This window comes from Rhinoderma darwinii, chromosome 3, assembly GCF_050947455.1.
Source record: "Rhinoderma darwinii isolate aRhiDar2 chromosome 3, aRhiDar2.hap1, whole genome shotgun sequence".
In the NCBI taxonomy this organism is placed as follows: domain Eukaryota; kingdom Metazoa; phylum Chordata; class Amphibia; order Anura; family Rhinodermatidae; genus Rhinoderma; species Rhinoderma darwinii.
In genome coordinates this window covers 234,270,069-234,391,964 of record NC_134689.1, presented here as the reverse complement: position 1 = coordinate 234,391,964, position 121,896 = coordinate 234,270,069, and the positions used below count along the sequence as shown (strand labels likewise).

Genomic DNA, 121,896 nt, shown 5'->3' with positions numbered 1-121,896 from the left:
AGTCACTGACAGCCGGAGACCCGACATTCAGCTGCCCGATCGCGCGGGCAGCAAGTTAAAATCCGAGCCGTAAAAAGTCTATGGCTCGGGTTTTAAGGACCCTGACCGCTGGCCGTAAAAATACAGCCAGTGGTCGGAAACCAGTTAATGATCAAGTTAAAAGACCAAAACGGGAGACATACAACATATAAGGGTTAAAAGTTGCACAGAGTCGGCTAGCACACCATTAGAATAATGTATGCATGATTGTAGCATGGGTGTGTGTCTCATAGATACAATGTGACTGTCACGGTCAGCAGCCGCAGACTGCTGTATTATCCACTGTGTCACACTAGAATTCGAGTGTAGTTGCTAGCCAGACAGTGATCATTAAAATTACGATAGCCCCCCCAAAATGGTCACTTCTGGGGGGTTTCCACTGTTTTGGTCCCACAGGCGCCGGGAAACCAATCCAGCAAAATCTGCACTCCAAAAGCCAAATGCCGCTCCTTCCCTTCGGAGTCCTACTGTGTGCCCAAACAGCAGTTTATGACCACATATGGGATATTGCCGTACTCTGGAGAAATTGCTTTACGAATGTTGGGTTCTTTTTTTCCTTTATTTGTTGAGAAAATGAAAAATTTTGCGCTAAAGCTATGTCTTATTGAAGAAAAGGGATTGTTTTTTATTTTCACTGCCCGCCCAATTCTAATAAATTCTATGAAACACCTGTGGGGTCAAAATGCTCACTACACCCATAGATGAATTCAAGGGGTGTAGTTTCCTAAATGGGTCACTTTTTGGGCGGTTTCATTGTTTTGTCCCCTCAGGTGATTTGCAAATGCGACATGGCCTCCGCAAACCATTCCTGCTAAATGTGATCTCCAAAAGCCAAATAGAACTCTTTCCCTTCTAAGCCCTGCCGTGTTTCCAAACAGGTGTTTATACATGTGGGGTATTGTTTTACTCAGGAGAAATTGCTTTACAAATTTTGCGGTGATTTTTCTCCTTCAGTTCTTGTGGTACTGAAAAAAAAATTAGCCAAACCTACATATTCTTTGAAAAATTGTAGATTTTCATTTTCGAGGCCTACTTCCAATAATTTCTGCAAAAAAACTTGTGGGGTAAAAATGCTCACTATACCCCTAAATAAATTTCCTCAATGGGTGTAGTCTCCAAAATGAGGTCACTTGTGGGGGGTTTCCACTGTTTTGTCGTCTCAGGGGCTTTGTAAATGTGACATGGCCTCCGCATACCATTCCTGCTAAATTTGAGCTTTAAAGGGAATGTTGTGAATTAAACCCTTTTTTTTTATTTTTTTTTTATTTTTTTTAAGTGTCGTTAATTATTTCTATTATATTTTTTTAAGTTTTTTACCGTATTTTTTTTTCTTCCATATGGTGGAAAGTATTAAAAATCAAATAATAATTTGACATGTTTTTCTATGTTGGCCACCAGGGGGAGCACTTCCCAGAATTACAGCAAGGTGAATAAGGCAAAGCAACCTGACTCACAGCTGCTGTAAATGTGGGAGGGAATCTCACCCCCCCCCCTCCCACAAGCCAGGAAAAGGTGTCTTCAAATTGCTAAGCAGTGTCCGGCAGCCATTTTGTGTGTGATTCTGCAGCTGGCAGAAGCTATAGGACACACCAAAAGGCTAAGTGTATGTTCACACGCTTACTAAACAAAGGGAAAACAGCTCCTGATTTTCAGCCATTTTTTAAACAAACTCGCGTTTTTTAACGGCCGTTTTTGGAGCTGGTTTTCTATAGTCAATGAAAAACGGCTCCAAAAACGTCCCAAGAAGTGATGTGCACTTCATTTTGGTGGGCGTCTTATTACGTGTCGGTTTTGGAAAACTACCACGTAAAAAACGCCCTGTCGGAACAGAACGCCGTATTTCCCATTGAAACCAATGGGCAGATGCTTATAGGCGTTCTGCTTCCGATTTTTCAGCTGTAAACATTGTGTGTGGCCTTACCCTTAGGGCTTATTCAGACGAAAGGGATATACGTACGTACGTACGTACGTACGTACGTACGTACGTACGTGCAACGCGCGTGATTTTCACGCGCGTCGCACGGACCTATATTAGTCTATTGGGCTGTGCAGACAGTTGCGTGTAGTCTGCTGCGTAAAAGTCACTACATGTCCGTTCTTTGAGTGTTTTTCGCGCATCATGCACCCATTGAAGTCAATGGGTGTGTGAAAACCACGCATGTCACACGGAAGCACTTCCATGGGACGCGCGTGATTGGCGCAACAGCTGTGAAACTATGAATGAAAACAGAAAAGCACCACGTGCTTTTGTTTACAAACATCCAAACGGAGTGTCATAATGATGGCGGCTGCTCGAATATCACGCTTCCGCGCATCATATGCTGCTGACACACGGAGCTGTTAAGTGCCTTTTGCGCAGGCAAAACGCCGCGTTTTTTGCGTGCGCAAAAAGCACACGCTCGTGTGAATCCAGCCTTAGGCCGGGTTTACACGAGCGTGTGCATTTTGCGCACGCAAAAAAACGCGGCGTTTTGCCTGCGCAAAAGGCACTTAACAGCTCCGTGTGTCAGCAGCATATGATGCGCGGCTGCGTGATTTTCGCGCAGCCGCCATCATTATGACACTCCGTTTGATTTGTAAACAGAAAAGCACGTGGTGCTTTTCTGTTTTCATTCATCCTTTTCACTGCTGTTGCGCGAATCAAGCTGGTCGCACGGAAGTGCTTCCATGCGACATGAGTGGTTTTCACTCGCCCATTGACTTCAATGGGTGCGGGGTGCGTGATGCGTGAAAATCACGTGCGTCGCACGGACGTATAACACGTTCGTGTAAATGAGCCCTTAGAATGATGAAAGTGAAGTGAATGACTTTTCAGTTGACCGGTTCACACGCCGTGTATTTGATATGTTTTTTTTTTTGCACATTTTACTTGACTTAACGCTTGATTACACTTGATTTTGCGTGTTTGGGGTGATGTGTGTGTGTGTGTGTGTGTGTGTGTGTGGGGGGGGTGCTCGCCGCTGATTCTTCAAAACAGCTGATAAGCGGCTATGAAGTATCAGTGGCGCCCGTGCGTGCACACTCCGCTCTGCCACACACACACACACACGGGAAGTCTTAAAGGGGCCGTCTAGGAAAACATGGCGCCGCACATGTCCTCAGGTCGTGTGTGGTATTACAGCTCTGTCCTATTCACTTCAATGGAGGTGAACTGCAATACCAGACACAACCTGAGGACAGGTGCGGCGCTGTGTCTCCAATCCGGACACCCCTTCTGTCCTGAGATGACCCGACGGGGGAGGAGGGTGTCGGAGCCACCCACCGCCATCACTGCAGACAGAACCATACAACTACGGCACGAGGGCAGGGCTTGTCCTGAGTGCACTGTCTCTTGTTATGGACAGATTTATAGTCACATGAACCCCGTCTGATGAACCGGTAACCTAGGTCCAATCACATGACAGAGGGGGGATCACCAAAAACGCTCTGCACCCTCAGCCAGTCCATCCAGCCCTTTCCTGGTTATATCTGCTTCTGGGAAAGCTGGGTGACCACCATTACCCCTCCTACTGGAGTGTTTGGGGATGTGACTAATGAACCTCTCACACTCCAGTAGGAGGGGTAATGGTGGTCACCCAGCTTTCCCAGACCCCTGAACGGTAAATGTCTCTAGTTGTGCGGAGACTGTTTGAGAGGTTCATTAGTCACATTCCCAGTCTCAGCACAACTAGAGAGATTTACCGTTCAGGGCTTTCCCAGTACAGTTGCATCATGTGTCCTTCATACAGGAGGGGGGGGCCATTAGGGGGGGGGGTCACGAGAGCGGGGGTCACGAGAGCGGGGGTCTGTGAGATAGAGACTGGGACAGACAGAGACACACACCTTACCTGCAGTTCAGCCGGTCTTCATAATGGCGCCTGCTATCTCCCTGCAAACAGCTGCTCTGCTGTGTGACTCTGACCTGCGTCTGCGCAGAACAGAGCCAGAGAGCAGAGTCAATGGAACGGCTCCCGTTCATTGACTCCTATGCACTGTAGCTGCCGTATTCCATCTCTGTATGTGTCGTTAATCGACACATACAGAGATGAAAAACAAAATAGCAGCCCCCATAGAGAAGTAAAAGTTAGAAAAAAGTAAAAACACAAACACATAAATCAAATTTATTTGAATAACATACTAAAAGCAATATTACATATTAAAAAAAAAATTTACGCGACACCCGTCCTTTAAAAGCCAAATGGCGCTCTTTCCCTTGTAAGCCCTGCCGTGTGTCAAAACAGCAGTTTATGACCAGATATGGGATATTGTTTTACTCGGGAGAAATTGCTTTACAAATTTTGCGGTGCTTTTTCTCCTTTAGTCCTTGTGGAAATGAGAAAAAAATAAATAAATAAAAAATAAAGATCGCTAAACCTACATTTTCTTTGAAAAAATTTACATTTTAATTTTCAAGGCCTACTTCAAATAATTTCTGTAAAAAACCTGTACGGTCAAAATGCTCACTATACCCCTAGATAATTTCCTTGAGGTGTGTGGTTTCACAAATGGGGTCACTTTTGGGGGATTTCCACTGTTTTGGCACCGCAAGAGCCCTTCAAACCCGACATGGTGCCTAAAATATATTCTAATAAAAATAAGGCCCCAAAATCCACTAGGTGCTCCTTTGCTTCGGAGGCCGGTGCATCAGTCCAGTAGAATGCTAGGGCCACATGTGGGATATTTCCTAAAACTGCAGAACCTGGGCAATAAATATGGAGTTGCATTTCTCTGGTAAAAGTTTCTGTTACAAAAAAAATGGATTAAAAATTAATTTCTGCAAAAAAATATGAAATTTGTACATTTCACCTTCACTTTGCTTTAATTCCTGTGAAACGTCTAAAGGGTTAAGAAACTTTCTAAATGCGGTTTTGAATACTTTCAGGGGTGAAGTTTTTAAAATGGGGTGACTTATAGGGGGTTTCTAATATATAAGGCCCTCAAAGCCACTTCACAACTGAACTGGTCCCTGTAAAAATAGCCTTTTGACATTTTCTTGAAAATGTGAGAATTTGCTGCTAAAGTTCAAAGCCTTGTAAAATCGTAAAAAAATAAAAGGATGTTCAAAAAATTATGCCAATCCAAAGTAGATATATGCGGGATGTTAGTTAGCAACAATTTTGTGTGGTATAACCGCCTGTCTTACAAGCAGATACATTTAAATTGAGAAAAATGCTAATTTTTGCAATTTTTCGCTACATTTTGGTGTTTTTCACAATTAAATACTAAACGTATCGAGCAAATTTTGCCAGTAACATAAAGTCCAATGTGTCACGAGAAAACACTCAGAATCGCTTGGACAGGTCAAACCATTCCAAAGTTATTACCACATAAAGTGAAACATGTCAGATTTGAAAAATGAGGCTCTGTCAGGAATGTCAAAAGTGGCCAAAGAGGGAAGGGGTTAAGAGAGCTTAGATTGCTGTTGATTTTAATATTGGCGCAGTCTTTGAAATGGCTCTGGGGTTTAAATGGTCACTGCACTTTTAGAAAAAACTCTTTATTTTGATATCCCATCTGCTGCACAGAATGTTTGTAATTAATATTTATTAAAAACTATGGCAGCTTACCCCTTAGAAAAATGCTGTAAGTCGTGTCCACAAGGGGTCAAGCTTCCTCTAAATTGACATCCACTGCCGCCTGTTAGATCTTCTCGTGTTTCTAGCAGCAGACAAAACAAAATGGAACACAGGAAGTGGTGGGCAGATCATTGCCTCCTCAAGCGCTCTCATGCACAGGCTTGTCAGTATCCAGAGCCTGTTCTTGCTGTACTGCAGACTCTAAGCAGGACTTTTCAGGTAAACCAAACGTCCCTCTTCCTGGCTATGCTACTAACCACCTTTTTTTCAGACAGAGTAATCCGAGAACCGTGTTCAGGTATCCTCACCCACCTCCTCCACTGTCTATATGCATATGGTAGAAGGAGGAAGACATATGGGCGGCAAGCTAGCTGGCCAGACGCTGTGTGCACTCCTTAGATCACGCTCAGCATTCTGGGAACTATTGGTAGGAGGCATCATAGTGACTAGCGTAGGCAAGGCTCAGATCAATGGACACAGCCCTCGCTTTGGCATCGCAGCAAAAATGGGGCTGTTAGAGCATGAAGACTCATGGTAGGACACTTGGAAAACCATGGGGACATGTCAGGAGCATTAAACGTGACTTTGATATGTTTGCAATATTTCAGGCAAAGTGCTGGTACGCTTTAAGCGAATATACAGAATAACATATTCCAAGCATTTCCAGAATGTACAAAACACAGTTGCAGGTAACATTCAGTTTCTTTTATTTTGACAATACAGCCGCAGATTTGAATGTATGAAATTATTTATTTTAACAATATTTGATAGAAGCAGATTCTTATTAAAAAAACCTGATTTATTAAAACATATTTTGCTAGCCCTCCGAGGGACTTTAGTCAACAATGGCCTCATTCGTATTACACCATTCTGTTCTACATATGCCAGGTATACAGGGGAAAGGAGACCAGAACAGTATACTTGTTAGTTGGCTTCCACTTTTTACCATTTCTCTAACAACTGATGTGGTATTAATGAACTAAAGAAACGTTTGAGCAGTAGCCGCATGTTTAGTTCCAAAATAACGTGCGCAGAATTCCTAAATATTAATAGGGTGCTCTCTGGTGATGGAGCATCTGGAAAATTTGCACTTAACAAAAAAGGGTGCCTTTGATGGCAAAAACAACACATTCTTAATAGATGTAGATTTTACTAGAAGAGTTATGGTCAGAGCAATATCAATGTGTCCAGTGTAGTTTCAAAATAAAAGTTAGACCCGTGCTAAAAGAAGTGGACACAAAAATAAAACTTGTACTGTACTTTTATTGTAAATAACAGTAAAGACTTGATCAGTTACATTTTGTATATGATCGTAGGGGTGCCAATGAGTCCCCATGACAGGCTTTTAGGAGGGTAAAAGAACAAATTCAGGTATAAAAAGGTCTGGTAATGGGAAGAAATGTATTTTCATTGTTCTCTTGGACAGAGTACTGGAATGGCAGGCTAATTTAAGACTTTGATGATAAAATATGTCTTCATATTGTAGAAGGGATTCCTGAAATGTCAATAGCCATGTGTGACGGTGGATGAAATGTATCCTCTCCTTGCGAGGTTTAGCCAACAGAGGCTAGGATGACATCAGCTGGGGTTTCATCAGTGCTCCTAACTGTTACCTGCATGGTGACTCCATCAGCCAACGCGAGTCTGGATCTAACCAAAATATCATGGCCGCCTCTATACACCCCTAAAGTTGGATGTGAAAAAAAAGCAACAACATTGTATGGGTCCACACTGCATTGTGTAGTTATTTAAACCCCCAGTTTCTTTAAACACCATCAACTATTCTCCTCTGACATTTTCTTTCCATACATACATGGCGAACACAAATTCTATGAAAGAATAAATATTACAGTTGTGGTCAACATTATTATATTTTACCCTTATAAAAAAAGCCACCATCTTCAGAAATAAGCGTATACGTACCAACATTGCATCTACTTTAATAGCATTTCAAAATATATTGAACAAAAAAAGAAAAAGAGGAGTTGACCTGTCGACATACATGCAGTCGCTTCAAAGATAAAAAAAAATAAAACACAGTATATGACATGGACAGGATTAAAAAAAATTTTTGGAGCCATCTGTGACCTTCTTCCACCAGTCTGTTGGTAGTTTCTTCCACTGCAATTCTTTCAAGCGCTTGAATGTTTGCAGGGTTCCATTTCCCAATAGCAGATTTCATCCCTCTCCAATGGTTTTCAATTGGATTGAGATCAGTCCTTTTCCTTCGTAACCATTCTTATGTGCTTTTAGAGGTGTGCTTTGGGTTTTTATCCTGCTGTAGGGTCCATTTCTCGTTTGCCTCATTGGGGCACACAGACCATGGATATATGCTGCTGCCACTTGGAGGCGACATACTAAGAATAAAAGTTTAGCCCCTCCTCTAAAGAGTTAGTCATTCTTCGCTTATTGTCCGTAGTAGGCAGACACCCCTTTTGGCTTTTTTTTTGTTAGAAAGAGGAAAAAAAAAACAACAAAAAAAAAACACAACCCTTTTACAGCGGGGTAACAGGGGCGATGTTTTCGCCCTACTTTCCCCAAACGTCTGCACTGCTGTCCCCCTGCCATGCTGAAGAAAAGAGCGCAAGCTCCTTTATCGCCCACAAGCCTAAGGGTTACCCCCTTTTGTTCCCAGTTTTCTCACAGCGACACTACAGGCTGGCCACGGATTCCTCCTCTGGGGGTACCTTCAGTGAGGACACGTTCCCTTATGCCCTGCGTCCCACGGCCGCCATTGTATATGGATAGTGGATTTAACCTTCTGGCACCAGTAACAGCTGACCACTGCAAGGTCAGGGTGTTGGACCCCCCACCGATCATATACTGATTTACCTATTCTGTCGATAGGTCAGCAGTATAAAAAAAAACCAAAAAAAAACAGCCCCCAACCTGGCCAACCTTTTTAACGAGGATATAGTTTTGCCATCCTTCTGCCAGTCTCAGGTGCATCCTAAGTACCATTCTCTTCATACTTTGGATGTCGTCCACGCCATGCGAGTTTACCTGTCACTTCCTCCTTTCCCCACTCTGACTCCTTGTTCGTGGTCCCAGGGGGACTGGGGAAGGGCTTGGCAGTAGGCGTGGTCTGTGTCCCCCAAAGAGACCATAAAACCTTTTCTTGTCCAGTTCATTGAGGATACAGCGCTCACCCATTTTTTAAGAAATTTATTAGGCTGTCCGTCTGACATGATTTTCTTCTATGGTTTTAATATTGTTATATTACATTGTGTTCTGCTTCACCTACTGCTTCTGTATAGACTGACTCAGTGCCTGTAGGAGGGGTCAACACTTTTATTCTTAGTGTTAGGTGTCCTCAGCATATACCCCATGGTCTGTGTCCCCGAAAGGGCTGGATGGGAAAAAGGCTTTTACTGTGTGTACTCAAAATATCCTATTTTTGTTCGACTCAAACTTCGTTTTCCTACACTTGGGAGCACATTTCGCTCTAAAATGCTCAGATAATCCTCTGATTTCATTGTTCCTGTAACACGTTCAAGGCCTTCACTCCCAGAGACAGCAAAGCAGCTCCACAGCATTATGGATCATCCATAATGTTTCACGGTTGGTAGGTTGCACTTATGTTTATAGATGATGAAACTACACCTATAAAGAAAACGCTAGTATGCATTGCCAAAGAGCTCTAGTTTGGTTTAATCTATCAACAGAACATTTTAAGAAGCGTGGTTTATCTATGCAAATTTTGGCAATGTTCCGTGTCTCCTTTTTATGCCTTTCTTTATGCAGTGGGGTTCTCTGTGGACTTCGCCTACAGAGCCCTGTTTTCCTCAGTGCGCGGCATATGGTATGGGGTAAAACCATCACTCCAGATGTCTCCAGCCCAGCCTGAAGTTCTTTGGATTTTGTACGTGGTTTCTTTTCCAAATTTCGAACCAACATTCGTAGCGTTCTCTCTGCAATTTTCCTCTTTCCACCACGTACTGGAAGGTTCTTGACTGTGAGTAACAAAGCTCTTGATAATATTTTGAACTGTTAAAGTCAGGATGCCAAGGTCTTTGGATATAGTCTTGTACCCTTTAGGCTATGTTCACACGGAGTATTTTGGGGGAGGAATATCTGCCTCAAAGCTCCAAACGGAATTTTGAGGCAGATATTCCTCCCCCAAAATACTCCGTGTGAATAGCAATTATCGCGCCGTTTTTCGCCCGCGGCCATTGAGCGCCGCGGGCATAAAACACGCTTTCTCCTGCCTCCCATTGAAGTCAATGGGAGGTCGGAGGCGGAAGCGCCCGAAGATAGGGCATGTCGCTTCTTTTTCCCGCGAGGCAGTTTTACTGCTCGCGGGAAAAAGACGCCGACGCCTCCCATTGAAATCAATGGGAGGCGTTCTCGGGCCGTTTCTGCCGAGTTTTGCGACGCGGTTTCCGCGTCAAAAAACTCGGCAAAAGACCCCGTGTGAACATAGCCTAAGACTGCTTGTGCTTGGGTGATAATTGTGTTTCTGGTCTGATCAGACAGCTTGCTTGTCTTTGCCATTGTGAACAAGGAATAAAATTAGCCTTTTTAAGTATTAGAGCCACAACTCATAGGCCAATTAAAGTCACGTGTGCACTCACAAGGTGGGGCGAGAGTCTAATTTCTAATTAATCACAGGTTAGTCCGATTTTGTCCTTTGTTTCCATTAATCATGTCAAATACTTTATTTCAGGAGATATTTTACATGGTGTACTTAATCTTCAGGGGTGCCAATGTTGACCACAACTGTAAGTGTCCATTTTCCTTTACGCCTAATCTTCCTTTACAAATGTTGCGACATTCTCTTTGTACAAGGGTACGGTCCCAAATAGCTTTGTCCACATGCGGCTAAAGCCACACCCACATGCAGTGGTAAATAGTCGCACGATTTTGATAACTTGGCTGCTGATACGTAGGACTGGGTCCGATAAGGTACATGCACTATATGGCCAAAAGTATGTGGACACCTCAACTAAATATTGAGATCAGGCGTTTTAGCCACACCCATTTCAAACAGGTGCAAAAAATTAAGCACACAGCTATGCATTCTCCATAGAAATTGGTAGTAGTATGCAAAGCAAAGTGACTGTAAACGTGGCACAGTCATAGGATGGCACGTGAGCTCGTGAAATTTCTTATCTGCCATGGTAAACTTTAAATGCTATTATTGTCTACTGGAAGTGTCTAGGAGTAACAACAGATTAGCTACGAAGTGGTAGACCAAGAAAATTGACAGAGGGGGGCGCGCCAAGTACCGAAGTGCATGGTGCATTAAAACGAGAACGCTACCAGCTGGAATGCATAGTAACTACTATACAATTTGGTGAATGAGGGATAATAGTCTGGGTCTGTTTTTCAGGGTTTGGGCTACACCTCCTATTTCCAGTGAAGGGTAATGTTAATGCTACAACCTTGTGGTGACAGTTTGGGGAAGACGCTTTCTTGTTCCAGCAGGACTCATACATGTTTTGAGGAGTCTTGTGTAGAGGAACTCTAGTGACCTGCACAGAACCCTGCCCTCAATCAGATCAAAATGCTTAAATTTAACTTATTGGAAAGCTGATTGTGACTCAGCCGACCTTCTTGTCCAACATCAGTGCCTTACCTCTCAAAAGCTTTGTTGGCTTGATGGGTGCAAAGCTTCCCAGAAGAGTGGAGGCTTTTATAGTTGCAAAGGGGGCCCATCTCCATATTAACAGCCATGGTTTTGGATTGGGATGTCCAACAAGCTCACACAGGTGTGATGGTCAGGTGTCCGCATACTTTTGGCCATTTATTGTATATACTAATACATTAATAAGTTGAAGAAGTGGAAATTTGCTCAGTTTCTGCTCACCTGAGAGATAAAGCACATGAGAGTTCTTGTTCTCTGGCACCTTCTCGGATCGCTCACATGGCTGCATTCCCAGAAACTTAATGATGTTTGTAACAGCGTCTGTGGCGGCAGTAATGGAAGAGAAAAATTTTATGAATACAATTATTAACCAATTACATCTGAGACACTTTGAAAAAGTCTGCCTTTGACATGAATTGAAGTCATACGGACGCATTTTATGCCTCAATTTTAAGTGCAATATTCCCAAGAAATTTGGATCCACACTGCATATTTTAAAAAAAGAAGTAATGGTGACTTTCGGAAGTGGCCCCAAGTTTGCATTTTCCACACATTTGGCCCAGCTGATTTTAATTAAGAACTGACCTCATAAGTGTTCCTGCTCTTGCTTGTGCTCTCAGTTGACCACTGGGAGCGCATGGTAAGGTGAGCTTATTCCATCTGTTTACATGTTGTGGTATTGGTTTCTGTAGTGCTGCACTTGTGGGGGGATGCAGCCCAGAGTCAAAGAAGCTTGGCGTTGCCTGACAGCATGGGTGCTTTTGGGCCTCTGGGTTGCTCGCTCTACAGGAGCGAAGCTGTAGTGGTCGTCGTGTGGTGCTGCTCCCGATCGAGTAGGGCCCCCCTTTAACTCCTTCAGGACTGAGCCCGTTTTGGCCTTGTGGACGCAGCCGATTTTTTTCAAATCTGACATGTGTCACTTTATGTGGTAGTGCTTTTACCTATCCAAGCGATTCTGAGATTGTTTTCTCATGACATATTGGACTTTATGTTAGTGGAAAAATTTGATCAATAAGTTCAGTATTTGTTTGTGGAAAACACCAAAATTTTTAGAAAATTTGCAAAAATTAGCATTTTTCTAAATATAAATGTATCTGCTTGTAAAACAGATAGTTCTACCACACAAAATAGTTACTAGTTAACATCTCCATATGTGTACTTTATATTTGAATCGTTTTTTTAAACATCCTTTTATTTTTCTAGGACGTTACAAGGCTTAGAACTTCAGCAGCGATTTCTCACATTTTCAAGAAAATTTCCAAAACCCCCATAAGTCACCCAATTTTTAAAACTTCACCCCTCAAAGTTTTCAAAACAGCATTTAGAAAGTTTCTTAACCCTTTAGGTGTTTCACAGGAATTAAAGCAAAGTAGAGAGGAAATTTACAAATTATTTTTTTTTGTCAGAAAATCTATTTTTTTCTGTAACACAAAAGGTTTTACCAGAGAAACGCAACTCAATATTTATTGCCCAGATTCTGCAGTGTTTAGAAATATCCCACATGTGGCCCTAGTGTGGTACTGAGCTGAAACACCAGCCTCAGAAGAAAATGGAGCACCTAGTGGATTTTGGGGCCTCCTTTTTATTAGAATATATTTTAGGCACCATGTCAGGTTTGAAGAGGTCTTGTGGTGCCAAAATAGTGGAAACAATCCCAAAAATACACCATTTGGCAAACTACACCCCTCGAGGAATTTATCAAGGGGTATAGAGCATTTTAACCCCACAGGTTTTTTGCTGAATTTAGTGTAATTCATCCGTAAAAATGAAAATCTAAATTTTTTCCACTAAAACGTAGAAATTATAAATTTTTAGAAGGAATAAAGAAGAAAAAGCACCCCAAGATTTGTAAAGCAATTTCTCCCGATTACGGCAATACCCCATATGTGGTAATAAACGGCTGTTTGGACGCACAGCAGGGCTCAGAAGCGAAGGAGCGCTATTTGGCTTTTGGAGCTCAAGTTTGCTGGATTGGTTTTCGGGTGCCATGTCGCATTTGCAAAGCCCCTGAGAGACCAAATCATTCGACATCCCCCAGAAGTGACCCCATTTGGGAAACCACAGCCCTAAAAAGAATTTATCTAGCGGTATAGAGCATTTTGGTCCCATAGGTTTTTTTGCTGAATCTAGTGTAATTAGGCTGTGAAAACTTCTATTCTTTTTTTTTTTTTTTTTTACGGCGTTCACTGTGCGCTATAAATGACATATTTAATTTATTCTGCGGGTCGATGCGATTACGGCGATACCATAGGTTAGTAGATTTTTTATATTTTACGGCGTTTGCACGATAAAATCACGGTTTTGAAAAAATTATTTTGTTTTGGATCGTTGTTATAATACCATGCAATACTTATGTATTGCAGTGTATTATACCTGTCAGTTTCACACTGACAGGGGGCATATTAGGTCCTGCCTCTGGCAGGACCTAATCGCCTTCCCTAGATGGCAGACCGGAAGCCTTTGTTAGGCTTCCGGTTGCCATAGCAACAATCGCCTCCCCGCAATCGCGATTGACTGCCGCATTTAAGGCGTTAATCGGTTCAGATCACCGCTGTGATCCGACCCGATGTTTTCCTCAAGTATGAAGGCTGCTAGTAGCAGCCCGTACTGAGAGATGCCGGGCTGCGGGGAGTGCCGGTGCGCTCTGTTAGGAGCACACGTAGATTAACAGGCTGCAGGCACAAGGACCAGTGCTGCAGCCCGTTAATCTACGTGGAGTGGTCGGGAAGGGGTTAAAGAGGTCGCCGTGAAGTGGCAAGTGGGCTTATATACAATTAGATCAAAACGTTAAAAAACCTCATGTTCATTTTTATACATTTTGCCTAGCGGCTGTAGATCAAAGCATATATTGTGGATGTGCGGTCCATGTCTAGTCTCTCACTAGGGATATTAAAAGTTCTGTTACTTAACCCCTTAATGACCAGCCTATTTGAAACCTTGATGACCAAGCAATTTTTTAAATTTTTCCATCGTTGCATTCCAAGAGCTATAACTTTAACTAGTGAAAAAAACACAGATTTCGCCACTTTTTTAGCGTCTTTAATTTACGCCATTTACCGTGTGGTATAAATAATACCAAATTTATTTAGTTTTCTTATGTTTTACTATTTGTACACAGTAAAAACACTTTTTTTTTTTAAACTTACATGTTTTTGTGTCTCCATATTTGAAGAACTATAATGCAGCTGTATGAGGCCTTTTTTTTTTTTTTTTGCGGGACGACTTGTAGTTTTTTGAAGGCAGGGTGAACAGAAAACAGCAATTCTGGCATGGTTTTATATTTTACAGCGTTAGTCGTGCGGGTTAAATAACATAATAGCTTTATAGTGGGGTCGTTACCGATGCGGCGATACAAATATGAGTAACTTTTTAACTTTTTTTTTTCTTCATAATAAATCATTTTGTAAGGGGAAAAAAGTGGGTTTCATTTTTTCCCCACTTATTTATTAATAACTTTATTAAACTTTTTTACTAGTCCTAACAAGGGGACTTCACGATGCGATTGTCAGATCGCTTTTAGAATACACTGCAATACTTCTGTATTGCAGTGTATTACTGCCTGTCCCTTTACATCGGACAGGCATCTGCTAGGCCATGCCAGAGGCATGATCTAGCAGGTATCCACTACAGGAAGACCTGGGGGCCTTTATTGGGCCCCCAGCTACCATCGAAGACTCTGGCACCCTGCATCATAGCAGGGTGCCAGTGGGGTGAGAGGGAGCTCCCTCCCTCCAAAACCACTTCGATGCGGCGCCCGCTATTGAACGCCGCATCTAAGGGGTTAAACAGGTGGATTTCGATCAGCCCGCTTGGGCAGCACTGCCCCAAGTTCTCAGCTACCGGAGGTAGCTGAGAACAGGGAGTTTTAACTGCTCCTGGCGCCACAGATTTATTCTGATGCAGCGCCGTGAAAAGGCGTATGCATCAGAATAAAACCGGAAAGTGGCCGCCGTGAAAGGGCGTATTTGCGGTCACTAACGGGTTAAAGAGGATCTATCGCTAGTTTAGTAATGCCAATCTCCTTGCTAGTCTAATAGGCGCGGCCAGACTGATAATGCTAGTGACAATTGTGTCCCAAAACATTTATTACTTTAAAAGTTATGAGCCTTGTTCTAAATATGCAAAATTTAAATTAATTTAAATTAATTAGGAGATAGGGAATTAATAAACTGGTGACAGATCCTCTTTAATTCTTCTAAGAAATAGGAAACAATACAGACCTATTGGAAAGTAGATACACATATTCCACCCAAAAAAATCATCTTACAATGCTAAAGAAATGTATAAAATTTATCTTTGACTGATTAGAGGAGAATTGTATTTACCTTCCAGAGTTTTAGTTGTACTGAGTGCAAAAGTCTCCTCTTTTTCATAGGCATCTCCAACCTCATCCCATGCAACGCCAAAATTTGGCTTCAACACCTTCTGAATGTGGTCTTCAATAGTAACCTCCAAATCTTCAAGCTAAAAAAAACAAAAAACAATACTAAATGAAATATGAAAACCAGTAATATTTATTTTACAAAAAATTTAGTCCATCTCTTAGGCTTCCTGCACAAGGCCATATTATAAAATTCTATGGAAATTCTATGGGGGCAATACTGTATCTACCTGTGTCTCCAATTTTACACTGAGGCACAAATAGGGTTTTTTTCCCCCACACATTCTTTGGAAATCAGTGGCAGATTAAGTAAACCATAGCCCCATGGCTGTTCAATTGACCTCCTCCTAAACAAGTACCGGCAGGGCTGGTGGCATTCCTAGGTGAAATATCTTATGGCCAAATTGGTTGGCCAACAGCCCCCTAGGAGCCTTAGGCCCCGTGCACCCTCCACAGACCCTTTATTATACAATCCGCCACTGCACATAGTAGAGGTACTACGCGATATAGAAGGACTCTGTGCTGCTGAAAAGCTCTTAACTAGATTACATACCACATATTCATCGCTGTAACCTTCATCATCTGGAACTCCTGTGTGAGGATCACAGTCTCTAACCACAAACTTCATTGTACAGTTAAATGTGCAAGATACTGGAGAAGGGAAACAAATCTATTAGATGAAGCAAGCAGTCAGTGCATCAAAAAGCTAATTATTCCACATAGCAGTCTGAACTAATCAACATTTTACCAGATCTGTCTGTACAATCACAAGAATCACAGTGGACATTACTGTAGCTGGTAGCTCCCTCCTGGGTCATAGTGTCTTTTAATCTATGAGGATATTGTAGGAAACTTATAGGCCAGTTTCACACACAGCATTTAGAAACGTTCCTAGCCAAAAATCTGCAGCGATGTTAGTCTATGAGAACATATGACTCGCTCTACAAACAGCACACATAGCTTTATGGTTTGTGTCATTTTGTTTCAAATTACAACATGCTCTAGGCCAGGGCTCTCAAACTCAGCCAGGTAAGTGGGCCACATATAGAAAAAAGGGGAAGTTGACGGGCCGCATTACTTTCGAATTTGATACAATACAAAATTATTGTTAATCAATTTAGTTATTTGATCTACTATAACACTATATTACTATAATAATAATAATAATAATACTACTACATTAGAAAATTTGAGATATTTCTCCACGTGCTTATTTCAACAATCCAGTTTTCCAGTTTAAGTGTCGCTAAATGCAGTCCGGCGGCTCAGTTAGCAGTCACACATGTCAAGATTGGGCAGCCCCTTTTTAGAGATAGTGCCACAGTGCCCTCTGTGGATGCTGCCACAGTGCCGCCTGGGGATGCTGCCACAGTGCCGCCTGGGGATGCTGCCACAGTGCCCTCTGTAGATAATGCCACAGTGCCCTCTGTAGATAATGCCACCGTCCCCCTCTGTAGATAATGCCACCATCCCCCTCTGTAGATAATGCCACCGTCCCCCTCTGTAGATAATGCCACCGTCCCCCTCTGTAGAAGTAGCCACAGTGCCCGCCGCAGAAGCTGCCACAGTGCCCGCCGCAGAAGCTGCCACAGTGCCCGCCACAGAAGCTGCCACAGTGCCCTCCGCAGATAAATGCCACACACACCTCAAGTAGATAGCTCCATCGGGGCTCCCTCTAGAAGTGGAATCCCCAGCCAGAGCGTTGCCGACGCTTTGGCTGGGGATTCCTCTACTGTTGGAGCCGCTGACGTCACTGTCCATACACAGTGACATCAGGGGATCCTTCTGAATTGGAATGTGAGATCAGGGGCAACCCCAGAGCCGGAGTCCCGGAGCAGAGCACTAGTATGGGCTCTGCGCCGGAACTCTGTGGAAGCCATTAACATCAGTGTCCATATTTGGACAGTGATGTCAGGGGCTTGCCCAGAGCTGGAGTCCCGGAGCAGAGCCGCTTCTAGCACTCTGCCTGGGATTCCAGCTCTGCTACTCACGTCACTGTCCATAGATGGAAATGGATGTCAGGGGCAACCCCAGAGCTGGAGTCCCGGACAGAGCGCTAGTAGGCTCTTCCTGGGGCTCCAGCTGTGCTCCTGACATCACTGGGACTCCTCTCTGGGGAAGACCCTGACACACTGTCCATATATGGACAGCGATGTCAGGGAATTCCACAGAGTCCCGGAGCAGAGCCGATACTAGCGCTCTGCCCGGGACTCCAGCTCTGGGGAAGCTATCGTATGTCCATATGTGGACAGCGATGTCAGGGAATTCCGGAGCAGAGTCTGTACTAGCGGCTGTGTGTCCCGCGGGCCGCAGATGACAGCTCCAGGGGCCGAGTGCTTGAGACCCCTGCTCTAGGCTCTAGCATGGTCATGGCATTTTTCTCCATAGGTTTCAATAGGCTTTTTAATATGCCTTTAAAAAACACGTGCAAAAAGACATTGGGGCAAACTTACCACTGTGTAGAGTCTAGACAGTGTCAAAAAATGTGCCACATTTTGGCGCAATTTTGATGTGTGCACTTCACTAGAGGGGTGTGTAGATTAAAAGAAATTGGGTATGGATTAAATGTTTTAATTTGCTCCAAAAATGTTCCAAAACCTGGCACAAATTCTGGAGCAAAATAAGCCAAATCAAAAGTGGTATAAGGAAGAGTTAAGTGTCCAACAGGTCATGCAGGATGCGTTAAAATTATCAAGCAGCATGCACCACTGTGATAAATTTGGCGCATTTTGTGCCTGCCTGGTCAAGAGTTTAAGCCTTTCAGGACCAGACTAATTTTCATGCTTTTGTTTTTTCCTCCCCTAGTTTTTTATGGGACAAGTTGTATTTTCTGATGGCACGATTTAATATTATGTGTGATGTACAGAAAAGCTGGAAAAAAAATTCAGAATGGGGTGGAATTGGAATGCAGTTCCTCCATTTTCTTATGGGTTTCGTTTTTACAATGTTTACTGTACGGTGAAAATGACATTACCTTTATTTTGCGGGTCAGTACGAGCACGGCGATACCAAATTTATATAGTTTTTGTTATACCTTTAAAAAAAAAATTAAAAAGTTTGAATGAACCAATAGCTTTTTTGCATCACCATATTGTGACCCCCGTAAATTTTTTTATATTTCTCTGTGTACAGAGCTGTATATGGCATCTTTTTGTACGTGGAAAGATGTGGTTTTTATTAATAACATTTTGGGGAATGTCTGGCAATTCGATCACTTTTTATTAAATTTTTTGTGGGGTTCAAGTCGCAAAAAACGGTGATTCAGCCATTTTCACATTTACCCCGCTACAACGTTCACCGTATTGGATAAATATTTTTATATTTGTATAGTTCTGGCATTTTCGGACGTGGGGATACCTAATGTGTTTGTTTGTTTATTATTGTTATATGTGATCTAGGGAAAAGGGGGGTGATTATTTATTTTTTTACTTTTATTTAGCCCCCTAGGGGGCTTGAACCTGCGATCATTAGATCGCTTATACCATAGACAGTATTGCAGTCTATGGCAAAATCAGTGCATTGCTATGGAGACCTGCCACAGGAAATCAATAGCAATCTTCCTCCAGAAGTGCTGGCAGCGTTCACAAGGCTCCCAGCAGCTATAGGGGTACACTGTCTTCCGCCCCCGAAGTGAAAGGGGCAGTAAAAACACCTCAGATGCTGGTTGTCACACCTGACACAGCTATCTGAGGGGTTAAATGCTTGTGATCAGAAATTTTTCTGATCACAAGCATTGCCGCTGGGTCCCTTGCTGCGAGACACAGCAGAGACCTGCCGGCTACGGCGCCCGCTCTGATTCTGACCAGGCGCCATATTTAAATACCTTTTCCCGATTTAGTAAATGTGGGCCTTTATTTTAAAAAAATGCAATAGGATTCAGGGCCTGTTCACATCAGCGTTGGCTTTCCGTTCCGGGGTTCCGTCGGGTGAACCCTGCAACGGAAAGTCAAACTGAAACCACAGCTTCCGTTTCCGTCACTATTGGTATCAATGGTGATGGAAATATTGCTAATGGTTTCCCTTCGTCACCATTCCGGCAGGTTTCCGTTTTAACGATGGAATCAATAGCGGAGTCGACGGAAACCTTAGACGGAACCCCGGAACGGAAAGCAAACTGTGATGTGAACAGGCTCTCAGCTGGATTTACACACATTAGTCTGGTGCGTTTTTCACAGCCAAAGACACTGCAGCCAGATAGTCTATAGCAACATATGAATATCTCTACACATAGCATTTTTGTTTTTGCCGTTTTTTTCTCGAACCGCAGAATCCTTTAACTATAGGGTGTTTCTCCATTGACTTTAATAGGCTTTTTACTATGCCTTAAAAAAACAAATGAAAACCACATGCACAAAAATACATAATTGAAAAAAATAAAAAAACGCCAGTAAAACGCTATAGAAACGGTTACAACCTTCAAAAATTGCAGGATTTTTTTAAATGCAAAAAAAAAAAAAAAAAAAAAAAAAAAGAAGATCTTGTGTGAACCTGGCCTTAAAAGTGGTTTTTAGGGATTAATAAAATCTTGTTGAGGGTTATAGTTCATGGTGTAGGCTTATTCAACCCCTTCACGTCAGCCATACGGCTATATATGTCCCAACTGCCGATGCCCCATGCAGCTGTCACGTATATATAAACGTTGGCAGTCTGTCAGCTCTCTCCCCAACAGAGTCCCCGGCCGGAGCATCGAAAGCGCTTTGGCTGGGGACTTCTGTCTTGGGAAAGCCCTTGACGTCACTGTCCATATATGGACAATGCCATCACGTGGTTTGACATTCCGAAATATACCCCCTCCCCCCTGTAGATTGTGCAACTGAAGCTACCTCTAGGAGCGGTTTTCATGGCCAGAGCATTGCTGACGCTCTGGCTGAGTATTCTGCTCCTAGAGAGAGCCCCTGACATCTGTCCTTATATTCTGCTCCTAGGGGGAGCTTCAGTGGTGTTATCTACAGCGCTCCCACACACACACAGCATACCATTTTTTTGTCATTACTGTACCTGCTGTGGACTCATCTTCAGGAAGTCTGACCAGAGTGTAGCATATGCCGGGTTGGTTGTATTGGAGACTTGGTGCTGGGACATAATAGACCACTTCATACCCTTCTGACGGCTCCATCTGAACAATTATCTTTTCTAAGAGCTGATCATTCAGGGTATTGGTACAATCAAACTATAAGCCCAAAAGGAAATAAAAGAAGAGACAGTATTTTCCAGGGGAATTCTAATATATTTAAAACATCAAAATATCCGAGAGGGGAAGGCACACAAACCTGAAACACAATATGATCTTTGAACATATGCTTAACACAGCGTACAAAGTATTCCGTTTCTGCTTCTGTGAGTTGTACAGACTCAGAGGACTTAAAAAGTGGCCCCAAGTTCTTGAATTCAGGAATGGCTGCCAGTTGTTCTGCAAACAGAAACGGACACGCATGTTAATAAAATCTATTGTGGTCAATCTAAGGAGGTTACCCGGCTGAGCAAAGAAATTCTGGTAAGTTCCAAGTTCATTTGAATGCTAAAAAGTAACCATTACTTGCATCATATTACTCTTTATAATCATAGGTTATTGCACACAAGAGCTATTTCTTGATTTTTACCTATACATTTAACCACTTAAATATCAATCTGGATGAAGGTATCAATCTATATGAAGAATTTTAATTTAAAAGGGATAATCTAGGGGACCATAAATTGCTTTGCAATAATATATTTATGTGAAACGAAGTAACTTCCTAATATACTTTAATTTAAAATTCGGTACTAAATGGTGCAGTTCAAATCTCGTGAATTGTTCCCGGAAGTGCTGGAGCTTTCCTAATGATGACACTCTGACACGGCCCCACGTGACTGAGCTCTTGCTTCATGTGCTGTTCGTGAAAATGACCACAAGGGGCTGTCACATTGCCTATTGCTTGAGTCCTGAGCAGAGCATACATGGACAATGATGTCAGCAGCAGTACTGGAGTCCCCGAGCAGAGCATCAGCTGGAGCCTGGGGACTCCAGCCCCTGCTCCTGACTTCACTGTCCATAAATGGTCCGTGACTTCAGGGGTTTCCTATTGCTGGAGTTCCCAAGCAGAGCATCAGCTGATGCTCTGCCTGGGGACTCCAGTACTGTTGCCAAAGTCACTGTCCATATATGGACAGTGACAATGGTGTGGGCAGAATTGCTGGAGTCCCCAGTCCCTCGGGGACCCCAGCGATAGGAAACCCCTGAATTGACCAAATACAGTTCGGTCCAAAATTATTTTGACAGTGACGCAATCTTCATGATTTGGGCTCTGCACTCCACCACATTGGATTTGAAATGATACAACGGAGATGCAATTGAAGTGTAGACTTTCAGGTTTCATTCAAGGGGTTGAACAAAAATAGACTGTGAAACGTTTAGGAATTGCAACTATTTTTCTACACAGTCTTCTAATTTCAGAGGCTCAAAAGTAATTGGACAAATTAACATTACAATAAATAAAATGTTTTTTTTTTAAATACTTTGTAGAGAATCCTTTGCAGGCAATGACTGCCTGAAGTCTGGAACCCATGGACATCACCAAACGCTGGGTTTCCTCCTTTGTGATGCTTTGCCAGGCCTTTATTGCAGCTGTCTTCAGTTGTTGCTTGTTTGTGGGTCTTTCTGCCTTAAAGAGGCTCTGTCACCAGATTATAAATGCCCCATGTCCTACATAATCGGATCGGTGCTGTAATGTAGATAACAGTGGTTCTTATTTTGCAAAACGATCATTTTTGAGCAAGTTATGAGCAATTTTAGATTTACGCTAATTAGTTTCTTAATGACCAACTGGGCGTGTTTTTACTTTTGACCAACTGGGCGTGGTACGGAGAAGTGTATGACGCTGACCAATCAGCGTCATACACTTCTTATTGTTCCAGACCATTGTTACAGTGTGATTGTGCAGTGAAGAAGTTGGGCTGGAAAAATGAGAAGTGTATGATGCGGATTGGTCAGCGTCATACACTTCTCTTTACAACGCCCAGTTGGTCATTAAGAAACTAATTAGCATACATATAAAATTGCTCATAACTTGCTCATAAATTATAATTTTTCTAAATAAAAACCACTGTTATCTACATTACAGTGCCGATCAGATTATGTAGGAGATAGGGCATTTATAATCTGGTGACAGAGCCTCTTTAAATTTTGTCTTAAGCAAGTGAAATCCATGCTCGATCGGGTTGAGATCTGGTGATTAACTTGGCCATTGCAGAATATCCCACTTCTTTGCCTTAAAAAAAAATCCTGGGTTGCTTCCGCAGTATGTTTTGGGTCATTGTCCATCTGTACTGTGAAGCGACGTCCTATCAACCTTGCTGCATTTGGTTGACTGAGCAGAAAGTTAATCCCTGAACACTTCAGAATTCATCCGGCTGCTTCTGTCTTCAGTCACATCATCAATAAACACTAGTGACCCAGTGGCTTTGGCAGCCATGCATGCCCATGCATCACACTGCCTCCACCATGTTTTACAGAGGATGTGGTGTGCTTTGAGCCGTTCCAAGCCTTCTCCATACTTTCTTCCTCCCATCATTCTGGTACAGGTAGATCTTAGTTTCATCTGTCCAAAGAATGTGGTTCCAGAATTGGGCTGGCTTCTTTAGATGTTGTTTGGCAAACTCTAATCTGGTCTTTCTATGTTGAGGCGGATTAATGGTTTGCACCTTGTGGTGAACCCTCTGTATTTGCTCTCATGAAGTCTTCTCTTTATGGTAGACTTAGATACTGACACACCTACTTCTAGGAGAGTGTTCTTCACTTGGATAGACGTTGTGAAGAGGTTTTTCTTCACCATGGAAAGGATTCTGCGATCATCCACCACTGTTGTCTTCCGTGGACGTCCAAACCTTTTGGAGTTCATGAGATCAGCAGTGCGCTCTTTTTTTCAAGAATGCACCAAACTGTTGATTTTGGCCACTCCTAACATTTGTGCTATCTCTCTGATGGATTTCTCCATTTTTTTCAGCCTAATGATGGTCTGTTTCACTTGCATTGAGAGCTTCTTTGACCTCATGTTGTGGGTTCACAGTAACAGCTTCCAAATGCAAATGCCACACCTACAATCAACACCAGACCTTTTACCTGCTTAATTGAGGATGGATTAACGAGGAAATAGCCCATGCAGCCCATTAAATAGCTTTTGAGTTAATTGTCCAATTATCTTTGGTCCATTTAAAAAAAGAGGCAGCTACATATTAAAGAGCTGTAGTTCCTAAACCCTTCCTCAAATTAGGATGTGAATACCCTCAAATTAAAGTAATTTTGAGGTAGAAAAAAGAGGGATATAACCACGGCGCTGCTACTCAATAAGAATGCAGAAATTGATGATCGTATTTATTAGTAGGCTACGCGTTTCAATGCCGCACCGGCATCTTCCTCAGGCCATAAGATGCCGGTGCGGCATTGAAACGCGTAGCCTACTAATAAATACTATCATCAATTTCTGCATTCTTATTGAGTAGCAGCGCCGTGGTTATATCCCTCTTTTTTCTACCTCAAAATTGCCAATATTGTACGGTTACACTTGGTGTGACCGTTTGGGATTTCGGCAGCAGCACTCTTCACGATCTACATCCATTTCGAAGTGATTGAACTATCCATCTGTGGTAAGCATCCATTCGTCATTCCCTGACTGTCTGATTGGGCTTACTCACACTATGTGGCGCCGTGTTTGTTTCTTTGTTTTCTCAAATTAAAGTAGAGAGTCTGCACTTTACTAAAACATATTGAATATACAGTTATATAATCAATATGGGCTTAAACAGCTAAAACGCCAAAACTTGTGTCACTGTCCAAATAATTCTGGACCTAACTGTATGGATGTTGGGAGCAGTGCTGGAGTCCCGAGCCAAGTGCTAGCTGGTGCTCTGCTCGGGACTCAAGCAATACGCAATGTGACAGCCCCTTGCGGTCATGTTCACGAACAGCCCATGAAGCAAGCCCTCAGTCACAAGGGGCCGCGTCGGAGCGTGATCATTATTAGAAAAGCTCCAGCACTTCCGGGAACAATTCACGAGGTTTGAACTGCACCATTTAGGGCCGAATTTTAAATTAAAGTAAATTAGTAAGTTACTTCGTTTCACATAAATATATTATTGCAATGCAATTTTTGGTCCCCGGAAAACCCCTTTAAGGCCTCTTCTTTCTCATAGGCACACTTTTTTTCAGCATTTTAAGACGCATATAGAAAACGTCATATATTTTAATTGTTTTTTTTTTTTTTTTTTTTACATGCGTTTTTGGCTGCGTTTATTGTGTCATTTTGTATTTGTTTCTTCCTGGTGTTTTTAAAGTCCTATAGAAAAGTCTATGGAAAAAAAAATGCCACCGATAATGCAAGTAACTACTGCCTGTTAGTCCAGCCTTAATGTGTTTACATACTATTCCAAGTGATGGCATATTGCTAGTATGTGCCATCATTTGTTGATGGGGGTGAAGGGGGGTTACTGCCTGGACCACCACCAATCCTCAAAATGAAGGGGCTGCAATGCTAGTTTATCACTTGAATGGAGTTGTGTTGCAGTTCCATTCACAGCAAGCGAGGGGCTCCTGGCCCCTTCATTCTTGGGATCGGCAAAGTCCAAGAGGTTGGACTACCACTGATCATAATTTTATAGCATTACAGAATATAAAATAATAATTCGCTCGATGCAAAACTAATTTACTTTACTTCTTAGAATAAGTATTCTAAATGAATAAACTAAAAAACAAAAAAAAATAACCTTTACCTTGAAATATGTCTTGGCGAGCAGGTACCATTTTACCAAGCTGCTTGCCAGCCACTGGGGCAAGATCTAAGACGAAAGAAGATGAGCAGAAATGTAATGCAACAATAAAATGGAACACAAAATGAATATTTTGATGAAACTAGCATTTAACACAGTAAACAATGTCATATTTATTTCCTGTGGTCTGTAGACCCACTCCGGCATTTACCTGCTCTCTGTTCAACAAAAGGAACGGTGGATAAAGGAACAGACTTCAAATCAAATGGTTTTTCTGAAGGCTCTAGTGTATACTGGTGTAAAGCTTTTTCCATTCCAAGAACAGACATTGTGAAACCTGTAGAAATCCCAACATGGACAACATGAGGAGAATGCAAAAAGAAAAAGAAATGGCTAAGATAAAAAAAAGGTAAAGAAGGAAAGAGCACAAGATCAAAATTCAAGATATTCTAAACCACACCAACCAAAAATATAAACATATTCTGAAGATTCTAGGATCCTTTAGAAAAATAGTGATCAGCTGATCAATGACACGTAAAGTGGCAATATGAAACCATTATCCCCCTTAGGACCACACATTATAAAGAAAATAAAGCTGCCGAATACAGTATCGCATATTTAAATCTCCTTATTAAAAGCGTACATTTGGCAATATCAAACAGAAAAACAAACCATTCAAAATGTATGCTGCATTGAGATTTAATTGTTTCTGCTTCAGAACATTAAAATAAAATGTTGCTCTGTCCCGGACTTCGTCGTCACTGTCCATCATGCACCTGTGAAGTATAGAGGAACAGGATGTTAGAAGAATAAAAATGACCACTTTAACAAAGCGAGGAGATGAACCTTCCTCCCACTGGAGTGCTGTGCTCATTTCAGCCAAAATAACACGTGCTGGTCTTGAGACTCATTGGAGTGCCGTGGTAATACTTGGGGATTTGGACCAGACCCTTTGGCCTGGATCTTTATGGTCATATTTGGTTACCCTGCTATCATCAGTTTCTAAGATTTCTAAATGGCACAAGAACAAGTGATAATAAAGCCATAAACAGTGGACACAACTTGTATTGTATCCCACGTCACAGGAGGTTCCCATGGACTGCGCCAGGAGCGGGGGGAGGGTGGTGCCTGGCGCAGGGGGGGGCCGGTGCCTGGCGCCAGGGGGGGGGGCGGTGCCTGGCGCCAGGCGCAGGGGGGGGCGGTGCCTGGCGCCAGGCGCAGGGGGGGGGGCGGTGCCTGGCGCCAGGGGGGGTGGTGCCTGGCGCCAGGCGCAGGGGGGGCGGCGGTGCCTGGCGCCAGGGGGGGGAGGGCGGTGCCTGGCGCCAGGCGCAGGGGGGGGGGGCGGCGCCAGGCGCAGGGGGGGGGGGCGGTGCCTGGCGCCAGGCGCAGGGGGGGGCGGTGCCTGGCGCCAGGCGCAGGGGGGGGCGGTGCCTGGCGCCAGGCGCAGGGGGGGCGGTGCCTGGCGCCAGGGGGGGCGGTGCCTGGCGCAGGGGGGGGGGTGGTGCCTGGCGCCATCAGCAGGGGGGCCGCGCCTGGCGCCATCTGCAGGGGGGCCGCGCCTGGCGCCATCTGCAGGGGGGCCGCGCCCGGCGCTATCTGCAGGGGGGCCGCGCCCGGCGCTATCTACAGGGGGGGCTCTGGTGGATGATTTTTCCTTTGACCGGTAGCAGAATTACACAACTGGAAAAAAATAAATAAATCACCATCATGTAACTCTGCTACCTGTCAATTGAAAAGTCATCCACCACAGGGTCTCCCTCTTGACTTTCATTGTTCTCAGCCTTTTGGGTTGTCCTGCAGCTGCTGCCGCGATGAGCAAATGTTATACCCAAGATAGGAAAAGTAACATAAAGACGATATAACCGGATCCATAATATCTGTGATATCCAGACAGTCTAGAGAGCCGCAGTGAGAACGTGCGCTTGTTATTTGCAGAAGGATTTGGCCGTGATTTGATGTGTTTATGCGGGATATTGGGCGTGGTTAGGGGCATGGCTTAAAAACGTCCCTCTTTTCCGAATTCAAAAGTTGGAAGGTATGCTTAACTATTTCTCTCCCCCTATACAACGAGCATTTCCCCTGGTCCTACCCTTCTCCCCATACATTTAACCCTTTGCCTACACTCTTAGCCCTGCACATTAACCCTCATCTCCCTTATACCTGCACATCCCCTGGTATTTAGCCCTTTACCTCCATTACTACAGCCTGCACATTCCCCTGGTTTTTAACCCTTTACCTACCTGCATAATACCCCTGGTTTAACCCTTTACCTACCTGCATATTGCCCTGGTTTAACCCTTTACCTACACATTAATCCTAGCCAAGCACTGCACACAAATACTGCAACCCCTTAAAGTTAACCTCTTCACTGCCAAACAGCTGCAATTATCTTTCCCTACAGGCCCTTATTGTGTATTAACCCATTAGTAACAGAGACTGAGTCAGGTGGGGGTGGGACATAGACGATAGAGTGAGTGCATTGTATATGTAGGTTTAGGTACATGGGTGGGTGTTAACTTCATATGTATTACGCACACTGACACTACACGTGGCACAGTATTACAACAAGATATCAACAGTACTGTCTTAATATATGTATTGCGGTATACTAATACTATACCGTGAATATCTACTGTGTTGTGTATTTAGTAACTGCGTGTGATTTGTGTTGGTAATCAACCTATCTTTACTATACACTTGTGTCGTGAATTACCGTGCACGCACACGCACACTCTTAGTAGAAAGGTAAATAGAGAAGAGTAATACAAGGAAAAAGGTAGGGAAGCTAGGCATAACCCTAGTGACCCTAATAAAATGAGGTAGTAATAGTGGGTGACACGAGTCAGTGAACCACACTAAATACTAGCCCTCTTACAAATATTAAAAAAAATATATATGTTTTTCCCTTTCAGATAGGCCGTCAATGTGGTTTTTTCAATAAAAAAAACCTTTAAAACGAAAATAAAAACTGCTGTGTTAACAAGTGCTAAAGCAAGGATTGTCTGCTCATTGCACATCATGATTTAGGGCATGCCCACACGTGGCGGATTTCCTCCGCAACTGTCCGCATCAATGCCGCACAGAATCTGCGTTGCAGATTCTGTGGCGGATCTGCCCAAAATGTGCAGTAAATTGATGCGGACTAGCTGCTGCGGACTGCGGTAAAAGTGCTTCCCTTCTCTCTATCAGTGCAGGATAGAGAGAAGGGACAGCACTTTCCCTAGTGAAAGTAAACGAATTTCATACTTACCGGCCGTTGTCTTGGTGACGCGTCCCTCTTTCGGCATCCAGCCCGACCTCCCTGGATGACGCGGCAGTCCATGTGACCGCTGCAGCCTGTGATTGGCTGCAGCCGTCACTTAGACTGAAACGTTATCCTGGGAAGCCGGACTGGAGACAGAAGCAGGGAGTTCTCGTAAGTATGAACTTCTATTTTTTTGACAGGTTGCTGTATATTGGGATCGGTAGTCACTGTCCAGGGTGCAGAAACAGTTACTGCCGATCGCTTAACTCTTTCAGCACCCTGGACAGTGACTATTTACTGACGTCGCCTAGCAACGCTCCCGTAATTACGGGTGCACACACATAGTCACCCGTAATTACGGGAGCCCCATTGACTTCCTCAGTCTGGCTGTAGACCTAGAAATACATAGGTCCAGCCAGAATGAAGAAATGTCATGTCAAAAAAGCAAGACGCATCCGCAGCACACATAACATTTTCATGACAGCTGCGCACTTCATTGCGGAATTTAGAATCTCCATTGAAGTCAATGGAGAAATTCCGCCATGAGTCCGCAACCAGTCCGCCACAACTCCGCAACATCCATTGCATGCTGCGGACACCAAATTCCGCACCGCAGCTTATGCTCCGCAGCAGAATTTTCAGCCTCGTCTAAACGAACCCTACTAAATAGAAGTGGAAGTCAATGGAGAAACGGCTCCGCTGCGGATTAACGCTGCGGAGTGTCCGCAGCGGAATTCAAGAGCAATTCCGCCACGTGTGGCTTTGCCCTAAGCACTGGTGGGAAGGTTTTGGAAGATATAATCATTTATTAGTTATTAAGTATGTTTCTTACCTTTGTAGAAGAACTAAAACACTAGGAAGAAGACATTCATTCTGAGCACCAAACTTTGCCAAAGCACTAACAGCCGCTGAAAAAAATAAGCGTTTTATAAAGGGATTATAGTTTCTACACTTTGGCAAGCAAGCAACAAAACGTTGTAAACGGTCAAGGTTAGGGCCTGTTCACATCAACATTCCAGTTCCGTTCAACCTTTCCGTCAGAGGAACTAATGATTGGAAAGCCGAACGAAAACTATCGCTTCCATTTTCATTATTATTGATTTCAATGGTAATGCTTCAGTTTGTTTGTTTTCGTTCTGTAAAGTTTCAGGTTTTTGTCACTGAAACAATAGCTTAGCCGGAAACGGACGCCGTAGAGTTAGACAGAAATCAGAGCAGGGAGAGAAAATTATACTGCTTCGAGACACAGCGGGTCATGGAGTTCCCTTTCTGCACACACCTGACCTGTCCTCTCTTGGATTCCAGGGGTACTGTGCGGGCAGGCCAGCCTCTGCTGCATCGGGAAGCTCCAGTGAAAATGGTCCATGTGTGGACGCGGTTTATCTAGTGCTAACAAATAGGGATTGGATCCCATGACTTCCATAGCAGAGACTGGAGAAAGCCACGTGCATGCATGCCTCTCCACTTAGTCCCATCCTGGCATCAGTGGCCGCCTCAGCAGGCTGGATGGGGGGGGGGGGGGGTCGGGTGTCCCCCCACTCTCGATATAGGAGCAGAGCTGGGACTCAAATCTATCAAACATTTATAGCATATCCTGTGACTAGGCCATAAATGTTCGAGATGGTAATAAATGAAGCTAAGAAATGTGTTCATTTTTAGGTTTTGCAGCATTTTATTAGAACTAATAAACTAATTTTTGAGACTTATTTAGATCATAATGACTAAGCAAACTGTGCTTTAGCCATCTACTGCACTCTGTCCTTACCTGCTCTTACAGCCTCATTTTCCAGGACCACCCTGTTGAAAACAAAGCGGATATATTTGGATGGGTTAGGTGTTCGAGGACCTTCTCTGCCCAATAAGTGTAATATCTTTGTGGCAAGCACAGTATGTTCACAGTCCTCAATGAACTCGCACAGATGAGCTAGCCCAGATTCTTTACTATCGGAGTTCTCCTCTATAATGCTGATAATGCAGTCCACAATAGCCCGCTTGTATTCAAAACCACCCTGCGAAAAGATAAAAGATCGAGAGATGAAAGACTTCCTCAGCACGTAACTAAATAAGGTTAAGCAAAGAATTAAGTTCCTTTACCGACCAATGATCGGGAATGTGTGTTCGTAAGAGCGTCCGATAATTGCCCTGTGTAAACAGGGCAGTGAGCAGCCGACAAACGAGCGATTGCGTATTTGTTCGCTGATCGGATCTTTTATGCGACCCAAAAAACTTCTATCAAGTATGACATCTAAACAATGGACATACAGTGATACAATGGAGTAGCACTACATAAGGAAGGTTTTCTTTTTTAATTTCTCATTGTATATATCGGTAATTTATCTACAGTTAGGGCTCATTCAGACGAGCGGAATACTCATCTGTGTACTGTACCGTTGAAGTCACTCACAGCACACAGACCCATGCGGTTTTTTTTTCACGCAGCGTGCCCGTTGCGTGAAACTTACTGCATGTCCTATATTGGTGCGTTTTCATGCACCTACTCGCCCATTGAAGTCTATGGGTGAGTGACAACCACGAAAAAGCACACTGAGGACATCCGTGTGCTGTCCGTGTTTCACGCATCAAATACATTTAAAAGCAGAGAAATAAATAAAAAAATGAAGTGCTTGTATAGACGTGAAACACTCATGCCACACGCAAAGCACGCTGATGCCAATACGCAACGCACAAGAAATGTAGGAAAAACATTGCGTTGTTTTTTTTCATGAGCGCAAATCGGATACGCTCGTCCCAATGTGGCCTTAATCATGAATGTGGAAAATATTATGCGAGTACTTACATCATCTCTAAGCATGTTCGATAGAAATGTCATCATCACGGTATGTTTACGTGGATATTTCTGGCATAAGGCACTAATTGCTTGTACAACCACAACCTGCAAAAGAAAAAAAGTGCATAGATTTGACAATATTTTTGAACACTAAAACTGGTTCAGCACGAACATAAAATAAACCCTTCTTTATTGACAATGCAGTAAACCATAAAAAGCAAGCCGTCTACCATTTACCACTAGTTTAACAAGGTATTCTAGTGGAGCAAATTACGGTAAAACACTAAGGCCTGATGCACGTGACCATAGCAGTGTGTACGGTTCGTGATTACGGCACAGACGGGCAGCGGAGTGTCATCTGCGGGCCGTTCCGCAATCAGGGACCATGCACACACACAAGATGTGCATTGAATTAAATGAGCCCGGACCGCAATTGCAGTCCATATAACGACATGTCCTCATTTTTTGGCGGTCCGGGCTCCAGGCAACGCACGGACTGTGGAAACCACAGTCGTGTGCATTGGCCCATCGGATAGCATGTGTTCTATACTATCCGCAATTGCGGATAGCATACCGCCGCAAATGCACGGTCGTGTGCATGAGGCCTAATCCCTTTCAGCATTTTCTTAGCACGGTGTTGCTCCCATCCACATGCCTTGCAGCAAACTGCAATTCAGCCCCAATTAAGTAAACATGTCTTCAGCAGAATCAGTACCTGGACAGAAATGTACCTGAGCAGGGACAAATTCTAGAAATCGGCGGGAGTGCCAGCCGTCAGAACCCACTGAACAGCAAGTGACCACATATCCTAGTGATATGATGCCGCTTGCTACCACTGGAATACACCTTTAACTTGTTAATGATACATTAAAGGGTTGTTCCAATAAAAGACATTTCCACAATAACCATCGTTTTTTGTTCCCAGTTACTCATCAAAATCTTACAGCAGAAGGGAAGAGAAGTTCGGAGAATTGTTTGAGAATGCGCATGGCACTCTCCATTAAAGTCTACGGGAGATACAGCAATAGCTGATATGCCATAAATGTCTCTCTTTCTTTTAAACTATCATTCTTTACCTATTAAAAGCTGATCAACAAATCTGTCAATTAAATGCTGCAAACATATTAAAATCATAGGAAGTAAATGTAAAAACATGGTTTACTTACTTTAAATTCATCAGAAATCTCAGACACAAAGGTAGAGATCTGTTTCATTAGTCTGTCAACACTGCTCTCGCTGCCAGTTTTCAGCAGTGTGGTGATAGCAAGGGTAGCAATACTGCGGTTGGAATCAGTAATGAGGTTTTCCAGGTCCAGGTTACAAGCAGTGACTGCAGAAGGGTGTTTCATTGCCACCTAAAGGAGAAATTACGCAACATGCAAAGGTACAATCATCTGTGACTTTCATGAGCTAAGTGAAATCGCAAACATTCTAAACAAAAAGGAGCTCGTGTTTAGGTTCCCGCTGTTCAGATACCTTATTCCTATTTAAAAGTCCTTAAACCTTGCATCAATACCCAGTAGGGCAGGCATTTAATTGTCAACCTTAAATAACATTTACATCTTGGTACAGATGAAGGATTCCTACACACAAACCACCTCCCTTTTATTATTTGTCTGTTGGATGTTATAATTCATACAAGATAGTAGACTTCAACTGTACATAACCGGACTTGGTTGCCAGTGCGACGTCTAACCCTATCTTGCCCACATTTAGCAGGAATGTTATTTTTGACCCGGCCATACACATTAGATAGCTGTTGGTGAAATATTCTCTTTTCCCGACACCCACCCCATAAAACGCATCCCATGTGGTGTACAGGTTTATTTAAATTAACCTCTTCCAGACAACGATAGCAGCGGCTTATCGTCTAAGGAAACAGGTTATTGAAATCCTACATGCATGATATTTCTTTCCAACATCTGCCGTTGGGGGACTATCGGGCTGCCCCCATACACATAAGGTTGCCAGCCAAGCTCAGGGAAATTAGCAGGTTCAGCCAACTCAGCTGTGTATGGTGCTTTATTGTACATGTTCTTTATATAGAATCGGATGTAGCTGAGCAAACTGACATATTATATAAGTACAGTATCTGCTACTGATTATCCTTTCATCTGACCCCCATGTCATTCTATAAATATTTTTTACTGGAAAGCCTACCTTGTTAAGGGTCCTTACTGCAGCAAACCTCAAGGCTGGTTTTTGAGAGCTACAGAATAGTTGCAGAACTGAAGAGAAAAGATTTAAATCAGAGATTATTACACATAGGAAATACAACATAAATAAGATTGGGCACGGAGCGGACACTACGCCCGGATGCCACGCTTCAGTGTAAAACATAGTTCTTTCCAATAAGGGAGCTTGAAGGTATTTCATGCTGCCTGGGGTAAAGGCAGCATAAATCTGTGGACACGTACCCTTTAAGAAAGGTATGTGAGCAGAATTAGAAATACATGTATGTTAGAAAATTTTAGGATTTCCTATTCTAAAAAAAACCCGGCATACCGTATTAAGGATGGAAAAATGCCCCAGAGATGGCGGATATAACAGCAGATACCAAAACACTGTGGGGGGGAATTTATTAAGGGCCGTGCGCGCAAACAAAGTGGAAAATTTGGCACACACCTAACTTTGTTTTTTTCCCACCGCTCTTGCCACTTTATAAAAAGTGGACAGGGCTCAGTGGAAGGGGCAGGGTCTTCCGCAGCCCGATAAATTTATGCCAGAAATTGGTATAAATTATAGCGCATAGCCAGAGATGCACCACATTTAGGGACGATTGCGCCTCTTAATAATTTTGAAGCATCTGTGCTCTTTAGATTTAGATAGGCAGATCAAACACCAGTCTTAATAAATTCAACCCTATATTCAAAAATAATTCTGTGGCAAGGAGTTGAACACATACCTGAGACTGCTGGCGCCAACTCCCTCGCTGTGCAATTGGGCAGGTGAATAATTGCTGAAGCTGCTTCATATATTACCATTTCATGTTTGTTTCTAAGGCAACTCTCAATGAAGTCAAACAAAGGATTGTTATGCCTATAGAAAACAAAAAAATCAGGTGTCTTAGTTTACAAACAAACTGCTTCCTCATAACCAAATCATGTGGTTTTCTTTTAAGATACGACACTTCTATCTAAAGTAATAAATATTAAATGACATTCCGTTGTAGGGATGAGACGGAACCTTTCATGTAATACTTCCACAATCTACCCATGGGATTGTGTACGTTTCCTCCGACACTACAAAAACACAACCATCAGTTAACTGGCTAACTATGAAACTGTATAAAAAGGAAAAGCTGCGTTACTCTCACCCTTCATCAGAGTCTTCCAGCAAACGACTAGCAATTCGTATTAACATGCAGTATGCAAAAGGAGACTTCAAGCCAGATTTAGTAAACTTGTTAATCATTTTGGCAACAGCAAGACGATCGTTCTTTCGCAGATAGTAGAGCAGTCCCAGTGCATGGTACTGTCAAAAACAAAGATACATTATTAACCAATATTCAGATTTAAATAGTGAAAAAAAACAAAACCTTATCCTAACTAGAATACAACATAATAAAATATAATTACACATCATATGTTGCAAAATAGCTCTCCACCAGATGGAAGAATAAGGTCTCTCTAGTAACACATAATGTATAGTTGGCTATCCTGTAAGTCAATGTCTGAGCCTATAAAGGCCAGGGACACTTTAGACATGAAAAAATAAATAAAAAGGAGTAGTTTCCTGGAATCAAAAGAAGTTTCACTGAGTTTCAGGCTGCAATCTTCATTCATGTATAGAATTCCTGATATTCAGTTTACAACCTGCTCCTAGTTTCAAAATGTTCTGATCTGGACCTGTCCCTCCGAGTAATACATGCTGGATGTGAGGTGCGTGACTCTTGGATGCTGCTGGCTGCACTAGCTCCTATGTATCCAGCACAGCTTCATTCCTGTACTGCTTTCCCCTTCTACAGTTTATGAGGGATCTCCTCTTCCTTGTGCTAAAAGATACTGAGGAATGTGCATTTTGCCCTGCCCTCCCCTGCACAGTCTGTAGAGGGTTCTCTCTTTTCTCTCTACACAAGTACACAGCCTATATATTTCCCGAAAGCAGACAACCTGACGATTGCAGTTGTGTTGATGTATTGTTGGCAGCCATATGCACCTTCACATAACTTTGTGACAAACAGGAAGTATTGTTTTAAATGCATTACAACTTTCATTTGCGCGTAAAGCTCACGTACAAGAAGAAACTTTCACACAAAAACAATGTAAAAACAATAGATAAAAGGTGCGCAATGTTCATATACAATCACAAATGTCTACATCAACAAGAGATTGAAAAATGCTGAAACGGAGGCCATGCAATAAATGGCCATCATATGCAAAATGTGTTAAAAATCTATACTGCACATGGCAATCCGCTACTATGCTACCAAAATCTAAATTCTAATAAATTTATACACAAGTTTGCAGGATTATAGGCAAAAGTTGGATGAAAATTCAACTTTGCAACTAAAATGCACTCAAGCAGACACCTTATGCAAACAAAATATACTCTGAAAAAAAAACGTAAGATGTGAGACGTTCATACATACCACAAGTCTACGTTCACCGGTAAGTGATTAAAAACAAAAACACCACATTTCTTAAATCATACCCACACAAAGAGTGGGAAAAAGAGTTGGGACAGTCCTTTGCACCCGAGAAGTGGACAAGAGCTTTCAAATGGATAAATAAATCAATGGAATGTAGTTCTCATTATGAAGCTGCAATGAAAACTATGCTAAGGTGGTACTACACGCCAGATCGATTGAGTAAGATATATCCGAATTCCTCATGTAGCTGCTGGAGAGGATGTGGAGGGAGAGGTACTATGCTTCATGTTTTCTGGAAATACCCGCTTTTAACGACTTACTGGCAGGACATATTTAGGTTGATTTCTAAGCTAATAAACCAACGGATCCCTAACACCTCACATATGGCCCTATTGTTTCTAGACATACAGGTAATTCCTCCCGGATTTAGGATTCTTATATGTAAAATACTGACCATTGCTAAAATCGCAATAGCAAGATATTGGAAATCTTCTTCTATCCCAACAAGAGCAGAAGTAATCTCTTCCATTAACAACACATATATGTATGAAAAGATGTTGTCCTATGGATCGAACAACTTCTCGTCTAGCACAGAGATATAGGATGCATGGAAGGACAGCTCGGAATGAATACATGTATGATAATAGATATGTTATATGTTAATTAGATCTATTTGTGAAATGAATAGCATGAAGACCCATATATACACGGTTAAAGGAACAGTGTCGCCCAAAAAAATTTTTTTATATCAGTTTGATTTTAGTGTTTTATAAAAAACTTTTGTATTTATTTGTGTGTTTGTGTGTTACTTTTTTTATTTTTGTACTTTTTCTTCCCTATGGGGGCTGCGATTTTTTTTTTCCATTTCTGTATGTGTCGATTAACGACACATACAGACATGGAATACGGCAGCTACAGTCCCATAGTGAATGCGAACGGGGCCCGTTCCATCCACTATGGTGTACGCCGTCTGTGTGGGAACGGCGCATGCGCCGCTCCCACACAGTCCAAGTTGAACTTCCTGTGGACCGGAAGTCGCGGCCGGACAGTAAGATTACTACTTCCGGTCGCGGCTTCCGGACTTGTGAACTTGGAGCAGCGGCAGCAGACGGAGCGGACGGACCGGAGGGAGCGGCGGCGGCAGGAGCAGGTAAGTGATTTCTATGTATGTTCGTGTTTCAGTGTGTGTTTAGTACTGTATGTAAACCTTCTACACTGTGTTAGCTCAAAAAATGGCGACACACAGTGTAGGAGGTTAGACCGTTCAATCCCCTCGTTTCTCCCAGCACTAGCCAGGATAAAGGAGGGGGGGTTTCTGAGAGCACACTAGAGCGAGGGATTTTTTTCCAATTTTGCAGCAAAAAGCAATGTGGTTGCTTTACCACATGCAATGCTGCAATTTTGGGAATTGCTCCATCTAGTGACCAGTGCTGGGAAATATTATAAATTAGAATCTAATTTATAATATTTCCGGACTCGTGAAAAAAATAAAAAAAATTAGAACAATGTTTAATCACCTACACACTAATTGTTTAACTAAAAAAAAAAAAAATACATTTTTTGCTAACACATTCCCTTTAAGTTATTATTAATGTTGTACTTGTTTTGAATATGCCGGATTGGCATTTGTTCGGTTGATCAATTGTCACACTCCAAACAAACATATTGTATGTACACGAAGATGAAAAAATGCAATGTAAACTTTCGTTATATGCATATGATGTTATGTGATTATTGATCATGATCCTTTTTGTTATACTTGAAAATTCTAATAAAAACTATTGAACCATAAAAACAAAAACACCAAAACCGCAGTAATGCGCCAACCAATTCTTGCATGCAAATTAAATTAGGGGATTATCTAGGTATATACCATATTTTTCGTACTATAAGACGCAACAAAGTTTAAGACAAAAGAAAATAGGAAAACATTTCATATTTTACTACTTTTACAAAAAAAACTATTGGTTAAAAAAAATTATTTGTTCGGTTTCACCACATTCTGAGAGCCATAACTTTTATATATTTTCATAGTGTAAGCGGTATGAGGCTTATTTTTTGCGGGACGAGCTGTAGTTTTCATTAGCAACATTTTTTGGTACATACGATTTTTTTTTTTCATTCGTTTTAGAGCTACGGTAACCAAAAAACAACGATTGTTGTTTTAAAATTATTTTTCTACGCCGTTCACCGTATTGCAATAGTTTCGGACTTTTACGGATGCAGCGATACCAATATTTTTTTTTTTTACATTGTGCTTGGGGGAAAAAAATGGGAAAAGGTTTTTTTTTTTTTAACTTTTAATATTTTTTTTACACTCCTGATAATTGTAACCTATTTATTTTTTTTAAACACATTTTATTAGTTCTCCTAGGTGACTTGAACCAGCGACCATTCACTTCTACGAGTTACGGAAACAGCGTAGCTCAGCGAGAACTCGGCTGTTTCCGTAACTCCCGACCACCTAACCAGGAAGTGGCCGGGAGACAGCGGAGCCGGGTAAGATAGAACGGGGTTTAGGGGGTCCCGTTCTAGAGATAGGTGTGAGTCCCAGAGGTGGGAACCGCATCTGACATTTGTGACATATCCTGTGGATATGTCATAAATGTCCTTCATGGGAAGAACCATATAAATGCAGCAGTCGCTATTGACCGCTGCATTTAACTAAACGGCCAGGAACGGCACCATCGCTGTTCCTGGCTGTTAGAGCGCGTCAGCCCACCCCACTCCAAACATCATCCCCCCCCATGATGTGGCGGCACATCATGGGTTGGGAAGGGGTTAAGTAAGAAGCGGTCAGGGGGCCCTGCGCTGCCGGATCCCTTGACTGCCGACCATAAGACGCAGGGACTTTTTAACAAGATTTATTCTTGCTAAAAACTGCGTCTTATAGTCAGAAAAAAACGTTATTCCGTACCCCTATACAAACTCTAAGGCTGTGTTCACATGTCGTGGTCAAAATGCGTTTTTGCCGCAAAGCAATAAAATATTGCAGCAAACCGTGCCTAAACAACTTGCAAAAACAGGGCAAAAAACACAAATAGACCACGACATGTCAACACAGCCTGATCCTAATGAATAATCCCAAATTGCTAAACTTAATCTAATGCGTTAACAAATACGTTTTTTTGGTGAAACTAGTTGGAACGATTGAATAGTTTATGGCGACAGTTAGTGGGTAGAAATGTTTTTCCTGACTTCCATTCATCAGAAATTTATTGGACATTCCTTAGGGGGTGACAACATGAACAATAGTTCATGTTACCTCTCCCACTGGGGTCATCTACAGCCATACAGGGAAAGGAGGAGGTTCACATCTTCTCCTCCTGTTCATCAGCACATCCCTTGCTAGCCTTCCCCACTCCTCCTCCACATGGGCTATAGTGAGAGCTTCAAATGTAGCAGGATACTTGGCTTTAAAACAAGACTTGGATCGCAGCTCTACCTGCGAACTAGCCCGAGCTACAGCTTTTAGTGTCAAGGACGTATCAGATATCTCCTTGGCTACAGAAGTGCCTCGCTGCCAGGACGTATGAGATTTGTCCTTGGCAAGGAAGGGGATAAGGAGCCTCGAAACATGATTTGGGTGATCAGCCGAACCGGTTAGCAGCCATGGCTGTGTGAGATGCCATGTATTCTGCCTAATGGTAGGTACTGATGGGAGGCACATCAGAAATGGAAAAATCTTAGAAATAAAACAGATAACGGTTCACTATGCAACTTATTTAAAATACCTGGACCATGATGTTGTCACTAGAAGCAGCCTCTTGAGCCTCATTAATCCAACGTTTTACCACATCATAACTTATTTTCATCATATGCTGATAAAAAGAAAACCGTTACATGTCAGGAAAATGTTATTATACCATTGTTAAGACACAAGTACATAAAACACAAAAAACTGCCATTGCTCAGCAGAATCATAAACTATAGATTCCAATACTGGTTTCAATAGAGTAAGAGGTTGTTTTTGAAGCTTCATGAACATTAACCCCCAATATTCTGCCTGGATATCCTTCTCAGGTAACTAAAAATAAAAGTGATTTGTGAGCCACACTACTGTATGCATGGGGCATTTGCATTACTTTTTTGTTTTGCCTAAATATAATATTGTCAATACAAGTGGTAGTTGCCGATCCATCTTTTACAGGGTATGAAAGAAAACACTCCATTTTGTTCATCAAGGATGACATTTTCAGATCAGGCCACCCCAATCTCCTCTTTCCTGACATACAAGGCATTTTCTCCATAAGAAAAATTCTAACCTGATTATTAAAGGGTAACCAAACGTTAAACAAACTTCTGACATGTCATAGTGAATCAATGTAGCGGTGTACGGGTTCAATAGAAGATCTATGAGCCCGTATAGCTTTCCGGAAAACGCTGAACAGAAATTAAGTGACTCAGCGCTCACACGAGCACTTCTGCCACTTTGTTTTAGCGATTGGTGGGTGTCTCAGTGCTCGGACCCCTTCTAATAAAAACTTCTGACATGTCACTATGACATGTCAGCTTGTTTAAAGGGTAACTAAACGTTCAACAAACTTCTAATACTTACACAATCCCTAATGCCAGTTGGCTCTGCTCATGTCTCGGTTCTGAAAAGCCAGAGGGTCATCTATCTTAGGGTTTGTGCATATCTTGTTTGCAGTGTAATTCGGATGTACACATTGGGAAATACTCCCAGACAGACGTATGTCACTGTACAGGCATATGTCGCAAATGGACTCAAATTATTACAAAAACTTAAAGCGTAGTATACTTTTTTGTTGGATGCCTCCTTTGTTGAATAGCGTAGTTGACCAAGCTTTTCAATACAGAAAAAAAAAAAGTAATACCGATGCATAATGTACATTTCAAACACAGTGTGCCCTCAGCCTTCGGCCCCATTCACATCTCCTCGGGAAAACGCCTGACGTACAAAATAAACTTGTCCATACGGTTCCATTATCCTGGCACAGACCAAAAGAGTGTCCTTTTAGCCTCCGTGGGGATGGTATAACTTTTTTTTGAAGGATGGTGTAGCGTAGTAGACTATGCTATTCCATCTTGAGGGATCCCGCAGAAAAAAAAAAACGTATACCACACAGTATAAGTTTAACATGGGAGCCTGCGGGTGACGGATGCCACTGTATGGCATCCGTCACACGTACACGTTAAACGTATACCTCGGGGAGCTCCCGACATCACTGTCCATATAGGGATAGTTAAGTCAGGAGCTTCCACAATGTTGGAGTCCTTGGGCAGAGCGCTATTAGATAGCTCTGTCCCGTGACTCCGGCCCCCCTGAAAACTCCTGAAGTCAGGAGCAGTGCTGGAGTCCCCGAGCAGAGCATCAGCTGATGCTGTGTTCGCTGAATCCAGCGATAGGGAACTCCTGAAGTCACTGTCCATAAATACACAGAGCCTTCAGTAGTTTTGCCAGGGCCGGTCCCCAGGCAACGTATCCCACTGTATGCCATACAGTGGGATATGTTTGGGCCTCTTATCTGAGGTATACGTCGGGGGTCTTCCCGAGGTATACCTCCGACGGAAGCCCCGTGAATAGGGCCTTACCTGGTATTATGGTTTTAAAGCCTGGTATAGCTCTAAATACAGTAATAATAATGTGCCCTGAGACACAACATGCATCTTGCTGGTCTTTTCCAGATCATACCTGTAGGCTGCTGGTAATTTGAATAAGAGCAGGCAGAAGTAGTTTGATCGAAAACTATTTACATACCAAGGAAGACACCAAAGCAGAACTGGAAACACTGGGAACTTTATCAACAATAGCTTGTTTCATATATCTTTCAATTGCTTGTAACATGGTTGCCTGTAAAAAGAAAAAACCCATATTTCTTTTTAAGAATGATCATATCTGAGCAAAACAGAAAACAACTAAACCACAAACTGCTTATTCAGACAAGTGACCGTGTTAGGTTCTGTGCACATCACGTTTTACAATGGCGTTAAACATATACGTCAAGAAATCTCATGACCCTGTTCATAGCGTATACGTTAAATGGACACCATTATAGTCTACGATACATACATTAAACGTATACCTGTTACATATGTCACCCATAGGATCCCATGTTAAAAAACAACCAAACGTATACTGCCCGGTATATTTTTTTTGCAGAATTCCTGGATGGAAAAGGGATGCCGACATATACCAGTCCATAGAAGGCTAAAAAGGACACTGTTTTGGCCTCTGTCGGGCTAATAGAGCTCTATGGACACATTTAGCATGTACGTCAGGAAAGCTCCCAATGTACACGCTAAACGTAGGGCCAAAAGGTGACGTGCACACAGCCTTTGCTCCGAACATCTAAATCATGGACTTGACCGAATACAAAAAATCTACACCCATACTACTGGTTATTGCAATAGCAAAGACATGCAGGCACTGGGATGAATACACACACACACAGTGTCTGTTCTGTATTTTCCCAGCACAGGACAGTGCAAGCAGGACTTTAGACCAGAGCTGTCAATTACACTACAGTACCCACATTCAGGTCATTCATTGTAAACAGTACATACAACTGGATTTTTGTACTCACTGTAAAATAGCTTTCTGGTTGAATTAATTGGGGGACATGGATATGGGCCCTTGCCAAACCTGAGTGACTGAAGCTTGGTGCAGTACCTCCAAAAGACACCAACAGTCCTCGTGGAATAAGCAGGGGGACAAAGACTGTAGGAGTTCTTATAGCAGTCGAAGGGGCAGAACAGTAAACCCCCCAAAAAGGACATGGTTACCTACTCCACAGATGCCTGCAAGACCTTACATCCAAGTAAAGCATCTGCAAAAGCAAAGGTGTGAACCTGATATAATTTGGCAAAAGTGTGAAATAAAGCCCAGGTAGCCTGCTTGAACACCTGAAGAGCAGATGCCCAATTCGCACAGCCCAGGTAGCCCCAACTGCTCTGGCAGAGTGGGCCGTAATCTGATTGGGGATTCCTTACCCCAGATCCGGTAAGCCTCACAAACAGCCATTCAATTCCATTGAGCAATAGTTGCCTTAGAGGCCGCCAACCCCTACCTGGGACCCTCCAAGAGGATAAACAAAGAACCTGACCTCTGGGAAGAAGCAGTGAAAGAGACATTAGTCCGCAAGGCACAGAACACATCTAAGTTGTGAAGAGAACGCTCGCTCGGATGACTGGGAGATGGGCAAAAGGACGGCAGAATGATGTACGGTGCACCATCTTATCTTGATGAAGAGTTAAGAATGGAGAACGACAGGATAGTTCGGAGACCCTCCAGATGGAAGTCACTGTCACCAAGAAGACCACCTTTCAAGAGAGAATATCGAAGGGAGATCTACCGCAGAGGTCCAAATGTAGCAGATTTTAGGACCTCCAGAAACAAGTTGCTTTTCCTACCTAGTGTCAGCCACCTTATTGCAAAGGGCTGTACCCATGGTGGAGAGTCCCCCAATGATTAACAAGAAAAAGTATTCTTTTTTTTTTGTTTCAGATGCACAACTGTCCTACTTACATTATAGTATGACAGAATGCCCTTTTTTGACGTTTTACTCCTAGACAGTGCTAGGTTTGCAGAATTCCTAGTTTCGAAACATATACAGTATACAACTCAAAAATGTATCCTAAAAATCAAGAGTCCATTGGAAAGACATAATATGCGGCTACTTTACTATTAACGCAATACCCAATTTCCTATTATTAAATACAGATTTCTAAGTCTTTTTGGAACGATTCATGTCAGTGACGCTGTTAGCTAAAGTTCTAACATGGAAGACACGTTACGGATATTTGGTGCAGATTCCACACCGAAAATATGCAAAGTACAGTACAATGTAAATGACTGGAGTTTTACAAAACCTCAATTACACGTGTTGGGAAAAAATAAATGTGGACTTTAGGGCATGCTACAAATTTTCAAATCTACAGCATGCCCTATATGTTGCAAATTTCCTTCTTTGTAACTAGAACAGTGAAATCCACATAAAAATCCACATTTTACTGCGGATTTGTGGCTATATCTGCAGTGCAAATACTGAAAACGCTTCTAATGCTCCTCATTCTGTAAGAGTAAACTCATTTATATGGCCATCGCAGCAATCGGCTACTTACGTCAGTAATCCGGCAGAGGGCTCGGATAGCAGGTCCTCGGTAAACATCTTCTTTCCCGGTCATATCCTTGGTCAGACTATTCAAATTTAATTATGTAAAGGTTAATCCAATAACTTCTACTATATATTTAATTGTGGTGTCTCTTATTCCTAGATATGTCAAATACACAACAAGTTTCTAATCTATTAGGAAAGGTGGACCTAAAAATATAATGTCAAGATCAACTGAAATGTCAGTGTTCGAACCATTGCTGTACTGACCAAGGGAAATAAATTCTTAAAAAGAGATACGGAAACATCTAGCAGGTCCTTTTTAAATATTAAAGAGAGACTGTCACCAGGGCAGCATAAAGTAGTGACAGAGACCCTGATTAGAGTATTGTGTCACTTCAAAACACTCTTTGGTTTTCATAAAATCCCGGTTTTCTAGCCCCAGTTAATGAATGTAGAGGACTACATGGCATGCGCCAAGTAGTCCTCGACATTCATGAGCAGCGGCTTGTCCCGCCAACCCACCTTGATTGGTAGCTTTCTCCCTATGCAATTAACCCCTTAATGACCAGGCCTGAAAAGTCGAAGGGCCGGTTCACATCAGCGTTCGCTTTCTGCTGAGGGGGTTCAGTCGGAGGTTTCCGTCGTGGAACCCCGCAACGGAAAGTCAAACGGAAACCACAGCTTCCGTTTGCATCACCATTTCGACTGCGCTATTGATACCGTCGAAAAAACGGAAACCTGCCGGAATGGTGACAAATGGAAACCATTAACAATGTTTCTGTCACCATTGATATCAATGGTAATGCAAACGGAAGCTAATATTTCAGTTTGAGTTTCCGTTGCGGAGTTCCACAACGGAAACCTCCGACAGAACCACTCAAGGGAAAGCCAACGCTGATGTGAACAGGCCCTTAATGACCAGCTACATTTTCAGTTTTTTCCTCTCTGCATTTCAGCAGCCATAACTTTATTTCTTCATTGACGTGGCCGTATGAGGCCTTGTTTTATGCGGTAGAAATGGTATTATTTTTTTTTCATAGTTTGGAGGTAGAAAAAAAAATATTTTTACGGCGAAGAAAAAGCGATTTTTTTATCACGTTCACGTTTCATGCTAAATAACCCGTTAGATTAATTCTTCAGGTTATTACGGTCATTTAGATACCCAATATGTGTAGGTTTTTTGTTTTTATTTAGTGTAGGGGCAATCTTAGGCCTCATTTACACGAGCGTAATATACGCGCGTGCTTTTCACGCGTGTCGTACGCACCTATATTACTCTATGGGGGCATGCAGACAGTCCGTGAGTTTTGCTCAGCGTGAGTGCGCTGAAAAAAACTCACGTCATGTTCTATAATCGTGCGTTTTTCGCGCATCACGCACCCATTGAAGTCAATGGGTGCGTGAAAACCACGAAGGTCGCACGGAAGCACTTCCGTGCGAACTGCGTGATTCGCGCAAGAGCTGTCAAACTGAATGTAAACAGAAAAGCACTACGTGCTTTTCTGTTTACAAACATCCGAACGGAGTGTCTTAGACATGTGCGAACCGAACTTTACCGGGTTCGGCCGAACTCGTTTTGACCGAACCCGGCAGGAGACAGTCACTGTGCAGGGTGCTGAAAGAGTTAAACTGGTTCAGCACCCTGGACAGTGACTTCCGATCCCAATATACGTGAACGTGTAGAAAAAAAAAAAAAAAGTTCTGACTTACCGATAACTCCCGGCTTCTTCCTCCAGTCTGACCTCCCGGGATGACAATTCAGTCCAAGTGACAGCTGCAGCCAATCACAAGCCAAGCACAGGCTGCAGCGGTCACATGGACTGCCGCGTCATCCAGGGAGGTGGGCCCAGATGTCAAGAGAGGCGCGTCACCAAGGACGCGTCACCAAGGCAACGGCCGGGAAGTTCTCGGTAAGTACGAACCTCTTTTTTTTTAAACAGGTTACTCGATATGGTGATCGGAATTCACTGTCGAGGGTGCTGAAAGAGTTACTGCCGATCAGTTAAATCTTTCAGCACCATGGACAGTGACTGACGTCGACTAGCCTCATCTCTATGATGGCGGCTGCGCGAAAATCATGCAGCCGCGCATCATACACGGATGACACAAGGAGCTGTCAAGTGCCATTTGCGCACGCAAAACGCTGCGTTTTTTGCGCGCGCAAAACGCACACGCTCGTTTAAATGAGGCCTTAGATATATATTCTAAAGTTTGTTTGAAGCCCGATTTTTCATTGGTTTAAAATGGATCACGTCATCGAAGCCACGCCCGTAATCACGGGCCGTAATTACGGGCCCATAGACTTCTATTGGCCACGGGTACCTTCCCGTTTGCTTACGGGAAGGTGCCGTTAAAAAATATGGAACATGTCCTATTTCAGGCCGTAATTACGGCACGGGCAGGCCCATAGAAGTCTATGGGGCTGCTACGTGTGTGCACCCGTAATTACGGGAGCGTTGCTAGGCGACGTCAGGGGATAGTCACTGTCCAGGGTGCTGAAAGAGTTAACTGATCGGCAGTAACTCTTTCAGCACCCGGGACAGTGACTACCGCTGGAGTTAATAGTATTAAAAGTTAACTTACCTGCTTCTTCCTCCAGTCCAGCCTCCCGTTTCATCCCATGTGACCGCTGCAGCCAATCACAGGCTGCAGCGGTCACAGACTGCCACGTCATCCAAGGAGGTCGGACTGGATGTCAAAAGAGGGACGCGTCACCAAGACAACGGCCAGGGTACGTATGAACTTCTTTTACTTTACTGATTTTACTTTCAATCGCTGCGGAAACTCTGCCCGAAAGGGCTGCCCCTTCTCTCGATTCAGAACTGATAGAGAGAAGGGGCTGCCAATTAGTGCAGAGAAAACGGATCCGTAAATCATGGTGAAATACTGGCGACACCGGACCCGTATTTACGGGCACGAGTCCGTAAATACTGGTGGAATACGTGTGACCAAGGACCCGTATTTACGGGAGGAAAAAAATACGTTAGTGTGCATGAGGCCGAAGTTCCTCGCATTCCCCTCACTCCAAATGATGTTTCTTTCGAGTTCAAGCGGCAACAGTTTCCAGTACGCCTAGCCTATATCGAGAGGTAGCAATTAAATTCATACTGAGAGGTATTTAAATAGTGAGCTTTTACTCTATCCATACCGTAAGTCAACCTCCCGAGCAACGCCGGGTATAAATATAAAAGATATTTTATGCAAAAGACTTTTTAAATTTATTTAGTTACTTTTCTTTTTAATCCCATTAAGGGATAACTTTATTTATCACTATGACACAGGCTGCTGTTAGGGCAGAACAGTGTGCCCGAACAGTAGGCTTAACGAACAGACAGCCCTGGGGTCCTTTGTAGGTCCCCAGGGCTGACTGCAGAGGGATTCCCCGGTGTTTGATCACGTCACCGGGTTTCCGATGACGAGATCAAAGCAGGGAGTTCCCTTTGATCATGCCACGGTCACGGACCGCGGCGATCAAAGGGTAAAACAGCTGGGGTCCGAATGTTTTCCGACCCGAGCTGTATTCAGCAGGCTTCTCTAAGATCAGGATCTGTAAGTTACAGCTCCTGCTTAGAGGATGAGCTCACAGGAGCACTCATCAGCCTCTTCTACAGCGATGCCAAAAGACGTCGCTGTAGACTAAGGACATGCACCGCCTGCTGCCAAAAGACAGTGGGCGGTCATTAAGGAGTTGAGGGACACAGCACCGTAATCAGAGTTACTTTATGCTTCCTTCAGATAGGGCAGCATAAACCAGGTGACAGATTCTCTTTATAGGAATATTCCCAGAATCAAATATACCTGTCCACAGAAGAGGTGATAATAGGTAATAAGTGATCCTCCTTACTACATGAACACAGTGAGGAGGACATTAAATGGACCGATGGTCGAGCATACGCCCTGCCGATTCATTCAAAGTGTATGGGAATGACAAAAAAAAAACAGAGTACAGCGCTCGGCTGTTTCAGTCAGTGCCATACACATTGAATAGAGCTGCAGGCGCATGCCGCTCCATTCAAACTCCTCCTCACTGCAGAAGGTGCAGCGAGGAGAAAAGATGGAGCCAAAACCCACCATTCTTGCGATCGGTGGGGGGTCCCAGTGGTGGGGTTCCCAGTAATCAAACATTTATCCCCTATCCTGTGGATAGGTGTTAATGGACATTTTTTGGGAATACCCCAACATTTTCTAATTTACTTTGTGTTTGTCTTCCTTGCCATTTTCAAGATCTTTGCTTGCAGTGAATTGAAAACATTCTTGTTTACATTTTAAGGCTGAAAACCTTCCCTGATCAAGTCCAACTGACAAACAACTGTGATACAGCAGCGAGACCTGGGAAACAGCAGATTGTCAGAGAGGCTTCCTTTTTGGAACAACCCCTTTAATAAACATTATGCACATAAAGCTAGAAAACCCTCATATCACAAAATATTATATTCTACACTAGTAGGAACAGATGATCAAACAAATATCAAGAAAAATGAAAACACCCCTATTTTAATGCTGGTAAGACTTTTAGATTTACCTGCTTGTGACAATAATGACATCTTCAGATATATTGGCCATTTCCTTAATAGTGAGGTAACACATTCTCCGCAGTGTTTGCTTAAAAAAAACAAAAAAACATTGTGTTCATCAACATAAATGATATACAAACAAATAAAAGTATTGATTTATTTAGCAAGGTGAGGTATTGTTATCAGACAGGCATCAATCTCAAATGAATATTTAGTGGTTTTACATATAGATAAAACGGCCTTCATGAGGTCCATCACCAAACAGAAAAACACTACACCAATAAAGAAACCCTATGTACCTCTAATACAATAGAGCTCTATGGTGCTGCAAGTTTGGTTCAGTACAATTTTCCTAACAAAAATTACTGGACAACCCCTTTAACTGGGAGCTGGTGCGGATGCAACACAGCCCGAAATAATGCAATGATATTCCATTGAAGGAGAATAAAGAGTAAAACCAGTCCCAACCATTCATCGGCTTTTCACAGGTTGTGCTGGAAGGTACTGATAAACTTACATCATTAGACTGGAACAATCTGGTCATAGCAAAGAATGCTTCCGTGGCTTCCAGTGTTCCAAAATGTTCACCCTGATACAGAAACATAATAAATAACATATACAGACCTTGAATTGTTTTTTTAAGAGACATTAATGTTTAGAAATTCTGAACTCCCTAAAATCCTGATAGAAAATATACTTAACTAGTTAAACTTGGAAATGTTGTTTCTTAGGCATCATTCACACAACCAACCGTATGAACAGTCCATGTGAATGTCAAGTCAGATTAAAGAAAGGACATTTTTCCCTGCTGAAGGCAGAAATCACACATGCAGTTTTTTTTGCCAAATCGAGGAGTGGATCCAAAAAGAAGGAAACGCATAAGGAAAGACGAATATGTCTCCTCTCTTTTGGACCCGCTCCTCTGTTTGGTTTAAAAAGACTGACACCAAAACTACACGAGTGATTCCAAGGTTAAAAAAAGGTTTTCAGTCTAATGTGAATAAAGACACTGTATAACAAACATTTTCTAATATACTTTGGGTTTGAATTCCTCACTATTTTGAAGATCTCTGTTGGCTGTTAGTGAATGGGTACAAAAGAATGTGCCCAAATAATGGACAACACATGGAAAAAAAAACTTGTCAAAATTCCTGGGGAAAAGCTTTAGGGCTTGTCCACACGTAGCAGAACTGCTGCGTATTTTCTGTCTGGAATTGCGGACAGAAAATACGCAGCAGAATACAGCAGCAGCAAAGTGGCTGAGATTTAGCAAATCTAATTAACATGCTGCGGAGAACTTTGTGGACAGAAATTTACCTGCGGTGCGTATTTTTCGTATAGCAGCATGTCAATTCCTGTTGCAGAAAGTGGACTGTATTTCTGCGTTTTTTCAGAGGAGATATCAGCATCTTCCAGCGTTGAAAAAAATGCCGCAAAATCAGAACCATTTTCTGCAGTAAAAACCACAGGAAATGGTGCATTTTTTCTGCAGTGGAATTTCTGCTAGTTTCTGCGGAATTGCCTAAGGGTAAGGCCACACGGACCAGCCGTGAAGCTGCAAAATCGTGCGGCCATAGGGTGTTTATTAATTAATGGTCGCACGATTTTGCGGATAAAGGGCCATTTTACCTGCAATAACGCGTGGCAATTAACAGGCTATTTGACAGCCGAGCCGAACTCGGCGCCAGCACAGTTGTTTCCCGCTCCGTCTGACCTGATCCTTCCTGATCTCCCAGGATGATATCCCTGCATTATGATAAAACTGCAGGTGCATAATGGTTTGCATTAGCATTTATTGACACTGTGTAGCTCACCTGGTTCAACAGGTACAAAATTTTGGTTAGAATGTGGAGACATCGTCTTGGATTTATCGGTGTTTCATTGAATAAACGAGCCTGCGGACACAAACAGATTAATGCAACAATCAATTTTCCATGAACGAAGTAAAAATATTAACATTTAAGTTTTACTATCACAATACAGGTCCTGATCTTACATTTCTGAGACGGTAACTAAAAAAAAGCTGTGTACACCCTCACATCCATACAGCAGTGTACAGAGTATGATTGCACGGCCTACACTGTACACAGCATATTCATATACACAAGCACGATCCTGCAGCTTGGGTCCAGGAGATTTTGGGGATCAAATGACAGCGCAAGTATAGCAGGGGTCCAACCACTAGAACCCTCAGTGATAACTGAGGAAGCCTTCAGGTGTGTGCAAGGAAAAAAATAAAAAGTGTTAGGGTGGATTCAATGTGTTCCATTCATCTGAATGGACCTAGCAGAAACAACGTGTATGTGTAGGTATGAGATTCACAGTCATGCCAAGTCCCTACAGAGCAAGAGACACCCTTTGCAAAGGCTTGTCACTCTAGCGAATAGAGGAGGGTCCAGAGCAGGGACCTAATGGGACATAAGGACAGGGATTGTCCTGGGAGACACCTCCTATTACTTGATAAAGCAGTGCCACAATAAAAAAAAAAAAGTGCTATATTTATGCCACACCAGTGTGATCAGTAATGTGCGAGCCGCAGCTCTACGGTTACTATACGTTAGAAGTCTTTTATAGAACTCACCTCTTGAAGGACAGCGCTCTTCTCCAAGTGCTGGAAGGGATTGGAGCCACTTCCTGAAAAATAACAGTAACAAATCGTTAACATGGAATGACCTTCTCAATCCAGATCTATTGTGCCAGGCTGGCAATGACAAGTCCACTACAGGATCACGGATATAAATCTGCTACAATTGTACAGGGTGGGCCATTTATATGGATACACCTAAATAAAATGGGAATGGTTGGTGATATTAACTTCCTGTTTGTGGCACATTAGTATATGGGAGGGGGAAACTTTTCAAGCTGGGTGTTGACCATGGCGGCCATTTTGAAGTTGGCCATTTTGTATCCAACTTTAGTTTTTTCAATGGGAAGAGGGTCATGTGACACATCAAACTTATCGAGAATTTCACAAGAAAAACAATGATGTGCTTGGTTTTAACGTTACTTTATTCTTTCATGAGTTATTTACAAGCTTCGCTTTGTTTACAGCCATTGACATGTCGCAGAGGTTAACACGTGAGGAGCGGATAGAAATTGTGTTGATGTCTGGAGAACGCAGTACCCGGGTCATTGCAGCAGATTTCAATGCAAGACACCCTACGAGACCACCCATCTCCCATGCTACAGTTTGCAAACTGCTTGCCAAGTTTCGTGAAACTGGTTCAGTGCTGGATTTGCCCAAATGTGGACGCATGAAAACTGTCACTAATGAAGAAACATCAGTGGCTGTCCTAGCTTCATTCAGCAAGAGCCCACAGCGTAGCACTCGCCGCATGTCACTGGAGAGTGACATCAGTCGAACAGCCCTTCGGCGGACATTAGCTACTCACAAATGGCACCCTTACAAACTCCAGCTGCTGAAGCATCTCAACGAGGATGACCCAGATCGGCGCACTGAGTTTGCAGAATGGGCAAAACAAAAATTGGAACAGGACCCTCAGTTTACACAGAACATTTTGTTCAGTGATGAGGCAAACTTTTATGTGAATGGTGAAGTTAACAAACAAAACCACCGCTAGTGGTCTGACACAAACCCACATTGGATAAATCCCTCCAAGACTATTGGGACACAAAAATTGATGGTATGGTGTGGTATATGGGGTACAGAGATAGTGGGGCCATTCTTCATCAATGGAAACCTCAAGGTCACGGGATATCTGAAATTGCTACATGATGATGTGTTTCCCTCTTTATGCACTGAAGCTGGCACGTTCCCTGAGTTTTTCCAGCAAGATGGTGCACCACCACATTATGGGTGTCAGGTCCGAGCATTCCTAGATGAACAGTTTCCTGGAAAGTGCATTGGTCATCGTGGGCCAGTTGAATGGCCCCCTAGGTCTCACGATCTGACCCCCTTAGACTTTTATCTTTGGGGTCATCTGAAGGCAATTGTCTATGCTGTGAAGATACGAGATGTGCAGCAACTGAAACTACGGATACTGGAAGCCTATGCTAGCATTTCTTCTGCGGTGTTGCGATCAGTGTGTGAAGAGTGGGAGAAGAGGGTTGCATTGACAATCCAACACAATGGGCAGCACTTTGAACACATTTTATAAGTGGTCAGAAACTTGTAAATAACTCATGAAAGAATAAAGTAATGTTAAAACCAAGCACACCATTGTTTTTCTTGTGAAATTCTCGATAAGTTTGATGTGTCACATGACCCTCTTCCCATTGAAAAAACTAAAGTTGGATACAAAATGTCCGACTTCAAAATGGCTGCCATGGTCAACACCCAGCTTGAAAAGTTTCCCCCTCCCATATACTAATGTGCCACAAACAGGAAGTTAATATCACCAACCATTCCCATTTTATTTAGGTGTATCCATATAAATGGCCCACCCTGTACAATGTAACAAGGATTGTTACAGGTTAGGCCTCGTTTAAACATTGTACTGTGTTTTATTTCCCACAGACTTTTTATTTCCTGTGGATATGCCGCTGTATCCAGATGTAACATGTAAATGAACGAGATCTAAAATAAAAATGTCATTTACACTTTGGTTTTCAAACTGCAGTATGGGCCTATCTGTAGCGTTTCCCAAATCGCAATTGTATTAGAAATGAATGCAACAATCTATTTGCTGCATGGCAGTGGTGCCCGTGTGAGGGTATGTTCACACGCTAGCTGTGATGACAGACTGTTTTCAGAAGAAAACAGCTGCGTCGTTTCAGCCGTAAATGCAGCTCCTCGTAATATATACGAGGCGTCTGTGACGCTCATATATCTTGAGCTGCTCTTCATTAAGTTCAATGAAGAACAGCTCAAATTACGTGGCAAAGAAGTGCTCTGCACTTCTTTGCCGAGGCAGTCAATTTACGCGTCGTCGTTTGACAGCTGTCAAACGACGACGCGTAAATTACAGGTCGTCTGCACAATACGTCGGCAAACCCATTCAAATGAATGGGCAGATGTTTGCCGACGTATTGCAGCCCTATTTTCAGGCGTAAAACGAGGCATAATACGCCTCGTTTACGTCTGAAAATAGGTTGTGTGAACCCAGCCTGAAAGAAGCGGTAGGTAGCAATCCCACGCTTCTCTTAATAGTGGATCGGGAGAATAACATAACAGTTTACACCGGGCTTTTCAAACTTTAGGGCAAATGACCTCAATTTAGCCTAAAACTTGTCTCCTGAACCCGGTAGAACATCAAAATAAGCTCAGAAGGAGCCAGTTATGTTGCTAAACCGGAGACTAGTGCAGCCTTCTGTCAGAACGGACTCCCCAATAACGGGGGCCCCTCACAGTTTGAGAAGCTCTGGTCTACCATGGTATGCCTAAAACAGTTTTCTGAAAGAACAAAGGCTAACTAAATTTGCAATGAGAAAAATCCGAGATCACTGAAATCAAAGGGGTCGGCAGAAACATTTCTGTGCGTTTTTTGGTACAACAGAATAGAATATGGTTGGCTTCACATAAGTATAATGCAGGATCAAATTCTGACCATGGGTCGAATGACCAATTTGGCCAGCGTAAGGCCCCATTCACACGACCGTGCCGTAATCATAGTCCGTATTTGCGGACCATGCTCCCATTATAAAGCACGGTCCGTAAAATTTTAAAAAAACAGGACGTCATATTTTTTTACGGAAGGTTTCTACGGCACAGACACCTTCCCGTAAACATATGAGAGGGGTCAGTCAGCCATAGAAATTAATGGGTCCGTAATTAAGGATGAAATCTACAGTCGTGTGCATGGGGCCATAGGGCTGGATTTGCTGCAGAAATACATCCATTCATAGGCTGGGTTCACACGACCTATTTTCAGACGTAAACGAGGCGTATTATGCCTCGTTTTACGTCTGAAAATACGGCTCCAATACGTCGGCAAACATCTGCCCATTCATTTGAATGGGTTTGCCGACGTACTGTGCAGACGACCTGTCATTTACGCGTCGTCGTTTGACAGCTGTCAAACGACGACACGTAAAAATACAGCCTCGTCAAAAGAAGTGCAGGACACTTCTTGGGACGTTTTTTGGAGCCGTTTTCTCATAGACTCTATTGAAAACAGCTCCAAAAACGGCGCGAAAAACGTGAGTTGCTCAAAAAACGTCTGAAAATCAGGTGCTGTTTTCCCTTGAAAACAGCTCCGTATATTCAGACGTTTTTGGCTCAGCGTGTGAACATACCCTAAGGGTATGTTCACACGAGGGCGTCCGTAACGGCTGAAATTACGGGGATGTTTCAGCCTGAAAACATCCCCGTAATATCAGCCGTAACGGCATGTGCAGGCGCTTGAACGCCGCGTCAATTACGGGCGTAATTGGCGCTGCTATTCATTGGAGTCAATGAATAACGGCTCCAATTACGGCCAAAGAAGTGACAGGTCACTTCTTTGATGCGGGCGTCTATTTACGCGCCGTCTTTTGACAGCGGCGCGTAAATTACGCCTCGTGTGAACAGACAAACGTCTGCCAATTGCTTTCACTGGGCAGATGTTTGTCAGCGCTATTGAGGCGCTATTTTCGAACGTAATTCGGGGCAAAAACGCCCGAATTACGTCCGTAAATAGGCCGTGTGAACATACCCTTACAGAGAAAACTGTTAGGGTATGTGCACACACACTAATTACGTCCGTAATTGACGGACGTATTTCGGCCGCAAGCACCGGACCGAACACAGTGCAGGGAGCCGGGCTCCTAGCATCATACTTATGTACGATGCTAGGAGTCCCTGCCTCTCTGCAGGACAACTGTCCCGTACTGTAATCATGTTTTCAGTACGGGACAGTTGTCCTGCAGAGAGGCAGGGACTCCTAGCATCGTATATAACTATGATGCTAGGAGCCCGGCTTCCTGCACCGTGTTCGGTCCGGTACTTGCGGCCGAAATACGTCCGTCAATTACGGACGTAATTAGTGTGTGTGCACATACCCTAAAAGGGGTATTCCCATGGAATATGACAAGGATATGACAGAACATTATGAGGAGGGGGTCCGACCTCTGAGACCCCCACCGTTTACAAGAACAGTCTCTTTAAGCACAACATAGCCCTATTCAGTCCGTCATTCTGAGGATCAGTAAGTGATTGCACATCACTTAGGGTTAGTGTGAACAGAGCCTTATATCCTACCATATGTTCATGGCAGAAGTGTCTACACAGTATTCAGAGGCCTGTACGTTTGTACATTTTTCAGAGGCCTGTTGGAAAATGAAAGCAGCAACTTGATTGGTTGCCATGGGCAACTACTCCACTTTTCCTTTGCACCGAGGTTGATAGATCGCCCACGTTATGTCTTGTTATGGGGGACCTTGGATGGTTTACGGAGGAGCCATCATGTTTATAGCTATACCTCTACTCTGAGTGTGCGCAGTACACGGTGACATGTCACTGACCAGACATCTACCATATTTATCATCTAGGATTACAACTCCATCACACAAACCTCAGGGACCTACAGTAAAAACTCTCTTGTTGTCCCGTCAATGAACAGGAATAATTTGTGCTGGGAAGGAGATTTATATATCTGATTAATTACATTTACTCCTATAACACGGAGATCCCTATGGCCGTATAACACATGACGGAGAACATGACACTTTCTGCAGGTTCCGGCTTCAGGAAAGCCCGCGGCTTTGAGGCCTGCACGGAGCCATACTCCATGTCTCCTGAAATAACATAAACTAACAAAAGTCTTACCCGTCTCCTCATCTTTCTTGTCAAATTTCTTAATCATTTCCGGTACTGCTGTTGTAGTTACCGGTAACGGTGATAAGTCTCCAACACGGTACTGAGCCTGCCACTCAAACAGAAACCACGCCCCGATAGCCACGCCTACGATGCGCGGCCCAGATGGGAGTCTCTCCGGATTGGTATAAATTTAGGAGTCACGCTCTGGAAAAGCGGTCATGTGACTTCTGTCCGCCGGTTCTTTTCAATACATTGCGACTGCGCGACGAATTGAGCTCGAGTGGCGTATCAACGGGAAGTGCTTGGGGAAGGGACTGTGGTGGTTGGACTAGTGCTGTGGGAAGCGGGTGTTTTGCTGCTGCGGAAATTACAGGGGTTTTATAACCGCTAAAAAAAAATAGTTCTAAGGCTCTGTACACATCTTGTTTTTGTATTACGTTGGACATATACCTCAGGAGCATCTCCTGATGTATTCGCCAAAGATATGGCATACACAGAACTGATTAATTGTCTGTTGACTCCCATTTAAAAAAATTTTTTTTGTCATACATATGAAGGTATATGGTTAATGAAGAGTATATTCAGACGGTGCGGTTGTGCTGCTGCTGTTACCACACAAAAAAAACGTGTGAGGCTTTACTGCAAATTGCTGCGACTGCAGCTGGCGCGCGGGAAGCTAATTTAAGCCTTGCGGCAGCAACCACAACACGACCACGCCATCCGAATAAACCCTAAGGCTCGATTCACACGAGCACATTACGTCCGTAATTGACGGACGTATTTCGGCCGCAAGTCCCGGACTGAACACAGTGCAGGGAGCCGGGCTCCTAGCATCACAGTTATGTACGACGCTAGGAGTCCCTGCCTCTCCGTGGAACTTTTTTCCCGTACTGAAAACATGATTACAGTACGGGACAGTTGTCCTGCAGAGAGGCAGGGACTCCTAGCGTCGTACATAAGTATGATGCTTGGAGCCCGGCTCCCTGGACTGTGTTCGGTTCGGGACTTGCGGCCGAAATACGTCCGTCAATTACGGACGTAATGACCTCGTGTGAATCCACTGTATGTGCTGAGAGTATTCCAGGGATAAACACTTAATGAAATGTTAAAAGAAAAGGAGAACCCTTTTGGAATAGTTCAACGGCATCATTTGATGTGGAAACCCTGTCAGAATTGCGCAGATAAAGTTAAATTATATCGCACGGGGAACGCCGTAAAAACGAAGCCCAAAAAACATTTTTTTCCAGTTTCCCAGTACATTATATGGTACAATAAATGGTGTCTTACAATAAACAGAAATATAAAAAAGTTATGGCTTCTAAAAGATGGGGAGGAAAAAAAAGAAAAACCCAGCCCCAAAATACACTATATGGACTAAAGTATTGGGACAAAATCAATAAATTCAGGTGTTTTATTCAGTCCCATTGCTACAGGTGTATAAAATCCAGCCCCTGGCCATGCAGACCACGTAAAGTTAGGCCAGAGTCACACGAATGAGTGCAAACTCGAGCGTAAAAATCTGCAGTTTTTCACGTCCGAGTTGCACCCGTGCAGGTCCCGTTTTCACGAATCCCCATAGACTTGAGTCTATCGAGGGATCCGTGAAAACGAAAGAAAATAGGATGTTCTATTTTTCAACAGACCCTTCACACCGTTCGTTGAAACAATGGCCGTGGGAACAGCCCTATTGAAATACATTTATCCGTGTGACGGCCGTTGTTTTCACGGACGTATACCACGGTCGTCTGAATTCGGCCATACAGAGCGGGGACGCCGAGGGGCATAGTTCATGAAAGTCGCCAACATTCTGTTGACTCAATAAGTGCAAAGTTCCAAATCTCGTCTAGCATTAATATCTACAAAAAAACCCCGGTGCATCTGGAGCTTCATAGCATGGGTTTCCATGGCCGAGCAGCTACATGTCCAAGCACAATGCCAGGCGTCGGATGGAGTGGTGTAAGGCACGCCGCCACTGGACTCTGGAGAAGTGGAAACGTGTTCTGTGGAGTGACAAATCACGCTTCTCTATCTCGCAGTCTGAGGGAAGAGTCTGGGTTTGGCGAATGCCAGGAGAACGTTACCTGCCTGACTGCATTGTGCCAACTGTAAGGGTATGTGCACACACACTAATTACGTCCGTAATTGACGGACGTATTTCGGCCGCAAGTACCGGACCGAACACAGTGCAGGGAGCCGGGCTCCTAGCATCATACTTATGTACGATGCTAGGAGTCCCTGCCTCGCTGCAGGACAACTGTCCCGTACTGAAAACATGATTACAGTACGGGACAGTAGTTCCACGGAGAGGCAGGGACTCCTAGCATCGTACATAAGTATGATGCTAGGAGCCCGGCTCCCTGCACTGTGTTCGGTCCGGTACTTGCGGCCGAAATACGTCCATCAATTGCGGACGTAATTAGTGTGTGTGCACATACCCTAAAGCTTGGTGGAGGACAGATAATGCTGTGAGGTTGTTTTTAGGGGTTAGCCTAGGCCCCTTAGTTCCACTGAAGAAAAATCTTAAGGGTATGTTCACACAGCCGTTTTTGGGGCCGTAAACCCCCCCGAAAAACGGGTAAAAATACGGAGGCTGAACGCCTGCAAACATCTGCCCATTGATTTCAATGGGAAATACGGCGTTTTGTTTTCACAGGTCGTTCCTACGCCTCATTTTGAATAAACGGCACGTAAAAAGATGCCCCGTAAAAAGAACGGTCCGATTTCCTATTAAATTCAATGGGAGGCCAAAACAGATGTTTGAACTAGTTTGCCATACATTTGGAGCGTAATTTGAGATGTTTACACCTCAAATTACGTTTTCGAAAAAACGGCTCCCGTTTGGAAACCCTCCCCAAGGGGTGTTGCCCAAGCAGCCATATCCAAAGGTGCCTTTATGGTGCAAACTTGGATTTATTATATTCCCAAACTGAAGGAGCTCCCCAATGGCACCCAGACCGGAGGATGCACATAGATGGGAATGCACTGATCCCCGAGGTAAGGACCACCTTAAACCAATTATGTTTTGTTTTTTTGGTGTATCCATGTTTTTAGGGATAAAAATGATTGTACAAACATGTGTCTAGACACTTATTTTAATGTGCTCATGAAATGTGTGTTTAGTAACATACTTTAATAAAGTTTACCTTCCTCAATGCAATTTATACAATGTGCCCTAAGCAAACTTTTCTAAACAAACTTTTTTTTTTAGCCTATGTACATATGCCATTTGGCTCACTCAGACTTCAAGGTTTATGTGTACCAATTAACGGTACCAACTTTAATTTCCTGATTGTGTTTTTTGTCAAATTTGATACCAGGATTCCCTGTTTTGTGTTGTAAAGTTTGTTCAAAATGTTAACTCTAAGTGCTTATTTAAAGAGGCTCTGTCACCAGATTTTGCAACCCCTATCTCGTATTGCAGCAGATCGGCGCTGCAATGTAGATAAGAGTAACGTTTTTTGTTTTTTTTAAAAACGAGCATTTTTGGCCAAGTTATGACCATTTTTATATTTATGCAAATGAGGCTTTCTAAAGTACAACTGGGCGTGTTTAAAGTAAAAGTACAACTGGGCGTGTATTGTGTATGTACATCTGGGCGTTTTTACTTCTTCTACTAGCTGGGCGTTGTGAATGGGAGTGTATGATGCTGACGAATCAGCATCATCCACTTCTCTTCACAACGCCCAGCTTCTGGCAGTGCAGACACACAGCGTGTTCTCGAGAGATCACGCTGTGACGTCACTCACTTCCTGCCCCAGGTCCTGCATCGTGTCGGCACCAGAGGCTACAGTTGATTCTGCAGCATCATCAGCGTTTGCAGGTAAGTAGCTACATCGACTTACCTGCAAACGCCGATGCTGCTGCAGAATCAAATGTAGCCTCTGGTGCCGATGTGTCCTCGCTCGTCCGACACGATGCAGGACCTGGGGCAGGAAGTGAGCGACGTCACAGCGTGATCTCTCGAGAACACGCTGTGTCTGCACTGCCAGAAGCTGGGCGTTCTGAAGAGAAGTGGATGATACTTCTATACACAACGCCCAGCTAGTAAAAGAAGTAAAAACGCCCAGATGTAACGAACACAATACACGCCCAGTTGTACTTTTACTTTAAACACGCCCAGTTGTACTTTAGAAAGCGTCATTTGCATAAATCTAAAAATGGTCATAACTTGGCCAAAAATACTCGTTTAAAAAACAAAAAAAAAACAAAACGTTACTGTAATCTACATTGCAGTGCCGATCTGCTGCAATAGGAGATAGGGGTTGAAAATCTGGTGACAGAGCCTCTTTAAAGAGGCTCTGTCACCACATTATAAGTGGCCTCTCTTGTACATAATATGATCGGCGCTGTAATGTAGATCACAGCAGTGTTATGACCTATATTATCTTTATTCGAATGAGTTTCTCAATGGACAACTGGGCGTGTTTTAGTTTTTGGCCAAGTGGGCGTTGTACAAAGGAGTGTATGACGCTGACCAATCACCTCCAGCCGGGACGTGATGTGTATTCAGAATCCTGACACTTTGCTAATACAATTCCCGACACTACAGCACAGCAAGCGTAATCTCCCGAGATTATGATGTAACCTGTCATTTCAAACGAGATTACGTTTGCCTTGTTGTAAATATCACAGAGACGCTACAGAAGTGACAGGATTCTGAATACACATCACGTCCTGGCTGGAGGTAATGTATATTCATTGTCAGATCACTGCAGTAACGTTATAGTGTGTTTATGTGGCTGCACATAGCGATATAACTATATCGCTATGTGCTGTGTAAATGAATGAAGAGGAGTGTATGACGCTGATTGGTCAGCGTCATACACTCCTCTGTACCACGCCCACTTGGTCTAACGTAAAAACACGCCCAGTTGTTCATTAAGAAACTCATTATCATAAAGCTAATATAGGTCATAACTCTGTAAAAAATTATCGTTTTTCTAAATAAAAAACACTGCTGTAATCTACATTACAGCGCCGATCACATCATGTACAATATAGGCCACTTATAATGTGGTGACAGAGCCTCTTTAACCCCTTAATGACAGGGCCTGTTTGGACCTTAATGACGAAGCCAGATTTGTCAAATCTGGTATGTCTAACTTTATCAGAGAATAACTCTGTGAAAGTTTTGAATATCCAAGTAATTCTGACATTGTTTTTTCGTCACATGTTGTACTTCATTTTAGTGGTAAAAGTAGACTGATACGATTTGCGGAAATTAATAAAAAAATAGAAAAATTGAAGAAATTTAGTAAAAATTATCATTTTTCCCTATTTTTAACTGCAATATGTCACATATGTACATACATATTGTACAATTTTTTTTATTAAATATATATTTCCATCTCTTTACTCTATTTTGGCAGCACTTTTGAAAAAAAAAAAATAATTTTTGAGCAATTTAGAAGACTTACAAATTTAGTAATAATTTTATAAATTTTGAAATACATTTTGTTTTCCTGCACCAAGCCAGGTTTTCAGAGGCTCATAGGTGTGAGAATGGTGGAAACCCCCACAAGTGACCCCATTTTGAAAACGACACCCCTTAAGGTATTTATTAAGGGGTGTTGTAAGTATTTTGACCCCACAGTTTTTTTGTAAGAATTCATGCAAAGCAGGCGTAAAAAAATATAATTTTACTTTTTTTATAAAAGTATCACTTTGAAGACCGATTTCTTTGTAAAGCGACTATGAGAATGAAGAAACACACCCCAAAATCTATAACCCTGTTTCTCCTGTTTTCAAAAATGCCCCCATTGTGACCCTAATGCGTTGCCTGGACACACGGCAAGGCCCGAAAGGGAGGGAGCACTCGGAAGCTTTCAGGACTCATATTTTGCTTGAAAATGTTTTATGCCCCACTGTACATTTCGAGAGGTTTTGAGCTGTCAGAACGATAGAAACTCCCCATAAATGACCCCATTTAGAAAACTAGACCCCTAAAGGTATTTATCTAGGGGTGTAGTAAGTATTTTGACCCCACAGTTTTTTGCTAAATTTAATGTATAGCAGGTGAAATAAAAAAAAAATCACTTTTTATATAAAAGTATCACTTTGAAGACCGATTTCTTTGTAAAGCGACCATGAGAATGAAGAAACACACCCCAAAATCTATCACCCTGTTTCTCCTGTTTTCAAAAATGCCCCCATTGTGACCCTAATGCGTTGCCTGGACACACGGCAAGGCCCGAAAGGGAGGGAGCACTCGGAAGCTTTCAGGACTCATATTTTGCTTGAAAATGTTTTATGCCCCACTGTACATTTCGAGAGGTTTTGAGCTGTCAGAACGATAGAAACTCCCCATAAATGACCCCATTTAGAAAACTAGATCCCTTAAGGTATTTATCTAGGGGTGTAGTGAGTATTTTGACCCCACAGTTCTTTGCTAAATTTAATGCATAGCAGGTGAAATTAAAAAAATAAATCACTTTTTATATAAAAGTATCACTTTGAAGACTGATTTATTTGTAAAGCGACAATGAGAATGAAGAAACACACCCCAAAATCTATCACCCTGTTTCTCCTGTTTTCAAAAATGCCCCCATTGTGACCCTAATGCGTTGCCTTGACACACGGCAGGGCCCGAAAAGGAGGGAGCACCCGGAGGCTTTCAGGACTCATATTTTGCTTGAAAATGTTTTAGGCCCCACTGTACATTCGGAGAGGTTTTGAGCTGCCAGAACGATAGAAACTCCCATAAATGACCCCATTTAGAAAACTAAATTTAATACATAGCAGGTGAAAAAAAATTACATTTCACTTTTTTCATAAAAGTGTCAGTTTGAAGACTGATTTCTTTGTAAAGCGAACATGAAAATGAAGAAACACACCCCAAAATCTATCACCCGGTTTCTCCTGTTTTCAAAAATACTCCCATTGTTGCCCGAATCTGCTTACTAGACGTGTGGCTGGGCCAAGAAAAACCCTTTGGCTTTCAGGGCACAATTGAATAAATTCTAGGCCCCATATCATGCATTTAGAGGCCTTGAGCTGCCTGAACAAAAAAAAAAAAACACGCAGAAATTACCCCATTACCCCAAAAACTAAACCCCTAAAGGTATTCATCTAGTGGTGTAGTGGGCATGCGTACCAAAAATGTTTTAAAGGAGGAAATAATGGGTATCATTTCAGACACTATGTGTATATAACGTTTTCTTCAAATTCTTATTACGTTTCCACATGAAATAGAGGAGACGTGGTAGAAGGTTATTTTGTTAGAAATATGCCACATTAATACATTTGTGCGGCATACAGAAGAGAAGTGAAGCCTTGTATTCATAATGGATACATGTCGCTATAGACGTATTTGCCTGTACTTATGTACTTATGACTATGTCTTGCTGAAGAAGCAGTTGGTGCCATTATGATGTAATTGTGGACAGAATTCTGTCCTAATATAAAATCAGTCAGAGAGGAAAAAATAAACTGTACTGGAGTGACAGGCAATATCTTCAAACAAATGGAGGAAAATGTATCCAACTATGTTGCAAACTCGAGTCTGTTCACTAGATAGAAGAACACCTACAGGGCTGCCATGACAAGGTTTTTTTTTTTTTTTCAGTGACTGGTTGTACAACGTCTCTTTAGCTCCATCAATCCTTATGAGGGACGAACGTGCCAAGTGACACGGTACACCATAACAGGCCCCTGCCCGGCAAGGTAGGAACCGCTATGTGCACAATACAACCAATCAGTTAAAGTATATATAAAGGGGCAGTGTCCAAAACCATCTATAGGAACAGTAAAGGATCACTAATCCCCAAAATGATGTCAGTATTTCCAGAAGAACCGTAACAAAGCCCATGGTGTATTGATAAGGAACAGCTCGATTATTAGAGAACCTCCAAATAAAAAAAGATCATGCCCGTATCACGGTACAGAATTAGAAATGTAACAGCTGTATGTGGCAGGACATAGTCATAAGAACAGTCAAAATAAAAAAATTGTGGATGTGGGATTTTATACTGGACAATTAATTCCAGCACTTGGTCACCCACAAATAAATAAAAAAAATCATAAGGGGTAAAATTAGTTTCACGGTCTGAAAAAAATGTGCTCTACAACCTCTCCCACAAGAAATAATCCCTACTTGGAAAGCCCACAAACTAAAAAGAAAATATAAAGAAATTGACTCCCTAAAAAGACCCCCCACCTATTTTTTTTTTTTTTTGGTGTTAAATGGTAGTAATTTTAAACCGTGGGAAAGGTTTCGAAACAGGGGTGGTTTTGATGGACACATGGGGCAATAAAAGTGGGTATCCCTCCTCCTGCCATGCTTGCTACATACCCGACACCTTCTTTGGGGATATTTTTGGGTCTCAGTGGAAGGAATAGGGTGTAAAAAGTGGCGATCTGAAAGCCTGCGCACATCCTCAGATTCGCAGGATTGTGCAGGTATAGTGGACTCAAAAAGGAGATGCTCAATGACCTTCTCCTGAAATTGAAGAAAAGTGAGCGTTCCTTGGGCTTTTTTGAAAATAACAAAGCTGTTATAGGTAGCAACCTGGATGAGGTAGATTGCTACCTTTTTGTACCAGGCCTTATTTTTGCGCTTCACCAGGTAAGGCTGAAGCACCTGGTCGGAAAGGTCTACACCCCCCATAAATTTGTTGTAGTCTGTTACACAGACAGGTTTCTGCTTTGCAGTGGTAGCCCCCCTCTCCGTAATTGCCGCAGTGGTGTCCGTGTGTACTGTGGACAGCATGTAGACATCCTTCCTGTCGGTCCACTTCACTGCAAGTAATTCCTCACTTGCAAGCGCCATGGATGTTCCTTTTCCCAAACGCCTGGACACCAACTGTTGTGGGAATCCCACTCTGTGCTTCCGTACTGTCCCACAGGCCCCTGTATTTGCAGCATGAGGGCTTTATAAAGGGGAACACCAGTATAAAAGTTGTCTGTATAGACGTGGTACCCCTTGTGCAGAAATGGCTCCATTAGGTTCCACACTATTTTGCCAGAGGTGCCAATAGTTTCTGGGCAGACTTGGGTATGAATTTGGCCTTCATATATTTTGAAGGTATTTCTGCCTTCATATATTTTGAAACCGCAGGTGTAACCCGTTGTGCTCTCACACACTTTGCACAATTTCACCCCATATCTGGCTCGTTTGGAAGGGATGAATTGACAAAAGGAAAGACGGCCTTTGAAGCTCATGAGCCATTCATCTACAGACAAATTTTTATATGGGGTGTACAACTTTAAAAATAAATCACTTAGAAGGGCGATTAATGGCCTTAATTTATTAAGCCGATCATAAGCTGGGTCACTTCTTGGGGGGACTTGGGAATTGTCGGTAAAATACATGAATCGCATTAGGGCCTCATAGCGGTTTCTGGACATTATTGCTGCAAATACAGGGGTAGCGTGGACAGCACTTGAAGTCCAGTAGGACCGGACAGATGGTTTTTTAACCAAACCCATATTGAGGGTAATGCCTAAAATTTTTTTTATTTCTGGGACACTTGTGGGGCTCCACATTCTTGAATAAATAGACGCAGGCTTTTGCAGAACAAACTGCCTAGCATACAGATTAGTCTGCTGGACTATCAAGTCTAGGACCGTATCGCATACAAATAAATGAAAAAAATTATAGGGGGTAAAATTTTGGATGTCAACACTAATTCCTGGTGTCGCTTCAAATTGGGGTACTTGGGGGGAAAATGATAGTGCAGGATCCCACATCACGGGAGGGACTGCAACACTCGGCCCTGCACTTGACACCTCTACAGCAACTGCTGTATCTACCACCATAGGACTATGGGGTTCAGCGGTAGAATTAGAATCGCCACTGTCGGGAAAAAGTTCTGAAGCGGTGTCTGTTTCGCTTTCAGAACTGTCGGAACATAGCAAGGCGTAGGCTTGCTCCGCGCTGTATGTTCGCTGAGACATTATGTTTATAGATATGTGTATATAACCCTAACCCTAAAGTAAACCTAAAAACGACACAATTTATTTTTTTTTTTTATATAACACGTAAAAAAAATTAAATTAAATAAAGCCCTAATGTAGTATTACGGCCCTAAACACTAACGCTAAACTAGCCCTAACCCTAAAGTAATACTAAACTAGCACTAACGCTAATCTAGCACTAACGCTAATCTAGCACTAACGCTAAACTAGCACTAAAGCTAATCTAGCACTAACGCTAATCTAGCGCTGACACTAATCTAGATTTTATATATATATATATATATATATATATATATATATATATATTAGAAAGATGATTTGTTTTTTCACTTTTTTTCTTCATAGAACAGGACGCAGACTGATTTCTCTCTCCTCTCAGAACAACTACAATGGGAGGAGAGAGAAACACAGCCCATGTCCTGGCTGTGTTATGAAAATAACTGTCAGTGATCTCTGAGATAGGTTTTATCACAGAGATCACCTGATCAGGGACCAGTCACAGCGCTCCCTGATTGTTGCTGTGCCAGCTGCCGACACAGGTAAGCTATGCACTGCGCATGCGTGCGCCATTTTGGGGGGGGTGGATCGGACGAGGGGGGAATCAGACGGGTGGGAGGAGGGGACACTAATTACCCGTTCTCTCTCCTCTCTAAGGATTTATTCCATGAGAGGAGAGAGAAATGGTAACGATCTGCCGCTTTACCGTGAACGCTGTGAAATAACGATTCACGGCGATCACGTGACCAGAGACCACTCGTGATGGTCTCTGGTCGTTGCTCCGAACGGAGCTCTGATCTTTCGTTTCGGCGCTACTTTAGGCTAAAGAGATCACGTGAAAAGGCGTCGCCTTAGCCTAAAGCCCCTTAGTGACGAACGTAAAAAGGCGTATTGTTGGTCACTAAGGGTTTAAGCTTGTTTTTTAATTGTGTTGTTCTTTTATTATTGTTTATTTGTATTTTCTCTTTTTTTTTTTAGGTCTAGGCCCGCCCTACTCTCTGGGACAAAGGGATGTCCTGGTAGAGCAACAGATCTCAACGTCAAGATTCTGGGTAGGAAATTTGTCTTGCGCTGTACCCGGACTAGGCGGACTTCACAAGCTAGGAGCAGGGGGAAATTGGTGAGTTTTTGGAAGATGTAAACATAGGTTATTATAATAAATGTTGTTGGAATGGTAAATTGTGTGTTTTGGCCTAACCATGTTTTTGTGATGACAGTCTGGAACACCTCTGAGGAGCAATCAAAATGTTACATGCATAGACACGAATCTTAGCTGTGTTTGTATGCCACATTTGCCTATTTATCAAAACTGTCAAAAGTGCTACTTGAAGAAACAGATCTTATAATTACATAGTTACATAGTTACATAGTTTGTACGGTTGAAAAAAGACACATGTCCTTCAAGTTCAACCAAGGGATGGGAAAGGGGAAGTTATGTTTGGTGTTTGGTGTTTTACTTTTTTTCTTTTCTGTGACAGAAAAAGACCTTCAGAATTGGTGGAAGAGTGTACAGAACCGCTTCCAGAGGCATGTCAAAAAGGCAGAGAGGTGTGGGTCCTCTCCCTCACAAAGTGCACAGTGTCCATACCATCAACAGCTGCTGTTCCTCCTGCCCAAGAGGGCACTCCACTAGTTAGTTTTTTTCAAATGTAATTGGAAAGCGAAACTTGTTTTTTGATCTCATGATTAGGCATACCGTAACATCAATACGTTGTTTATTCTTATATCTAATGTTTCGAAACCCAACCAGTTTTATGTTGAATTTAAAATCCTTCAGACAACTGTTGCTCCTTTTGTGACTTTTCCATGATAGCTAAATTGTCAGGGCCTCTTCACAACATGCGATGTGTGTGTGTGTGTCGCGATCTGTGGGTATGTGGACCCACTGGGCCGTACCGCCGTAGCGGGATAGCAGCTAACCAAACAGTGTACCAAGTCAATGTCTATATAGTCCAAGCACAAGGCTACCTGTAGCAGTCCAGGCAGTAGTAACGGCTAGGCTCAGATGGGACCTTGATAGCAGACACCAGGTGTGGTGTAACACAGTAGGCGTGACCGATGGCACAACACGATGCCAACTTTCTAAGGCACATGAACAACGGTAGCACGGGATACAGGATACATGTATGAGAACACTGGGAACAGGATAACACTAAGGGACCATTTGCAAGACTAACACGGGTAAACACAATATAACGCTCAGGCAATGAGTGAAAGGGCAGAGCCCTTTTTATAGTCCATGGTGTTCATGGTTTAATTGATGATTATTTTCATGTACGCACCCTACGGGACACAGCAGATCCTGAGGATAGGCTATCAATGTTTAGGGACTGGACAACCCCTTTTAAGCCATAGTGTATAAGATTACTTTCTGCTGGACCCTGTATCTAAGCCTACCTTAGGCTTAGATACAGGGTCCAACAAACAGTATCACACATGCACATGGGCCCTGTATATAAATCTACCATATGTGTTTGGCTGTGTTCACATCACCGTTGCCCTTCCGTTGAGGGGTTCCATCGAAGGTTTCTGGTAACCCCTCAACGGAAAGGCAAACTGAAACCGCAGCTTTCGTTTCCCTCACCATTGATCTCCATAGTGACGGAAATGTTGCTAAAGGTTTCCGTTTGTCACCGTTGTAACAGGGTTCCGTTGTTCTTGACGCGACAATGTGAATAGGTCCTTACTAATGTTTTTATTTTGTGTTTGTGTTTTTTAAGGGTTCGGTCGTTGGACTACGTCTGATTCGAGGACTACTTCGATGATGTTTTTTTTTATTATCAATAAAATAGTTAATGAGGATTGTGTGTTTTTTTTTTTTATTTCAATAAACCAATTTTTTCTATGTATTTTTTTTTAAACTTTATTACTACCGGCTGAGTAATGCCTGCTGCCTCATTGACAGCATCCATTACTAAGGAGGAGCTTAGTGTTAGCCAGTGCAGAGGCTAACACTAACCCCCATTATTATCCCGATACCCACTGCCACCCGCCACCAGGGGTACCGTGAAGAGCCGGGTATGATCCAGTACCTGACCATCTGTAGTGATGGTCGGCTCTGGGGCGGCCGCGGGCTGGTGTTATTAGGCTGGGAAAGGCAAAAAACAGTGTCCCTTTCCACCCTGGTAATGCTAGCCTGCTGCTGCTGTGTTGTGTCTGGTTATGGTAAATGTGGGGGACCCCACGTCATTTAAAAAAAATAAAAATTGGAAAGAACGCTGTGGGGTTCCCCTAATTTTATAACCAGCCAGATACAACACAGCAGCAGCAGCCTAGCATTACCAGGGTGGGAAGGGCCACTGATTTTGGGCTTTCCCAGCCTAATAAAACCAGCCTGCTTCCGCAACAGTGCTCAACCATCACTACAGATGGTTGGGTACTGGGTTCTACCCATCTCTTCCCGACACCCCTGGTGGCGGTGGGTATCGGGGTAATAATGGGTGTTAGTGTTAGCCTCTGCACCGGCTAACACTAAGCGCCGCCTTAGTAATGGAAGCTGTCAATCAGCCAGAAGCTATTAATAAGGAGGTAGTAATAAAGTTTAGAGAAATACAAAGACATAGAAAAAATATTTTATTGAAATAAAAATCCCACACACAACCCTCATTAACCATTGTATTGAGAATAAAAAACAAAGTAGTCCTCGAATCCGAAGTAGTCCAACGACCGAACTTGTAAAAATACACAAACACACAAAAATAATTAGTAACACAAAAAACAAAACAATTCTTATGCTTACCTTTCCTGGGTCCAGCACTGGAGCCGCAATGTCAGCGAGCTGGGCCCTATATCTAATCCTATCATGTGTGATACTGTCTGCTGAGCCACTGTATCTAATCCTATCATGTGTGATACTGTCTGCTGGGTCAAATGTGTAATACTGTCTGCTGAGCCACTGTAGCTAATCCCATCATGTGTGATCTGTCTGCTGGGCCTTATATCTAGTCTTTTCATGTGTGATACTGTCTGCTGAGCCACTCTATCTATTCCTATCCATAGGTATAGGGTCGTAGTGCTATAGATATGCTGTCTCCTATATACACATATACATACATGCACACATTTTTTTTAGGGGGTATATGTATTGGGGCTATTTCCCCTGACGTTTCAAGACCTTTGCAACCTCCCTGGCTGCTAGTGCTGCATCGTGACTTAGGAGACCCAGCGATGCAGCTGAAAGCTGCGGGCCGTTGGCCATGAGAAGTTGGGTGGGGGCCCTATCATCTGGGCCCATGAGCCTTTATCTACGCCTCTGACTGGAAGTCACGGGTCTCTGGTCCCTGACGTTCCCAGATAAGGTTTGCCCATGCTAGGGCCTTGCAAGTAAGGAGTGAGACTATAAATGCGATCCTTGCGCCATCAGTAGGAAATGCTCTGGCATGTAGACTGAAGTAGATCTGGCACTGGTTCAGAAATCCCCTGCAGGTCCTCGGGTCTCCGTCGTAGCGAGGAGGTAGTGGCAGCGAGAATCGGGAGTCAGTACTGGTACTGACTGGAGGTGTAGCAGGAGGAACATCCGGAGCAACAGGATGACTGCAGCTTGTGCATCGAGCCGATATGTAATGGCGTTCACCTGGTGGAGTTAGTCCTGTCGTAATTGGCAGACTAGCATACCCGCCTGCATGGCTTGTGATGTCGTCACGGTCTTGGATTAATCAGCGGGGTCCATTGTCTGAGCGTACTGTAGCGATATGTGGGTATGTGTCCTTCAGACAACTGTTGCTCCTTTTGTGATTTTACCATGATAGCTAAATTGTCAGGGCCTCTTCACAACATGCGATGTGTATGTTTGTGTCGCGATATGTGGGTATGTGGACCCACTGGGCCGTACCGCCGTAGCGGGATAGCAGCTGGCCAAACCGTGTACCAAGTCAATGTCTATATAGTCCAAGCACAAGGGTACCTGTAGCAGTTCAGACAGTAGTAATGGCTGGGCTCAGATAGGACCTTGGCAGCATGCACCATGCGTGGTGTAACAGCAGGCGTGACCGATGGCACAACATGACACCAACTTTCTAAGGCACAGGAACAACGGTAGCACGGGATACAGGTAGCAGGACCATTTGCAAGACTAACACGGGTAAACACAACAGCGCTCAGGCAATGAGTAGAAGGCAGAGCCCTTTTTATAGTCCAATGTGATCATGGGTTAATTGATGATTATTTTGATGTTCGTGCGCTGGCCCTTTAAGGCCGGGCACGAGCGTGCGCGTGCATCCTACGGAACACAGCAGAACGGAGCGGAAGTGAGCGCTGGCGTCTCCTGGGGAGGAGATGCGAGCCAGCGTTCACAGATCCATGGCTACGGCCGTCGGGGGATGAGTAATTCCGACCGTCCCCGGCCATGGACGCTACAGTGTGTGTGTGTATATATATATATATTAAACATGCTCATGTGACCCCCTACATATTTTACATATTTTTTTATAATTTTTTGGTTAGGATGGGTGGCACAAAATTATTTGCCTACAATAAACATGTCAGTAGTGGGAAGAGATGAAAGTGATATAAACTCCAACAAAAAAACCCATCATATTTTGATTCTACAGTCTCATAGATCGTCTGGAAATGTACAAAAGAGTATGCCAGAGTGCCCTGGCCCTGCTGAACAAGAGGAACAGCAGCAGAGGGAGAGGGAACCCACTCCAAGTACTTTTCAGCAACAACCTGTCAGGATTCTGTTGTTGTACTGCAAAATTACCACTAGTGGCCGCTGTTTTACACTTTGAAGAATTGTGCTGCACTTTTACTCCTTACCACTGGAGGCTGCTGTTTTGCCCTTAAACTTGCCCTTAACCAAGATGGCAAATGTTGCATCGTGTGGAACCATCTTGTTTCCTGTTTGGGCCTACTTCAGACCACATGGAATACCAAACAGTGCTTGAGTATTGTGACTTGTTCCAGTCTCCTGCTCCTGAGAACTGTCTTTGCCAGACTGTTCCTACTTCCTTGCTATTTACTACTACTCGTGTTCCACCCTCCAAGCACTGTTCCTAGGGACGTCTCACCGGGTTCTGCACTGTGCTCCGCTCGCTACTTCTGACCATAGGATTCCAGCAGTGTTCGCCAGTATCGTAACAGGATACTCAAGCCATTTTCCATGGAATCCGCCAGAGAAGCAAGTTTGGAGGTTCGTGTGAACAATATGAACTGTTTGCTTACTAACATCTTTGCTGACATGCAAACTTTAAAGACTAAATATTTGGTGTTTGAAAATCAAACAACCCATGATGTTCAAGTTTATGGACAAGCTACACAGGGTTTACAAGGCATGGTGGCTCAGCAAGCAGAGCTGATCCGGGAACTTCAGAATCGAGTTGTGACCCCAGCCTCTTCATCTACTCTGCCGCTTCCACCATTCAGGTTTGGTGGGGATCGTGACAAATACCGTGGATTTATAAACCAATGCAAGTTATATTTTGGTGCACATCCTGCTCACTTCCCTACTGATAATTCAAAGGTGCTGTGTATTATTATGCTTCTGACACATAAGGCTGTAGCCTGGGCAAGCCCTCTTATTGAAACCAACGATGCTCGGCTTGATGACTTGGACGCCTTCCTAGCAGCCATGAGCCAAGTATTTGATGATCCTAACCGGTGTACTACAGCAGAAGCAGGGTTGATGGCTCTACGTCAGGGCAGACGCTCTGTTGCCGAATATGCCACAGATTTCAGACAGTGGGTGATGGATACTGAGTGGAATAATGCTGCAAAATTAACATTCTTTAAAAAAGGACTATCTAGTGCACTTAAGGACGAGTTAGCACGGGCTGAAGCTCCCACAGAGTTTGATGATTTTGTACACCATTGTATTCGAATAGACACTCGGCTGTCAGAGCGTCGACAAGAAAACTGGGGTTCTACCTGGTCCCGTAATAATAACTATTACTCATCTGCTCCAGCTTCCACTCCTAGAGACTCTGAAACAAAGAATTACCAAGAACACCAAGCTGAACCTATGCAAATTGACAGTATACAAAAGCGTGAAAGTGCCGACAGAAGAGAACGAAGGTTTCGAGAAAATCAATGCTTCTATTGTGGTAAAACTGATCACTTCCTTATCAATTGTCCATGTCGTCAACGCAAGATGGTGGCGGTAGTAGCAGATCATGACTTCTCTGATGTAGAATCTGTTTCTTCTGAACAAGTTGCCACCAGTGCATGCACTCATTCATTCAGTCTCCTGCACAGCACCCAATATTAAAAAAGAACACAAAGACACTCATTGCTTTATTCCCATCAAGTTTAGAATTGATTCTCAATGGATATCCATCCGCCTCTGCCATGGTGGACTCTGGAGCAAATGGGAACTTTATGGACATTTCTTTTGCTAATAAACATGGTGTAAAATTTCAAGAGAGACTGTCACCCATTCTTATGGAAACTGTAGATGGATCCCCTCTGAACTCAGGTCCAGTTGATCAAGAGACTGAACCATTGGAGATAATTATGAGACCTAATCACCATGAGGTTCTATCTTTCCTATTAATTTCATCCCGACATTTTCCAATTATTTTTGGACTACCATGGCTGCAGGCTCAGAACCCTACAATTGACTGGGAAACCAAAGAAGTGTCTTTTCCATCGGAGGTCCCCTCCTCAGAGTCTTTACCAGAACAATCTCACGAAAAGATTGAAGGGGAGCTTGAAGTATCTCCTAAATTACCTCCTCTATATGACGAATTTACTGATATATGTGACAAAGAGAATGCTAATAAACTTCCTCCACATCGACCTTACGATTGTCCGATTGAACTGTTGCCTGGAGCAGCTATACCTTTTGGATGCATCTACCCATTAGCAGAGCCGGAACTGAAGGCTCTTAAAGAATACATAGATGAAAATTTAGCTAAAGGTTTTATTCGTCCATCTTCAACGCCAGCAGGTGCACCTATATTTTTTGTTAAAAAGAAAGACGGCTCTTTGAGACCTTGCGTTGACTATAGAGAATTAAACAAAGTCACAATTAAAAACCGTTACCCTCTGCCATTGATTCCGGAGTTGCTGGATAGAGTTCGTCAAGCTAAAATATTCACCAAATTGGATCTTCGAGGTGCATATAATTTGGTTCGCATTAGACCAGGTGATGAATGGAAAACAGCGTTTAGATCACGTTATGGACATTATGAATATCTAGTCATGTCTTTTGGACTTTGCAATGCTCCTGCAACCTTTCAGCATTTTATTAACGATATCTTCAAGGACTTGTTAGATCAGTTCATAGTCATCTATCTGGATGACATATTAATCTTTTCTAATTCTGCAGAAGAACATCAGAATCATGTGAGAATGGTGTTGGAGCGTCTGAAAGCATATCAACTCTATATCAAGTTGGAGAAATGTGAATTCCATCAAACGGAAATACAGTTCTTGGGTTATATCATTTCTCCCCTAGGGTTACACATGGATTCTAGCAAGATTCAAGCAATTAGAGACTGGCCAACTCCAAAAAATGTGAAAGAGGTCCAACGATTTGTAGGATTTGCTAATTTCTACAGACGTTTTATCAAGAATTTTTCGGGCTTTATTACACCAATTACCCAATTAACAAAGAAAGGGATACCTTTTGTGTGGTCTCCTCAGACACAAGATGCTTTTTTCAATCTGAAAACAAAATTCACAACAGCCCCTATACTGGTTCATCCTAACCCTGAAAAAGCGTTTATTGTTGAAGTGGATGCTTCAGACTGTGCAATAGGGGCTATTCTATCACAGAGAACTGGAGAGAAAGATTTGCTGCACCCTTGTGCTTACTTTTCTCGAAGTTTGACTTCTGCTGAAAAGAATTATGACGTGGGGAACAAGGAACTCCTAGCCATCATTGCTGCTTTCAAAGAATGGAGACATCATTTAGAAGGCACAGCTCAACAAATAGTGGTGCTAACTGATCATCGTAACCTTGAATTTGTTAGATCTGCCAAATGTTTGTCTCCCCGCCAAGCCCGGTGGAGTCTGTTTCTAAATCGTTTCAACTTTGTGATCTCTTACAGGCCTGGTTCCCGAAATGGTAAGGCCGATGCCTTATCTAGGTTGTTCTCCAATGACTCCTCCTCGACAGTACCACCAACAACTATTCTTTCCGAGTCCAATTTCCTGGGGGTGATCCATAGCAAGGACTTGCTTGAGGAGATAAAGGAAGCCTATGAGACCGACCCAATTCTTTTGCACCCACCAGATGAAGTGTCCCTAACTTTCAAAAATCAAGTATGGACTAACAAGCACTGCATTTACGTTCCAGAAACTGTAAGATTAAACGTGCTAAAATTAATGCATGACTCTAAACTAGCAGGTCACAAGGGGATTCAGAAAACACAAGAATTTCTTTCCCGCTTCTTTTGGTGGCCCAATTATCAAAAAGATGTGAAGAAATATGTTTCTTCTTGCAACACCTGTGCCATGTACAAAACTCCTCGTACCTCACCCATGGGATTATTGCAGCCTCTGTCAATTCCATCTCGTCCTTGGGGATCTATCTCTATGGACTTTATTGTCGACTTACCAGTCTCCAAAGGGAAGAATTCCATCTTAGTAGTGGTTGATTGGCTCACTAAAGCAGCCCATTTTATTCCTTGCCCTGGACTACCTTCTGCTAAAGAGACTGCTGATCTTATAATTCAGAATGTGTTTAGTCTTCATGGAATACCAGATGAAGTGGTTTCGGATCGCGGAGTACAATTCACATCAAGATTCTGGCGGAGTTTTTGCACAGCACTCGACATAAATGTCAGTTTGTCTTCTGCTTTTCATCCCCAGTCTAATGGTCAGACTGAGCGCACAAATCAAACGTTAGAACAGTATCTCCGATGCTACATCTGCCATTTACAGGATGACTGGGTCGATTTGCTTCCAATGGCGGAGTTCTCCTACAATAATTCTCAGAATGCCTCCACTAAACAAACACAGTTTTTTGCAAATTTGGGTTACCATCCCAGTATTCTTCCTAATCTTCCCAGAGAAACTTTTATTCCTGCAGTGACTGACAGAATACAATCACTTCAACAGAATCTGGAAATGCTAAAAATTACATTATCAATTGCCCAGGAGAAATATAAGGAAACAGCAGATAAATCTCGTAGACCTTCTCCAACCTTCAAAGTGGGAGATGAAGTATGGCTTTCCACCAAGAATCTGAAACTTCACTTACCTTCAGCAAAATTGGGCCAAAAATTTATTGGTCCTTTCAAGATTATTGGACAAGTAAACTCAGTGGCTTTTCGTCTCAAACTTCCCAGACCAATGAGAATACATCCAGTGTTCCATGTATCCCTACTGAAACCTGTTGTTCCAAATCCATTTCCAGGACGCCACCTGCCTCCCCCTGATCCTATCGAAGTTGATGGACAAGAACATTATACTGTTGAAAACATCCTGGACTCCAGGATATTCAGAAATCGGTTGCAATATCTAATAAAATGGCAAGGATATGGCCCTGAGGATAATTTGTGGGAACCCATAGGCAATCTCAATGCTCCTCGACTGGTTAGGGAATTTCACCAAAGATATCCAGATAAACCAAGTCAAACATCGTCCTGAGGCCGCTGTCGAAAGGAGGGTGTAATGTCAGGATTCTGTTGTTGTACTGCAAAATTACCACTAGTGGCCGCTGTTTTACACTTTGAAGAATTGTGCTGCACTTTTACTCCTTACCACTGGAGGCTGCTGTTTTGCCCTTAAACTTGCCCTTAACCAAGATGGCAAATGTTGCATCGTGTGGAACCATCTTGTTTCCTGTTTGAGCCTACTTCAGACCACATGGAATACCAAACAGTGCTTGAGTATTGTGACTTGTTCCAGTCTCCTGCTCCTGAGAACTGTCTTTGCCAGACTGTTCCTACTTCTTTGCTATTTACTACTACTCGTGTTCCACCCTCCAAGCACTGTTCCTGGGGACGTCTCACCGGGTTCTGCACTGTGCTCCGCTCGCTACTTCTGACCATAGGATTCCAGCAGTGTTCGCCAGTATCGTAACACAACCTCTGGAAGTGCAGGGGGACTCTGAAGATCACACCGGACCTTCATGGGTGGCCACACAACCAGAGGGGGTTAAAGAAGGTTCAGGAGCACCTGCTGCCACCCCTTCACCTGTGGCCACCCTAACATGTTTGGCCCCCCACACCCGTACACCTTCCACCCGACGGCGGACCTGGAGAACCCTTCGAACAATGGACAGGCAGCTTGAAGTGGAGTCAGACGCCATGTCCTTTATCCGGAGTGTCGACGGTAATTACGAGTGTGATTTTTTTTTTTGCGTATGTCATTGCATCTTGCTGCCGCCAGATGCAATCCCAACTAAGTCATAATTGAATGGCTTATTTTCATCTGATCAATAACCTCCGAAAGTTTACTGGCCTTAGGGAGGCTCCGGCAGAAATACCCCATCGACTGGGAGCCATAAAAGCCTCCACCTAGACAGAGCCAAACAACCCTCCGCCCTCCCATACCATGGCCTTTGCTGATTCCACTCTTTTTACCTTTGCCCACCCTCGCAATACACCGGCAGTGGATATCCCCCAAGTTATCCCCCTAGCTCAAACACAGATTCTCCTCCCCGTTTCACACAAATGTGAGGGTCATTATGTCTGGGTGGTGGTGATGTAAAATTATTTTTACTTTTCATTTATCTTAATACTGTTTTTTTTGTTTTTTTTAACCCCTTCCCGCAAATGGGCGTTACTGTACGTCCTTTTTAGCGGTACCTTCCCGCAAAAGGGCATACAGTGACGCCCTGCATTCAAACTGTCACCATGTCACTTGACATGGTGACATCACAATGATTGTTGCTGTCTGTGACAGCTAACAATCACAGTTATCTGGCATGGGACCTATCAGAGCGGTCCCGTGTCGGTGATCGCTGTGGTTGGTTAGTCAAATGTGACAGACCAATCACAGCTGTCAATTACGGCATAGGGCCGTTTCCCGGCTCTGAGAAGTTCATTGCTGTGTCAGATCTTCTCAGAGCCGGTCATCAGTGTAGTGTACTGTGTGTCAGAGAGTTTCGGACAGAAAAACTTGGTAAAAATATAAAAAAATCTCGTCTATACTCACCCTCCATGCCCTTCAGCTGATCCCTGCCTACTGTGAAGGACCCTGTCCGATCTGTGAAGGTCCCTGTCAGATCTGTGAAGGTCCCTGTCAGATCTGTGAAGGTCCCTGTCAGATCTGAAGAGCCTGTCAGTGTCCCTGTTAGTGTCCCTGTCAATATGTTTTTGCTTTTAGTATGTTATTAAAATAAATTTTATTTATTTGTGTTTTAGTGTTTTACTTTTTTATTTTTTCTTTCTTTTACTTCTCTATGGGGGCTGCCATTTTTTTTTCATCTCTGTATGTGTCGGGAGCCGTTCCATTCACTATAGCGTACTCCGTCTGTGTGGGAACGGCGCATGCGCCGCTCCCACACAGTCCAAAAGGAAGGTCTTCGGCCGAGCGACATCCGTTGCCATTTTCATGTGGCCCGGAAGCCGCGGCCGGACAGTAGGATGACTACTTCCGGTCGCGGCTTCCGTCCATTTGTTCAGAAGCAAGGACTAGGAGCGGAGGGAGCGGACGGAGCGGAGGCAGCAGCAGCAGCGGCGGCGGCAGGAGCAGGTAAGTTATGTTTGTGTATGTTCGTGTTATACTGTGTAATTACACTGTATGTAATCCTCCTACACTGTGCATTCGCTCAAAAAATGGCGGCACACAGTGTAGGAGGTTTGAACATTCAACCCCCTCCTTTCTCCTGGCACTAGCCAGGAGAAAGGAGGGGGCATTGTGTGAGCACACTAGAGCGTGTGTGTCTACACCAAATTTGCAGCATAAAGCAATGAGGTTGCTTTACGACATTGCAATGCTGCAATGTTGGGAATTGTTCCCTCTAGTGACCAGCACATGGAAATTTTATAAATTAGAATCTAATTTATAATATTTCCTGACTTGTGAAATAATTAAAAAAATTAGAACAATGTGTAATCATTTATTGACTAACAGTTTAACAAAAAAAAAATAATTTTCTAGCGACACATTCCCTTTAAGGGGTTTGAAGCACATCGGTGGGGGCTGCAGATGCTTGTCGTGGCAATCGGAGGTCAGACGAGGCTTCCTGTCAGTGTGACTATCACGTCACAATGACAGTTGGAATACATTACACTACGTAGGTAGTGTAATGTATTCCAGCAGCGATCAGAGCTGTAAGACTAAGTGTCCCCTAGGGGGACAAGTGAAAAAAGTAAAAAAACGTAATAAAAATGTTTTAAAAAAGTGTAAAAATAAAAGTTATAAGTTATATAAACAAACACTGCATTTTTTTCCTATAATAAGACTTTCATTATAGGAAAAAAATTAACACGTTAAAAAAAGTACACATATCTGGTATCACCGCGTTTGTAACGACCCCAACTATAAAACTGTAGTGTTATTTTTCCCGCACGATGAACACCCCAAAAGAAATCAATAAAAAACGACACCAGCATCGCTATTTTTTGGTCACCACCCCTCGCAAAATAGAGAATAAAAAGTGATCAAAAAGTTGCTTTTACCCGAAAATAGTACCGATAAAACTACAACCCGTCCCGCAAAAAACAAGCCCTTACACAGCTTATTTGACGGAAAAATAAAAAGTTACAGCTCTCAGAATATGGTGACACAGAAAATAAATTATTTTATAAAAAAGTGATTTTATTGCGCAAACCCTGCAAAACATAAAAAAAACCTATATACATATGGTATCGCCGTAATGGTATCGACCCGCAGAATAAAGTAAAATGGTCATTTATAGTGCACGGTGAACGCCGCAAAAAAATAAACTAAAAAACATTGTCAGAATTGCTTGTTTTTGGTCACCCGGCTTGCAAAAATATGTAATAAAAGGTCATCAAAAAAATCGCATGTACCCCAAAATGGTACCAATGAAAACTACAGATTGTCCCACAACAAATAAGCAAGCCCTCACACAGCTCCGGTGGAGAAAAAATAAAGAAGTTCTGGCTCTCAGAATATGGCGATGCAAAATGTGCAGTGTTTTCTAAAAGCGGGTAGCATCCGACACCATTTATCAGTGCGACACTGGCCACACATCTATGAATTATTATTTATTTACCGCATTATTATACCCTCTTATTATGCCCTGATGTACTCCGCACAGATTACATATGCCTCCACATTATAAACTGGTTTACCAGCCATACCCCAAACAGATAAACTACCAAGCAAAATCTGCGCTCCAAAAGCAAAATGCTGTCCCTCCCTTCTGAGCCCTGCTGCGTGCCTAAACAGCAGTTTGCGTCCACATATATGGCATCGCCATACCCAGGAGAACCCGTTTAACGTTTTATGAGGTATTTGTCTTCAGTGGCACAAACTGGGCACAACATATTATGCACTAAAATGGCATATCAGTGGAAACTCGCAATATTCACACCATCCGCTGTGCATTAACCCCTTTGCGCACTATGACTTAATAGCACGTCATGGTGCGGGGGTTGATGTATGGAGCGGGCTCACGTGCTGAGCCCGCTCCATACGCTGCGGGTGTCAGCAGTGTATTACAGCTGACACCCAGGACTAACGGACAGGAACAGCGATCGTGCGGTTACAGAAGCCTGTAAAAATAACAATATACTGCAATACATTAGTATTATTAGACCCGTGGAGTCTAAATGCTCACTATACCCCTAGAAAAATTCCTTGAGGGGTGTTTCCAAAATGGGCTAACTTGGGGGGTTTCCACTGTTTTGGTCCCTCCAGGGCGTTGTAAAGGCGGCATGGCGATTTTCATTTTCACTGCCTAATTCCACTAAATTCTGCAAAAAACCTGTGTGGTCAAAATGCTAAATATACCTCTAGATAAATTCCTTGATAGGTGTAGTTTCCAAAATGGGGTCACTTTGTTGCAAACACGACATGGAACCGAAAACCAATCCAGTAAAATCCGTGCTCCAAAATCCAAATGGCGCTCCTTCCGTTCTGAGCCCTGCTGTGGGCCCAATCAGCAGTTTATTACCACATATTTGATATTGCCGTAATCAGGAGACATTGCTTTACAAATGTTGGGGTGCATTTTCTTTATTTTTTCTTGTAAATATTAAAAATGTCTATGTTTTTTCAGAAAAAAAGTTGATTTTCATTTTTACAGACTAATTCTAATAAATTTAGCGAAAAACCTGTGTGGTCAAAATGCTAACTATAGACCTAGATAAATTCCTTGAGGGGTGTAGTTTCCAAAATGGGGTAACTTTTGGGGTGTTTCCACTGTTTTGGCACCACAAGACCTCTTCAAACCTGACAAGGTACCTAAAATATATTCTAAAAAAAAGGAGGCCCAAAATCCACTGGGTGCTCCTTTGCTTCTGAGGCCAGTGTTTCAGTCCATTATCACACTAGAGCCACATGCGGGATATTTCTATAAACTGCAGAATCAGGGCAATAAATATTGAGTTGCATTTCTCTGGTAAAACTTTCTGTGTTACAAATTTTTTTTTATTAGAAATTAATTTCGGCAAAAAAAATTAAAATTTGTACATTTCACCTCTACATTGCTTTAATTCCTGTGAAACGCCTAAAGGGTTAAAACACTTTATGAATGCTGATTCGAATACCTTGAGGGGTGCAGTTTTCAAAATGGGGTGACTTCTGGGGGATTTTCTAATATATAAGGCCCTCAAAGCCACCTCAGAACTGAACTGGTCCCTGAAAAAATGGCCTTTTGAAATTTTCTTAAAAATATGAGAAATTGCTGCTAAAGTTCTAAGCCTTGTAACGTCCTAGAAGAATAAAAGGACGTTCAAAAAACAATGCAAACATAAAGTAAACATATGGGAAATGTTAACTAGTAACTATTTTGTGTGGTATTACTATCTGTTTTACAAGCAGATACGTTTAAATTTGAAAAATGCTAATTTTTGCAAATATTTTCTAAATTGTGGTGTTTTTCAGAAATAAATACCAAAATTATCGACAACATTTTTTCATTAACATAAAGTACAACATGTCACGAGAAAACAATCTCAGAATCGCTTAGATAGGTAAAAGCATTCCAAAGTTATTACCACATAAAGTAACACGTCAGATTTGAAAAAATCGGCTGTGTCCTGAAGGCCAAAACAGGCTGGGCCCTGAAGGGGTTAAAAAGTTCCCCAATTTTACCCTATACTGACCCCTAGCCCCAGGTTCTGTCACCTGTTAATCCTGCTTACCTGCTGACGTCTGTCACCTGCTGACCGTTTACTTGTGGACTTCTGTCCCTACCTACTCCTCTCCAGTATTTTTAGGGAGTTTATTTTTTTTGTTTAAAAAAAAAAAAAAAAAAAAAAAGTAACATTGTTTTTTTTTACAAAAATGAAACCGTTATTTAGCAATTGTAGGGAGTCTTGTTTGGGGTAGTGCTACTTTATATAGGCTCATTACCTGACTTTTGTGTCTTGTCACCACCTGTGACCTGTACAGTGCGCTCCATCTTGCTCCTGTATTTTTAGGGATCACTTTTTTCTAGTTATTTTAGTTCTATAAAAAAGATATTAAATTGTTTTTAGGGAGTTTTATTAGCTTTAGGCCTGATTCACACGAACGTGTCCGTTTTGCATGCGTAAAAAAGCAGCGTTTTTCCTGCGTTGCAGTTCCGTATGACATCAGTGTATGGTGCTTGTCAGCATTTTTTACGCGCGTATGTCATGTGATTTTTATGTCAGCAAAATAAAATGAAGGAGGTGTTTTTCTTTTTCTCATCATTTCTTTAGCAACTGTTGTGTGAATCACGCACAGCACACGGATGTGCATCCGTGTGCTTTCTGTGATTTTCACGCACTCGTTGACTTCAATGGGTGCATGATGCGCAGAAGACGCACAAGTATAGGACATGCAGTGAGTTTCACGCAGTGGACAAACGCTGTGTGAAAAGCACTGAATGTCTGAATGGCCCCATTGACTTGCATAGGTCCGTGTAACGTGCGTTATTTTCCCGCGCGTAACACGGACGTGAAATACGCTCGTGTGAATTAGGCCTTATAGTTATGATATACTGTACCATACCAATATGGCCCAGAGATTTTATAGTCAGTAAATTATTTTACAGTTACTAACACGTGAGTTTTGATTTATATACATCATCAAGTGACTAAAGAAGTTTGTAAAAAAAAAAGGTATGTACAAGAAACACACCACATACATTTACATTCCAGTTTAAATTTGCTTCATTTACTATACACAAAGAACACAATCTGGCAATGTCTGAAGTTTACAACTAACATTACAAAGGGAAATTATATACAACACATAGTGGTTCCAAAGAGGTGAAGGATCCACACTTTTCAATGGCCGCCAAAAAACAAAACTCAATAATTTGGCAGGGCACCCCATAATCCAATAGGCAGGACATTCCAGCCAGTCATCGTCAAAACAATTTGGAAAGTATTTTAGTCCTGGATCGACTGCTGAACAGTCTGGCTGGAATCCTGCCAGGGCACTTCACCTTGGGGCCTCATAAAGTAGTCCGTGAAGGCATCTCTCACCTGTACTCCTCGGTTGGATGGTCTAGCAAAGCCCAGTTGATGTGTGGGTCACGGAAAGCTGTCTGTCTCACCTCAATTTCAGCTTTCACGTCATCACGAACATAGTTGTGAAGAACACAGGCAGCTTTAATGACCACATCAACTGTGGACGCATCCAACTGGAGTGCACAGGTGAAGACCCTCCATTTACTCACCATGATCCCAAAGGTGCACTTCACGAAGCGTCGTGCCTGGCTCAGCCTTTCATTGAGGACTCTCCTCTGGGCATCTAGTCTTCTCAGTGGTTATGGGCACATCAAGTTTGGCATCAGTGGAAAAGCCTCATCCGATACCATCACGAAGGGGACTGGATGCGTGGTACCCGTAAGAGGTTTTGCAGGTGGTAGAGTCACTTGATCAAACAGTATTTGCTTCCCTAAATCTGAGGTCAGTAGCGCCCGGGAGTCACCAGTGCTTCCATATGCGACGACGTCAATAGCCACAAACTTGTACGAGGCATCAGTGACCACGATCAGGACCACTGAAAAATACTTCTTGTATTTGAAGTAATGTAATCCTGAAAGCGGTGGCTGCTGCACACGTACATGTTTACCGTCGACGGCGCCTATGCATTTAGGGAAATTGGCCACAGATTGAAAGCCTGCTGCCACTTGCAACCAAATCAGACTGGGCATCGCGATGGGCTGCAAATACTGCCAGGTCACCTGGCATGTGCTCCTGACAATTCCAGAGACGGTTGATTTTCCCTTCCGGAATTGCAGATGCAGAGATGAATAACTCTCCCCTGTTGCAAGAAATCTGAAAAACATTAAAAAAAAACAATTAGTTTAAACAAATAACAACTAACACCAGCCTAACTTTCACATTAATATTACAAAAACATACATGCCTTTAAATTAGATTCACGACCCCATACTGTTAAATGGTGAACCAAAGGGGTAAAAACAAAACAAAACACCGCAATGTGATCAGCAGCCTCTTCACAGGACTAATGGCCCTCTGCATCACCGTATCCTGCCTCCGTAGGTTGTTTGACAGCAGATCGGCCAGATTGTAAAACGCAGCCATTGACATCTGACAAAAATAAAACAATTTATACACTAAAACATATACACACCCACCAAAAGGTCTAAATTTCAAGAAATAAGTTTTTAAACAAATGGGACATTACAAACCAAATTTAAACACATACCATGTGCTACATACATGCATGCTTACAAAATAAACCATATGTAAAATGTAACAAAAAAGGGACATGGCTTCTGGAAGCAAAATTCTAATATATAATTTTTAGTAAAATATTCTTCAATCGGGGGGGGGCGTGGCTAGCGCAGAGACAGAGAGGACGTGTTTTACCGGGGCTCCGGAGATCTGCTCATAAAAAACACACATTCCCTGGCTAAACTGCCTCTTCTACACGGCATATCGCTGCAAGCGGTGCCGACGACTTGCGGGATCCAGCGCCGGCGAGATTGGAGTCAGCGCGAGGACTTTGCCCGTTGCGGCCTAGCGACACTTTAAAAGCCGCGGTCTAAATTTCCGGACGGCCCAACAGGGTTCGTAGTTCCGGAACACTAAAGGAAGGGGAAAAGAAAAGGAAGCGGCCGTTCGACACTCCAGAGGGCGCAGCTGTCCGGGGGGATCCAGTGCCGGTGAGTCCAGGGCTATTATACCGACCTTTGAGGCTGCGGCCTAGCGGCACCAGTGAAGCCTCGGACTAAATTTCCGGCCGGCCCCAGACGCGACCCTGGTTCTGGTGCGGAGGCACAGAGGAGGTGACCAGAGTGTCACTGGCATTCATCGCAGGCGGATCGTAGCGGTGCAGGGCAAAGGATAAACTGCCAAGTCGTGTCTCCCTGCCTTCCAGCTTGAGGATTAGTGTGCAAACAGAGCTTGGAAACAGGAGATATTTTTTTTTTTTTTCTTTTGATGCTGAGACAGCAGCACCCCCCCCTCACACTGTAAATCCAATTAAAAAAAAAAAAAAAAAAAAGGGCCCTCACGATATTGGGAATATTGCCTAGCTAACTCAGTATTTACCAACACAACTTGATTAGTTAAATAGCCCCAGTACTACACAAAGAAAATATATTCTACATAAGGGAACAAGCCATTACTGCAAGAGAAATATCATTTGGTGACTCCATCACCTATCTGTACTACCGAAATCTCGAGATAGTTCCAGTATCACACAAGGAAAATTCCCCCTGCACCTGGGGCAAAACATTAATGCATGAAGATCTTCACCTAGTCATCCTACTATTATTTATCTACACTACTGAACTTTCTAATTTGGCCTAGCTCTATGCAAGGAAAATATCCCACATATCAGGAGCAAAACAATATTGCATGTGATACTTCATTTAAATATCTAAACAGCCCTAGTTCTGTACAAGCAAAAAAAATACACAGTATAAGAGACGAACATTGTGACACAAGAACTATCATCCAGCCATTCTATCACTTACTAATTCTTTAGAACTACTTGAAGAACCCCCAGTGCTATACAAGGAAAACATCCTCAACACAAGAGACAAAGTAATACGTTCAAGAAAACAAAATATAAGATCAACGCACCAACACTCGACCATAGTGTAATGAAAAAATAAAGCCTACCTCATTCTCCCCAGCAAAATTACATTCTACATAACAACCATGGGAAAAACATCCAGAAATCCGAGCGAAGAAAGAAATAGTAAAACTCCAAAAAAGGCATCTGAGAGCGACAAACCCAACAAAAAATTGACCTTTGACAATAAACAAGGCAACAGATCAAAGACGGACGATAAAACAAACGAACAATCAATAGCATCTATTTGGTCAGAAAGTGAAGAAGAAACGGAAACGTCACAAGACAAGATGGATCTTAAAGACTACATAAAAACTTTGCCAACCACTGAATGCATCAAGAGCCTATTTAAAGAATTCACTCAAACAGTGAAAGATGACATATCTGAACTACGAGGTGACGTGAGACAAGTCTTCACAAGGGTCCATACTCTGGAAGAAACTTGCACCCAAATCATCCAACACTCAGAAAAAGTCACAGAAATCCTCCTTGATAAACAAAAAGAAGTTTATCTACAAAAACTCCATATAGATGACTTGGAGAACAGATCAAGGAGAAATAACTTACGAATAAGAGGCATACCCGAACTGGTACCAGACAAAGATATACCAATTGTACTGAATCGAATTTTCAATGAACTTTTGGGTAAAGAAGAAAATCCTGATATTGGGCTAGAAAGAGCTCACAGAGTCTTCAGACCAAAATCGATAGGCCAAGACAAGCCCAGAGATATCTTGTGCTGCCTCCAAAGTTTCAGGGCCAAAGAAGAGATACTGGCAAAATCCAGAAATGCGAAAAAGATCGAATACGAGGAGAGTGAAATCCAAATCTATCAAGACCTTTCAAAACTTACTCTGGATCTGAGGAGACAACTACAACCACTAACTAGAGCCCTCAGGGAAAGAAACATTATATATAGATGGCTGTTTCCATTTGGACTGATGATCTCCTGGGCAAACAAAACGCTAACAATTAAGACGCCAGATGACCTTCCTTATGTGCTAAACAAACTGGAATTAAATCATATACAGATCCCAGACTGGATTACATCAGAAGAAAAACTGAATTTACCATCTCTTCCCATTTCGAGTGAATGGGAGAAAACTACACCACTAAAAACCAAAAGAATGAAAAAATTAGAGGCTGATCCATCGAAAACCCCCAAAAGACGGGACAGAGAGGAACGGGACTAAAATGGAATAGACTGGAGATTATTACTCCTCTATAGAGTCTACAAACAAAGACATCATTCTTCTCCAGAAGATGGAAATATTTTTTCTCTGCTCACTTTTTATTCCTTCTAGGCCTTGACCCATCTGGGTCCATGAACCTCTGAAGAGACTAAGATGTATCCTTTATTCTCTAATGTTAACTGACCTTGAATTTATACTATTTTATGGTTCGCTAGCTATCATAATCCCATGACATAGTTTTGTTATCAATGCATGGTATAGCTGATGTTGGTTGTTATTCTTGCTAACTATTTCCTAAGATTTTGCTGGGGGGAGCCCCAGGAGTGTGAGACTCCATTACTATAATTGAGGCCTGACACCCCCCCAAGAATGGTAATTTCTTTTGCAAACTACTCTGGTATGGAAAGAGGAGACCCCTCTGCTTCCAACCAGCTGCATAAAATAATAATTGTTTTCACTTTTGAAACATGTCCTTTCCCTTTTTTTCCTCCCTATTCTCTAATATCGCCTTCTCCTATCTTCATTAAATATCCCTACATATTGTACCGCAATATCACCATGCTGACTATACAAAATTTAGCTGCTACATCTTGCCATTTAGATTATGGTTGAACTGAATATCGCTACGTATAATGTAAAAGGTATTAATATCCCACATAAGAGACTACAAATTCTTCAATTTCTAGAAAAACGGAAAACTGATATTATATTCTTCCAAGAAACCCACTTTAAAAAATCCTACACCCCCCTTACAAAAAACAAAACCTTCACTCAATGGTTTAATTCTTCATCGCCCCTTAAGAGGAATAAAGGAGTATCCATAGCTATTAATAAAAGAACTCCTTTTAAGCTAAAAGAAACCAAAATAGACTCAGAGGGAAGATTTGTATTTATCAAGGGCAATATATATGGTAAAACGTTTACTTTCGCAAATATCTACTCCCCAAATGTAGGACAAGTCAAGTTCATTAAATCTACACTCGAGACCTTAGATTATTTCAAAGAAGGATTGCTAATATTAGGAGGGGATTTCAATGTACCACTACAACCTTCATTAGATACTTCTAACAATTCCTCCGTGATAACATACAAACAACTTAAGCTTATTAAAAAATTATTAGCAGAATCACAACTAATCGACGCATGGAGAATAAAATATCCGACCACTAAGGATTTCTCCTTTTTCTCACCAGTTCATAAAAAATACTCTAGAATTGACTATATACTAGTACCACACACTTTGCTTGGTTCGATTAAAAAAACAAGCTACGGTCTGATAACTCACTCAGATCATGCTCCCCACTTTCTCTCATTGGAATTGAACCCTAAAGAAAGACGGGCATTTAATTGGAAATTTAATGAAAGTCTTTTGAAACGCACAGAGGACAAAACATACATCTCGGAGTGTTTAAAACACTTCTTCAGTGAGAACTGCCCAGATGGCCTTTGTAATGCTAACATATGGGAAACTCACAAAGCAGTTATCAGGGGATGTTTGATTGAACTAGGTTCCAGGAAAAAAAGAGAAAAAGATAAAGAGATGAACGAATTGTTAGTAAAGATCCAAAAGTTAGAGCAGTTACACAAAAAAACTATTTGTCTTAAGACTGAAAAAGACTTATTCAGACTGAGATCGGAACTTAAGGATATATTGAATTTCAACACAGAAAAGTTCCTACATTATGCTAAGTTTATTTCATATATACACTCTGATAAGTGCGGCAGAAAACTTGCCTCCCTGGTTAAAAAACATGAAATAACAACTTATATCCCAAAAATAAAGGATAAAGCGAACACCCTCAAACATACAACAGAAGACATAGCTAAAGTTTTTAATGCTTATTATGAAGAACTTTACAATCTTGAGACCAATAAGCAATCTTATCAAGATAAGACACAAAATATAAATACAGTGTTGGATGGAGTTGACCTACCTAAGATCTCTGACCCTCAAAAAACTATACTTAATGCCCCCTTTTCATCCCAGGAAATTGAAGAAATAATTACGAAAAGCCCAAAAGGTAAGAGCCCAGGCCCTGATGGATTTTCAGCTACTTACTATAAAGAATTTAAGGACATCCTGACCCCGTACCTTACCCATTACCTGAATAACACTAATTCGGTCAACCCATTCCGGAAGGAATCTATGACGGCCCACTTAACCCTGATCCCTAAGGAGGGAAAAGACCCTACAGTCTGTAGCAACTATAGGCCAATATCACTAATAAATAACGATGTCAAAATTTATGCCAAAGTAATTGCAAATAGAATAAAACCATTATTACCGGCACTTATAAACCCCGAACAAGCGGGTTTTATTCCAAACAGAGAAACGAAAGATAATACAATGAGAATACTCAACATAATTCAATATGCCCAAAGACATAATATCCCGATAGCCCTTCTGGCGACCGACGCAGAAAAAGCGTTTGATAGGGTAGATTGGCAATTTCTAAAATTAACCCTTAAAAAATTTGGCTTCCCAGACTTCATACTAGATAAAATAATGGCTCTATATATAAATCCTTCGGCTAAAATTAAGATCAATGGCGAGCTATCCTCATCGTTTGAAATTAGGAATGGCACAAGACAAGGCTGTCCTTTATCCCCGTTACTATTTGTCTTAACAATGGAAGTCTTGGCCCAAAAAATCAGAGACAACACAAATATTAATGGCATTTCATGCAACAAAATTGAGCATAAAACAGCCACATTTGCAGACGACATGCTTATTATCCTATCTAACCCTCAAAAGTCGCTCAAGAATTTGATTAATGAGTTCAAAATCTTTAGCTCAATATCCAATTTCAAAATCAACAATTCCAAATCAGAACTCTTGAATATTAATATCAATACAGTAAACTGGAATTCTTTATTAAAACTATCTCCCTTTAAAAATAACTCTGCCAGTATTAAATATCTGGGTGTACAGATAATCCCAAACTTTTCAAAACTTTATGAACTAAACTTCAAACCATTACTGGTAAAAATAGAGAAAGATCTTAATTCTTGGAATTCGATACAAACATCGTGGTTTGGAAGATCTAATATTATTAAAATGATAATTCTGCCAAGAGTCTTATATCTCCTCCAAACACTCCCGATTAGTTTGCCACAATTCTTCTTCACTACGCTCAAGAAATTAACATCTAAATTTATCTGGCAAACTAAAGGACATAGGGTAAAATATGACACTTTAACAAGTTCCAAGAACTCGGGAGGCATAGGACTACCAGATTTTGAGAAATATAGTGAGTCTGTACATTTAAACAGAATACTCGAATGTTATGTATATCCCGGCCGGAAATTATGGACAGATATTGAAATGGCCATGCTGGATAAAAACTTGGAAAATTACATATGGACCACCCCATATAACAAATTCCAATATAAATCAGTTGTAAATACACTGACCAATAACACGTTAAGAATTTGGCACAGACTCAATAAAAAATACAATCTCACACCAAAGATTTGTGAGGCCACACCCTTTTCATTCCTCATACCGAATAGATGCAGATCTCTAAAACAAAGAATAACTAGAGATAAAGACCTAGCGAAACTACCGGTTAGACATTTCATTGCAAATAATAATATCATCTCAGACCTGAAGTCGATACCTAACCTGGAAGGTCTAAAGTTAACCCCACAAGATACAGAGATCATACTGGGATCCATCAAACCGTACCTCCCAGATATTACTGACTTAAAGCAGAGGAATTTAATTAATTCTATAAAATCCCAAAACAGACCAGTCAAAGGCCAAATAGCGAAACTGTATAAATATCTAATAACCCCACAGACACTCCCATCATACTTATCGAAATGGGAAAATGAATTGAACACCTCCTTCACGTCGGAACAATCTAAACTGATCCTTAAGAACTCCCACTCGTTCTCAGTCTCTACAAGAATTCAGGAACTCAATTATAAAATCATAACAAGATGGTATAAAACACCGGACATACTAAATAAAATAGACCAGAATCATTCATCTATATGCTGGAGATGCAATAAAGAAAAAGGTACCATGCTACATATATGGTTTAAATGCTGTGATATTTCCCATTTTTGGCAAACTATTGAATTGATCTTAAACAAATATACTGGAAATACTATCACTCTTACACCAGAACTGGTATTACTAAATCTGGACATTACTCGTCAATATAGTAACCCAAATTCCACTATACCACATCTTTTGAACGCAGCAAAAACTCTAATAGCGAGACATTGGAAAGATACAAACCCACCCACAATTCTAGAATGGTTAAAAGAGATCAATCTCATCCAATCCTATGAAAGGAGCAAATGGTCTAGGAACCTACAATATGATAAATATTTGAGCATCTGGAACGACTGGTCTACGTTTTATGGCTCTAAAGACATAGAAGCACACTTACCACAAACACAACGAATTAACACCATGTCATAAGAAACTATAGTTCTCTTATCGGGCTAACAAGCGGATACCTTCGAGACCCTGTGAAAGTTTAATTCTGTATATCTGTTCTTCAACTACAAAAATATATACGCTAATTAGATAGTTATTGATTATTTGTATTAGTCAGCTAGCTCCCCCAAAGGGAATATGTTTAACATGACTTGTTATTGTGTTACTATCCCACCCATCCCGTGGTTTTTTTTTCTTTCCTGTATCCCATCCCCCCTCCCTAAAATACTTTATTACAAAAATAAAGAATTTACAAAAAAAAAAAATATTCTTCAATCTAGTTTATAAAAAACATTGAGGGAAGCAAACAAATTAAGTTTAATTTAATACACATTTGCAGCTGTAAACGAATATACACTGTGTGATGCAACAATTTTATACTGATGCAAGATACACTACCTGAGAAACTAACCCAATACGTGCTGAGGTAACAAATATATAGGTACCAAAAATCATCAATGTACTTTTCCTTCAAAATAAAAATTAATCACCGTCTCAACTCTTGGTAAAGTTGTCCTATGTGTCCCCTTTCATTACAGAGAGAATTAATAGGGTGAACCCAAAACCTCTGTCGTATTGCTCCTGAGAAAAAACAAGTGTGACAAAAGGTCCATTACAATTTAACCCCTTAATGACCGCCGATACGTCTTTTTACGGCGGTCATTAGTGGGCTTTATTCTAGAGCGCCGACAAACTACGTCGCTGCTGTAGAATAAAGTAAACAGAGCAGGGAGCCGTGAAATCTCCCTGCTCTCAGCTGCCAGAAGCAGCTGAGGGCTGGGAGCGTCCCTGCTCTGCCGGGTGAGATCGATATTAGTATCGATCTCACCTGTTTAACCCTTCAGATGCGGTGCACAATAGCGTGCACCGCATCTGAATGGTTTTGGAGAGAGGGAGGGAGCTCCCTCTCATCTCACTGACACCCGGCGATAAAATCGCCGAGTGTCTGTGTCTTCTATGGCAGCCGGGGGTCTAATAAAGACCCCCAGGTCTGCCTGCAGCGAATGCCTGCTAGATCATGCCGCAGGCATGACCTAGCAGATGCCTGTCCGTTTTAAACGGACAGGCAGTAATACACTGCAATACAAAAGTATTGCAGTGTATTATAATAGCGATCGGAGGATAGGGAAGTCCCCTAGTGGGACTAGTAAAAAAGTAAAAAAAGTTTAATAAAGTTAATAAAAAAAAAAAGTGAAAAAAAAAAAATGAAAAACCCAGCTTTTCCCCTTACAAACTGCTTTACTATTAAAAAAAACTACAATAAAGCAAAAAAGTTACACATATTTGGTATCGCCGCGTCCGTAACGACCCCGACTATAAAGCTGTTACATTATTTAACCCGCACTGTGAACGCCGTAAAAAATAAAATAAAAAACAATGGAAAAATTGCTGTTTTCTGTTAATCCTGACTTAAAAAAAATGTGATAGAAAGTGATCAAAAAGTCGCATCTACTCTCAAATGGTACCAATAAAAACTGCAAGTCGTCCCGCAAAAAACAAGACCTTATACAGCTATGCCGACGCAAAAATAAAAAAGTTACAGCTCTTCGAATGTGACAATGGAAAAATCTAAAAAATGGCTTGGACATTAGGGCCCAGAATGCCAGCAGGGGGAAGGGGTTAACTTAGAAAAAAACAAAACATTCACAACATTATAAAAATATGGTAAAACAAACCTGACTCATTCTTCGCCGTCACATTACATTAAGAACAATTTGCATTAATGCAGCCATATGTCGGTGACAAACTTTAATCTGCCTTTCTTGTTGCTGCTTCTGCCCCTGCTGGGATGTCCCTGGTAGCGTTTGGGGAACTCATTTTTTAAACAGAAAATACTATCAAACATTGTGCTCTGCTCCTCAGTACTTAGTACTATGGCAAAAAAGGAACGTGGATGATTGTGGGAGGAGTTTTTGTAGGCCTGGGACAGAAGTACAACCCCTAGTGGGCTGGTATTTGAAACGCCTAGAAAACGGCGACATTACACCTCAAAAAACGCTCCAAAATGAAAAACGGAAGAGAAACTTCTAAAACACCTGGAAATCAAAGGCTGTTTCTCCATATTTTACGTCCGTTTTTTTTGTTTGCCGTGTGAACTTAGGGTATGTTCAGATGCTAGTCTAAAAACGGCTGTAAAATACGGAGCTGTTTTCAATAGCATCTGATTTTCAGCCGTTTTTTTATGCATCAAGTGTTTTTTGATGCGTTTTTTATGGCCGTTTTTGGAGCTGTATTTCTATTGAAACAATGAAAAACGGCTCCAAAAACAGCTCAAGAAATGACATTCACTTCTTTTTTACGGGACGTTATTTTACACACCACTTTTACAAATGGTCGTGTAAAAAAACACCGTTTTTCCCATTGAAGTCAAGAGGCAGATGTTTGGAGGCGTTCAGCCTCTGTATTTTTAGCTGTTCTTCGGGGCCTTTACGGCTTGAAAAATGGCTGACAATAAGCCGTGTGAACATGCCCTTTGGGGAAGGCCCTTTTTTGTTCCAGCACGACTGTGCCACAGCGCACAAAGCAAGGTCCATAAAGACATGGTTGGGTGAGTTTGGTGTGGAAGAACTTGACTGGCCAAAACAAAGCCCTGACCTCAAGCCCATCCAACACCTTTGGGATGAACTAGAGAGGAGATTGCGAGCCAGGCCCTCCCGTCCATCATCACCTCACAAATGCTCTTCTGGATGAATGGGAAAAAATTCCCACAGATACACTCCAAAATCTTGTAGAAAGTCTTTCCAGAAGAGTGGAAGTAGTTTTAGCTGCAAAGGGGGAGGATTTCATAAAAGCTCCTGTAGATGTAATGTGTGGGTGTTCCAATTATTTTGTACATATAATGTGTATATATAGACAACTTTTATAACATAATAGGCTTATTTAGACCAGCTCAGTAGCACATTGCCCCTGGATATTACTTATATTACTTTATAATTAAAATAAGTTATATGGGGCCTGTAACCTATATTCATAGAAGATGTGCCCCCAAATAAATTGCCCTGTCACGAATACTAATTCATGTACTGTATGATAGTTATACCTCTAAATAATACAGTTGTACCGTTACTATGTAATACCACTATACAAGGGCCAAATAATATTGCCACATCATGGCCACATACTACCCCCACATAGTGTCTAAATAATAACACCATACTGTTACTAAATAAAAACCACTATAAAAAGACCAATATTACCACCACACATTGGTAGATACCAAGTCTACGCTGCAGACCGTATAAGTGAAATACAGTGACTCACAGCTGACGTCTTCTCTGATTGGAGTCGTTTACATTTTCTATTCGAAGTGGAACGCCATGACATGTCTCTGCAGAGTTTGCTGCCCAGACATCTTTAGCTCCTCGCTTTTCCAGCAACCTCCCCACCTATTCCCCACCGTCTATATGAACTTGTCTGGGAATCTCACCAAAAGTGCCCAACCCACCATAAAGTGACCATTTAATGGCACCACAGAGTAACCAAATAATACCTCAATATGGTGTCTAAATAAGGGTATGTGCACCAATAAACTGTAATCAATAAAAATGTGATAAGTCAGGGTCCATGAGCCTAACATTCTGCCCCGGCAGTTTCCATCATCTTTACTCATTGGTTTCCACGATGGAAGCATTAGAGAGCATTACGGTCTTATGGAAATCACACAAGGCTTTGAGTGAAGCTGAAAAGGCAAGTAATACTCTCTATACTTACGGCTCAAGCACACGACCGAGTGTGCGGTCCGAGTCCCGTCAGTGATCCGAGGAAAGATAGGACATTTCTACCTTTCCTCGGATCGGAGACTCGGACCATTTTTCACGGACCCGATTCACCCGTCAAAGTGAATGAGACTATCGGGTGCCACTCGGATGCCAATGTGTCCCTAGAAAAATGTTGAAATGTTGGCAAATATTAGCCAGCGCAGAGAGCTGCCATGAGCAACTACCGTTGTGGAGGGCTGAGCATGACCATGTATTATAGTAGTTAATTCATGTGGAAAAAAAGCCTTCATACAGCTATGACAACAGCAAAAAAAAAGTTAGGCTTCGTTCACATCTTTGTCCATTCATGGGCTCCAATCACGGGTTCCGAAACGCATCACCATTGATTTCAAGGATCCGTTGCAAATGGTTTCCGTTTGTCACCGTTGTGTAAGGGTTCCGTTGTTTTGACGGAATAAATAGCATAGTCAACTATGGTATCGATTCCATCAAAACAATGGAACCCTTACACAACGGTGACAAACGGAAACCATATGCAACGGATCCGTCACCATTGAAATCAATGGTGATGCAAAGGGAAACTTATGGTTTCCCTTTGTTTCAGTTTGGTTTCCATTTATGGGTTCCCCTGTTGGAAAGCTCCAACGGAACCCATGAACGGAGCCCTGATGCAGATGTGTCACGATCTAGTCATGGGCTTCCCCAGGGATGGAGTCCCAGAGCAGAGCCGCTTGTAGCACTCTGCATGGGACACCTTCTCTCCCATATTTGGAGAGTGATATCGTGAGGACGGCAGCGACAGCACCCGCTGGCCGAGTGGGCCCCCCAAGGGTAGTGGGCCCTGGCACTTGCCCGGGTTCGCCAGGTGCTGACACCGGCCCTGGGTATGTTGACCCACTAGGCCGCTCCGCCGTAGCGGAGAGGCAGCTGGCCAAGTCACAGTCAATGCACAAGTCTATACAAAGAGTTTGTAGCATGAAAGTACCTGAGATAGTCCAGACAATGGCAGAGGCTTTAGCACGGATGGGGCTGGAAGTGGCGGGCGACAAAAGGTGCAGCAGGTTGCGCCAGACGTGGCGGATGACAGCAGGTGGAACAGGTTGTGCCAGACATGGCCAACAGATCCATGGCCGCGGACGGCGAGGGGTGAGTAGGAACGGCGGTCCACGGCCATAAACGCTACAGTATCCCCCCTCTTACGCCCCCTCTTCTTGGGACCAGAGAGAAATTTCTTAATGAGGGTAGGGGCATTAAGGTTCTCTTCTGGCTCCCAGGACCTCTCCTTAGGACCAAACCCTCTCCAGTCCACCAAATAGAATGTCCTTCCTCTTACCCTCTTGCAGTCCGTTATCTCCTTCAACTCAAACACATCAGATGAACCGCTGGGAGCAACTGCGGGACTAGGAGTCTTACTGTAGTGGTTCAGGACGACTGGTTTCAGGAGGGACACATGAAAGGAGTTGGGGATTCTGAGGGTAGGAGGCAGCCAAAGCTTATAGGAGATAGGGTTTATCTGTTGTAGTATCTCAAAGGGTCCAAGGAACCTGGGAGCAAACTTGTACGAAGGCATCTTTAAACGAATATTCTGTGAGGACAGCCAAACTTTGGTACCTGGAAGATACTGAGGCGGCTCTCTTCTTTTTATATCGCTTTTCGCTTCATGCAAACAACTAATAGCAGAATATAGGGTCTTTTGCCAGATTTGCAGAAAGTCCTCAAATACAGCCAGCGGGCACCTGAGATTTAGCCGACACATGAAGAGGGATTCTAGGATGTTGACCTACACAATGTGGAATGGTCGTGGATGTGGTGGACTCACTTGTGTGATTATTATATGAGAACTCGGCCCATAGAAGAAGCTGTACCCAGTCATCATGCTGCATGGAGAGGAAGTGGCTGAGATTCTCCATGATCTGGTTAATCCTCTCTACTTGACCATTGGACTGGGGGGGATAATCTGAGGAAAAGTCCAATTTCACATCCAGGAGTCTACAGAGGGCTCTCCAGAATTTTGAGGTGAACTGAACACGATGTGAAGGGGCAAGCCATGCAAGCGGAAGATGTGCTGGATAAAGAGATTTGCCAGTCGAGGAGCAGGAGGAAGGCCGGTCAGCGGGATAAAATGTGCCATCTTCGAAAACTGGTCCACCACAACCCAGACGGTGTTGCATCCTGCTGAGGGAGAAAGGTCTGTGACAAAGTCCATCGCAATGTGCTGCCAGGGAGCATTGGCTACAGGCAGAGTTTGGGACAGGCAGGCTTGGTGTGAGCAACCTTGTTAGAAACACACACCTTGCAGGAAGAGACAAAGTCCACAACATCTTTGGGTATCGTAGACCATCAGAAAAGACGAGTAATCAGGTCTCGGGTCTTACGAACACCAGCATGCCCAGCCAGTTTAGAGCTTTGTCCCCAGCGGAGAATTCTTCTCCTGTCTGCTAAGCGAACAAAAGTCCTTCCCAGAGGGATATATCTAACTTGCAAAGAATTGGCAGTGACAATGCAGGACGGGTCTATGATACTTTGAGGGGACTTCACTGTGTCATGCATCTCAAACGACCTGGACAGGGCATCGGCCCTTACATTTTTGTCAGCGGGACGGTAGTGGTGCACAAATTAGAAAAACGGGTGAAGAACAGCGACCACCTGGCTTGACGGGTGTTTATTCGTTGAACCGACTGGATATAGGTGTCACATTGGGTATGTGGACCCACTGGGCCATACCGCCTTGACGGTATGGCAGCTGGCCAACAGGACACAGGTCACAGTCTATAATTCATATAGTGTACCTGTGGTAGTTCAGACAGTAGCAAGACAGGCTCGGCTGGGACTAGGCAGCAGGCAGGCGCCAGGCGTGGCGCAGCAGGACAGGCGTGGTACACAGCACAGCACGACTTCAGCTCAAGACGGCACTTGACCAGGATATCACGGGATACAGATTACAGGTAGCAGGAACGGGGAACACTGCGAACTGGAAAACACTTAGGAGTCCATTTGCATAGACATACTAGGATAACGACAACAAGGCTCAGGCATGGTGGGAGGGCATTGTGTGCTTGTGTTTGGCATTGCATGCAGGGCAGCTCGCTCTGATAGCATGGGCGTTATTAATAGGCTTCTATTCGGCAGTATATGCTGTGCCTCACTACGCGCACACTATCCCTCCATGTCTTACACACTGCACTCACTCCCTATGTATCACTCATAGTTCTGACCCCTATGCACTACTGCCCCTTATATTCCACATACATTATTATCACTTGTGTATTACACACCATATTTATTTTCTGCACTGCACATTTATATCCATGCACCACACACCACTCCCCTCAAGGCTAGTGGGAGTGGCTATTATTATTTAACACAACTGAGCACTCTCCTTCAGCAGCATTTTTGACCTGTCTGCGTCCTGCTGGGCTTATACCTGCCCAATTTGTGAGTATGGCAGGAAGGGGCTGGGCCCTTCTTATAGTCCAGGGTGCTCTGGGAGCAATCAGCTCAATCTCCCATCTGTGTGCGAGCTGGCTCCTTGTATGGACTGAGCTCGCGAGCGCACCCTGGTGGTCACTGTGGAACAGGACGGCCGCATGTGCAGACATCTCTGGAGAGAAGGGTGTCGACCGGATGGAAGGAATTCGTGGTCAGCGACCACAGAAGTTACAGTATCCCCCCTCTTAGGCCCCCTCCTCTTGGGACCAGAACGAGAGAGAAACTTCTTAATGAGGGTATGAGAATTGAGATTCTCCTCTGGCTCCCAGGACCTCTCTTCTGGACCAAACCCCCTCCAATCTACGAAATACAAGGTTCTTCCTCTTACTTTTTTGGTGTCCAGGATTTCCTTAACCTCAAATATCTCGGAAGAACCGCTGGGGCAACTGCAGGGCTAAGAGTCTTAGAGTAGCGGTTCAGGACCACAGGTTTCAGGAGAAAAACATGAAAGAAGTTGGGGATCCGGAGGGTAGGAGGCAGCCGAAGCTTGTAAGAGACCAGGTTAATCTGTTGCAAGATCTCGAAGGGTCCGAGGAACCTGGGAGCAAACTTGTAAGATGGCACCCTCAGCCGGATATTTCTGGAGGACAGCCAGACCTTGGTACCTGGAGAAAACTGGGGAGGTTCGCTTCTCCTTGTGTCTGCCTTACGTTTCATGCGGTCCACCACCGGCAGAATGGAGGATCAGGTCTGCTGCCAGATCCGCAGGAAGTCCCTAAAAGCAGAATGAGCTGCGGGCACTTTGAATATAATGGACACCGGAAGAGGGAGTCGTGGGTGTTGGCCGTAAACTATGAAGAATGATGTCTTTCTTGTGGACTCGCTAGTGTGATTATTATACGAGAACTCGGCCCAAGGAAGAAGCTGCACCCAGTCATCATGCTGTTTGGAGATGAAGTGTCGTAGGTAGTTCTCAATGATTTGGTTGATCCTCTCGACTTGACCATTGGACTGAGGATGATAGGCTGAGGAAAAGTCCAACTTCACACCGAGGAGTCTGCAGAGGGCTCTTCAGAACTTCAAGGTGAACTGAACCCCCCGATCAGACACAATATGCCTAGTCAAGCCGAGCAGGCGAAAGATGTGTTGGATGAAGAGGGCGGCCAGTCGAGATGCAGAAGGTAGACCGGTCAGCGGAACGAAGGGAGCCATCTTCGAAAATCGGTCCACCACCACCCAGACCACACTGCATCCCGCAGAGGTAGGCAGGTCCGTGACAAAGTCCATAGCAATATGTTGCCAGGGGGCATCGGGCACAGGCAGCGGTTGGAGCAGGCCCGCCGGTTTGGAGTGGGCAATTTTGTTTGCTACACACCGTGCAGGAAGAGACAAAGTCTGTGATGTCTTTGGGCAGCATGGGCCACCAGTACTGACGAGCAATCAAGTCTTGGGTCTTACGGACACCCGCGTGACCTACCAGTTTGGAACTGTGTCCCCAGCGGAGGATTCTTCTGTCTGCCAGATGCACAAAAGTCCTCCCCGGGGAAATGTCTCTAACTTGCAGAGGGTTGACAGGGATGATGCAGGACAGATTAATAATATTCTGTGGAGACTCCATAGTGTCCTCTGTCTCAAACGACCTGGACAAGGCATCGGCCCTCACATTCTTGTCGGCCGGACGGTAGTGGAGCTCAAACTGGAACCGGGCAAAGAACAGCGACCACCTGGCCTGATGGGGATTCAGTCATTGGGCCGTCTGGAGATAAGTGAGGTTCTTGTGGTCCGTAAATATCAAGATGGGATGAACTGCGACCTCTAATAGATGTCTCCACTCCTCCAGAGCCAATTTGATGACCAGTAACTCCCGATCCCCAATCGAGTAGTTGCATTCTGTGGAAGAGAAGAGCTTGGAGTAATAGCAACATACCATTGACTTGCCCTTGGAACCTCTCTGGAACAGGAGTGCACCAGCACCAACAGAGGAAGCGTCCACCTCCAACGAGAACTGTCGAGAAACATCTGGATGATGTAGGATCGAGGCTGACGTGAAGGCACTCTTCAGACTATTAAATGCGGCTTCCGCCTTTGGAGTCCACACCTTGGCGTTCATGCCTTCCTTGGTGAGGTTATAGATAGGAGATGTCAGTGAGGAAAGTTTGGAATGAACTGTCTGTAGAAATTGGCGAATCCCAGGAAGCACTTTATGGCCCTCAAGCCTTGAGGGCGTGGCCATTCCAGGACGGCCTTTACCTTTTCAGGATCCATCTTGAGACCTTGATTCGAGATGATGTAGCCCAGGAAGGGTAGGGCATCTTTCTCAAACACGCACTTCTCCAACTTCGCGTACAGACGATTCTCCCTTAAGGGTATGTGTACACGACCTCTTTTCAGATGTAATGGAGGCGTTTTATGCCTCGAATTACTCCTGAAAAGACGGCTCCTATACGTCGGCAAACATCTGCCCATTGCTTGCAATGGGTCTTACGATGTTCTGTGCAGACGAGCTGTCATTTTATACGTCGCTGTCAAAATACGGCACGTAAAATGACTGTTCATCAAAAGAAGTGCAGGACACCTCTTGGGACGTTTTTGGAGCCGTTTTCTCATCGACTCTATTGAAAACAGCTCCAAAAACGGCTGTAAAAAACGCAGCGAAAAACACAGCAAACAACGCGAGTTGCTCAAAAAACGGCTGAAAATCAGGAGCTGTTTTCCCTTGAAAATAGCTCCGTATTTTCAGACGTATTTTGTTAATCATGTGAACATACCCTAACTGTAGCAAAACTTGATGAACATGTCTCCGATGAGTCATTGGATCTGGAGAAAAAAATCAAGATGTCATCAAGATAGACCACAACACATACATAGAGGAGGTCACGGAAGATGTCATAAACTAACTTTTGGAAGTCCGCTGGAGCATTACTCAGACCGAAGGGCATTACCAGATATTCATAGTGTCCGTCATGGGTGTTAAATGCCATCTTCCATTCGTCACCCCGGCGAATCCAGATTAGGTTGTAAGCCCCAAGCAAGTCTAGCTTTGAAAAAGTATTGGCTCCACGTTTTGCAATCAAACAGTTCAGAAATCAAAGGCAACGGATACCTATTTTTTACCGTGATCTGATAGAGACCCCGGTAGTCGATGCAAGGATGCAGAGAACCATCCTTTTTCTTGATGAAGAAGAACCCGGCTCCAAGTTCTCCTTAACATAGGCGGACATGGACAGTGTCTCTGGCACGGAGAGAGGATATACCCTACCACGGGGAAGGAATGCACCAGGAACTAGGACGATAAGACAGTCATACGCCTGGTGTGGGGGCAGTGACTCCGCCTCTTTCTTGCTGAAGACATCCGAGAATGCAGAATAATGACCAGGCAATCCTGCCAAGGACTGAGGCAGAGGAGTCTGAGCCAAACTAATCTGTACCAGGAAGCGGTTAAGACACTCGGGACCCCACTGGAGAACCTCTCCAGAATTGCAGTCCTGGACTAGTGCATGTAGTTGGAGCCAGGGCAGACCCAGCAGCACAGGATTGACAGCTTTAGCCAGGACAAAGAACGAAAGGAGCTCGGAATGGAGGGCTCCCACTTGGAGCCTTAGTGGCTTGGTCACAGCTACAATTGGGTCTGGCAGAGGTAGTCCATTCACAGATGCAACCATCAACGGCCTCTCCAGAGGGGTTGTGGGCAATTGGAGAAGATCCACCAGGTCTCTACGAATGAAATTAGCAGTGGATCCAGAGTCCAGATACGCAGAGACCCTATGCATTTTCTCGCCGGACACTATGGTCATGGGGATGGACAATTTAGATGAAAGTCCTTCTTTACCCAAGGTTGTATCTCCCACCAACCCTAGGCTCTGGGGCTTTTGGGGACACAGACGCACAAGATGGCCTCCGAGGCCGCAATATAGACAGAGCCCTAAGGTGTGTCTGCGTTGTCTCTCCTAGGTAGACAGCTTAAACTGGTCCGTCCTCACAGACTCCATAGGAGGATCAGCATCTGAGGACAGCAAGGGTTACTGCAAAGTAGAAACCGGACTATGGAGTCCTCCCTCCCGACGAGCTTCTTGGTACCGTTCTCGGAACCTTATATCAACCCGGGCGGCCAGAAAGATGAGGGCATCCAGTGTAGATGGTAGATCTCTGGCGGGCAGCTCATCCTTAATCCTATGAGACAGTCCCTGCCAGAATGTAGCCACCACGGCCTCATTGTTCCACAACAGTTCTCTCGCCAGAGTGCGGAAGTGGATGGCGTACTCGCCCACGGAGGTGTCTCCCTGGCGTAGGTTCAACCACCGTGCGAAATGTCCGTCGGAACCCCTGGAAGTCACGGGTCTCTGGTCCTTGTCTCTGCCAGTTAGGGTTCGCCAATGCAAGGGCCCTGCCAGTGAGGAGAGAGATGATGAATGCGACCCTTGTGCCATCAGACAAGAATGCTCTTGCATACAGGCTAAAGTGGATCAGCACTGCCTGGCGGTGTAGTCGGAGGATCAGTACTGCCAGTAGGTGTAGTAGGAGGAACGGCAGCTTGCACCTCCAGCCGACGTGCAATAATGTTCAATGCCTGGAGGAGTTGGTCCTGTTGAGACCGGAGGTCTAGCATATCCGCCCGCAGCTCCTGTGACGTCGTCATAGTCTTGGATTGACCAGCGGGGTCCAGGGCCTGAGCCTACTGTCACATTGGGTATGTGGACCCACTGGGCCATACCGCCTTGACGGTATGGCAGCTGGCCAACAGGACACAGGTCACAGTCTATAGTTCGTATAGTGTAACTGTGGTAGCTCAGACAGTAGCAAGATAGGCTCGGCTGGGACTAGGCAGCAGGCAGGCGCCAGGCATGGCGCAGCAGGACAGGCATGGTACACAGCACAGCACGTCTTCCGCTCAACACGGCACTTGACCAGGATAGCACGGGATACAGGTTACAGGTAGCAGGAATGGGAAACACTGGGAACGGGAAAACAGGAGGCCATTTGCATGGAAATACTAGGATAACGACAACAAGGCTCAGGCATGGCAGGAAGGGGCTGGGCCCTTCTTATAGTCCAGGTTGCTCTGGGAGCAATCAGCTCAATCTCCAACCTGTGTGCGACCTGGCTCCTTGTCTGGACTGGAACAGGGCGGCCGCATGTGCAGACATCTCTGGAGAGAAGGGCGTCGACCGGATGGAAGGAGTTCGTGGTCAGCGACCACAGACGTTACAATAGGTGAGGTTCTTGTGGTCGGTGTATATCAGTATGAGGTGAGCTGCGCCCTCTAACAGATGTCTCCAATCCTCCAGAGCCGACTTGATGGCCAGTAGCTCCTGATCCCCAATAGAGTAGTTGCGCTCTGCAGAGGAAAAAGAGTAATAGCCACATACTACTGCCTTTCCTTTGGAGCTCCTCTGGAACATAAGTGCACTTGCACTACCAGAAGAAGCATCCACCTCCAATGAGAACTGCTGAGACACGTCAAGATGATGGGGGATCGAGACTGAAGTGAAGGCTTTCTTGAGGCTATTAAATTTCTGATTCTGCCTCTGAAGTCCACACCTTGGCGTTCATACCTTTTTTAGTAAGGGTAGTGATGGGGGCCGTTAGTGAAGAGAAATTTGGGATAAATTGGCGGTAGAAGTTAGCGAATCCCAAAATACGCTGTATGGACCGCAGACCCTGAGGACGTGGCCACTCCAGTACGGACTTTATATCTCAGGGTCCATCTTGAGACCTTGGTCCGAGATGATGTAGCCCAGGAAAGACAGAGAATTTTTTTCAAAGACGCACTTCTCCAGCTTGACATACAGGCGATTCTCCCTTAATCACAGTAGAACTTCATGAACATGCCTTCGATGAATGGTCGGATCTGGAGAGGAAATCTAAATATAATCGAGATAGACCACAACGAATTCCTGGAAGACCGCAGGAGCGTTATATAGACCGGAGGGCATCACCAGGTATTTGTAGTGCCCATCTCGAGTGTTGAATGCCGTTTGAAACCCCTCTCCAGACTCTCCTTAATGTAGTCCGACATGGATTACGTCTCTGGAAAGGAGAGAGGATATACCCGTCCACAGGGGAGGAGAAGCATTTGGAACCAGTTCAATCGGACAGTCGTAAGCCAGGTGTGGAGGAAGCATCTCAGCCTCCTTTTTGCTAAAGACGTCTGGAAATTGAGAAAAATGAGTGGGCAATCCCGCTAATTACTGAGGCAGAGACGGCTGAACAGCATGGATCTGTAACAGGCAGCGGTGGGGGCATTTGGGGCCCCAATGGAGAACCTCTCCAGAACTCCAATCCAGGACAGGAGCATGCAACCGGAGCCAAGACAGGCCCAGTAGAACCGGATTGACGGCTTTAGGCAAAACTAGGAAGGTAATCAGTTCGGTATGAAGGACTCCAACTTAGAGCTTCAGTGGCTTGGTTCAGACACGATTGGATTGGGCAGGGGAAGACCATTCACAGAGGCAACAGCCAAAGACGTCTCCAGGGGACCAGTAGGCAACTGGAGATGATCCACTAGGTCTTGCTGAATGAAGTTTGCCGCGGATCCTGAGTCCAGATAGGCAGAGACCTGGTGCGTCTTCTAGTCGGACACTGGACACTATAGTCACAGGAATGGTCAGTTTGGAAAATAATTTTTTATTTAGTGCCGTTCCGTCTAGGGTTGTCTCTCCAACCAATCCTAGGCACAGGAGTTTCTTTGGCTTTTGGGGACACAAACGCACAACATGGCCTCCGAGCCCTCACTACAGACAAAGTCCTGAAGTGCGTCTGCGTTGTTTCTCCTGGGTAGACAATTTGGCCCGATCCACCTGCATAGGCTCATCTGGTGGAACAACTGATGAGGACAATAGGGATTGCTGGAAAGTAGAAGCCAGCCTAGGAAATCCTCTTTCCCGGTGAACCTCTTGGGAACGCTCCCAGATCTTCATGTCAACCCGGGTGGCTAGTAGAATGAGATCGTCCAAGGTAGGTAGCGGATCGTGAGCGGCAAGCTCGTTTTTAATCCCAGAAGACAGTCTCTGCCAAAAAAAATAAAAAATTAAAACAATTAGGGCTTATTTACACGAGTGTGTTAAACGTCTGTGGGACGGCCGTTGAAACAGCGGCGGTCCCACGGACCTATGTAATTCAATTTGGCCGTTCACACAGCCGTTGTTTCAATGGACCTTGTGAAGGGTCCGTGGGAAAATAGGACATGTCCGTACTTTTCGTGCATAACGCATCCCACCATAGACTCAACTATGGGGATGCGTGACATCGCATCCTGCAGCGCTGAACACGGATGCACCTCGGACGTGAAAAACTGCAGTTTTTCACGTCCGAGATGCGCAGCGTTCGTGTGAATCAGGCCTTAAACAAAGTCTATTAAAAATTAAAAACAGATTACAGTCAAAATTAAAATAAAACCACCTTTTTTCCACAAAAAGTGGTTTTATTTACTAGAAGTGCAAAAAAAAAAAAAATACACATGTCTGGTATCACTGTGATCGTAACGACCCGAACAATAAAGTTAACACATTATTTAAACTGCCGGGTGAACGAGTTGAGAAAAAAAAGGAAATCCTACAATCTTGTTGTTTTTTCTTTTATTTAAACAGTTCACTTGTCAAATTTATTGTATGGGCTGTTCAGGGTACGTTCACACGTGGCGGCAATTTTTTGCTTTTCCAATTGCAGTTTTCATTATGCAATTGTTTTTTTTACATTTCATTTAATTGTGGAATCAATAAGAAAAAAAGTCCAATAACGCCATTTTACCATTCTTGTCAATGGGATAAAATTGTTAATACACACGTTGAACATGCAGCGCTTTTTAACCCCTGAATGACACGGCCAATTGTCGTTTTTTTGCATTTTAATTTTTTCCTCTTCACCTTTCAAAAGCCATACCTTTTTTCTTTTTCAACAACATAGCCATATGAGGGTTTGATTTGCAGGACAAGTTTTCGTTTTTCATGACTCCATTTAACTTACCATTAATGTACTGGGAAACTGACTTATTTGTGGGATGAAATGGGAAAAAAACAGTGATTACGCAATTTTTGGGGGGTTTCGTCTTTACGGCGAGAAAAAACTTTATGTTCACATTATTCTACATGTTAATATGATCATGGCGATACCAAATTTATATTTTTTTGGTTTTTATGGTTTACCACTTTTATAAAAAAAAAAAAAATTTGTTTTGTGTCACCATATTCTGAGAGCCATAACTTTTTTGTTTTCCTGTCGATTTAGCAGTGTGATGGCTTATTTTTTGCGGGATGAGCTGTTGATTATATTGGTAACATTTTGGGGTACATGCAACTTTTTGATGACTGTATTTCATTTTAGTGGGAGCTTAGGTGACCAAAAAAACAGCAATTTGTTTTTTTTTGTTTTTTTTTGTTTTTTTTATTACCCTGACCTGCGGCAGCACCCAGACAAGTTTCACAACTTCTGCCGCATGTTAATTTCTTTTTTTTTTTAAATTCTTTATTTTGTTGACCCAAGAGGTCCATTTTGTAACATAAAGGGTACATAAAACAAGGCAACGTACATTTAGAATACATAATCCAACAGCAAATGTACAAAAAGAATAAATACATTGTTATACATCAGTGTACTGATTGAAAAAGAGAGGATAATGATAGGGGATCACGAATCTCCAAAGTGAGGCTGGAGCTGAGTTCCCAATCTAGGGAATGAAGAAAGAAGGTGAAAGCGGAAAGGAGAGGGGGGGGGGGGGACGACGACCCTCCACAGCATCCCATAGGCAAAGGTGCTATTCCGGCTGACTAAAGGAATGCGGCTCTCAGATGATGTCTTTATAGGAGTCCGAATCCTGAAAAACTATCCATTGGGTCCAAGTTTGGCAAAACCTGGAGCTTGAGTCGTGAATAACGAATGTCAAGTCCTCCATATGCATGATGTCGTTAACCTGTTAAACCCAGAGGGATAGTGTGGGGGAGATGGATCCTTCCACCGTAGTGGGATGCAATGACGTGCTGCCATCACTAAAAAGTGAAGCAGAGAACGCTTATACTTGTTCGCTGTAATGTCGCATTGATGAAGAAGGAAGAAGGCCGCATCCATAGTTACACTTGTATCTGTGACTTCAATTATCACCCGTTTTATGCCTTCCCAAAATGGGGTAAGGAGGGGACATGACCAGAAGGTATGAAGGAGGGTACCAATGTCTTGTCCACATCTCCAACACATATGGGACGCTGTGGGGAAGATGTTATGTAGGCGTGCTGGGGTCCTATACCAGCGCGAGAGTAGTTTGAAGCTTGCCTCTTGGTATCTTGAACATATGGAAGTTTTTTGAGCCATAAGGAGTATACGCTGCCCTTGTGCGGGAGAGAAGGATATCTCCAGATCCTCTTCCCATTTCCGCATGTTAATTTCAAGCTTTGACTGTGCTGTCAAACCTACATCCCGGGCACACCATCCAGGGCACCAGCATGCGACAATGTATCTCTCCGGAGGAACGGCTCATCGTCACCCTCAGGTAAGAACACCTAATGTCCCCTTTGTCCGTTGCTTCCATGTCACCCTGCTACAAGTAGTATAACCGTAGTTGTCCCCGGTGCCTATTCCCGCCATGTCACCCTGCTATAAGTAGTATAACTGTAGTTGTCCCATGTGCCCTTTCTTGCTATGTCACCCTGCTACAAGTAGTATAACCGTAGTTGTCCCCTGTGCCGCCATGTCATCCTGCTACAGGTAGTATAACCATAGTTGTCCCCTGTGCTCATTGCCGCCATGTCACACTGCTACAAGTAGTATAACCGTAGTTGTCCCCTGTGCCATTGCCGCATTGTCACCCTGCTACAGGTAGTATAACCATAATTGTCTCCTATGCCCAATGCCGCTATGTCACCCTGGTACTACTAGCACAATTTATTTTTTTTTACTTTTTTTTTCACAGAACTGCATTTTGAGTTTCTGCTGTGGTTCTCCACCAATTCTCAGATCATCCGTCTGATCTGCAAAGTTATCTGGGAGCGTCTGAGAGCAGCTGTGATGCCAGAGCCCTTGGCACTAGACTGGCTTCGGATTGCCAAGGGCTTTTACCACCAAGCACAGTTTCCCGACTGTGTGAAGAAGCCGCCTTACTCAGGGTCACTATATTTCGATTACAAACAGTATTTCTCTGTATGGTGCTGTTGGCCTTGGCTGACAGTGACTACTGGTTTGTAATTGTAGATATAGGGGCATATGGGAGCTCTACGGATGCTGGCATTTTCAGGGCTTCCAGAATGGGTAACCGGCTTCAGTCCAACCAGGTCGCCCTTCCAGAACCGAGACAACTGCCTGGATCGACTGGATCTCCAGCCCCATTTGCCATCATGGCAGATGGAGGATTTGGACTTTCGCACCCATGTGTTGTGGCCATTCCCCCGGCGTGGTTTGGATCAAAGGACTCTTATTTTTAATTACCAGCTCACCCGCGCGAGACGGTGTGGGGAGTGTGCCTTCGGGACTCTGAGCATCAAATGGCGGAGTACTCTTCAAATATACTTCAAATGGATCCACAGAACGTTACATAGTTACATAGTTAGTATGGCTGAAAAAAGACACATGTCCATCAAGTTCAACCAAAGGACGGGAAAATGGAAGGGAAAAATTTCTACACAAAGGAGCTAATACTTTTTTGTTCCGGGAAATTATCTAACCCTTTTTTATAGCCATCTACTGTCCCTGCTGTGACCAGCTCCTGCAGTAGGCTATTCCATAGATTCACAGTTCTCACAGTAAAGAAGGCTTGTCGCCTCTGCCGGTTGAACCTTTTTTTCTCCAGACGGAGGGAGTGCCCCCTTGTTTTTTGAGGGGGTTTTACATGGAACAGGATTTCACCATAATTTTTCTATGTGCCATTAATATATTTATATAAATTAATCATGTCCCCCCTTAGTCGTCTTTTTTCAAGGCTAAATAGGTTTAATCCTTTTAATCTTTCCTCATAACTTAGATTCTCCATGCCCCTTATTAGCTTCGTTGCTCTTCTTTGTATTTTTTCCAACTCCAGGGCATCCTTTCTATGAACTGGAGCCCAGAACTGAACTGCATATTCTAGATGAGGCCTCACTAATGCTTTGTAAAGTGGCAATATTACATCCCTGTCCCGCGAGTCCATGCCTCTTTTAATACATGACAATATCCTGCTGGCCTTTGAAGCAGCTGATTGACACTGCATGCTGTTATTTAGTTTATGATTTACAAGTACACCCAGATCCTTCTCAACAAGTGAATCCCCCAGTGTAGCTCCACCTAGGATATATGATGCATGCAGGTTGTTGGTACCCAGATGCATAACTTTACATTTATCTACATTAAACTTCATTTGCCAACTGGATGCCCAAACACTTAGTTTGTTTAAATCCGCTTGCAATTCACAAACATCTTCCATAGACTGAACTATATTACATAGCTTCATGTCATCTGCAAAAATAGCAATAGTTCTATTAATCCCATCCTCTATATCATTAATAAATAAGTTGAATAATAGTGGTCCCAGCACTGAACCCTGGGGTACACCACTTATTACCGGGGACCATTCAGAGTAGGAATCATTTACCACAACTCTCTGGATACGGTCCTTGAGCCAATTCTCAATCCAATTACAAACTATATTTTCTAAACCTATAGTCCTTAATTTACCCATTAGACGTCTATGAGGGACAGAGTCAAATGCCTTTGCAAAGTCAAAAAACACTATATCCACAGCGGCCCCTTTGTCTAGGCTTCTGCTCACCTCTTCATAAAAACAGATCAGGTTAGTTTGACAACTTCTGTCCTTAGTAAAACCGTGCTGGCTGTCACTTCTAATACTATTTTTTTGTCACATAATCCTGTATATAGTCCCTCAATAGCCCCTCAAACATTTTCCCCATGATGGATGTTAAGCTTACTGGTCTATAATTACCCGGGGAAGACCTAGAGCCCTTTTTGAAAATAGGCACCACATTTGCCCTGCGCCAGTTCCTTGGCACTATACCAGTCACTAGAGAATCTCTGAATATTATGAAAAGGGGGACAGAAATAACTGAACTAAGCTCTTTAAGAATTCTAGGGTGTATCCCATCTGTTCCCGGGGCCTTGTGCGCTTTTGTTTAATTTAATTTAGCTTGGACCATATCTACATTCATCCAATTCAGTATATCAACTGATATATTAACAGCACTGGCACCAGTTACATCAGCGGCTCTTTCTTCTGTTGTATATACAGAACTAAAGAACCCATTTAGTAACTCTGCCTTCTCTTGATCCCCTGTGACCAACTCCCCATTACCACTATCAAGGGGTCCTACATGTTCAGACCTTGGCTTTTTTGCATTTATATACTTGAAGAATTTTTGGGGATTTGTTTTACTATCCTTGGCCACCTGCCTTTCATTTTGTATTTTTGATAATTTTATTACATTTTTACAGATTTTATTAAGCTCTTTATATTTTACAAAGGCTACAGATGTACCCTCAGATTTGTATTTTTTAAATGCCATTTTATTGCCCCTTTCACAGAAGGTTTAAGCCATGTGGGATTTAATTTTAGTCGTTTATACTTGTTACCTATAGGAATAAATTTTGCACTATAATTACCCAAAGTAGATTTGAAAATCTCTCATTTGTCATTTGTCCGTTTATTTAACACTAGTTCTTCCCAGTCTATATCCTGAATTGCAGCCCTCATCCTGGGGAAATTGGCTTTCTTAAAATTAAATGTTTTTGCCCTCCCAGCCTGTGTTTGTTTTTTACAGTATAGGTAAAATGTAACTATATTGTGATCACTGTTACCAAGGTTTTCACGAACATTGACATTCCCAACAAGATCTGCATTATTAGAAATGACCAGATCCAACAGAGCTTCACCTCTAGTCAGTTTTCCACAAACTGGCCCATAAAATTTTCCTGCAACAGGTTGAGGAAATGTCTCCCCTTTGTAGTTGAAGCCGAACCATGACACCAATTAATATACTGGAAATTAAAATCTCCCATTATTACTACAATACCCGCCTGTGCAGCCGTGATGCCTTTTATCAAAGCTAGTGTCATCTTACACAATTTCTGCCGGATTCAGCAGTCTGCGCTTAACATTAACCTGGAGCAGTTTCCAACGACTTCTACCATCCCTGTGGACAGCACCCTTTTAGTAAGACCTGGAGCAGCTGGACTGTTGACATCGGGAATTCTATGTGGACTACTTTGTGTCCTCTGCTGGAGCGGTTCCTTGGCAGATGGATGCAATCTACGGTGGTAGATAGTTGGATATGGACAGTTGTCATTCCTGTGTTGGTTTTGGACTGTTTCTTTTGTTATCTAACTAGAGGTTCCTGTTTTTAGTTATTAGTTAGGTACTCGCAAGAGAATGAGGACCCTTGATGTGGGTTGTGTATTTATGCTAAAATGTATTTATGCTAAAATATCTGTTTTTTATTTATACATTTTTTAGTTTTCTAAAGGTATTGTGTGCAGAAATACATACTCATACCTCATTACATATGTGATATGATAACTTTTGTTCTAATAACATTTGGAACACATTAAAAGATGCAAGAAAAATGTATTACAATTGTTCAAAACAAGAAGAGATGATCAAATAAACTGTAAATAATATGCACGCACACTATAAAATGACTGGTGTTAAAAATAAAAAGTACTGTGTAGGGTGCTTTACATGTCTACATACATTCCGCATGCAGTACACATACCCATACATTCCACATAAAACGCACGTACCCATACAGTCCACATAAAGCACACGTAGCCATACCTTCTACATAAAGCTAATGTGTCTATTCATTACACATACACTAGACGTAAACACATACAAACAAGAAAAGACAATGATACTTGTTTTTTTTTAGAACAACTTTTTTTTTAAAAATTAAAAAAAAAAATAATAAATAACAATTATGAACTGTATATAAATAAAAACAAAAAATTACAAATCAATAAATTCTTACGACATAGCGCCAGGAACATTGACGCTTGCATGTTGCCCTCCTTGCCCTTGACTTGAGTGAAGATAGGTGTAGTGGCCACCGGAGTACTGGCTGGGGGCATGAAACATGGCCCTATCCTAGGAGAAGAATGGCTGGTAAGGGTGATAACCCCAGTATTGTGAGGTCCTTGTTGGTGGTGGTGGTGGTGTCATTGCAATGGGGGATGTTTGTACACCAAGCCTGCTCTGATGGTACTCTATGGCATTGCTGAGTTCCACCGGAGCAGGTTCAGAGACAAACACGTTGAGGACCCCAAGAATCGCCGTCTTGCACCTGAGTTGCCTTTTGCGCAGCACTTGCCGCAAATGCATGGCGACTGTCTTCCAAAAAATATCCTCAACCGTCTCCTCGTTCCGTTGGGTCAGATAGGCCAGCACTTGGGCATAAATCATTGCCCTTATATCTTCCTGCTGGAATCTTCATTTGCGCCCTCTTTTTCTGGGTGTTGTGATCTCCACAGATTCTTCTTGGCCTTCTGGCTCCACTACAAGAGGCTGTGGGGCTGGCTCAGATGTTCCCGCAGATGGCGACTCAATAGGTGTTTCATCCGAGTCATCATCCTGAAGACTATCGCATGTTCTATGTTTGCAAACATAAATTAAAAAATGAAATATGTACTTCCAAATAAAGATAAATAGTCCCAGCAACACACCTAGCAGCATCACATTTTGTGACGGATGGAGGTATGCTATGTCCCACAAGTATCTGGGGGATGTAGCATATCCCCATGTGTCCATATTAGGTCTAGCAACACAACTAGCAGCATCACATTTTGTGGCAGATGGAGGTATGCTTTGTCCCACATGTATTTGGGGGACGTAGCATAGCATCACTTGTCCAAATTAGGCCTAGCAACACACCCTGCAACATCCAATTTTGTGACGGATGGAGGTATGCTATGTCCCACAGGTATGTGGGGGACGTAGCATAGGCCTATGTGTCCAAATTAGGCCTAACAACATACATAACATTTTGTGACAGATGGAGGTATGCTATGTCCCCCAGGTACAAATGTATTAAAAAACTACAAAGCGATATAGTTACGGCCCAATCTCCTTCACATCACTTAGGAACCGGAGGTGTTGAGTGTACATGTAGGGCTTCGCCCATCACCTCTCCGAACCTTTGCCATTAGTGTTCCACCGCGACTGCATCGCTGTGAAAAAAAATGAGAAAAAAATGTTAGTATGTTAAAAATTATATATATTTACAGGGGGGGGGTGCATTTTGGCCGGGTGGGCCAGCTTACCAAACTTTCTCGGCTGCTTTTGTGACTCTGCTTCCCACTCTTCCTCCTGTAGCGCCATCACCACCTCCGTCCATGCCTGCTCCTTCAGGATCGTGTCCTTGTAGTCATCCCTTCGCTTGTCGCATATGACTGAGAGGTCTCTAACTGTAAACTCGTCAGAGACATGTTTCCTGCTGTCATCTGAATAATCTGACATCTGGCTTTGACCTGCACCTTGGGGAATCCTCTGACGTCGCATAGCAACGGTTTCAAAATTAGAGACGTCTACGGATGCACACCCGTAGCCAGTGGCAGATTAAGTGTACAATGGGCCCTGGGCTGTTGACACAACTTGGGCCCCCTCCTTCCCCCTCACACGCAATTCAACCCCCCCAACCCGGTGACACTGTACCCGTCAGTGCCACTGAGCTGGCGGATACAGGTTTTAGCACTCGATACAGCTGCTCTGTATTCAGGATGTAAAGAAGCTGTATCTCAAAAAGTAAAAATCATTTTTAATAAAAAGTATTTAGAAAATTGCACCAAACACACTGATACACTGTATTATTAAAGAAAAAATAATAATAAAAAAAAAATTATAACACCTCTCTTTAAAATGTAACTAAACTTTTAACATGTCATATTGATATGTCAGACCTTTTAATCGGTGGGGGGTTCAAGCACTGAGACCACCACCAATCGCTAAAGTGAAGCGGCAGAAGTGCACGATTGAATGCTGCGCCGCTTCGCTTCTGATCGGCATTCCTCGGAGTGGTGCACGTCCGTACACCGCTTGCTCGGCTTTTCGAGAAAAGCAGATCAGAAACGAAGCGGCACAGCGGTCACCTGAGCGCTTCTGCAACTTTGTTTTAGCGATCCATGGGGGTCTCAGTGCTCGGACCCCCACTGATCAAAACTTCTGACATTTCACTATGACATGTCAGAAGTTTTTTAAAAGTTTAGTTACACTTTAAAGGGGTTTTCCCATGAGGGAAATTTATGACATATCCTGTGGATCCTGTCAGATAGGAGCAGTTCCCAGTGGTGGGACTCACATCTATCTCTAGAACCGGGCCCCCTAAACCCTGTTCTACCTCTTTCTGCTATCACTGCCTCTCGGCCACTTCCTGACCATAGACTTTCCGTAACTCATAGTAGTGAATTGCAGTTACGGAAGCAGCGTAGCATGCGAGCTACGCTGTTTACGTAACTACCATTCAGTTCTATGGGACTTACGGAAACAGTGTACCAGAACCAAGCTCAGCACATAAATACAACACCAGAACCAAGCTCAGTACATATATATACAACCAGAACCAACCTCAGTACATATATACAGTATTAGAACAAAGATCACTACATATATACAACACCAGAACCGAGCTTAGTACATAAAGACAGTACCAGAACCAGGCTCAGTACATAAATACAGCCCCAGGACCAAGCTCAGTACATAAATACAGCCCCAGAACAAAGCTCAGTACATATATACAGCACCAGCACAAATACAGCTCAATTTAGTGCAAACCTGCTGTATAGGTTTGTATGGATAAAACTACAGCTCCCAGCATGGCCCGAACAATGGTAAGGATATGCTGGGAGTTGCTGTTTCCCACAAAAAAAATATACCGCCCATCATCTCTCAGCAGATTATACAGTGACTACAGTACTGATTAGAGGCAGAAAAAACATTTACATTAAGTGACTTACCGGTGACTTCATTTCAGATTCTAGTTCTTTTTCTCTTTTCTTCTCCATCCGGACCAGACCTCTATGACTTCTCCCGGTCACGACCCATTTCTGCAGTTTTCCGCTCAGATGTCTTGGGCTTCTCACTTTTCAAACATTTCTGCATCTATAAACAAAGATAAAGTTATCATGGTGCCACACAATACGTCCCTATATATAATAGTAGCATACACTGCACCTCTAATTATAATAACGCCATACACTGTGTCCCTGATTCTAATAGCACCATACACTGTGTCCTGCACACACACATAGGGCCCCCATAGAGTCCCATGTAGATAGTGCCCCACATACAGCCACCCTGTTGATAGCGCTCTACATATAGCCTCCTGAAGATAGCGCTCTGCATATAGCTCCCCCTGTATATAGTGCCCTACATATAGTCCCCCTGTAGATTGTGTCCCACATAAAGCCTCCCCTGTAGATTGTGCCCCACATATAGCCCCCTGTAGATGGCTCTCTACATATAGCGCCCTACATATAGCCCCCCTGTAGATTGTGTCCCACATATAGCCTCCCCTGTAGATTGTGTCCCACATATAGCCCCCCCTCCTGTGGATAATGCCGCCCATACATTTTAGTTGAAAACAACAAAATATACATACTCACTGTGATCCCGTTCCTGCGCCTTCCTGTGTCAATGCAGGCCTGCTGGGGCTGAGCGACGACATCGCTCGTTGAAAGGCGCTGACTGGAAGGGCAGAATGACATGCCCCGTCAATCAGCGCCCTTCAAAAATGGAAGCAGTGAAGTTGAAAGGCGCTCATTGGCGCACAACTCATTCTGCCCTGCCAATCAGCGTCATTGTAAGGAGCTGAATGGTCGGGCACGGAACGTACCCGGCCATTTAGCGCTTATGGAGATACACGCAGGTACAATTAGTGCAGGAGGCGGTGGCGGCGGCTGGTTTCAGTTGCGCTGCCACCCCCTCAGAGAGGCAGCAGGGTGGACAGTGCAGCCCTATTCCCTCTCAGCCCGCCCCTCCTCCCCATTAGCGGCGCTAGCGCGCTGCAATGCGTTTTTTAAAAAATGTTGTGCGGTTCGGGCGCCCGAACCGCCCATATGATAATCCGCCACTGCCCGTAGCTGTCCGCAATTGCGGAAGTGCCCAAAGACTTCTATGATGAGTCCGTGCTGCAATTGCGGACAAGAATAGGACATGTTCTTTAATTTGCGGATCATTTCTACGGCACGGACACACATCCGTGAAATAAACGGAAAGGTGTCCGTGGCCCATAGTAATGAATGGGTCCGCAATTTCATCCATAATTACGGATCCGTAATTACAGATGAAAACTACGGTCATGTTCATGGGGCCTTAGATTATGGTGATATATGTTTTATTATGTTTTTATTTTTTTTTAAAACAGCTCTTTTACTTAAATAATCATGTTCATTCTTTTTACTATTGAAACTTTTCGTGTGAACTCAAAAGAAAGCCGTCTCTCTTGGCCGCCACCCATCTGGCACCCCCTACGCAGTTGTTGATTCCTCTTTTTTCTCCCCACATGTATACAGTACATGTACATATTTGTTGCTGTGCTCCTGTAATTATGTATGACATTGTAGTCTTTAGGCCCATGTCAAAGGAAGTTTCATCCTTCCATATCATAGGCTGCACAGACATCTAGTGCTTACACACAGGTAATAACCTATGTATTCTTGTCACATGACAGCAGATCAGATAAGAAGATGTTCTGTATACTGAATTCAGAATTTACACTTGATTTAAGTGCCTATTACCTTTACTTATCAAACGTCCACCAGATGGCGCTCCGATTCCTTAGCTTTTTATCTTTCTGTGCGTCCCTATATACAAGAATCATTGAATATTTAAAATGGTAACATATAGATATTTTAGGATCTTTTTTCAACAATTCTTCAAGGTTATAAACCTTTAATAGCAGAATGTAATAATCTGAATTAATCCTAACTGATGATTATCTTATACAGTTGTGGTGGATGGTCCTTAGATAATTTTTTTTCTGTCATCTTTACTTGACCTTGTTATATATTCTGTCTACTTGCCCTTAAATATAATTGAATTTATGGTTTTCGTATTGACTTTATGATTTTTCATCAATTACGTTGCTTAACTTTCAATTTTATATGAATATACAGTCCTGTGAAAAAGTATTTGTGCCCCTCTCTTGCATATTTGTCACACTGAATTATTTATATTATTTTTTTTTAAAAAGTTTGTACCCTAACACATAATTTAGTGCTTGGATTATTTCTAGATATCCAACACCTATACCACCTATGTGAAAAACAAATTGCACCTTAACTAGTTGCACCCTCTTTTGCAAGAATGATTGCAACTAAATAGTGGGGCAGGGCTTAAATATCCATATTTTGGGAATGTAAATGTTGGTAAGTATGGTGACTATTAGATTTCATGAGGGCTAAGCCAAAGGGTGGAGTCTAAGGCATATTGCAATCTTCACCTTAAAAAGCACCCTCATAGGGGTGTGGACTTTGTGCAGGAAATTCCTTATGCTGTGTACCTGGCGTAGTCCACAATAGCAACCGCTGACAGTCTGCAGATGGCATTTCCGAAATGAGGTTTCGGAGTCAATTTCAGAATTGTGCTTGTAAAAATTAAAAGGTCAGGGTTTCCAGAGTTCATGCAACATGATAAGACAGATACAGGTCAGGACAGGCAGCAATCCAAAGGCAGAGTCAGGAAATAGTCTAGGTCAAATCCAAAACAGCAAACAACAAACACCTCCACAAATGGACAGGACCCAAACAAGCTTGTGGCTCAGTCAAGGTGTGGCAGTTCTGAGCAGGTTTATATAATCAGCTGTGATTAGCCACAGAATGAGCACTGAACAGCTAAGGCTTCGTTCACATCTGCGTGAGGGCTCCGTTCTGACGTTCCGTTTCGTACGCTATTAATTCTGTCAAAACGACCGAACCCCTGTACAACTGAAATCAATGGTGATGAAAACAGAAACCTCTGTTTTCCGTTTGTGTCAATCAGGGCTCCGTTCCGACGGAAAGCTCTGTCGGAACGGAGCCCTGACGCAGATGTGAACAAAGCCTTATATAGGCTAGTCCATTTAAGATGGAGCAGAGCTTGTGTGCACAGCTCTATAGAGATGTAGGCGGCGATGAGACAAGGAGAGGGATGATAGCCTGGGGAGGGATCCGACCGGTTAGCTCCGATTCCCCCGAACCGGTTGTTAAAATTATACCTGGTTCGCAGAACCGGGTGAAGAGGGAAGCAGGAGCCGGTCCCCTGCACTCAATTGTATTCGCATCCTTATGACGCGGATACAATTGACTTCACTAGCGCTGTCCTGGCGAGGCACATGATGCTTCAGCCATTCGGCGCTTTAGTGATGATGCAGTCGGCGCGTTGACGTCTTGCACCGCTGTGTCGTTCCGCTGGAGGAGAACTGGCGGGCTGGAGGATGGCGTGGCAACGGGACAGGTAAGAATATAATGTTTTTGGATTTTTATTGTGGGCAGTGTTGGGGGCCTTAACTATAGGGGACAATAACTACAGTAGGGCACTATATAGGGGACAATAACTACAGGGGAGGACTGTATAGGGACAATAACTACAGGCGAGGACTATATAGGGGACAATAACTACAGGGGAGGACTATATAGGGACAATAACTACATGTGAAGACTACACCGCGTTCCAAATTATTATGCAAATGTTATTTTTCGCTGATTTTCCTAAATAGTCGATGCAGATGACAGTCAGTATAATCTTCAAGCCATCAACCGTTGGAGTATAATGCACATTTTATTGAACAAATCTCCTAATGATAATAGATTTTTTTTTTAGAAGTAAAAAAACTCAAAATGCACTGTTTCAAATTATTATGCACAACAGAGATCAAAACATTTTAAAGGTTGTAAAGAGAACTAAAATGGTAATTTGTTGAATTTGCAGCATCAGGAGGTCATATTTACAGAAATCAAAAGCTCTTTCAATCAAAAAAAACTTAACAGGCCAAGTTACATGTTAACATAGGACCCCTTCTTTGATATCACCTTCACAATTCTTGCATCCATTGAATTTGTGAGTATTTGGACAGTTTCTGCTTGAATATCTTTGCAGGATGTCAGAATAGCCTCCCAGAACTTCTGTTTTGATGTGAACTGTCTCCCACCCTCATAGATATTTTGCTTGAGGATGCTCCAAAAGTTCTCAATAGGGTTGAGGTCAGGGGAACATGGGGGCCACACCATGAGTTTCTCTCCTTTTATGTCCATAGCAGCCAATGACACAGAAGTATTCTTTGCAGCATGAGATGGTGCATTGTCTTGCATGAAGATAATTTTGCTACGGAAGGCATGGTTCTTCTTTTTGTACCACGGAAGAAAGTGGTCAGTCATAAACTCTACGTACTTTGCAGAGGTCATTTTCACACCGTCAGGGACCCTAAAGGGGCCTACCAGCTCTCTCCCCATGATTCCAGCCCAAAACATGACTCCGCCACCCCCTTGCTGACGTCGCAGCCTTGTTGGGACATGGTGGCCATTCACCAACCACCCACTACTCCATTCATTTGGACCATCCAGGGTTGCACGGTACTCATCAGTAAACAACACGGTTTGAAAATTAGTCTTCATGTATTTCTGAGCCCACTGCAACCGTTTCTGCTTGTGAGCATTGTTTAGGGGTGGCCGAATAATAGCTTTATGCACACTTGCAAACCTCTGGAGGATCCTACACCTTGGGTTTCGCGGGACTCCAGAGACACCAGCGGCATCAAATACCTGTTTGCTGCTTTGCAATGGCGTTTTAGCAGCTGCTCTCCTAATCCTATTAATTTGTCTGGCAGAAACCTTCCTCATTATGCCTTTATCTGAACGAACCCATCTGTGCTCTGAATCAGCCACAAATCTTTTCACAGTATGATGATCACTTTTAAGTTTTCTTGAAATATCCAATGTTTTCATACCTTGTCCAAGGTATTGCACTATTTCACGCTTTTCGGCAGCAGAGAGATCCTTTTTCTTTCCCATATTGCTTGAAACCTGTGGCCTGCGTAATAATGTGGAACGTCCTTCTTAAGTAGTTTTCCTTTGATTGGGCACACCTGGCAAACAAATTATCACAGGTGTCTGAGATTGATTACAATGATCCAAAGAGCCCTTAGGCTGGGTTCACACAACCTATTTTCAGACGTATACGAGGCGTTTTTTGCCTCGTTTTACGTCTGAAAATACGTCTCAAATACGTTGTCAAACATCTGCCCATTACTTTCTATGGGTATAACGCTGTATTGTTCCCACGACGCGTAATTTTACGCGTCGTACGGCAATTACGACGCGTAAAATTACGCCTCGTAAAAAGAAGTGCAGGACACTTCTTTGGACGTTTTTGGAGCTGTTTTCTCATAGACTCCAATGAAAACAGCTCCAAAAACGGACGTAAAAAACGCAGCGAAAACGGCGCGAAAAACGCAGCGAAAAATGCGAGTTGCTCAAAAAACATCTGAAAATCAGGGGCTGTTTTCCCTTGAAAACAGCTCTGTATTTTCAGACGTTTTTGGTCACTACGTGTGCACATACCCTAAGACACAATGCCATCCATGAGTTTAATTAAAAAACTAATAATGAAAAGTTTATGACACTTAAATCCAATGTGCATAATAATTTGGAACACGATATATATAGGGGTACTAACTACAGAGAACGCTACTATCTACAGAGGACACTATGGGGAGCACTATCTACAGGGGGCTCTATAAGAGACACTTTAGGGGGTTTTATACTGGGCAACTATCGGGCAGATAATTGCCCTGTGTAAAGGGGCAGCGATCAGCAGATGAACGAGCAAATGTAAAAAAGTAAAATATTATCGTTGTCGGCAGCACATCTCCCTGTGTAAACAGGGAAACTCGCTGACGACATGATGGTAATGTAGGGGATGAGCGATCGGAGTAACGACTGCTCGTCCCCATCCATAGCTCCGTTTGACAGGAGCAAACGAGCGCCTATCAATGAT

General features: G+C 43.1%; 1 protein-coding gene and 1 long non-coding RNA gene across 3 annotated transcripts; one reads left to right on the top strand and one right to left on the bottom strand.

Annotated features, from left to right (window-relative positions):
- Nucleotides 1-6,837: 6,837 nt before the first annotated feature.
- Nucleotides 6,838-56,370, bottom strand: COPG2 (coat protein complex I subunit gamma 2). Its single transcript, XM_075857513.1, has 24 exons — nucleotides 56,224-56,370; nucleotides 51,100-51,152; nucleotides 50,333-50,413; nucleotides 49,036-49,107; nucleotides 48,527-48,606; nucleotides 44,012-44,087; nucleotides 41,649-41,741; nucleotides 39,661-39,747; nucleotides 34,652-34,809; nucleotides 34,241-34,374; nucleotides 33,496-33,563; nucleotides 32,502-32,690; nucleotides 31,345-31,440; nucleotides 30,313-30,556; nucleotides 29,380-29,455; nucleotides 25,976-26,079; nucleotides 25,515-25,640; nucleotides 25,307-25,372; nucleotides 20,833-20,972; nucleotides 20,561-20,732; nucleotides 16,116-16,213; nucleotides 15,507-15,645; nucleotides 11,404-11,502; nucleotides 6,838-7,278 (listed from the first exon to the last, which is right to left on the bottom strand). The coding sequence occupies exons 1-24, from the start codon at nucleotides 56,258-56,260 to the stop codon at nucleotides 7,148-7,150; spliced, it is 2,619 nt and encodes an 872-aa protein (XP_075713628.1). The 5' UTR covers nucleotides 56,261-56,370; the 3' UTR covers nucleotides 6,838-7,147.
- Nucleotides 56,371-61,648: 5,278 nt separating this feature from the next.
- On the top strand, nucleotides 61,649-67,896 carry LOC142747988 (uncharacterized). Of its 2 annotated transcripts, XR_012882116.1 has the most exons (4): nucleotides 61,649-61,767; nucleotides 63,779-63,876; nucleotides 67,105-67,246; nucleotides 67,605-67,896. It is a non-coding gene; the product is annotated as an uncharacterized LOC142747988 (long non-coding RNA). The 2 variants fall into 2 exon arrangements; XR_012882115.1 differs by lacking the exon at nucleotides 61,649-61,767 and having other exon boundaries at nucleotides 62,377-63,876.
- The last annotated feature ends 54,000 nt before the right edge of the window (nucleotides 67,897-121,896 follow it).

Coding starts and splice junctions, on each gene's coding strand:
- COPG2 (XM_075857513.1), bottom strand. CDS start 56,260: ATGATTAAGAAATTTGACAAGAAAGATGAGGAGACGG. Junction 26,080..29,379: donor GTTTTAGTTCTTCTACAAAG/GTAAGAAACATA, acceptor TATACTTCACAG/GTGCATGATGGACAGTGACG. Junction 15,646..16,115: donor GTTACAGCGATGAATATGTG/GTATGTAATCTA, acceptor TGTTTTTTTTAG/CTTGAAGATTTGGAGGTTAC.